Below are 144,179 nucleotides of genomic sequence, written 5' to 3'. Positions count from 1 at the left end.
AATGTGGAAAGGAAGCTAAGACTCACAGCCAGCTTTAGACAGCAAGATCCCCAAGGACCACTGTTTCTTTATATTTCTGTAGAGCTCCTTGGGACCTTTTACTTGAATGCATAAAAATAACCATTAATATGGCATAGCAGAGTTAGAGGTGTCCCAAGACACATGTGTAAGCTGATTTGTAAGGAGCAGAAGATAAAGATTTGTGTATTTTTAATCTATTTTCCCTCTAAAGAGAAATTACCTTTTTATCAATCCACATTTCAGATAGTAAATTATGTGTTATGGAAATTTTTGATAAATACATATTCCTTCATATTCCTTCCACTCAACACCACTCCAAGAATAGGGAAAGAAGAACTTTTCTTCATTTAAGTCATGAAGGATTGAGGAGTGTTAGAACCCATGAGAAAAAACAGAAAAACTGATACCTCTTCGCCTAATCTACCTTTCCCATAAGAATGAAAAGCCCATATCCTAACTTCCCTTCCAGACATTTTCTAAAGCTTGCTCTGCTTTACCTCCTCAAGTATTTGATCAAAACTATTTGCTCAAAAAAAGCAAAGGTTAATGACTTCCAAAACCTTCTCTTTACAAATGGATCAATAAAGCCTCCAATGGCAAAAAGCAGCTCATCTCTCATTGCCATCTCAGTATTTGCATTTTCATCCACTTACAGCAATCAGAGACACAGGGACCCTGCTGATCTTGTGGGCTTCCCAAGATATGTGCTAGAAGGAATAATGTGTGTGTGTGGATGGATACCTGCACACCAGAGATCACCAAAAATACAACATAAAAAAATCAGCTAATACATAGTCTAAGTAGGAGAAAATAATGCCTTTTATGTAAATTTTATTAAAAAGTCCTCAGGATTAATTTCTAAAAGAGGTTTCAAATGTTATCTGTGGATTTCTCTTTTCCTGCTTCTCAGTAGTCAGCATTGATTGGCTGGGTTTTGCATAGCATTGTGCATGCAAACGAGGTACAGAGTTGTTGTTAGCACTGGAAAATCACCTGCCACTAAGCTGCACACTGTGGATGCAAATTTAACATGCTCATAAATGGAAAGCTTGAGAGGGGTACAGAATGTCCCTACAGCTACAGCTTGGAATATTAATCAGTTTGAAATATATTTAGACTGGATGAGCTGGGATTAATAACATCTCAGAGATAATAGATCTTTCTTCTTTAGATAATCGATCCAGCTTTTACTTTATTACTGTTTTATAGCAGTGTGGTGGCCCATGTGAAACAAATGGGAGGTTCTGAAGTTTCCTACTGAACACCTTTGCCCACATTTCAAAATCTCTCTCTCATCTCAAGCAGTGTTTTTGGCCCCAGATGAAAGGTGAAAGCCTGAGGGGGTAAAAGTAGTCCAGGATGGGATTTTCAAAGGCTGGATCAGGGCATCATCTCAGACTCAGAAAGCCCCTTTCTTTCCTGTACCCACCCCCAGGGTTAGAAAGCTCATCACTGACTTACCCAGGGTTGCTCTTCCTCACCACCCCAGCACTGCCAAATTCTTCACTGAACATCCATATGGCTTCAGCAGGAAAGGCCAAGAGGAAGGGTAACTCCAGAATCCAGTGGTTACAGTGCTCTCCTGGGAAAAGGAGATGCAGACATGAAGCATTTCTTTGCATGCAAAAGGAGATCTGCTAAACCAGGTTTTCTGATATGTACAGCTCATGCATGAGGTCACAGGGCTCCTGCCTTCTCCTCATCTTCCTTGACTGGAAAGTGAGGTCACATACTAAGAGAAAGTCTCACATACTGGGTGGTACAAAACACTGCAGCACTACAGCTATGCTGGCTCCTATGAATCAATCTGAACTACAGCATTTCTGTTTCAGAAGGTTGAAATCCAGCTCATCCCATATTTTATCTGCATGTTTCTCGCACACCCTGGCTCTAACACTTTTCTTATCTCACAGAAAGCCAGTGCAACTCACTAAACATGAAAGCTATTCAGAAGAAGATACATTTTGAATTAGGAGGGTGGCTTAGGAGTCTCGTGAAATCCTTCCCCAAATCCTTTTTTTGGTCGGAGTCCAAGATTAAAAGACAACCCACTCCTCAGTGTCCATCTAGGGTCAGCCAGCTCTCTGAGCAGCTTGCTTTATGGTCCCCCCTTCATGTTTGACTCAGCATTCCTGAATGTCCTGCAGGCACCAGGATATGCATATCAGCAGTAGCTTTGCCATACCTGCGACTACAGGTTTTTACATGGATGCCTCCCACTGTTTTGAGTTAGTCAGGAGCTTAAATAACTCTGAAAATTTGATCCTGTAAGTCTTCCTTTCTAGCCTCAGCCCTTAAAGTTTCAGTCCCCTATGCCAGGAACTATCATTATTGGTTACAAAAGGCTTACATTCAGTCCTTACTGGTGACATAAATACAGGACTTCAATTTCTGAGAAGCAATTTTGAAATAAGAGATAAATATGCCACAGCTCCTATGTAGCATGGTTTCCAACTTATTTTACTGCTGACTGTCAGCATGAGATTTTATACAACCCAACCTAAAAAACGAAGTTTATCATGGAACTGCTGATAGACTCTTTGTAATGGTTATATTTTAATGCTTTTAAAAGTCCTCACATGCAATTTAATTTTAGGAAAAGGAATAGACAAGGATGAAACCTGACCACTAATACCGTTTTTTCACTGTGAAAAGATCTTAGGGTATTTCCACATATACACATTACCCCAGGGTAATTCACCTTTCAGTGTCTAGCAAGAAAATTGCTATCTTCATAAAAAAAAATTGCCTCAAGGAACTTGACAAAAGTTGAACTATTCCATTAATGAGATTTTAATGAGCTACCCAGTGAGATGAGGGAATTACAAGAGGATTTTATTTTTTTCTGTTCTACAACTACTGTTTTATCACAATGGAATAAATACATCTCCACGAATACATCTGTTGTTCTCCATGGTTTTGCAGTGGGGATAAATTAGACCTAATACTTCTTGTTGCAATTCTGTAGTGCTGGTTACAAAAACACCTTTATGCTTTCCCCTCAACAGCAAAGATCTTGTAACTGCAAACCCTGAAAGAACCAGTGGGAATCGTCTTCAGATGCCATGTTTTGCTAGTGTTGGAAAAACAACCCCAATGAGGAATTTCTTTCTTCATGGAAAATTTCAGCAAAAAGAAAAGCTTTGTCCAAACTTTGCATTTAGTTACAACACTTCAGCCTTTTGTCCCAGAAATATAAACGGATAAAAGTCTTATCTCAGAAATTTCAGGTAACACTCAGGATCTAGATATTCTGATGTTAACTTCAAGCCATTAGCAATATGTTGGATATTTACTTATGTATGGACTCCTTTGGATGTTTATTCTGCACCATCCCCTTACCATAGTATCCCACTCTCCAGTAGTATGTTAAGTGCTGTCACAGGTATTCCACTTCTCCAGTTTATTGTCTCCTCAAGAAGAAGATGGGAGCACGTGGGAATGGGCTTCTGTGGGTATTTCACAACACAATAACAAATAATTCTTACTTGACAGCTATCATATCCCCCTTAAAAAAACAATGGGAATCTCAGCACTCGCCTCAGTTGCAGTAGGAAAAGAAATAATATTTATTATATTTAAAAATCAAGGGAGAAGAAGGAAACTTTTCTTGAAACTAAGCTAATTTTGACAGTTACAGATTTTACATACTTTTAATCCCAGATCCTCTCATCTCTTGCCTTAACAAATCTTTTAAATAAATAAATAAATGTTACCACCATAAAAGACCACCATGTACTAATTACACACATAATTTGTGAGGAAATGGAATTGATGCGATCAGTGAAAGGCAAAACCAATATACATTATGGTATTTGTTCAGAACAAATGTAAAAGCCAAAACCAAGCAAGAGTAACATTTCTCTTTGAACTCATAAATTGTTTTAATTAGAAACAAACAGGCTGACGCAGCAGAAGCTGACCACCTCAGTGAGATCAGAAAGGACTTCTTCAGGACTCCTCAGAGAATATTTACAACTGCAAATCAGATTGTGGAACAAGCACAAAGCAGTAAGAGTATCCTCCTCCAGTCTGAATTAAATCCAGCTCTGTGACAGTATTGAAGCTAATTTAGGTATCCTGATTTAATAACCTCTTTTACGATCAAAACAACAAAGAAGGTTTAGCTACTAATTTTTACTACGTATCTTAATATCTAACTTTCAGGTAAGTTTAGAAATAGGACAAGTGTTATTTCCTTCATTTTACTGAAGGCTACAGCACAAAAGCAACGTGTTACCCAAGGTCACATAGAGCTGGAACAGCTGGAGCAGCAGTGCCCAGCTGAGAGTTATATTACGTGGTCCCCTGATGCAGAAGGCAATCATAAAACACAGGCACCTCTGCCCCTTGAGAACTAGTTTGCCTGAAGAGCTGTTTGTACCTCTGAAAATACTCAATCAGCTAATCTAGGGGCCAGGAAGTGAGGAATTCGAACTGGAGAGCACACTGAAAGTTCTTATCCTGAGCACCTAAGAAGGAAAACAATAAACCTCTTTCACTGCATCTCCATTTCCCCTGTTACATTCATCTACAGATTCACCCTCTTCACCACTCTCCACCTCAATCAGGGTGTATATGCATTACTCATACAAAACAATAAAACTCAAGCATGGAAATAATTTTTCATAAACTACATAAAAATAGCCCCTCTTTGAGATGACACTGTGTTTCAATGTTTGGTTTCTCCACTCCCATACACATTACAGATAGCCTACAATGGCACAGGGACTCTGTGGGGTATGATTTATTGCCTTGATTTATTGAACTGAGCAATGACAGAGCTCCCGCTTGACAAGTTTTCGTTTCTTCATGGCAAGTAATTAGCCTTCATATTGCCAAAGGGCCCTTCAGCTGCCCTGTCAATGCTGTTCCAACCTAATGAAAATACATCATCTTATCATAGTAAGACATTTACATTATTCACATACTGCTTTCCAGTAGCCTCTCATTAGCTCCAGCCTGCTTAACTTTGCTGGTTTATATGTTGCAACAAAACAAAAAATATGATGCTCAAGGAGGAAGGGAATCGCTCAGCTTCAATTCTGCCTTACTGTTGGTTAAAGCAAGGTCTTCTGACACCCCCATGCCAAAGATTTTGAAGAGAGGATGTGAGGATATGCACTCCAGCACACCTTTTTGGCTATATATTTACTCTTTAGCCTTCAGAGAGCTGCATCCTGTCATTAAGCTCCACCACAAATAACAAGCAGTGTTATAATCCGCACTTCATCACAGTCATAATCTCTCTCCTACCTCTTCCTCCTGACAGGTAGTTTACAGCTATCTGATCCTGATACCAAGCTCATCTCCTGCCAAGCTGCCAGTGCTCTAAGCCAGCACACAAAATCTATAATCACATCCCTACCTCTTCCCTAACTACCTGGGGAGAGGACAACTGTCAGGAGTTCAACATCCTTGCTAACTCTTTCAGACTGGGACCAAACCCTGCAGGCAAACAGTCCAGTTGGGGAGGAGGAGGAGCTGTGAGGGCCTGCTGTCCAAGCCACAGTGCTGCCAGGTTTATACAGAAGAAGATGGTCTCCTCTGTATTTCCATAAAATCCTGCAAAGAGAGCTCCCACTGGAGATTGTGAAATGTAAAGTGATTCAACACCTTAGCACATATCACACACAGACCTACCCAAAATAACTTTAATTCAGCCAGTGCAGCTGCCAAGAGCAATCCTGTCCAGCAGCAAGATCTTCAGCAAGGCTGTTCAACAGCACCTGGGACCCCTGGTTAGGATGACAGTCAGATTTGTGAGCAAGAAAAAGCATGTGGTGAGAGTGAACAGATGAGCTGCCACAAAATATACATTCAGCTAGGCTGTCTTATAAATATTCTAGAATGATGCTACGTGCTTTCAGAATTCTTTTAGCATTCCAATCCACAGATTAAGATGCTAAGGTCTTTTCTACACCTTGCAATTATTTTTGTTCCTGTTTCTGGGACAGGGAACTCTTCCACATTCATGTAGGACTGGTCTGTCCATTGACTAGAAGTCTGGACTGCAAGAGAGAGAAATTAGGCAGCAAAGCATCCTTATGAAGAAAACCTAATTCCTTCATCTGCAATGGATGATGAAGAAATATGAATTTTACCTTCTGGTAAAAGCTGTCAATGAATTGCTTAATCTACAGTGAAAAATTTCAATCTGCCACTAGCAAGTATTAAAAAGGTGTAGGAAACTAGCACCTGGCAAAGATACTTCTACAGAAAGCTGCTTTCTTTGCAGAAGCTATCTTGCTAACTGGCCAGTGGAGTATTTAGTGAGTTTATATTCAAGAAGAATCTAACTTCCATCTGGACTGCTGGAGACTTGCTGGGTTTATGCCAGATAACAGTCTAACCCTAGGTAGATGTAAAAGGGTAAAATAGGGAATAAGGACCCCCAGAGATGTGTTATTCTGTGGCTGTTCTCAGATCTTGCCTTCCCCAGGAGACATAAGGAGGGGAAAGCAAATCTCATTGCCCTCTCTTTAATCCTAACAAGGAAAGACAGTGAGGAGAAGGTGAAGCATGCTCTCAGTCTCAGCAATCCCACTGGATTGCATACCTGAGAAATACAGTATGTAATATTCATGAACTGGGCATATTGCTCCCAGCATGTTCTCCATCACAAATGAGAGATAAGAGATAAAAACATTGTTCTCTAAATCCCACACTCTTTCCCACAGATACTTTGGGGATGATAAAGACACATATATCTCCTCATTCTACTCATTTCTACTTCTGCTTTATCCATGGAAGGAATGTCTCATCACCAGCCTGATGCTTACTCTTTTGTTTTATTTCAGCTTTCAGGACAAACAATTCCCTGATGTAAAACTACTGTCCAAAAGAGCAAAGCCCAAAATGGATATGGTCTTCTGTTTGCCTGTGTTTATTTTTGCTGGTATTGCCTTTGATACTAACACTGTATCTTCCTTTCAATCTGCAAAGTACCTAGAACACTTTCTACTTTGCAATCAAAAAATATGAAATACTCATAAAACATTGCTTGGGAAGCATTGAGTAACAAAAACCCAGCTGTCCTACAGCCATGTATTTTGACAAAAAAAAAGTAAGGGTTGATTAAATTCGTGCTGTACAGTTTAAGTGTTGCTATTCCAACTGTGAGCAACTACATACTTCATCTTGAGCTTGCCTTTCAAGGCAATGCCTTAGGAGGGTCTTTAGTCATAGTTCCTTGCTCATTGCAGAAGTTTCCCTATGCCAGTGCTATTATGCGTACAGCAACCTTGGAAACTGTGATATTGGGCTTCTAATGTTAAGGCCAAAGGCTGCAGATAAATCAGGTTGTGGTGACCCAAGGGAATCACGTATTTCTTCTAATTGCTTTTTTCATTTTCAATCTGAATGTTTAGTGACAAAAGTCTACTGAAATTTCAGGGTAGAGGAAGGAAGAAGGGTGAGAACAGAAAAGTAATCATTTTTTCAAGTCTCCTTAAGCCCTAAAGGAGATTCAGCAGTGAAGTCTTGAAAGTCAAAAACTAGGTCCTGCTTTTCTACCTGAGTGATCAGAAAAAAAAAAACAACTAAATTTGCCTGATACTTAAATCCTAAATACAAAAATGAAAAAAGCAAAAGCTAAAGTACTTTTGTAGGGATTTTAATGACAAAAGAAAATCCTCCTTCTTTTTTTCCCCTTGACCCACTTATTACCAATTTCATTTAAATCTTGCTGTGGGTCATGTAAGATCCGATGCCACTCCTGTAAGCAGTAGGGAGTTTTCTTGTAGGCTGAAGGCTGTATGGCAGATAAAAAGCCTTCCCCAAGATGTGGGGGCTTTTAAATCTCATTAATCCCTTTTTGTCTCTCTATTCTGCTTTTCCTTATGAGGCTTTGTTAAGTTTCTGCCAACTCTGGAAGCCTCGTCCCTCTAACTTTTTTTTTACTGGCATTTTTCTTTCCTTTCTCTTTTCTTTTCTGAGAAGTCTCCCTTGTACTTCATTACTTCCCCATTTGGTCACATCTTTCTTTCTCAATTCCCTGTGGTGGGGGGATGCTGTCATTCCCTGTTATGTGTAACCCATCCCCTGACAATGCTGGCATTTCTCTTATCAAAGTACTGCAAAACTCAACACTAGAGCTGTATCAACATCCCCAAGTCTGGTTTCCTCACAGCACTTCCCAGTACTGCTTAACTGTGAAGAGATGTCCTCCGAGATGACAATTCATGTACAGACAGCTATCTCTGAAAAGCTACTTGTACTCACCCTGCCCAAGAATTTGTGCAAGAAAGGGGAAACAGGGATTTCTTCCCTGTTTTGATTATTGTTCAGTAACTCTGAAACTAAAGGCCCCATTTGCAAAGATGGGGTTCAGCCAAGACATAGATGTGCTGATACAGGTGCCAGCTGAGAGGCAATGGTGTTGCAGAAGATGATCTATTATTAGCTTTTGGCAAGCTGGCACCAAGTCCTACAAGCTGCTGAGTTAATGAGTCATGAGAACAGGATGGGAACGAAGATATCCCTGAGGATAAAAACTGAAGTCCTTCAGGGACTGAACCAGAGATTTGAAGAGCTGATTCCCAGAGGGTCTGAGTCCAGAGGAATTGCAGTTGATCAGCATCACTTCACGTCTTCCTGCAAACCACCCACAAATGTGGATCCTTTCTATGTGGCCATTGAGAGTTACAAACTGTGTACCTCAGAAATCTTTAAAAGTACACCTTTCTCAAGCCTTCTCAGGCAAAACAGATTCATCTATAGAGTCCTTAACTACAACTCTCATTTCAGCTCACCAGTGCATTACAGCCCTTTGTGTAACACCACGTCTGAGTAACAGATTCTTAGCAACAGAGAAAATACTAAATCTCCCTCTTAATTCATATAAGTCTTATTTTGAGCCAATGGTTTTATAGCATTGCCAAGCAACCATTCTGCTTTCCCTTAGTGGTCTTGGTCTTGCAGATTTCCTGCTCTTTATGCTACAGTGTTGAAACAGATTGAATTGTGCAGACAAATCAGAACCGAGGGGGTTAAAAATCCTTAATGTTTTGAACTGGTTTAGTAGTGTTTTTCAAAATTTTCCTTTTTGCTCTTTTTTCCTGTTTAAAACTCTGCCAAAAGCAAAGAAAAGGAAAAGAAAAAAAAGAGAAGGGGAGGAATCACAAGCAGGATCCAAAACCTAGTGGATTAGGTATTCTTGAGATGCACACTCCTCTAGCCCCTGCACTCCAGTGAAGGAGTTTCCCAAAATGTAGTAAGAAGGATTTCTGCATTCTCAGACACAGACACAGCCCAAGAACTCTGACAGACAGAAAAAAAACCAGAATGGTACATCGTAAGACCATCAAGATAGTACTTGGATTCACTTCTAATAGACTTTTCTCATCACTTTGTCACATCTAGATTAGGTGTCCAGCATGTAAGAGGTTTCAGAAGCTTATACAACAAAAAAAGAGATAGAACTAAAACTGCCAACTATCGTATATCCAGAACACCAACTAGAAAAGTTAAGGGAAAACTCACTTCAATAGGAATAACTCCCTTATCCTCTCAGTGGACCAGTCACAGAAAGTATATTAGAAGAGTAAAAATATGACAAATGGTAGTAACTCTTGCTGGACGACATTATTTGTAGCACAAACATGATTATGAAATTAAGAAATTGTGGGCATAACCTACCTTCTTTTTCTTTCAATATATTTGTTTAATCACAGAAATTCCAACAGAAAAGAAGAAAATAAGGGTGAATATGCTTCTCAGCAGTGATTGGGTCACAAAGTAGGAAAATTATGATAACATGACATGCCTTTTTTTTAAAAAAATGAGATATTAGAGATGTAATCTCAGAGGTTATATGAAGTGCATAAGACACAGTGCAGCTAATTAATGCATCTAATCTGTGTGAATAAGGCCCATTTAATGTGTATGTCAAGAGTCTCTATTTAAAACGGCTGATGTGAAATCCTTACAGGAGTTAAGACAGAAGTTTCTGTGCCTGGATTTCCAAGTACTTCCAAGCTGACTGAAAGTTAATCACAGTGGGTTAAAGCAAAGATGGGTGAAAGTGGAAATTACTGGTCCACACACCAGACAGACTGACAGTGAGGGGGCTTAAGTACCTCTCTGAATAGTTAAAAGTTCTACCACAGAAGAAGAAGCCATAATCCCAACATGCCACTAACCCCTGATGCCAGTATTCCTCCTAGAAACAAACGTGGCAGATCCGTGTTCTCTGATGCTCTCTGACCACATTATCTGTTATACATAAACACTGGCTGAGCTGGTTTTACAGCTGTTGAAGATCTTTATATTTAACGAAGAATTTTGGCATTACAGATTCCAGCCCAACACTTAAGAACAGAAACAAGATACTCTAACAATAGATCACTGGATAAGAGCATTTTAAAGGGTTTTTATAATTTTAGAAAGATCAGCCAAACTTGCTTGCAGCTTCTAATAAGAGAATAGTTCCTAATAAGAGAATAGTTCCTTACGTAGTCCAAGGACCTTCAGTACCAACTGAAGTAGAGGAAATATTATACATTTATTGTATAATTTATTAAAATAAATAAAATGATAAAATGATATCATCTGTTGATTCTTCTTATCTGTTAAAATGAGATGAAAAACAAGTAAAAAAAGGTCATTTTCATTTTGATTAGATGTGTCTTCACTATAATATTCTTATCAGAACTCTTTTCCTACAAATGCAAGTCAACCAAGAAGTTTTAGGAAGCAAGCCTGGGAAATAATTACCTCCTTAAATAAAATTAAAAAACCATCATCCTTTTCTTACTGCTGTAAGGTGAGAAAGCACATAAAAAATGCACAAAAGTCCAGCTGCTCCTATACAGCTCAAAGCCTCCTGCTTTTTGCAGGTCGTTGAAACAACACATTCATTTGTCAAATCTAAAATGTCAATGCTTTGAAGTGCCAACAGGGAAAGGAGAAGCAATACTGGGACTAAAAACAGGGTCCATGTGGACATGTCAATTTATTATTTACAAAGGAAATTTTGGCTTTTGTTCTCTGATAAGGACTTCAGCTGTGATCTTTGGTGAGTCATTTTAGGACAAATCTGAAGAAAGGCTTTGGTTCCACAGTCCTGCCTGATTTCTATTTGAGCAATGTAAATCCAAATTAAAGTCCTCAGAATCACCCCACAGCTGCCACTCCACAGACTCTTCACCTTTTTTACCAAAGATGAACTGCCTTTATAAAATATTTCCTGGAAGTGTTAAGAAACAATCTACTTCAGCTTGGCCCTCTTTAAACCACTGCCTATGGAGTTTTTGCACTTATAGATAGAAATAGTATACAAAGTCAAGGAAAAAGGTAGTAGTCAGTCGAGAGAGCTGGCTGATGCCATTGTGTCTCAATGATCTTTAAGAAGCTGTGGAGATTGGGGGGACATTCCAGCAGACTGAAAGAAAGCTGTGGACAGGCTGCAGAGGGTCCAGAGAAGGGCCACAAAGATGATCAAAGGACTGGGAAGCCTGTTGCATGAGGAAAGGTTGAGAGAACTGGGTTTATTCAGCCTTGAGAAACAAGGCTAAGGGGAGATCTTAAGACTCCGTGTTCCAGTATTTAAAGTCCAGTATTCTTGACTACCAAGAGGATGAAAACTCCCTTTTAATAAGGAATCACATGGAAAAGACAAGGGGTAGCGGGTACCAGTTGATCCTGGGGAGATTCCAGTTACACACAAGAAGAAATTTTTCACAATGAGAACAATAATCCATAGGAATAATCTCCCCAGGGTAGTGGTGGATTCTTAAAAATTGGTCATTTTTAAGATTTTTCTGGACACTCTGCTGGGGCATCTTGTCTAGCCTGTGCTTTTACCAAAAAATGTTTGACGAGACGACCCTTGAGGTCCCCTTCAAACCTAGTATTCTATGAATCTATGATAAACTGAGCATAACAGTGCATGCCCAGTTAGGTAAATATTACTCAGGACAAAACAGTTGAATAGAGATAAGTACATGTGACTCTAAAATTCATAAAAATACCTTGATTACCTTAATTGATGCAACAACACACTAGATTGTATAGCACAGCTAATACAAACACATCTGAAAATATCTTAAGGAATGTCATTAAAGAAAATCTTAAAATAGGTTTAAGAAGAAAAACATGAGAGCAATCATGTAGGGAGAAAATGAGGGGTCAGGAACTGCATTATGGGTCCCTGCACTACGAGATGCTGAATGGGTAAAGAAAGAAACTGTTGTTGCTTTATTGCCACACTCCATGCAGACGTTAATGCAAAGACAGCCACAGACTTATTGATTTTCATAGCCACAGGACAGCTTAAGGCAGTTGAGAGAACGCCTTTAGAAAGACAGAAGAAATGGGTTCAGCGGGAAAAATAGTTAAAATATGATCCTCTGGTTTTGCTCAGCTACAGTTGCCCTTTTTTTAGTTGGACGACAAGGTGTATGTAAAGTATTGACATACAGAAGGAGAAGAAGAAGACCTCAGCCTATAAGATGTTAATAGATAACTTCAAGGGGTGGAATACGAAGATTCCCACTAACAAAATCATAGCTGTGAATAAGGGCACAAAAAGTGAAATAATGTAGAAGAAGAAAAAATACAGAAGGATAGAATATAGGCATATTAATTCATGCCTGGCCTGTAACAAACAGAAGGAACCCCATCTAAAAAGTTTAACTTCAATGGGAAAAAAAACAAAGCCAACCAACTTTAAATAAAAGTTTAAAAAGGAAGAAGTGGAAAAGAAATGGCAATTTCACCTTCAGATAAAAGCTACTAAGGGAAAAAGAAAGTACAGAATGTAAAAGGGTATTTTCTTTAAAAAAATATTTTACATATTTCATTTCTGGTATTTCCCTTGGGCTTTGCATATTTCAGTCACATAGTTATCCAATTAAAATGAAAACTCTGCATTATCCTTTAGGCGAGGACAGCTGCCAGCTGCTAAGTTTTATAAAGTCTTTAATCTTGTCCATAAATATTTAACAAGAATTGGTTGGTACACAAGCCAAAGTAAAGTAAGAAATCAAAGGCGTGAGCTCTGCAATAACCTCTGTATTGTCTGAACGGAGATGAACTACTTGAACAAAATTATGACTTTTCTCTTTTTATGTTAAAATTATTATTAAAATGTATTCAGGCAACTTTTCTGATCATTTTCCCATTTTTTTCTCCTCATGTAATATAGAGTAGGGAAGCGAAGAACTAAACATTTCAAAACTGAGATAAATCTCTCTGTTCCAAACCAAGTTTGCAGCGCAGCAAAGTACCAATCTTTGTCACTTTATCTTATATGCTTTGTATGTTAATGAGTTGTTTCTCAAGAACAGCCTTCAATAAAGGGCCGCATCTTTTCAGGATACACTGGATATATAGAGGCTCTGTATTCAATATGTGCAGGCAGAAATATACTGAGAGATGTAAGGAATCTACAGGCACAGCCCCCATCGGGTCTTTGCAACAGCAGCAGCAGCACACCCTTGCATATGGAATGTTGTCCAAACCTCACAGCAGCAGAAGTGCAAACAGCCTCCTCATTTAGACTGAGAGCAGTCTGACAGCCTAAGTCAGACCCTGGAGCAAGGAGGAGTCCTGTGATCTGCTGTGTTCCCACAAATTATGTGCACAGGAACCTACCTAGGAGGAGAGACCCTTCAAAGGGTTTGAGGAAAACAACTATGCAACAGCCCCATGCCAAACCAGGGAAAATTGGCAGCTCTTGCTTAGATACAGGATATTCCAACCGAGGGACTTTTACACTTACATTTTTAACGCTGTATGCCTTACATAACCCAGTTTTTCCAAAAAACAGAGGAATAGTCTTGTTGGATACAAGGAAAGGGTACCCAATCCTTCCTGCCAAGCCCAGGCCTCCAGTGCCAGTGTTATGCCTGCCTCGTCCTGCAGCAGTACATTCATGACAAGCCCAGAGCAGAGTTACAGCGTGTAGAGCAGCAGCATTACAGCATCACCACCTCTTGGGCTCAAGAGAATAAACTGAATGACAAGCTCCACACATTGCTCTTGCATGATTGATCTTAGTTTTTCTGATACCTCTGCTGACCACCAAAACTCATCTCCACTGCCTGGACTATCAGCTCCCCAGTATCTTACACCAAAGGACTAGGGAGTCCAGACACCATAAGGAACAAGCAAGAAACAGCATCTCCCAAGTATTCCAAAATCAATCCATGCTCAAAACAGAGAATAACAGCTGCTCCACACTTTTAGATCTCTTTTTTTCCAAATGTTTGCAAAATGTTTGTTGCCTAAGAGGTTTTAGCCTGGTTTCACCTTCACCTCAAGGAATCATCATAGTTCCATTTTTGTTTGGATTAAATATACACTGCTAAGTATAGTCAGACTGAGATAAAGTCATTTAGCACAGCCTTAAAAAATAATTAGTGTGGCCAATTTCTTGCCCTTTTGATTGTCAGGTCTGTAGAAACTCAGAATTGAGGGTGAGCAGTTTCAGTCTAACAGAAAATATCCAGCAGCAAGTGCCATTCTTAATCCTGTTGGTTTGACAGTAGCTCTTTAAACGCCATACTATTTCAGTGGGCAGAATATTGAAAACTGTAAGCAAAGGCTCTCCAGGCACAAGCTACTGAAGAAGAGGATCAGCCAGATGACCTAATGACTCCGTCTCTGTGACAAAAGCAGGTAACTTTGTCAGTTCTACCCAGCTCAGTGAGTGAGAGAGATGGTTTTAAACTGATTGGTTTTTACTAAAGCAGATGCAGCAGAAATAAAAGAAAGAAAAATCATTTTAATTTCCAGAAAGACTGTATGACTTATAACAACATAAAATAACCATCTGTGTCAGAATGTCATGCTTGATGTAAATAGACAGTTAGATATTGGAACTACACTCAGTAAACTAAAGATGCCTATGCTATAAATTGGATATAAGGCACTCCATGGCACTGTGCTGTGGAACAAAGCATGCACTGGAGGTTAATCCTTCTGCTTTCTGAATCAATAGAAGTATTCTTCTCAACTTAACAGGATGGGATGAAAATACTAGAATCATCTTCACATGAGTGTCAGAGTGAATTGTGAGGGATGCTGGGCATAAAATCATATGAAAGGGGTCATCGCCATGATCTTTGTGAGTGACAAGTGCTTTTCAGAACTTTGCATTTTCAGTTTTAATCTGAAACCTGGAAATAAAAAAGCTTGACTTTTCAAAATAATTAAAACCTTGGCATATTCAAAATCAGTAGTCATTAATGAAAAAATGACTCGTTCTCCCATCTTTGCCACTGATGAGTCAAGAAAGCCTGGAAAATTATAGTAGGAAGAACAGGTGACTGCAAGTCTCTCTGAAGTTAATGAAAGCTGTAGGGACTAAGCACACTGGGAAAAGTCAAGTTATTAATATCCCTGCACCAAAATTTCACATAATTCTGAGGCAGTATTGACTTATCTTCATCAAGTAATCAAAATAAGGACTCCAAAATACATCCACGAAAAAATTGCTTCAATTAATCTGAAGACAGGTTCAAAATACAAAGCCTGTGGCACATCCCACCCAATCTGTGTTTAAAATGCTACTTGAACTTTTGAGTCCTTCACAGGACTGTGAATAATTGAACAAAGGAATTGCAAACTGCTATGGTCAAGGTGAGCAAGATTTGATAAACATTTTCCTGGAAGAACTTATCCTCATAAGAAAATTTCATAACACAGATTCATCTCTGACATGTATTAATTATAGATGAGGGAGCTCAATGCAAAGATAAACTAGGCCAGATAGGTACTATGAAAGACTCAGAAAACTTGCACTTAGCCTATCGAGCAACCCCCCTTTTGTCAAAGCAGGGCTCCTCAGGCTCACAAGCCCTTAGGGCAGAGCTAATTATAAAGTTCAGAAAGAGCAGCAAGAAGTGATGAGCTTGACAATTCCTCTGATAGAGAAAACAATCCAGGGGATACCAGTTGAAGGCTGAGCATAATCAACCTGAGAGGTGAGATGTGTCAAAACTAAGGAAGGCTGTAGGAAAAGTGGTGATATATGGGTGAGAACAGCTGGGGTAAGCAGGCTGCAGCCCCATTCTTTGCAATGAGGGGTGCAGGAAAGCAGCAAGTTACTTTTTTTTTTTCTACTCAATAGAAACTTAACTTGTCTTCAACAAAAGTACAGTTTGTGTATTGAAAGGCAGTAAAACTGAGCACGACCTTTGGGCTACGCCTCTACATCCAAATTTTTAGTCCTTGATCCTGAATTAGCTGTACTGAGCAATAAAATACTACTGGATGAGGCCATGGCTACTGCCAGAAATAATCTGGGTGGATGAAAACATGCAGTTCGGCTGTAGAGACTGCTAGGGGCACATAGTTGCTGCAAGCTGAAACATATGCTGCAACTACTGTGGGACAGGGAGGAGAGGGGGAGTAGTTCACCTCCAAAGGGTTGAACTGTTCAGTGAAGCAATATAGACTGGGAAAAGAGAGAGCAGAAACTGGATTGTGTGCATCCAGACAGCAATGTGCCATCAAGAAGCTTTGGTGAGAGGCACAGACAACAACTTTCCCATTTTGGATCTCCCCAGTAGATAGTACATATAAGATGTAGTACAAGACACAAACAACTTAAAGTGCAGGACATATTGCAATTCTATTTTCACCTGATGCTACATCAGAAAAGATTGTGATTAAGCTACTGAAAACTTCTAAAGTATTGCCAATTGCCTCTAACTGATACTATTACTTTAACTGATTCCCTCAGCAAATAGCCAGCAATAGCCTCCATTTTCTAAGTTACTTCCCCACAACAGTAATCGAATTCTTGTTAACAATTTTCAGTCATGGAGGAAATCTGAACAAACCAATCTCCGATAAAGCACCTCTGCTCACAGCTGTGCAAGCTGAAGTATTTCTGAGAGAGAGACATATTAAGCCTTGAAATTCTTCCATTTACTATCCTCATGCCAATGAGAAAATGGAACATTTTAATTGAGTTTTGAAAGAGTGTTTGCAAACTGCTGACCTAGAAGGAAAGCTCTGCAAATCATTTGCCATAGATTTCTTACACAACTAGTAGGAAGCCTGTCATGAAGCAAAACAGCCACAGTGCACTCACAACGAGTGAGTAGTGCATGAAGATCAAGGTAAACGCTGTTTTTCTCAAGCTTCAGCCAGAGCTACATGAAGCTTTGATTCAGGAGCAAGTGAAGCATTTTGCACCACAGCATCACACACACCATTTCAGCTTTCCTTTAAAAGGGAAAAATCAGGAAAATATAAACAGATACAGATGATCTCGTTTCAGTGCTTGCCTCTCATCAGAGCACACAGGTAGAAACTCAAGTTGCTTAAGAAACCACCTGTCTGTTCTCTAATTTGGGGGACCTCTATGCAAGTTATCATAAAATTTAGGCATATAGTGGATATGCTCATCTCATTCTGATAAGAATTGATTCAGCGTAATTCAGCTCACTTGAACAGACCAGCACAGCACACCACCAGTAGGTAGCAGAGGTATATCTACTCTAACATGGACTTTTTGTAATAAATTATTCAGGTTGGATTCTAAAACTAGGTTTCTGACAATGAAATGTGCTCCTAAGCCCAGAGATGCTTACAGCTGCAGAGGAACACACACCACAGTTACCAGCAAGGAAAAACACGGAATGATATAAGCTGTACTCTTGCACTTCCAGACCAGGAGATTACCTTTTGCGTTATCTTGGCAGGGTGGATTGCAATACTTGATATTTTGGGCAGAGCATAGTTGTGACAAACAGTGATGTTTCCCCTCTAGTCAGCCCTGATGAGATGCCTCTGGAGTCCTGTGTCCAGCTCTGGATTCTCCAGGACAAGACAGACATGCACATATGGTAGTCCAGCAAACCATCACAAAGATTACTAAGGGCTTTCAGTGCAGCAGAAGCAGCTGAAAGAGCTGGGGCTGTTCAGGCTTGGGAGGGGAAGGCTTGGGGTGGTCTCATCAATGCATCTCCTGATGGGAGAAGCCAAGAAAATAGACTCTTCTCAGCAGCTCCCAGTGCCAGAAAAGAGGTGATGGCCACAAACTGAAATAGGGCAAATTCCATGTAAATATAAGAGAAAGCTTTTTCACTGAGAGGGTTTTTATGCTCTGGAACCCAGAGAGGTTGTAGAGAGACCATCCTTGGGGCTATTCCAAACCTGACTGGATAGGATCCTGAGCAATCTGCTTTAGATGACTCTGCTCTCAGAAGGGCAGTTGGACTGGATTATTTCCTGAGTTGCCTTCCAACAGCAACCATTCTGGGATTATGTGAATTTACCATTTTGGTTAATTGTCTACATATCTTTCAGTGAGGTAATCCAACAAAATTGTGATATGTCTATGATTTCATTTAAGAAATGTATGTATGGCACCAGGCAGGATACATTTGGTGTTGTGTTTGACAGCTGCAGTCAGGGAAATGGTTTTAAAGTATGCTTTATATTGCAGTGCATTAGCGTGACTGCTCCTGCTGTCTAGGGACTATTATTAGACAGAAACACCTGAAAAAATGGATGCCATTGCTCTTTGCAAAGCAATGTGTCTATGAAAGAGTCTAGCCTCTTTGGTAATGCACAAAGAAATTGTTACTCATACTTATATATATTTTAAAGCTTCCATAATTCAAAGATGCCAGCACTTACATGTTATTGATTATACTTACAACTCCTAAGTCCTGGGACTTGTTTCTCAGAGACAAGGATCACCTCTTTTTCCCCTCTAATCCATCCATAATTGTTTATTGAAGAAGGGGTGTTTCACTCACAGGCACCCACTTGTAGTCAGTTGCTGCTTAATAGCAATCCCTTGCCTCTCTGTTCTTCTCTTAGCTCTAGTATAATCTCAACAGCAACTCTGTACTGACTAATCTTACTTACATTTAGTGTATATATGTCTCAAATAGCACAAACATTAAATTACAAAATGTCGCCCTCTGTTCTGGTACTTCTCTGCCTCGGTTTCCTTTCTAAATCTGTTTGTCTCATCTATAAATTTCTTTGGATCAAGAAGCATTTCAACTAAGGCACACAAGTGGACAGAAATAGGAGGAAATATGAACAATAAATCTCTCTCACTGCACGCTGAAAGAAGGTCTTGGCTTCTCTCCGCATGTGCATCTTCAGAAAACAGATTGAGATGATTGAACACAGGAAGATTTTGCCTCTTTGAGATAAACATGGTGAGGAGGGAATATAATCAGGCAATACTTGAATAAATATATTAAAAAACAAACTAAAATAAAACAAAGCCATGTTTTCACCAGAAATACCATGACCAGCCTTCCCTGTAGATATTCTCCCTGTCAGAAGTATTAAATGCTGCTATGGTGCCAGCTTAGGTGGCCAGTAATGAATGGCTGGGGTATGACTTAGTATGGTCTCATCAGCATTCAGAAGCACCACATCATACTGCAGTAGAGATGAGACAGAATGGGAGAGGGAGAGGAAATAAAAGGAAAAAAGGATTAAGATAAATATTATTTCATAAATTACATGGTAGGTTTTCATGTTAATGGATATCCCCTTGCAGACTTCACGCTAAGTAAAGAAATTGGCATAGTATGTAGTGAAGACAGTAGCATGATTATTTTGGTGGTTACACTCTAGCAGGAATTTTGGCAGCCTTATTCCACATAGATATGTAGACAAATCATTCACTCTGTAAACAAACCTCCATTACAGCCAGAACAACACCTACTATTATTCTCTTCTTCCCTCTCTCTGCTCCTGAGACAACACCAGCTTTGCTTGAACAAGGAATACATAGAGTGTCCACAGTCTTAACAGCACCCCAGGCCCAGATCTGATTTTGGTGCTACTGACCACAGAGTTGCTGTACACTCATCACCGATCTCTGCCAGAAAGCACCTATTGTCCTAGTGCAGCATTCATTAAAAGTATTTAGCGTGCCTGTTAATAAAATTGTCCCCAAGTTCTACAAGCCCATAGTTAAGTATGGCAATGAGGTTTTTTGGAATTTTATGGGGTTTTTAAATTATATTTATATTATATATTTGTTGGAGGATTACATGTATTTATTTTCACCCTTAAAGGCCTTCTTTTTCAAATGGGCTAAAAAATTGATAGTTTATGCCTTTGATGAAACTCCAACATTTTCAAGCAAAAATCTACCTTGCTTAGCACTGTGCCTGGACTGTCTCCATGCACAATCCCCCTATGAAACTGTCACACTCTTTTCTCATGCTCTTCAGGCATTCCCATTATCTAGAGCCTTCCCAGTCCCTCCCTGACCAGCTATGTTGGCTGCTGCGGGAGAATGGAGTCACAATCCTAGTTTCATCTCCTCAGACTCAACACAAAATTTGGTAGGTGGGAGGAATAGCATCATTCCTTCTTAAGGATTTATGGCAAGTTCATGTGCTACAGAAGAAAGCAGAGAGAGGGAACTGTAATGAAGATATAGGTATAGATAAAGTTCCAACTTGTAGTTTCACATGGTGTCACCGTGAAAAGAAAAATCACTTCCATTTAAGTCTCCTCTCTTATTAATATTGCTGGATATATCAACAGACTTCACTTTCAGACCTTGTCACGCGGCAATATACAAACAGAGCTACACCTGGTTCTGATTGATTACTTTTACCTATTTCAGAGACCCTATCTGAAATTTTATGAGATATAATTCCAGCAGTTTGCTGTAGATCTGTTCAAAGGGACCATAGATTTCTGACTCCCATTTGTATTGAAAATCAATAACTACTAGGCATTAAACAAGAGATCTGTTATTAAAATGGAAGGTCAGGAGCCCATATATTGTGGTTATATTTCTGGGTTTAGCCTTGGTGCTATGGCTCCCAGTATATCACTTCATATTTGCCTATCTAGCTGCATTTGTAAAATGAATTATTTAATTTGCAGAAGGCTTGCAAAGGTAAGGTATCATTTACAAAGGACCTGAAGTCTTCAGGTGGACAGACAGTCTGGTGTCACCAGACTAACAGTAGGTGTCTGGTAAATTCAATAGGAAACAAGTGAAATGGGAGCTATTAGGAACAAAGTCTGGCAGAATGCAATTAGCCAAGGCCAGTTCAGTTGCCCTGATTCCCTTCCCTTTCTGCACACTGAATAAGGTGAGTACTTTTGGAGAACTAAAGTAGGATGTTATAATTTAAGACACTGGACATAGAGTTAATGTTGCATGGACAACCATAAATCTGGCAATTTTCAGCCTCAAAATACTTGATTTTGCAACCTAAGCAACTGCCTTAATGAACTGCATTGCTCCAAATAAAAAGTAGACTGTTAATCTGGAACAAGAATCACTTTGAAGTGTGAAGAAATATAAATAACATCATTTCATATTTAATTTTTACGTGGTCTCAAGCTTACATTCCCACCATCAGTTTGTTAGTCATTCTATGGACACACCTCCTAATCCCACAGCCCCATGTTCTGGGGGTCTGGCTGCATTTGCCTGAATTCAGAGGGTATCACTGAACTCTAAAAGACTCCCAGCCCGTGGGTCAAACAAGCATTTACTAAGGAGATAAAATGGTTATAACAACTCTTTCTGCCCCCCACTTTTTGCCTGTGTGTCACCCCTGACTTTGCTTCTCCCCTAGAAACACCAGTCCTGGCATCTACATCCTATATCACACCCCAGTCATTAGGACCTGGAAAAAGTCCCAGAGACTTCATTTAATTCTTATTTGAACTAAACCATTCCTTTCTGTGAAAGAACAGTCTTGTTATCTAGAAAGGCAAAGAGCTCTAAACCTTACACAGGCTCTTTATTTCTTGTACGACACTCTCGTCTAGGAGGAAGGCTGCGTAGGTCAGATGAGGTGCCCAGTTTCACCTGTGTAACACCCTCGCTGTCAGTGTGTTTGCACAGCTGTGACTTAGCAAATGGGTCTAATGCTGAGGACAGACAAGGAAAGAAGTGTTTTTCTTTGTGGTATTGGCTGAACAAACCTCGTAGGCACTCTGCTAACAGAGTGAAAAATCATTGAAAGGTGTCTCTTGTCAGGCGACTCAGTGAGTGTCATACTCTGGGTGCAGCCTTGTTGAGAAGGAAGAGGCAATTCTTACATAGATACCGTTTGATCTACAGTGCATTTTAAGGCAGAGGTATGTATGTGAAAGTGAGAACACAGAGACCAGTCAGAATAGAAAGAAATGCAGCTTCTGCTAGAATGAAACCAGCAATGGCAAAAAGGACAAGACTATGATGAAATATTTTCTTTTACAGCAGGAATATCCAGCTTCAGCATATGCCCTTCACAAAGCCTTGAGGGCTGACCCAGACCCTGCTGAAATGAACAGCAGGCTTCCACACAGAATATTGCTAGTGGCACCCTGACATCACTGTAGGTATTTATACATTTCTTGCAATAGACACAGTATTTTGTACCTACTGAAAATCAGCCACCATCATTACCCAGCCAGTGGGAGGCTGACTGCTTCCCATTATGTATGTAAAATAACTAGAGAGAGAACTAACTAGGCTGCAATCTGACTGCTTTCACCCACCCGTTTATCCTTTGGCAGTGTTGTATGACTGACAGCAGACAAACAACAGTGTAGGTTCCTTCCTAAGAGTCATTTTTGCCAGGTCTCTTCATTAAAATGGTACAGACTACAAAAAAATGTATGAAGGAATGTCCCTACAGCTCTCCACAACGGGCTGTACCCAGCCTTGTCTTTCAGATTTACTCTCAGATGTTAAAATATGCATTTCAGCTTATCCTTGAGCGTCGCAGCAATCAGACAGCTATCCCTCCTGAAGCAGCAGGAATGAGTGGCAGAAAGCCTTTTTAACCTCTGTTAGCATTATATATATTCTCTCTTGAGTTAAATGTAGAAACTGAAGAAATGCCTGGAAAAGTGTAGCTGTAACCTGAGCAGACACACTGATCTTTATTTCACGCAGCTGCGTCCCCAGCCCAGTCTCATCTCCCCAGAAGTGTCACCCCAGTGTCAAGGACAAAAAGATCGCTGGAGTTCCCACCTGTAATGTGCAATTCCGTGGTGCACCAAAAGCAGATATACAGACAACACAGCCAATGTGTGGGAAAATGCCACTAGCTGTTAATTCAGTTAATGGCTGTATTACTAGTTACTAAAACCTGGCATATTTTAAAATTATCTCTAGAAGTAGAGAGCTAGAGCAGGATCACACTGACAAAAAAGGTAATTTCAGCCATTAAAAAAAAGTTTTGATTTTTAAAAGTAGATTCAACACTAAAATGAAATTAAATAAATTTTCCACAACTTTGAACATGATATTTGCAAAAATGTACTAGGGTATGGGTGTTTTTCCACATGAAGCAGTTGATATGTCCCAAGATTTTCATACCAATAGAGAGACCATTTCATATGTCATTTCAGTGCCTTCATTTTGGGGTTTTTAGCTTGTGGCACATTAATGCAACTTTTCAAGGCAAATACTGGTGTCAGATGAACGCATCAATCAAAGCACCAACTAGCTCCTTTCTTTGGAAAGCACAAGTCATGTTTTTTTATGTAAGAAGTGAGCTACACAAAAATGACTGTATTAGTTGCCCCACTCTAACAAAATGTTTAATTTCTTACAAAAAATATTTGAAATTATGACAACTCACTACCCATGATGAGGTACTGTGGCAGGATAGTCCCATCCTGACCAGACCGAAGATCCAATCAAGCTATTAATCAAGCTATCATGCAAGATCAACTGCTGGACCCAGGGTGTTGTCTTGGGTGTTAACTATGCTAAAACCATCCCGGTTCATCAAACTTTGAATACACACCCTGCTTTTTGAAGTCTGATTTGACATATAAGCTGATAGCTGGCCTGTAAAGGTGTGACTGGCAGTCAATTGCTTTATACTATAAAAAGTGTGGTCCCCTCTCATGGAGTCAGGTTCTTCTGACATAACCCTTCTTGGGGTTTGGCTGGGGATTGAGAAATTGTCTTTTTTCATATTTAAGAAACAATTTGATATATATATGAAGCTAGAGGAGGCTCCTTTTATTTACAATGTCCTGGTTAAGGCTGGTTTCTATGGCAGCACAAAAAGAAGGGTGTTGTTTCTTCCCATACACACCCCTCCAGAAGAACTATTAAACTATTGAATTTAGGAAGATTTTAGCTTATTAAAAGTATTTTTCTTCTTTAATGATATGCAAATAGTGATAAAAGATCAGCTACTTATATCATATCCACATATCCTTCTATGTACCTGCAACTGTATTTTCTTATTGGTGTTCTGTGTTTCAAAAGAGGTGTTTAGAAATATAGAAAGGACATTTGATTATTTAGCACCAGCTGAGGTCAGAAAATCACACTGATACTAAACTGAGGAGAGTCACAAAATTAATTATATTTTATGTCAGATCTTCAGAAGCAGATAGCTCTAGGTTCATAAGAATGACATTAGGGTTTGATAAACAGCTATATAGCTGAAGATAATTTCTCCTATTAAAAGTATATGTATTTACAATTTCTATTTTTGTATCTTATAGCAAAAGCTATAATAACCAAGTCATTGTGCAGATAAGGAAAATTCTGTTCTAACATGTCCAGGTTAGGTAAAAAGTTGCAGACAAAAGAAACAGGAGTCTAATTGAACACCTTACAGCCACACATTAATAGGCAAGTTCAAAGACTCAAATACTGTGATCTTTCTACATTGCCTGTGGAAGACTAATATACTCTCAAACAGCACAATGGTAAAACAAGACATACAGCCTGGCATTCAGCAGTGGTGAACAACTACAAGGGCAGATTTAGGGTATCTGCTCAGGATTATTTAGACTGTTAGGCACTTTGAGACTGATCTTATTTCCACTGAAGTCAGCAATTACGCTACCATTCACATCCATGGTAAAGATTTGACACTTTGACTAAATAGTTTCCCTGTTCATTGATAGTTTTTTACAATAAAATATGTCAAGCTGCACAGCTTCCCAGCACCAGAGGTATGTGTATATATAATCAACATCTGGTCAAACTTGTGCTCAGTCCAAACCACTACTGTGTCCACATTGTGTGGACACAATTTTGGTTTAAATCTGCATAATTCCTTTATGTATATTGAAAGAAAACAGCGGAAAAAGCTGGATGCCTCATGTCCCTTGGCACAAGTCCAACTGCATCAATATCCAGTGTTGATAGGACAGATATGCTACATTTAAGAGGTCTGTTGCCACATATCCCACTTGCTCTTGCAGCAGTGGCTGAGTCAAGAAGACTTATCATCTCCTGGGTCTTTCCTGGGATCCTTTTGCTTGCATATGAGCAAATTTTACAAGACTCCTGCACTTCAAGCAATGCTATAGGCAACAGTCCACATACACATCATGCGTACAGCTCTAGTTCTTACCTTCCTCTCAGGCGTTTGCATGGCTGATTCCCTTCAATTCATGAGAGAGGTACCTTTGATGAAGTGAAGATTACCTGTGCAGATCCATCCCACGCTTTGCAGGACCTCTTCCATCTTCTCTGCAGCACCACTACCTTCTGGAACACAGCAAGTAAATAAAGGACATATAATTTCTTTGTTGTTTTCAGAAGGATTCAGTCACAGAAAACCATTGGCATTAGCATGGTCCCGACTCAAATAACACTCTTTTATGGAATTTGTACCCTATATTCATATTCATTTCTAACCTGGCCTTATAATCTTCAATTCTGATGCCACAAATACTTACACAGATAAGCAGTTTCTGGGATAATCAAGTTTTGCTCAAAATGCAAAATCCCACCTATGGAACACAGTTCAGCTACCTATATAACTGTGTAAAAAATGCTGCTTAATTTGGAGCACTGCCTTTATCACACCGCTGTACTAAACGCTTAACATTACTTTCTATTCCAGGATGACATACTGTTGAAATGTGCTCTAAGAAATTCCAGTGTACAAACAGTTTTGCTGCACTGTCCTGTGAAGCCTTTCAGTTCTGCAACTGCTTCAGTGCATGACTCTGAAAGTACAAAGAAGAGTGGCACCTCACTCCCATTGACTGCACTGGAAATTACACTTCATTCCTTTACAAATCTTCCTCCTTTCTCTCCCAAATGGAAACTTTCCAGTTTCTACTGGAGGGAGAAGAAAAAAAAAAGGGATTAAAAAGGCAGCAAAGTGTATGGTGATTGCCTTTTTCCCTATCTACTGAACATTGTCCCAGTGATGTTCTCCTCAAGTCAGATAAAACTGAATAATATATTTTAATATCACTGAAGGCTAAGTTTGACCTTTAAATATTAATATTTAAATATTAATGAAATAGCAGGAGAAAGCAGACTGACAGGTGTAATACAAGTCAGACAAAATAGCACAGTAAAATTATATCATGCATTGAAATTCTCATTAGTGATAATGAGAAATGCACCTATAATCCATGATCTGAAAATGTACTCCAGGAAATCCTAGTAGAATAGATGATCAGAAAATTTTGCTTAGAGTAATTATTCTTATTTTATAACTTTGAGGGAAATTTTTTAAGAGAGGAAAAGTCAGACACCTCCACTTATGCATGGACTTCTTTCTTTAAATTGAACTCTAGTGGATCTGTTTCCTAAAATATTTTACCCATGGGCCTATTTCCATTCCAATAGTATAGGAAAATCCTAATCTTTATACAATTCTTCACATTACCTCACTAGTCTGCTCTTTATTTATCAAAGTACATCTCTCAAACACACCCAGAGTACTGTTTATACCACTAGAGCTGTCTGAGAATAGCAGAAAATTACATGCTGAAATTATAAACATTTTCTCATTAAGTTCAATATAACGAGAGATAGAACTTTGAAGTAGGATCAGTTCTTCATTCTGTACCTTCAGTGTAACAGAAAAAGGCAAAATCACAGAAATCAGGTAGAGACACTGGGAATTTTCAAATCATTCACACTTAAAATCATGTGTGCAAATCTACAAGATGGTTTTGAGAAAAAAACTCAAAGAATCTGTCTTAAAACCAATAAAAACACACATAATGAAGGAAAGCTTAAGAGATTCACAGCTGCTGCCTCACAGATCTGTGTGTCTGCTAAAGCTGTGCTGTTTAGTGGAAAGATAATATGATGTTGGAAATTATGTAATTAAAAAATTATTTACAATTAGTTTGTTTATCCTTTTTAAAGATAGTTAACTACCGAGAAGGCGTAAAGTTGTAAAAGGTGTAAATGTGTAGAAGTGCGTGGTGGAGGTGATGTTTACCTTCCCTGGAAGTAAATATTCTACAGTAAAATCAGGTTGGCTAGGGAATTTAATTTGTTATATCCCCCAGTGTCTCTCAGCATCACCTCCAGGGCCAGGCTTATTCAATGCTTTATCTTCTGTCAAAAAAAACCCTGAGTAACACTAATTCTGTGGCACAGCATAAATGACTTTACTTTTGCAGATAAATTCTTATCCCAAGCAATCAGACTCTGAAGAAAGTCTTACAGTAACCAAGAAATAGCAGTACAACATCAGCCAGAGTCAGAGTACTGCAAGATCATGAACGTAGAATAAAACTGAAAATGGTGTTTTCAAAGGGCATGCCTATTCTGAGGAGGCCAAAATTTGTGTGTGTTCTAAGTCTGAGCTGCCACCATAGAAAGTGTTATTTTAAATAGCACCACACCACCTACTTTGCACTCCCTGAGCTCCCAATGAAGCCCTTGCAATACTTACGCCCCACCACTCACCTGCCCTGTGCGCATTTCTTTGGCTCAACATACAGTCCTGCCAGCTCTTTACTGTCCCTAATGATTTCTCCTGATTTTATTGTGCCAGAATCCTGTAAATAGCTCATAACAGGATTTAAAAGGGCCCTGAGAAAACACAAGCACACCTTTGAGGATACACAACATGGGGATGGTGGTGACTGAAACACAGCATGTTCTTGGATGTGAGATATTGCATTTTGGAATCATCAAAGGACTGTCCCACTGCTTTGGTCAGGGCCAATGAGGGAATGCTCTTTCAGAAGAGCATAATCAGAGGACTCCAGGGTGTAGCAAAACCAAATCTTTTTGTTGAAGTTGGCTATCACTTTATTTTAATGAAGGTTTAGTTGTAGGGCACTTGGAATAGCATTTTACAACTGTAATTTTGCTCTACATTTGGCATCTGGACAGAAGACATTTTTTGAATGCTTATGCTTGCTCGGATGTTAAATCTTAGAGCCTAAGAAGCCACACAGAATTCTGTTTCATTCATCAAAACCCGCTGCACATTTGCTATATATACATATATATATATATATATATTATACTCCAGGTCTCCAGGTGGATCCTTGCCTTATTTTTCTTGAAATGTACAAATCCCAGGTCAGGATCTCAGGATTTTTTTCTTTTTTTTTCATTTGCCATCTAAATTGGTTACGCACCTCTTGGTTTTCTTGCTTTCTGTTGTGAAATTACATGACTACAGATTAATGCCATTCAAGGTTGAAGTAATTCAGGCTTCATTTGAAACCCTAAATTGTCCTTTTACACACTGTAGAGTGAGTACATTTGCTCTCAGTCCAGAGCTTACATATACTGATTTGCTGGCTCCTTTGCTCTTGATTATCTTCATTCCTCACAGACATGGATGGGAAGCTGTAAAGCACACTATTAATACAAAGGATGGAAATTATATAGAAACAATGTCATTCTGAGACTAAAACAAAACAAAAATCCTTTCCATTTCATCAATCTTACTTAAAAAAACTTTTTTTTCACTCCATTCCCTCCAGAAGAGCAATGACGGCATAGGCACAAAAGCTGCTGCAAAGCAAGCTGAAACCAGAATTCTCTCATGTTTTGTGCAGAGAGGACTGAGGGTGGACAGGCTCTCTGAGAGGCCAAGGGCTTAGCAGAAGGACATGGGAACTGCTCCAGGCCAGACTCTCTCTCTGACAGTAACCAGGAGCTTTGATTCCCTACATACCCCGGATCTAGGTCAAGGACTGATTGTTATCATGGATCAGAAGCATAATGGTTACTGAACTCTGTGTAAAAGGGTATGAAGAAACCTCTAGGGAAGTAGACCATTTCAACTCAAGCAGGTAATGCTTATAAACCTACAAACCCAGATAAACATCCAGCATGATTTCCAGAACTGCACTGAAGGACTGCTAAGATCCTGTTCACTCTGTACTCTCTATAGTCCATGAAGAGAGACCGACACCACTGTGACATTTGGACTGCTTCTTGAAGGGAGTGCTTTAATGCAGGACCTCTGTCACTGTCCAGGGTCAGATGGCAGGAGTGCAAGCATGAATGATTTACTTCAATCATGTAGGATGTCTTTGGCAGAGGTGGAAGCTCTGCATGTATTCTCTGAGTTCCAGTCCCACAACTGACACTGAAATAATTCAGTTATATTACTAATGTTGTTTCTTTACACCTACCAATTTACATGAGAATGTTTTAAGCTGTCAGAGAATGGGGGAGTGCAGAAACTAGACTGTATACCATGGCTGAATACTGTTTCAATCACCAAATGCTTTCTTCTTTCACTAATGCATATCCTTAATAAGGCTGTGTTAATTCAAATATCTGATGTGCTGTTGCGTGCTTGATAAATGACCTGTTTTACCATTATGTAAGTAAAGATGGAACATCTCTCTTTGAACGACTCAATGATTTAACAGTTATTAATGAGACATTATGCCTTCAAACATTTCTGCCAAATGATTAAGATAAATGTTGGACATAGCTTTTAGAGGCCTGTAGTGTGATGCTGCATAGCAACTGAAAGGTCATATACACAGCTAAGGTAAACTGTTCCTGATATTCTGTGAAGCTGACAAAATAACAAACTTTGGTAAATACGCTAAGGGTCATTCATATGTCAAGCAGTTTTGCCACACCAAGGAGTTTTTAACTCTCAGTGTATCCATATTCCAAGCCTATATCCAGATACTCCTTAGCATGTACACACCTCTCACCTGCAGAATCCTGGCACACCAGTCCATAAGACATTTGCCTTCTAGATGGGAACAGCTCTTCTTCCTGCATGCCAAGTTAAAAATAGAGCTCTTCTGTGAGAACCAGTCATTGCAGGATGACTCCAGGATGCATGAATGCTCAGGAAAACAGTGCCAAGACATTGAGTAACATGCATCAAACTGAACATGGTGAGCTGCAGAAGAAAGGACCTTTACACAAAAATATGTCATGGAGGTCTACTATTACTAACTTGAAAAACCAAAAAACTTTCCCTTAAAATACTGACAAATACAATGAGTGAGAATGTAGCTGGACCTTTGGAACAACTTATTATTTTCCCTCTTTTCTTGGTTCTGCAATAAGCTCAGGTAGCAATCAGAATACTTAATAAACATCGGCTAGCTTCTATATCTGCTCATCTTATTCAGCGCTGCCTAAAAGAATGTTTTCATTTTGCTATTGTTAATATTATTAGCCACTGAGGGGTTGTTTACAACAATCTGAAATGTTTGTAAGGTACAAAGCAAGTATTTGCCCCAGTAGTAGATGAAGTATTAGTCCAAACAATGTAAAAGCCTGATGTGGTTATGAATATAATACAATGTAATGTGTGCTCTTGGTCTCTGTACACTTGCCATTCCCCTGCACCTTATTGCAGTTTAAGGGAAGAAGTGGTAACACTGAGAAGCAGCTTTGGGAGTCTGAAGACCATGATGACTATGGAGATACAAGATAATTAGTTTGTTAGAATTAAATCTATCACTGGTTCTAATAAATAATTGAAGGCAGATCATGGTTTTCCTAAGCTCTATTTGAGTTGCACTGTGTCAGTAAGGACAAAGACTTCATTTAAGCCACTCTTGTGCCCTCCTGTGTCAGCTTCTCGTGCTTACTCTACAGAAGAACACATAGAAAGGATGGAAGGTTTTGTTCATGCTTGCAACCAACAGCTCAAAAGAAACTGGTGTCTAATACTGACATGCAGCAATTAGTTCTTTAGTAGGAACAGGCAATCACACATCAGTGCAGTGATATCCCAGTGGGTTATAAGCCGATGTGACGCTGCCTTTAGTCAGGTTAATAACAGACCAAAAGCACCACAGCCAGTCAAAACCATCTTGGTCATCTGCAGAGGAGCTGAGTAGTTCAAGAATGGTGACAAATAAATTAAGGGACACACTAACAGAGAGAGAGAGTAGATCACACAGTTTCTGGATTGCTATATTTTTACCGATTAAACATACATGAATGAACAGTGGGTTGTTTCTATGCCAGTTTTCTGTGAAATAGCCTGCCTTAAGATGAAGGACACAGTCTTAAGTGGGCTGGCTAGTCACTGACTTCTCCTACATGTTACCAGGAAACACAGAACTGTAGTTCAGGTATGTTGAAACAGGCAGGTAAGAAAACTGCACTAAGGCCAATGTGAAGACTGGGAAAATCACAACTCCCTGGGTTTATATGACTGTTCGAGATCTGATACCTGAAAGAAAAGCCTCTGGAAGATACCAGAGGGGTCAAGCAACGACTTTCTGTTCCAATGGGACAAGAAATGTGGCCCTTCCCTCACTTCATTTTAAATTTTTGCCTATTTTGAGGCAAAAGAACAGAAATTGATAGATTTTAACTGTGATCCATTAAGAAAGACTGCCACCTCCTGGTTTCTTCAACAACAGTCTTCCTCGGGATAAAAAAAGGTTTAGTTAAAGCTCACGGATCATAAAGTCATGCTTGCTCTGAATCTGTAAGGGAAAATGTCACAGTTAATAAAGGACAGGAAGGGAAACTTGGAAAGGCTAATGCATTACAGCTACACAATATAGGTTAAGCCAATGTGTGCAATAATTATAACTATCACATCTTGACACAGTTTATAAAGGCTTGAACTGCAAAAGCTCAGAGACCAATAATATAAGCTATTGAGCATTCTCTTCTGGAGTGCTGACTCTCCAAGCTTCCACTGATTTTCCATTAAAAACCCAACATTACATGATAATCAACTAAGATCTAATGGTTGACTAAGAATCAACCATTCCCATTCTCAGAAATATTAAATCTCCTTTAAATGGCAATCTGAAAGGGTCTTACTAGCAAAAATAATTTACACTGGTCTTAAGGACATGCAGAATTACATAAAGCAGAAGAGTAGTGTAAATCTATGGATGTAGGAGCATACTAATAATATTGGGCAAGGGAGGGGTGAGCCACTCAAAGGAAAATGTGAGAATGAACCCATTAGATATTTTCTTGAAGGTATTCAAGAATGGGCTAAAATATCAGTCAGCTGGAGATACCATAGATTATTTGACATACTCTGTGTTCACTATTTAGTTTAGTCCTCTGTCCAGGTTGATGAGAATTTGATCCCAAAAGATGTATACTTTGTAATAAAATTGTATTTTACTATTGCTTGTATGTTTAAATTTTGGTGGTTAACAGTAATACACTTTTGTTTAATATTAAAACAGTGCCCAGAGCTCCCTGACACACACAGGCCTTCTCTGTTACAGGTTCCATACAAACATATTTTTTAAAGTAGTTCTTGCTTTAAGGTCTTGCTGTCTAAACACAAACAGGCAGTGAGAGTAAAGGAGTATTGCTATCTTCATCTTACTGAAGAAGATATTCTCACTGTCTGGATGAGACAAATGAAATTATACCTAAGGTAATATGAGCATCTACGACACAGCAAGGCATTGAGTTCTGTCTCCCAAGTCCCATACAGATGTCTTCAATGAATTCATTTAAAGCATGAATGTCACTTTGAACATGGGCATGCTGTCTCTATCAGTAAAATCAGGGGCTTGAGCTAAAGGAGTTCAATATTTAAGATATCTACTCCCAATCCATAATCAGAAGAATGCCATTGTTTAATTAGTGCTTTGTTTAATTCAAGATTTTCAACTCCTTCTTCCTTGAAGGAAGAACTTGTACTGTTTAGAGTAAAGGAAAAGGGAATTTCAAACTGTTACATGAAGAAACTATTACTCTTCAGCACAAAAAGGTTTACATATTTTAGGAAGAAATGTAACAATTCAACTATGTGATGGTATCTGAAGTTTTTCACAATAGTTACCATTGCATCCTTCTACAAGCTTTTAGACTTCTAGGTAAATGTATGAAAATGAATGAGACTGAGGAAAACTCAGAAAAATAAGTCACTGTTCTCCATCATCTTTTTCACCTACTGTATAAGAAACATAGGGCTATCATTCAAGGAAGTAAAATCTGATTTCAAATTTTAGAAACTACTTTAAAACAACAATTTAAAAATTATAACTGGCATGAGATAATTTAATTAAAAATATTCAACAAGGTGGAGAAAGTTTTGCAGTGAACAGTGTTTCAGGATAGGTAAATGAAGGAACACATGTAATGAACAACTTAAAAAAAACCCAAAAGGTAAACCTCAATCCTTCATTCTTTTTCCTTTTCAACTAATGGCATTTGTGTGTTGGAGCTCTCTCACAGTGAGGGTGACATCTTGTGTTCATTCCATACACAAATTGCCGCTGATCAATCTCCATCCAGCTGACATGCTCCCAGAATATCCCTCCCCTTCAAACTTCATCTTCAAAAGAGTTGCAAAGAATTTTAGCTGCCCCTATGTATTCCATTTACTGCCTCGGATTTCATAATCTCTTTTAGTTTAACTGTGACTTTATATTATTTGAACAGAGCTATTTTAAATGAAGATCTGTAAATGATAAAGCAATATAAGAGACACACTCCTTCTGAATAGGCAGCAGTAATATTTTTACTAGGATTCTTTAAATTAATGAGGGCACCGTAAAAGGAATGTCTTTTATGTCTGAGAAAATTATTTTAAAGATTATGAACCTGTCCGTCTGTAAGTTATAAACTAGTTGCTACACCTGCAGTTTGATTAATATGCTAATAAATCACTTGATCCTATTTGTAGCCCTTGCAGCATTTTGAAAAACCTTCACTAAGTTTTCTAAAAATGGGCAAATATTAAAAAATAGATCTTTGTATGTAAAGAAAGAATATTCTGAATATTGTGAATATACATGCTGTCTTAATAAGAGTGGATGTATCTTACTGTCATCTGAGAACATGATATTTATCAACACTTCCTAGGGATGGTGGAACAGTGGAAACAAACAACTGTAAACAACCTCCTAAAACAGAACAGAATATGTTTGATTATTATTTCATCTGATTCAGAAAAGCAGCTTCTGAGTACCCCAACAGTATTTTGTAAGTTTAAATACAAATGTCAGAAACAACTTGTAAATAAAATAAAATAAAATATAAAATAGAATCAAATCTCAACTATTCAGCTGTGTGTCCTGCATACTTTTACACTACAGTTATCCTCATGGTACCCTTCTGCCTGATACATTACAAACCGCTCTTATATTATGTATTTTCTGTTCTCTTGTTGCCTCTGTGAGGATAAAAATGTGCATAGCATCCTATTTTCCAAGAAAATTTTTTTGTTTGGAGTGTGCAAGTGTTAAATATAAAGTTATTGTCTATCTATCCTGGAAATGGCAAAGTTTTCTTAAGGAAAAAGAGTTACACAATTATAACAGAAAGTCCCACGGCAACAACTGTGACAAACAAAAGGGGATTCTTCCTTCAGCACTGAGCTGAGTGAGACATCTCTGGACCTTTGTGTCCAGCTCTGGGCTCCCCAGCACGAGGACAGGGACATTCTGGAGTGACTTCAGCAAATAGCCAGGAAGGTGATAAAGGGATTGGAGCACCTGGCATACAAGGTGAGACTGAGAGAGCTGGGACTGTTCAGCCTGGAGAAGGCTCAATGTGTATCAACACCTGATAGGAGGGAGTAAAGAAGATGGAGTCTTCCGTGGAGTCTCCATCCTTGGAAACACTCAAAATTGGAGCTGGACGGGGTCCTGAGTAACTTGCTCTAGTTGACCTTGCTCAAGCAGGGGAGTTGGACCAGGAAATCTCCAGAGGTGCCTTGCAACTTTAACCATTCTGTGATTCTACAATTGCAACTTTCTTCTTCATTTCTGAGAGATTTAACAAATATTTTAGATAAAGTAGGCCCTAGTGTTGGTGTATTTTGGAGATGAGGATCAAAACACTGACCTTTGCATAAATTTCAGTGGCAAGAAAAAGTATAATCCCTCTTACTGCATGGAATAACTACAGTATTTTATAGTAGGTGGCATTTCCTAGACTTTTCCCCTCTATCTGTGTAAAAGAGAAGATCATGAATTAGAACAATTGCAATGGTTTCAGTTCCAGTTGCAAAATATGGGCTGAAGAAGAAATATCCTAAAAAAAAATCATAAATGTGATTTGAATCCAACTATATTGCCATGTTCACACAGTGCGGATGATGTCACTTCTAACTGAGACAATACTTCCATATGGCACAAGGGAGACATTATTTAAAAGCAGTATTAAACAAAACCCCTAAAAAAAAGGTGATTATGATAGCCTAGCTTGCTTTTTCTGAACATGGATACTTTACTCTCCTTGCAAGCCATACTTTAAATTCCCTCATAGATTCAGTGATATTCAGTGCTACCCTATGAAGATATGATTTGTACCAGCAATTTTTAACTCCCATTAACATTGACATGTTCTATAAATCAAGTCATCCATTCTCTATGTGATATATCTGAATATATCTGTATCTACACCATTTACATCAGTTCAGGTTTGGGTAACTTTTCTCTGTCAAAGTCCAGATTTCAGAATTGTATATCTCAATTAAATTGGAAAATTGATTATTTCTGCAGATACCTTTGTATCCATTATTTGCATACATATTCAGATTAGCTTTCTTGCATATAGTAGACACATTTGGAAAAAAAAAAATCTGATATCTGATTTTAAACCAAGTCCTTTTGTATTACTGTGTGACAGATAAATTTGCTCTAACAGGGAAAATTATAATCTGTTAATGATGATAAGACAACTCTCAGTTTTCCAGTTCAAAACTTTTAGCTGAATGGTGCAGATGTTAATTAATTACATCAGTGATGATTTTTTCATGTCCAATCTAAGACATCAAAAAAGCATTTTTTCAGACCCTGACTTCTGAAAATAAAACCTGTCTTCCTTAAATGAACTCTGTGCTCCAACTCTTGTATCAAAAAATGACTACACACTTTTGTTTCATGACCTTTTATAGATTGGATTTTGGTACCTTTTGTACAAATTATCACCATCTACCTGAAATGATACAAATGCAATCAATTACTACTTTTGTGTTACATTTTAACCAACCCAAGTTAGTTAATGGTAACCTGGAACAAATATTTTGAATTTGGCTTTAATGATAAATTGACTCTGGGAGGTAAAATACTGACTTTGGAAGCCCATTAAAAACATTCATCTTAGGAGACAAATTCAGAGTACCTTATATGGACTTATTTAGCTCTGTGAAGGTTTTACTAACACAAAACATGTTTCTCTACAAACCTTCCTGCAAGACCATGTGAATAAAATTTGAGACATTTTGACAACAACTCAATAACCATTTAAAAAAATCCTTTTGTTCGTAACGATTGCCTGATAACTCAAGCAATTAGAAATGAATTTATTGGACAGAAATGAGACATGTACTAGGTGGAATTCACACAGTATCTAAGAAATGACAAAATTCAGAGAAAAACTATTACCATGAGTTAGTGGTTCAAATTATTGTCTAGACCTGTCACAATAAAAATATCATTATTACCTTCTGAGTCTTCTTTCTGTGACAATTACAGCTTGAAGAAAAAAAAAGCAAATACAAAAAGAAAGAAGCTTGTAAGACATGTTTTGAAATTTCCAGAGAAGCACACTTCTTTGTTAACTCTAAGCAACATATTTTACAAGACTTTGAGAGAAAGCAATGTTGGAGCACATGATAATTTGCCACCTAATGAAATCTGCAATTTCTGAATTCCTATACACAATGCTATGACATCTGTTTACACAGATGCAAGATCATCTTTTATCTACGAAGTTCTCCTTGTGCACCATGTTGACAGTAGCCAGCAGACAAGGCCAATATATTCTGGTCAGTGGGATCTGACATAACTTCTCGGGACAGTTTATCAATCTGGGCCTTGTGCCACACTAATGTAATTTCACAAAGACTTGCCAAGTCAGCCAGGACCCAACATGGCCACTGAGGTGAGTTTTTATTTAGGCTTTTACCTGACCAAGGCTTTCAGGTCCTAATTCTTGGCAGAGCTGGGGATGTGATGACGTGGGAAAAAGCAAAAACAGTTATGATCCTGGCACTACTGGTTAAGATGGGAACATGCAGACCATGCCATGGCCAAAGGACGTAATCTTGTCGCCCCTCAGTGTAAGTATTAGTGCCAGCTCCCTCCTGTCCAGGTTTTCAATACACTTTATCTGCACAATGACCATATTACAGAAAGAAGCCCTGCCTGGGTTAAATCCAGGTCCAGATAGTAAACACGTAAATCAGTACCAACTAAGGAGAGCAAACCCATGTCTACTTAAAAATACATCCTGCAAACACAATATAAGATAGTCAGGAAGAAAATATGTCCAGAACATAAATTACACTGCTCAAAATTAAGCTGATAAAACTGAGTCCCCTGGATTTTGTACCAAAATCCTTTCTTGCTGAGGATGGATCCATTTGCTTTCCAATGCAGTTGATGGAGATGGCAGTTTTCCATTCAACTTAATAAGCCAGTGGCAAGACCTGTTATCTAGTCCGTGAAGGTCTGGACAAGTTCACATGGTTCACAGTCTGAAGTTGTGGCAAAACAAATTTAATTCTCATCCTGCTGATCCATATGACCTCTGCAAGACAACAATTACAGATGGTGAAAAATTACTTTTGTTTCATCTCTAACATCAGTAGCTTTAAAAAAAATTATATGCAATAAACACTTAGAAATTAATACAGAAGTATTTCTGCAGTTTACTCTGTGTTACAGCCAGGTATCGCAGGCTGAGCTGTACACAATTTGTAATTATTCAGGTTCCTAAGAACGCGGTGGTTAGCGATTTCAGGTAGCACAGCTGCAGTGCATTCCTGTGCTGTCTGTGCCCTCTGCTGGTCAGGAAGGAGATGAGGGATGCTGCGATTCAGCCTCAGGGAATCACTCTTTTTGCAGAGGCAAAAAGCAGGAGGACACCAGAAGGAAAGGTCATGCTGCTGGGAACTCCAGTTGGCCGGCTGGAAAGTGCTGCCTAATAGAGCTCCAAGAAACCGTGCCCCGGAAATAATGGGCTCCCAGATTCACAGATGACACTAGAACAAGTTGCACAGAAAAAGTTGTGGATGCCCCATCCATGGAAGTGTTTCAAGGCCAGGCTGGATGGAGCTCTGAGCAACCTGGTCTAGTGGAAGGTGTCCATGGCAGGGGGCTGGAACAAGGTGATGTTTAAGGTCTTTTCCAACTCAATCCACTCTGTGATTCTATTATTTGGGCATGCACTAGCACTGCCAGGCTGATGAAAATGCCAGGGGATTTCCATGTTCCTTGCACAGGAGGAATAGACAGTGGTGGCCATCAGGTGGCTACTGCAGACTCAGGACTTCACTGAAGGCACAGCTGCGTCCTTTATCCCCAGGGTCGGTGCCAGACATTCTGCAAGCCTGAAAGTTTCAGTTTACAGGCTAGGGGGAGAGTGGTTGGAAAAGTGGTTTAGCAGAGAAGGACCTGGGGTCGCAGGTCAGCAGCTGGCTGAACACGAGCCAGGAGTGTGCCCCAGTGGCCAAGAAGGCCAATGTCATCCTGGTCTGTATCAGAAATAGTGTGGCCAGCAGGACTAGGGAACAGATGAGGCTGCACCTTGAGTGCTGTGTTCAGTTCTGCGCCTCTCAATTCAAGAAGGGCATTGAGGTGCTGGAGTGAGTCCAGAAAAGGACAACAGACCTGGGGAAGGGTCTGGAGCACAAGTCCTGTGAGAAGCAGCTGAAGGAGCTGGGGTTGTTTAGTCTGGAGGAGGCTCGGGGGAGACCTTATCCCTCTCTACAACTCCCTGAAAGGAGGTTGTACCAAGTGGGGATCGAGCTTTTCTCCCAGGCAACAAGTGACAGCATGAGAGGACATAGTCTCAAGCTGTGCCATGGGAAGTTTAGGTTGGACATCAGGAAGAATTTCTTCACAGAAAGGGTGATTAAACATTGGAATGGGGAGCCCAGGTAGGTGGTGGAGTGACCGTCCCTGGGGGTGTTTAAGGAAAGACTGCACGTGGCACTCGGTGACATGGTGGTGTTCGGACATAGAATCACAGAATCGATTAAGTTGGAAAAGACCTCTGAGATTGTCGAATCCAACCTGTTTCTTTCTCCCGTTGGAGTTAAACACCCGTAATTGTGAGCGGAGGCAACACCATCGGGCAGACGGGTCCTGCGGGGGAGATGGCGAGTCCCTTCCCGCGGTAAAACCGGCCCGTTTTCCGCCTCGGCGGCGGAGGTGCGGGCCCGGCCGGGACACCGGGGCCGGGAGGGGATCTCCGCCGGTCTGACGGCCATGCCCGGACACGGGCCCGGGCGGCGCTGCCTCCGCCGGGCCCCCAGAGGGCGCTGCCGGGCTCCCGTCGGGCCCCGCGGGCGGCTCGGGCGGTCCCGGACGCGGCGCTCCCACGTGTGCCGGGACAGCGGGGCCGACACCGCCGCGATGTCGGTGCCGGCGGCCGCCAGCAACCTGCCCATGCGTCTGCTCCGCAGGAAGATCCACAAGCGCAACCTGAAGCTGCGGCAGCGCAACCTGAAGCTGCGGGCGGGCGAGGGGGCAGGTACGGGCGCGACGGAGCCTCACCCCGGCTGAGCGCTGGCCGAGCCGCCGCTGACTTTGTGTTCTCTCCTCTCCCTCTTTCCCTCTCTCCCTGCACCCCGCAGTGCCCTCCCCGGGCCAGGCGGCTTCCCAGGGACCCCCGGAGGAGGAGGAGGAGGAGGAAGCAGCGGCGGCCCCGGAGATGGAGGAGAGGGCGGAGCCTGCGGACGCTGCCGGACCCGGCGGTGGGGAGAAGGAGAAGAAGAAAAAGAAGAAGAAAAAGAGGAAAGCGGCGGCTGATGCGGGAGATGGTGCGTTGTCTTAGCAAATACAGCTTGTCTCCCAGGGCTGGGCTATTCTTGGGCACCCCTAAAGCGCCTCCTTAGGGTTTCCGTCCCGTGCCATGTGCTGGTCTGGTGAGTGTTTTAAAGCCCCAGAGGTCTTTAGTATTACCTGTTTTATTGCAGCTGTAATGTTTGAACTCTAATTCATTCTAAACCTGTAGCAGCCAATGTAATTGTTGCATAGAATTCTGCTTGGTAATATTTAGTTCGGATGTTTTGCTTATTTATTGTACAAATGTACACCCTGTGTTTCAGAGTAGAGCTCTGACAGATGGGTGATCTCCGTGTTGGCTGTGCAGCCAATACGACTTTTTAGCAACATGTCCAGCCTTTGACAACATCTGTACATTATGAAACTAAAGTATACTGGAAAACTACCCAAAAAATAGCACTCCAGAAATATTGCTAGATTTTCGTGTATTTTTTTACATATGCATATATATACAGACATATATATTTTTCAAGCTTCTATTCCTCATGTGTTTAATTTTTGTGACACTTATCATGGTTATGCCAGTGAAAAGATGCTTTAATCCTCTGAGGATTCAGGTACTTAAAATGCAACAGAGACATTATGTTTCACATATTCTGAGCACAGACTATGTTGGAAACTTGATGTCTGAATTATAGATGGGAAAGAATTTTGTAACTTGTTTAAGGACAATTTATCTTGTTTCCACAGAAAGTATCATGTAATATACATTAAGCTTCATTGTTTTACTATGCAAAGTGGGTTGTATGGAAGGGACTTCGGAATTTTTGCCCCGTGCCTTTGAAAATTCAGTAGAAACCTTGCCTCCCCTTCTCCAGGCCCTTCCACCCGATGGAAAAGCATGATCTTTGTACATGGTTTAGAGATTAAAGGAGATGCAGTCTGTGGAATGGTTTTTCATTATTAATGTGTCCTTTTTATTACTAACTGACTTATCTTCTGTAAAACAATACTCTAGATACAGAAACCAAAAAAGCAAAAACTGAAGAAGATGAATCTGCAGAGGTAGAAAATGGAGATAAGCAGAATTCTGGAAAGAAAGAAGTGGAAGAGGAGGATGGGGAGGAGGATGAAGTGCCCAGTTTACCACTAGGTTTAACAGGTATCTTGTGTTCTCTTTTTCATGTGTGTGCAAAAACCCAAGGTCTAACACTTTCTTCCAGAGCAAGTTGCAGTTTTCAAATGATCTTTGTAATGCAGGTGCTTGAATTATGGTGATGTGACACTAGCAGCTGTTCAGCTGTCCTCCAGTTACTCTTCTTGGGAAGCTGCATTATATACACACCTGTTAGTCTTAAAATTACTAGTGAAAGTCTGTTTTTTAAACCTGTATACACATGTGTTTAACTGTAGAGGAAAAAATCCATTAAGAGCAAGGTGGAAACGTGCAACTAATAAATTGGCCATGAGAAGCAGTGGATTCATGTTCATTCTTATTAGCTCTGTGTAGTTTTCTTAGTACCATATTAATAGAGAGTATTTTGTCAATGTCTTTGGATTTTATCGTAGAATGCAATAAGAAAAAACCCTTTGATTTTTTTTCATATAGGTCAGTTTTAACTGGGTAATTTCAGAGGACAGATGGAATTGAAGAAATAAGTTTAAACATTTTTCATTTTCCCCCTCACTTCAGGTGCTTTTGAAGACAATTCTTTTGCTTCCCTGGCTGGTGCTGTCAGTGAGAATACATTGAAAGGCATAAATGACATGGGGTTTACACATATGACTGAAATTCAGCATAAAAGTATTAAGCCTCTTCTGGAAGGCAGGTAAGAAATAAGTCTTTTTAATCACTCTCATATCAGAAATGTTGTGTGAATTTTGCTAGCAAGCTAAATACATGAATCATAGAAAAAAATCATAGAATCTTTAAGGTTTGAAAAGACCTACAGGGTCATCAAGTTCAACCTCTGACCCAGCACCACCTTTTCAACTAAACCATAGCACTGAGTGCTATGTCCAGTTGTTTCTTGAACACCTCCAGGGATGGTGACTCCACCACCTCTCTATGCAGCCCAATCCAATGCTTAACAACCTGTTCAGTGAAGAAATTCTTCCTGATGTCCAACCTGAACGTCCCCTGGCACAGCTTGAGGCCATTTCCTGAAATATGACTTTCTACAGCTAAACTGTTGGGGTTTTTAATGCATTCTCTTATGTTTTATGTATTTTGTTTATAGTCATTAATACAAAAAGTCTGTCATTATAGTGTCTGAACAAATACTTAGGGTAAGGTCCTGGAGCAGCTTTGCCTTTGGCTTTGGAAGCAGAGAATCCTGTTTTCATTAGTCTTGTCAGAGTGTCTCAAAGACACTGTCACCAGAGACAGAGTGACCGATTGCTGTGACCTGCGTCTGACACAGAGCTCTTAATACCAACTCCACTGGTCTCTTTTAGGCCATGTCAGGTTTCTACAGCATCAACATTGTTCAGAGTGGGACTGTTCTTTTGTCTGTATGGCCAACTAAATACTTATTTTTGTATCTAAATACTTTTTCTAACTCTGTTCCATACAGGGATATTTTAGCAGCTGCAAAAACAGGCAGTGGCAAAACACTTGCATTTCTCATTCCTGCAGTAGAGCTCATCTACAAGCTGAAATTCATGCCTAGAAATGGTAAGGCTCTTCATTTCACAGCTGAATTTTACTCAGCCATTTAGGGACGTGGTTAGGAGGGAACTGGATGAGTTGGAATTTACTCCTCTCATTGATGTATTTTTTAGGAACGGGTGTCATTATTCTTTCTCCTACTCGAGAGCTTGCCATGCAAACCTATGGAGTTCTTAAAGAACTCATGAATCATCATGTTCACACCTATGGTCTGATAATGGGGGGCAGTAACAGATCAGCAGAAGCACAGAAGCTTGGAAATGGAATCAACATCATTGTAGCAACACCAGGGAGGCTACTGGATCATATGCAGGTAGATACAATATTGATGTCTAATCTGTGTTATTAAAATGTGACTCCTGTCCCTGTCTGACTGTGAATTTGTTAATCTTCTAGAACACTCCAGGTTTCATGTATAAGAACTTGCAGTGTTTGGTAATTGACGAGGCAGATCGAATCTTGGAGGTTGGATTTGAAGAAGAAATGAAACAGATCATAAAACTTTTACCAAGTAAGAACAAAAAAATCAGTCTTTCCTGGAAATCACTTGACTAAAATTATGTCTTCTTTCTGACTCAAGTATTATAAGAGAAGTCATTAATTTTATAGTTCTGTAAATGAACTGCGTAGTGGTTGTCTTACTCTGTCTTTTTTTTTCTAATACCTAGTATATATTACTTGTTTAACATCATTTATCTGACGGACAGAGGTTTCATGTGCACTTTAGAGATATAATTCTGTTCATATAAGATCGTTTTTTCTCATTCTTCCTCCTCTGCCTGTTTATTTCTTGAAATTCATTATTTCCTAATAAGATTTAACTATAAGCAAAAAGTTCTTCTGTCTTGCAGTTCAAGGTTTTTTTCATACCTCCAAGACCAGTGTCTTAAGAAAGTTTAAGTATTTACCTAAAATTTTTCTTTTCCTAATTTTTCATTTCGTTATTCCTTGTAATTGCTATATTGAACACATTCTCAGCGTCAACAAGGCTCTCTCCTTTTAAAAATGCAGAAAAAAACCCAGTGGAAACAGTGCATGAAAAACCCCAATGATAAATATTTTGAGTTTCCACATCTTAAATATTAAAATTCAGATCTACATGCTTAAAATGCAGATATATATTAATAACATCATGTGAAGAATGTTAATGAACAGTGCTAAAAAGAGAAAGGGAAGGAAGAGCGTGAAAATTACATGTGGAGTGGGAATTGATAGAGAAAAGAAATATTTACTTTGCATGAGTTTAATTTGGTTTCATTGTGTTAGAAAGGAAATTGTATTTTAAAAGAGATTCTTCAAAATAGAAAAAAAAATCAAAGATGGTGGCACTGAATGTTCATCAAGAACCGTTGCTATTGTTCTTGAAGTTGTGACATGGAACAGGCTGAGTCTGCATTTCCCATGTACCTGTGCAACAAGAAAATGTTGTAGGATCAGGATGTGTGTTTGAGCTGAGAGATGACAGGCAGGAGATTTCTTACACAAAAACATTTTAATATTCATGGGAATTAAATCAATTAATAGGTAGAATTACAAGACTGGTCTCTATTTAAATAATTGCTTTGTGTCTAAATTGGATTGCAAATGATATTGACATTTTCCCAGAGAGGGATAATATTGCAAGTTTATAGCTGTTAGGATTGTGGAAGTGGGGCTAGCCTAAGTAAACAACCTGTACAATCCATAATACAATTACACTGCATGTTGTTTGTCAGTAGCAGTATGTTTTAATTAGAATTTAATTGAAAAAAAGTAAGAGACTAAGAGACTTGCTCAGGGCAGTTTTCAGTTGGGTATTTTATGGACTTGCTATTTGAATTCTCCTTTAAAAAGTAAGGCTGTCTTTCAAAATAAATATTTTTCCAGAGCGCAGACAGACGATGCTTTTCTCTGCTACACAAACAAGAAAGGTTGAAGATCTGGCAAAGATCTCTCTGAAGAAAGAGCCACTGTATGTTGGTGTTGATGATAACAAGGAGACAGCAACAGTAGATGGTCTTGAACAGGTAAAGCACAAACATTAGAAGGGGTATGATCTGTGAACACACCAATTCCTCTGTGTTATTTATGGGGTTGTACAAACGATGTCTTAAAAGGTGTTTACCATCCTAGTGGGCAGAAGCCATCCAGTTGCCTAAAGGGCTTTATTCAGGGTGCAAACTATGGTAAGTTACCTGCATCTGGTCAATGTTTGCAGGACAGATGATATAAAACCTCATGAAAAAATAATATGGGTACTTACACTTGTCTGTTCCTATTACATACACAAGCTCCAGTTGTCTTTATAACTGCATATTCCACGTTAGTGACTAGAGATTGATATGCTACAGATATATTTCATTGTTTAACTATTTGGTATATTTGTTTCACAACATAACCCTTCCCTGATTTAACTGTATTGCTGAAACAGAATTCTTCTCCTTGCTTCTCCATATATAATAATGTTTAAAAATTTTCCAGGGGTATGTAGTGTGTCCATCTGAAAAAAGGTTCCTTTTGCTCTTCACATTCCTCAAGAAGAACCGGAAGAAGAAACTAATGGTATTTTTTTCTTCATGTATGTCAGTGAAGTACCACTATGAATTACTCAACTATATTGATCTGCCTGTTTTGGCCATTCATGTAAGTGTTTTATTCATTAGTTTATTTTCAATTAATCTCATAGTACCTGGAAGTTGTTACTGACCTTACATTTGACTTGTTTGTTTCAGTCCAGTTTCTAAAAAAACAGACACCCTACTCACAAAACTGGTGATGGTCCTGATTAGTCTGTAGAGAAAGGAGATAAAGCAAAGACTGGATAATAACAACACTTCAGTTATTAAACTTCCTATTTTTTGAACTAGGATGAACTATGATATTAATTTATGCTCTGTGTGTAGAAAGAATTATGTTTTTTTCCAAGAGGTCACCTTTCACAAGCACTAAAACTCAATTTGTGGAGTAAAGCTCTTGTCAGAGAAATCCAAAGTTTCTGATCCCTGAAGTGTTTGGTGCTTTTTCTAAGGCCAGGGTGATGTTTGGTTTTGCTATGGCAATTCTTACCATTTGGATGAGCATTGTAACTTTTCTGTCAAAACCAAAAAATGCATAGTTTGGGACAAAGAATTGACTGGAAGTCTATGAAACCGTTGTAAGTAACCACAAATGTCCTTTTTTATTTTGTTCTTTGGGAGATTTTTTTGCTTTTGTTTGGTTTTGTTTGGTTGTTTGCTTTTTAACCTGTAATCACCCTTAACGTATTGCTAGACTTGCAAATGTCCTTTTTCTGAACTTCAGACATTTATGCAGCCCTCCTGAACAGAATGTTTATGCAATTTTTACTTTTTAATACTTTTGGTGATACATTGTAACCTCTGGAAATTGTCACTTCGTGTAGCCCTGTGCTGTTTAAGTTTTTCCTTGTTTCTTCACTGTGAAATGATCCTGCTTGGTCTGTACAAAACCAAGATTTGGAAAGATGCCCCAAATTATTTTATATGTATAAAATAATATATATGTGAAATGAGAAATTGTATTTAAGTTTATCAGCTGGCAAATTTAGCTTTTTTTGGCTGATATTTCAAGCTCCATGTGTTTGTTTCCTTTTAGGGCAAGCAGAAGCAAACCAAACGTACTACAACGTTTTTCCAGTTCTGTAATGCAGAATCTGGAATATTGCTGTGCACTGATGTTGCTGCCAGAGGATTGGATATTCCTGAAGTTGACTGGATTGTCCAGTATGATCCTCCAGATGATCCAAAGGTAAATTAAGGAAAGAGAGAAAGAAATCAAATCTTAACTACAAACATAGTTGCAGAAAAAAACTGAAACTGCTGCTTGAGAGAGGTCAGGATTCAGCCATGATCATATCCAGCCACTGATTTCTTTCACTTCCCTTCACCATCTCCTAGGAAATCCTGCTCCTGAGACCTTTATCATCTTTTTAAAAATTACTTTTTAAAACATTCTTTTTGCTGTGAAATTAATTTAAAATCTAATCAGCTAAACAACAAAGCGCTTTTTAAGAGGAGTGTTGAATTTATGTGTGCATCCCTGAGTCTTAACAGCTTTTCCAGTTGAAATTTGATTTTTGTTTAAAAAATAATATTCTGATTTGAATCAATGTCTACTATACACAAGGGAAATTAAAAAAACTCAGAAATTTTGACAAATATACACAGCAAATTCACCAAAGCCAAGGTTTAATTTTCAATTACAGCAGACTAAGATTTTTTTCCCTCAGTAAAAGGTAAATTACTTTAGCCAGGGGTTCCATCTCAGCCTACCTGTGCTTTGCATCTTCGGCAGTTGGTTTCCCTCATCCATGTGTCAGTGCCAAGAATAAGTCTTAAGAAAGAGTGAATGATGTATTATGTTATATTAATGTCAAATTTTGAGTATTTTTTGTGAAACACTTTGATTACTGCAAGTTTTTAAGACTGATTGAGTTTGCTGTTGCTTATTCTTCCCAAAAGGAATATATTCATCGTGTTGGTAGAACTGCCAGAGGCATAAATGGGAGAGGTCATGCTCTGCTCATTTTACGACCTGAAGAACTGGGCTTTCTACGATACCTAAAACAAGCCAGGGTAAACTTGTGTCTGCATTTTAATGGGGTTTTTTGTTTGTTTACTGTACATCAGGTTTTTAAATTTAAAAACCTTTTTACTATTCAAAGATCAATTTCAATTTATTAAATTCCAAAAGAAGCGTAGCCTTCTTGTAAATGCAACCATTTTAATATGATGGAGCTGCACAGAGGTTTTTTTTGTTGCTCTCCTTATGGTCTTGTTTTGCCACTTTTAAAGTGGTATAACTTCTGAAGCAAAAGTGGTAAAAGAAGGTGTCATACTGAGCATCTTTATTACTCCAGCTTAAAGGAAGTGATAATACTGTCCTATTGATGTAAAGGCACTTTACAGATACAGCTCTGGTGTTAAAAAAGAAATCTTCTGTTATCTAGCAGGTCTTTTTGTCTTGGGTCTTAAACACATTCACTATATACAGAGTGTAAATAATTTTGAAATTTCATTTCCTCTTTTGTTTTTAAGGTACCGCTGAGTGAATTTGAATTTTCTTGGTCAAAAATTTCAGACATCCAGTCTCAGGTATGCAATGACTTTATACTACAATTACTTTGAATATTATATTTTACATGGAGATTGTTACAGCCTATAATGACTGCAGTTCACAAATAGGTGTGCTTGTTTAGGAAAGTTCCTGTAAATGAGCACTGTGCAGAAAATCCTCCTACCCTCGGTGACAGCAAGAAAATATTTAGAAATTAAAGATGAATTTTAATATCTAGTACTAAATCGTGATCATTATACAGTACAAATTTGATTTTAAGAATTGTTTTTTCACATTACATCACAAAATAACAAAAGGACAATGATGCAAAATGACAGTGTTGTCAACCTGCTTTCAGCTTTTGAACAAAATGTTCTTGTCTGGCTTAGCAAATAGGGGGTTTGTTGGGTAGTTACTTATGTTTAGATTAATTGTGAGTAATGTATGTATTGGAAGATGATTTTCTCAGACTTCAGTGTGCAGAAATACATCCAGTACCAACACTTAGGAATGTTACTATATAGTCCATATGTATTTTTAACTAGCTGGTGTTAGTAAAGCCCAGCATCAGCTAAACCTGCTTTGTGCTCTGGTGCTACAAAAATAACCATGGAGCACAAAGTTGAGTGGAATAGCATAGATAATTCTGTAGATGTGAATTTCTGTTGTTGGTGAGTTCTGTGAATCATTGTTTTGATAAGAGATCTATGAAGTTTCTTTGCAGTAACTTAAATTTAAAATAGCAAGTACAAGAAGCTGGTCCTTACATAGAGAGGTTCCTAATTAAGAATAATCAGGAAATGATGGTGTCTAATGTAACTTATTTTTAGTTTGCTGAATTAACATATGTTAAACATCAAATGAGACACTGATTTAATGAGAATTGGGAACCTGGCCCACAACAAATCAAATATCTCAGTCTACACTAGTGTATCTGCATTTTTGTCTTAGAATTAACATTTCTTATTTTCCAATGCATTTGCACCATAATAGATAAGACTGTACAGAATTGCACGGAATCGTGGAGTTTAGACTTAAAAGTATATTGTTGTTGTCCACTAATTCTCAATACACATAGTTTCATGGTGTGGCTGCAGTTGTATTCTCCTTTTTGATTAACTTTTTTTAATTATTTCTATAAATTTAATAGTTTCTCAGGCTTTGTTTGTAGTGTAATTCAGCTTCAAGCTGTTTTGTCCCTCTACTTGTTTGTAAAAGCATTTGATACCTGTATGTGCACTCAGCTGTCACAGGGCAGTTTTGCTGAAGTGAATAGAGAATGTCATTGCCACTCACAGAGTAAATAATCTGCTGGAATAATATTTATGGACTTTACAGATATAATTGTTTGTGACTCTTGGTTGTTTTTTTTTCTCTGACCAGCTGGAAAAACTGATAGAGAAGAACTATTTCCTTCACAAGTCAGCCCAGGAGGCATACAAAGCTTACATTAGAGCTTATGACTCCCATTCTCTGAAACAGATCTATAATGTCAATAACTTGGATCTTCCCAAAGTCAGCCTTTCATTTGGTTTTAAAGTTCCTCCATTTGTTGACCTCAGTATCCTTTTACTGCAGTGTTTCAAAGTTGAATTTCTGCATTATAAGTGTTCTGTGCAACTTACTGAATTCCTGTGCTACCTCGGGTTCTGGTGGTTTGTAGTTGTGGGGTTTTTTTTGCTATTAACCATAGGAAACCATCGTGCTCCCACAGTAGTTTATCAAAGAAAATGTTACATTGCACATACTATAACTGCAAAAATTGCCTACAAACATCTGTGTTTTGGTGCATGTCGATGCTGTGTGTGCCTCAGTTGCTGTGGGGCAGCAGGTACTGGAATGCCCACATGTTCCAAAGTACTGTTCTCCTCTGTGCAAAATTATTTTCATGGAAATGCACACGCTTATGTTTCATAGTTGTAGAATATTGACATAGAGGGGCAAAAGCATGAAATAGAAGGCTGTATCTAGATTACTGTCAGACTTGGCAGTGGATGGAACTTGAAGCAATAGCACTTTGGACAACTGCAGGAGTATTTAGAACCACAGGCACGTAGTTCTGGTTTCCTCTATAGTTATGCAACTCAACTTTTTGTATAGTGCTGGTATTTTTACCTCATATTAATAACCCTTTCAAAACCCAAAAAACCAATATTTGAAAGTATTCCTTTTTAAGTTCTTTAACCAATAAAACTTCAGATGTGAACAGCAACCATGGCAGAAGACTTCAGAAAAGAGGTGGAGGTGGAGGATTTGGTTACCAGAAGTCCAAGAGTGTCCACAAAGCAAAAATCTTCAAACACATCAGCAAGAAATCAGACAATCGGCAGTTTTCTCGTTAATCATCCAGTCATTAAAATGGCTGCTGGCATTGAAAGAGCCCACCTTGATCAAAACCATCTGGCAGTTACTTTCAGTTTAAACTGCTCCATTCACGTGTTTAGGTGGTTTTTTTCCGGGAACATGTTGTATTTCTCAGGTCAGGAAGACTCTTTGGAAGGGAGACTAAAGGATAAAATGGCCAGCTAATTTTGCCATATTTAAGGAAGAAGCTCATTTAATTACTTAAAGTCAATACTACAGAGGTTTTTATTAAAGAAAGAAAAATTACTTTTAGGTTTTATAGAAGAACTTGCTTTACATTTACCCTTTTTTCTATGCACACCTCTGAAAATTGTTGGAGTGGTCAACATAAGGACATTACAACATGAGATAAAAAGGCTTTGCTCACATGAATCTTTGCAAGGGATTTTAGTGCTACAGAACTCTGCACTGGCCATCAAATATGCTGAAGAATATAGAAAGATTCCTTTAGAACAGAGTGTATGGATGAATAATTAAGGCTGTATGAGCTTGTGATTAATTTCAGACATGGTATCTTTATAACAAGTACAGTGTCCAAAATAATAAATCATCTCTTACACCACTTCTGGGACATGCATAATACTCTTTTAATGTTGTGATATAATGGTAACATTCTAGTGCAATGTTTGGTTTTCCTTTATGTTCACTTTAAATCTGAAATTATCTACTGTGCTCTCTTATGAAATGCAAAAAGAAATAAGAAAAGCAGGTAACATAAATTGTACTTGACCCAGATTATGTTTTTTAAGATACTTCATAACCTTGATGCAGAGAAGGTTTGTAGTTGTATCTTGTAAATTACAAAAGTGAATTCCTTTTAAGTCTTAGTATATCAGATCAGTGGTGGGCAAAGGCAAAGGTGCTGCCACAGGACTGAGAGTGGAGAGACTCAATAAGTGAAAAAATGAAATGGGGTATAGATATACTAGAACAGTATTTTGAAGGAGGAATATAAAAGACTGAAGTGGAAGAGGCTGGAATACACATTGCAAACAAAGAAATGTGAAGGGTGCAAAAAGAATACACAAGTTGGGCAAAAGTAGAGTAACTGTATTACATATTATTTTCATCTCTGCTATTGTAGCAATAGGTAACTGCTTATATGAGACTACAGTGGTGGTGGGCAAGTGTTTAAAAAGTGTTCATGTGTCAAGACAGGGAAAGACAAATGTCACAGAATCCAGAAATCTGGACCCCATGTGATTACAGTAAGCCAGCTTTTAATTAACATTTAAAATGTAACTCGGGACCAGTTACAAAAGCATAAGCAGTTATTCCAATATAAATAGGACTGTTGTTTCTTAGGTCTTCTGAAGTAGCATGTCAGATTTAAAACTATGATATGAGCATTGATGTATGGCCAAAAAAAATAAGTGAACTTTATTTTCATCCTTAGAAAAAATAGATAATTTGGGGGGGCAGAAATAATATCACCATTCTGTTGCCAGTGCTTCCACCATTCAGAACTGAGCATTGCCTGCTTTTCCATTTCTGTCTGTAGACTTGGACTTTTCAAAATTCTTAATTAACACTGGTCAGATCTTCAGAGTTTCTGATACGTCAGAATATTTCAGTAGATTAATTTTGTCACATGGATTTGAATGTCTTGTGCTTCTAGGGTTGCATTGAAATGGCAAAATCTGCTCTGAAGGGTAAGCAATGCTAAGAACATGATGCCTGTCTCATTGAGTTCTAATCTTTGATTCTGGGGTTTCTTATATATTTATAAATAATAGATGTTAAAATAGTTCTCATGCCTGGTTATTAGTGGCACATTTTAGGAGTTATCTCTGAGACCTACAGCCTCATACAGTTTAAGGCTTCTGTCTGTAGTTGCCAGCTGTGTAGTCACAGCATGGGAATTAACTTACGTTATAGCAAAAGAAACGCTGAGGGACTCATTAGATGAACTGCAAAATTAATTACTTGGAAAGAGATGTAAGCAAAGCTTTAGTAAACCTCTGTGAAGATCAGAGCATGGTGATGTGAGGAAAAGCAGCCTGGCTGTGGTAGTGTGGAATATTTGTTTGGAACAGGAAAAAGCTGAAATGTTGGGCCCAGTCAATGGCCACCTGTCTGACCATGTGCTGCAGAGCCAGGACTGGTTGGGCTTGAAAATGCATCAAAATTCCTGCCACTTCCCTGTGTAGGCAAAAGCCTGCACTGTGGAGAACTACTTTTATCTGTCAGTCATTTTGGGAACAGCAAGCTGGCTGCTTTCCCAACAGTTTGAAAACCTCTAGCTGCACCTAATTTTTTCTTTGGAAGAGCTGAGGTACTGTCTGATACATGGGAAACACTGACAAAACAGTGCTTTGGCATGAGCCTGCACAGTTCCTCCCTGGGATATTTGGGTTGCATTTTCTTATAGACCCTAATACAAAGAAACCTTTGAACCAACCTTACTTTGGAGATGAAAAGACTGGATACTATTGCTCTAGAGTAATACTAGCTTACCCTAAAAAAAAATTTAAACACTATTACGTAAATATTTTATATGTTTGATGGCTGCACAGCCTGTGGTAACTACATAATTTGCTCTGATTTCCTGATCAAGCAGAAGAGAAATTCACGAGCTGAGACTAAGTGGGAATTAAAAGAGAAAGGGCTTCAGCTTCCTGGCTTGTGCAGATGCAATTACCTTTGGCTTTGTTTATGAAATCAGAAATGACAAGTAGTTTCTGATGAAATATCATGTATGGGGCAGCATCTGTTCTACTGTGGGGTATTGCAAGAAGTGTAAAACATAGTCAAACTGATTGGAAATCCAGCATTTCCTTTGCAACTTCCCCTGTTATCAATCTTGTGAGCAGTTAATAGACCTCAGCCCTCAGACTCTCAAGGCTTGTCTCATAACAGTGACCGATAGGTTGGGGACTAATATTGTGTGCCTTGAGAAATTGCCTCCTTTCTCTGAGAACCTTGACAAAGAAATTGGACTCTTTAAACCACTTAAGGGGATCATCAAAACTGTCCTGCTTGAACTCAAAGATTTTTTTGACAGTTCTTGGAACAGGCCCATAAAGGAGAATTCCATTGCTGAGCTACTGTTCATAATCATGAAAGATCTTGCCATGATACAAGTTTCCTTTGCCATAACAAGTTATAGACAAGCACAAGACCAGCCAGAAAGTGTTGCCATCAAATTTTTCAGGGTGAATGTCACAGGTAGAGGACACTTTTATTGACGGTGTAGAGCAAGAATGCTTGAGAACTGGGTAAGATATTATCTACTGAGGTCTGCTGTAAATAAAAAGTATGTTTATGTTTTGGCAATAATTAGCCTTTTTGTTTGATGTATGAGTTGATGACTCAATTTAAGTAAGCTACCAAGCTTTAGATACTCAAATGATTTCCTTTCAAGCCAGTGATCTGAGGCTCAGGGGAAGCAAGCTATCACAGGAAGAGTGAAAAGGGTCATGTGATTTTAAAAAAATAACATTTTAGTAGAGGTCCCACTGTGAAGGAAGGCAGGGTGCTGACAAGACACAGCACAGTTCTGTGACTTTTGCTTGTAGTTCTACCACTGTCCTATTTTGGACACAGTTTTCCAGTTATTTCACCACCACCACCCCCCCCAAACTCAGAAGGGATTTTACAGAGACCTAAAAGCCTAACAATTAGAAAAGCCAGTTATTAGCCCTTGAAAGGTGAGTTGGTTGTTGGGGCTGGGTTTTATTTGAACTAAATTAATGCTGAAAGAAGCCTAGAAGCAAGGGGCTGGGCATAAAGAATAAAGTCTGTCACTGCTCTTGACTTTTGCTCTACCAGCTTGGTTTTCTCAGAATTTGAGCTGCTTGGCTTGACAGGGGAATTCATGCAACTCTTTTTGATGCTTTTGTTTGTCCAATGCTTTTAGATTTATAGATGATGTTGAGCCCTGACAATAGGAATCCAGCCTCCTGAACTGGAATGCTCTTAGCTTCTAAAAAATCTGCTTTCTTCCATCAAACTCATAAATACCACGATGTTGCTTCTGTCAAATCTCTTTATTGCACAGCCATGTGGGGAAGAGATGACTTTTTTTTTTTTCTCAGCCACCACGATAAACTTTTGATATGGAGTTGTGAGGAGAGGTAGAGGAAAGATGCCATTAAGAGAAGGGAAGACAAATGGAAAATTGAGGTGCTGTCTAGAAACACATTCACTTTGCTATATCTGTGTCATCCAGCTTAAGAACTGCATTCACTTTAAAAAAAAAAAAAAAAAGAAAAAGCCAAGCTTGAGCATACTCTTCAATAGCAGTCCATCTTCCTAAACACTTCTGTAAGCTGCAACACTGAAAAACATAACCATCTACTATTTTTAACCAGTTGGTCAAAATTTAAAAAAATAAATAAATTCATAGGCTCTGCAAAATCTTATATAACAGTACCAAAACTTCCAAACTCTATTTTGGCTGTCAGCTCAATATGTTGAACCACCCAGGCTTTCTAAGCTCCTCTTTGAGTGGTTGCAATCACCTATGAATGTTGAGAATTACAGGAATACCAGATATGTTATTCAGAACTAAGCCTAGAGGTTCACTCATAGGGGCTGACAGACCATGTGAATTTGCAGGAGTTATTGGGTCTCTGGATAAATGTTCCTGATACATTGTCACTTCTGATTTAAAGCACTTTCTGTATGGGAAAACAGAGGAGGAGGCAAGTTCTGGCACCTTTCTGTCATTGTTATTAAGAGACCAGAGAAGGAATTTATGAAAGTACATAGTAACACTAGTACCTACAAAATGTGATTTGAGGGCCTAAATGTAACCCTAAAATGACATTGCTAAAAAAACCAAACCAAACCAACCCCACCATAAAGCAACTTCATGGTTTTATAGAAATTGTATTCACTGATATCTTTGAATTCCTTTCTTTAAGTGTGGCAGAAGAAAAATTAGCAAAATGGTGTGTGGTACTAAAAGAGATAATTCTCTAATACTAGAAAAATAATCCTTTCCCAGTACTAAGCCCTATTGCAGATGATCTGTAGCAAAACTGTATGAAGTGCTAAATGATTATTTAAACATTATATTTTCCCCTTCATTGCAAAATCTTTTTCTGGTGCTTGGCAAGTATGTGCTACTATAACTCTATATAAATTCTCCATCATTTTTTTTGTCCCGCTTTCTACATAAATTCTGGAAGGGATTATTTGTAAATAAGGATAGAGAATAGAATGGAACAGAATAGAATAGAATAGAATAGAATAGAATAGAATATTTTCAATTGGAAGGAACTCACAATGATCATCCACTCAAGGTGAGGGTACACTAATGCTATTTCAGGTGCAAACAGGTGTAATTAATATTAAGCTCAAAGATTTTTTTTTTTATTTTAGTATGGGCATAAAACTTGCCTATTCAAAAGTATTGCACAGAGAAATAAACCACACACACACCTGCCCCAGACTTGGACTGATGGTAAATTCATACAAAGGCCTTGCTTTAGATTCACTCCACATTATGATGGCAGTGGAGTTAATTCGTAGTAATAGGTGGCCTGTTTGGGGAATGTTTGTGAACACTTTGTCCAAGGAAAGAAGGATATTTCTACCAAACTTAAGAGAAATTTGAAATGAGTTGCACAGGTTTGAAGTGAGCTAGAACAAGAATCAAAAGGCATCTGGACACTGCAACTTTCTTGGATGCCAATTAAACTAGAGTTCAATGGATGTGAATTCCTAAATAACTTTGAATCTGACACTTTAAATATTAAAATCCACCCATGGAAAGCCCATGTTTAATACACAGTCAAAATAATAATTAGATAAATTCTAGCTCCTCCTCAAGAATTCTATCAGTGGCAGAAGCTACAATAGTCAAGATCAGGCAAATTAGATTTAGTCTCTTATGGTTTATTAGTTGAGGGTTTTTTTAATGTGACCACTCTAACAGGAGAAAAGGATAGTGTCAGCAAAACTAAAAATTCCCTTTTTTATTCATGTGTTGGCCTTAGCAGTACCAGGGCTCATTATCTCATACGTACTCCTGGGCAAACCCAATTCATGCCAGGATACAGATCTTTACTGACTACCCCTTGTGTTTGAAATCTTGTTTTAGTCTCTCACATCCTCATAGGCTACATAAATCTGATATTTGAATGGAATTTCTTCTGTCAAGGATTTGCTGATTATTATTAATGAAATCAATACTAGGTATAATTTATGTGACATCTAGATTCTCTATCACATTTTCAGTCATAAAAGTATGGAACTGACTGTCAAAGGGATTTGGAATTTTGGTTTTCTCTTGAGCTGAAATTTTCTAGATATTTATCAAATTATTTGCAGCATTTATATAACTGAGTTTTCTGAAAAATGCTTTAAAAGGAGGCTGCTTTTCTATTAAAGAGCTAGCAGAGGACAGAGGAGAATGTGATAAAACTGCATCTACTAGAAGCTTTCATAGGACTTTTCAATCTAAAACAAAAATGGAAAATAAGTCAGTTCAGTGTAGTCCCTTTATAATGGTCTAAAAGTAATCTGCCTCTATCTCTAACACATAGAAAACAACTTCTGAGAAATGTAACATTAAATTTTATATATTTGCTATAAAAATACAGCATCACTTTACATAATGAGTCGAAATTCTGTTATCTGAATGAATCATCATCCCCCAAAGCTGTTCCTAAGCAGCATTCTGGTTTTGGAAGTGCTTGGAAACAGGGTGCTGTAACCAAGCTGGCCTGGGCAACTGCTGCCTGGTCAGGACAAACACTTCTTTAGCACAGCTGAGCAAAGGGGAGCTTGGACAGGAATTAGGAGGATGCAGGGAGGGTTAAGCCAAGTTAAGAACTTCCAGACTGACAGAAAAAAAAAGATGGTGACAAGACTGAGTCTGAGGACATTCATTTCAAGAGAGAGGGTTCTGCAGGTGATGTTTGGTAAAGTGATAAGGACAAGGAAATATGTTTTGCAATTCCTCACCTCTGTCACTAGTCCCCTTCTCAGCAATTCCCAGGTACACAGGGAAAAGTGAGAACAGATGCAAAGGAAGATATAAAGTATTTCTCCTCTAAGACTTACAAGCAGATTACTATTTTCCACCCTTTTTTGTTTTGCATCCCTCAGACTTCCCAGCCCACAAAGAACCAAACATCCAGATGGAAAGATGACATTACTTGGTATTCACTGTTAATTCTATCACCCAGCTCCAAGCCCTTAGTCACATATTTGTTTGCTTATTTTAAGAGCAATGAAATGGTTGGTTACATACTGTCATACTCCATTGAAAAAAAAAACCTATGAAGATTCAAACTGTAGTTTCTGAAGTCATTGAAAAGTATCAGTGAATGAAACAAGGGGTTTTCATTTTTTTCATTTCACTTTGACATGGCAGCAGCTTATCATACTGTAATTGTGCATAAAATTAAACTAGGTCCTCCTTTAGTTTCAGTGGAAGAAAAATGTTTTAGTTTTGTTTTTTTTACTTTCTCGGTGGGTTTTTTTTACCTATGTATTTTATTGTGTCATGCAATTTGTATTTGTTTTTCTGCTATTTAGAATAAGTCAATACATGCAAGTCTCCTCATTTTTTTATAATTCCCTCTTCTCTTTTTCAAAGCATACCCTCGTTTTTGAGACATTGAAAAGTGTTGCCATAGCAATCTTTGAGGAGTGCTAAGCCTTTGCAGTCACAGGACAAGACAGCAGTGGGGTAATTATCAAGAAAAAATAAACGCCTTGGAGACTTTATTCAAGCCTCTGTATTATAGGACTGGGTTATTTCAGCCAAGAGGGAGGAAAAAGTGGGAGATTTCAATGCATTCGATGTGTGAAGTGGAATGTAACTCTCAGGATGTGGCACATAATGTACACATAATAAATAGGAGAAGAGGGATGGGGCACACGGCTTCTAGGAAAAGAAGATTTTGAGATCATCTGGGCTGCTTTAATGATGGTCTGCAACAAAAGGGTTGAAAACAGTAATCTGCTTGTAAGTCTAAGAGTAGGAATAGTCTGCAACCCGCCAAGGAAGTACCCCCACACAAGAAAAAGACAACCTCATTTGCTGCAGGAGCAGGAACCAATAGCTCTTATCCTGGCCCATTTGGGCCCCTAAACATTAAACTTTTGCAGTTAGTCTAAGTTTTGCTTGTTTGTATGCAGTCTTTCTTTAATAACCAAGTTAATTCACATTGTGACAAGATCCTTTTAGTCCTTAAGTTCACAGAATTGGACTGACAATTGTTGAAACATTTAGAAGTTAAAAGGCTTTTTTATCTGCTTGTTTCCCTGCCTGCTTTCATGTTTGGCTGCCTTTAAAATGTATGAAGCGTTGTTCAGTAATTCTTTCACTGGCATTTTAGAAGTGGCATTAACTAACAAAGTGAGACACAAATTAGAAAGGAGCAATATAAGGCAAAGCATGCAAAGCTGGTTGTGAAGCAGTCACATGCTGCCTGCCAACCCTGACAAATTTTTAGCAGTGTCTAGCTGTCTCAGGTGCTGCTTTAGGCTTAACTTGCAGCAGTATTATGCAAAGCCTTTTTTTGATAAGCTCTGTCAGATTCTACCCGATGGAAGCTCAAAGCAAAGGAAGCCCATTCAGCACTCAGAAGTCCTTTTCTCCTCATAATAAAAACTGGTAAGTGATGCAGATAGTCTTCTCTTTGCTGCTGGCTTACACTAGAACACGTGTCAGAATTACTGTAGGAAAGAACAGCTGAAATCATGTTTGCATTAAGGGCCTGAAAAAGGATTTATTTGCTTTATTGTTCATCTGCTGAGTGAAGTGGCATCCAAAAGTTAAGCAACAAAACAGCCTGGTTATTCTGACTACAGTCATTGCCCTTCATTTCTGTAATATTTTATCACTGTTCCAGATTCTGAAGTTGGGGACCCCTGAGTAAGACAAGCCGGATTCTGCTTGCTGTGGGTAACACAGTGGTGCTGTGAGAGGTTTGTGTTTTGTCAAATGGTGCTATTTCTTCAGTGAACATGAATGCAAATGCAAATGAAGAACGTTGGTTTGAGGAGCATTCATGTAGACAGGACCATTCTGACCCAGAAAATACTCCTTCTCTACCTCAACAATGAGCAGCCAATCTCCTGCCCCCAAATTCTGCCCCACTACAGTTTGTGATGTAGGTGTGCTGCTATTTGCAAGGAAACAAACTTCACTGACCTTCTTTGGTCTTATTTACGGATGCTCAACTTCTTCAAATCCCTTTGGATATCTCTCAACAGCACCATATGACCTGGTAAGAGAAAAGAGCCTCTGTTTTTCCACCATCTCACATTGAAATAGTCCTGATCACAGACTATGGGGAAACAGAGAGGGTGAAAATACTGGTAGTGGGTTGTAAAGGACTCCAGGAATGAAAGCAGGCTGGTATAAAGGATAACTCCCAAATACCTTAGATATAATGCTTTAAACACACTTTAGATATAACACCCAGGTTGCTATATGATCCTGTCACAGTACTACAACTACACCAAGTTGACTTGATGATCTTAAAGATCTTTTCCAATCTTAATGATTCTGTGATTTACTGAGGATGGTGAGGCACTGGAACAGTTTGCCCAGAGAAGTTGCGGATGCCCAATTCCTAGAACTGTTCAAGGCCAGGTTGGATGGAGCTCAGAGCAACCTGGTCTAATGGAAGGTGCCCCTGCCCATGGCAGGGGTTTGAACGAGATGATCTTTAGGGTCCCTTCCAACCCAAACCATCTGTGATTGTATATTCCATGATTTATTACTCAGGAAGTGACAAATAGAATCATTGCATCTCCTTTATGCTACCACATTGTTAACTTCTATTACAGACTTTAAAAAAGTTTGTGTAATGGGTTTAAAATAATTTCTGAAACATCTTGAGTTTGGGGGTAGTTGGAGTAGGGGGTGTTCTGTCACCTTATAGGGGCTGTGAGGAGAAGGGGGTGTCTTGTCACCGCACAGGCTGTGGGGACACACAGACTTCTCCTGTCTGCTCAGCCCTAGTGAGGCCACACCTGCAGTGCTGTGAGCAGTTCTGGGCTCCTCAGGACAAGACAAGGAGCTACTGGAGAGAGTTCAGCAGAGGCCACAAAGATGATGAGAGGTCTGGAGCATCTCTCTTATGAGAAGAGACTTCAGGAGCTGGGCCTCTTGAGGCTAGAGGAGACTGAGAGGGGATCTCATTAATGCACATAAATATCCCAAAGGCGAGTGCCAAGAGGACAGTGGCAGACTCTGGTGGTGCTCAGCGACAGGACGAGGAGCAACGGCCTTAAACTAAAACACAAGAAGTTTCACCTCAACACGAGGAAGAACTTCTTTACGTTGAGGATGGCAGACCCCTGGAACAGCTGCCAAGGGAGTGCGTGGAGTCTCCCCCTCTGGAGACATTCCAAACCCACCTGGACGCGTTCCTGTGTCCCCTGCTCCAGGTGACCCTGCCTTGGCAGGGGGTTGGACTGCGTGATCTCCAGAGATCCCTTCCAACTCTGACAATTCTGTGATTCTGTGAGGAGAGGGTGTCCGGCCGCCTGGCGGGGATCGCGGGACAAGCCCGGGTGAGCCGCCAACTCTCAGGGAGCGGCCGCCGAGGAGCGGCTCCGCCACCGCCCCCGGGGCGGCCGCTGGGGCGGGGCGGGAGCGGCGGTGCCGCCCTCCCTCCATCCCTCCCCGTGCCGGCTCCTCGCCGCCGTCCCGCGGAGCCTTCCGCCCTCCTGCAGCCGCCCGGGATGGTTGTGAGGAGCGGCGGGCGGGAGCTGCGTGCTGCGCTGGGGCGGCGGCACATGGCGGGCGGGCGCTGAGGGAGGCGCGTCCCGGTGCGGGCTCCCGCCCGCCGGCAGCGGGGCTGAGGACTGTGCCGGCGGCCGGGGAAGGAGGGGTCGAGCCCCGGTCCCGGGCATGGCGGAGACCCTGAGCCCCTGCAGCCCACGGGGCCAGTGCCAGCCCGGCATGGGCGCCAACGCCTCGTCCGCCAACATGGACACCAACGCCTCCTCCTCGGCCGCCCCCGCGCTGATGGGCGGCAGCGCGTGGAGGGGCCGGGAGCCCTTCTCCATCTTCACCGTCCTCATCCTGACCCTGCTGGTGCTCCTGACCGTGGCCACCTTCCTCTGGAACCTGCTGGTGCTGGCGACCATCCTGCGGGTGAAGGCCTTTCACCGGGTGCCCCACAACCTCGTGGCATCCACGGCGGTGTCGGACGCGCTGGTGGCGGCGCTGGTGATGCCGCTGAGCCTGGTGAAGGAGCTTTCGGCCGGGCGGCGGTGGCGGCTGGGCCGGGAGCTGTGCCTCGTGTGGGTCAGCTTCGACGTGCTGTGCTGCACCGCCAGCATTTGGAACGTGACGGCCATCGCCCTGGACCGCTACTGGTCCATCACCCGCCACCTGCAGTACACGCTGCTCACCCGCCGCCGCATCTCCAACGTGATGATCGCGCTCACCTGGGTGCTCTCAGCCGCCATCTCCCTCGCCCCCCTCTTCGGCTGGGGCGAGACCTACAGCCCTGAGCAGGAGCGCTGCCAGGTCAGCCAGGACCCCTCCTACACCATCGTCTCCACCGGCGGGGCTTTCTACCTGCCCCTCTGCGTGGTGCTGTTCGTCTACTGGAAGATCTACAAGGCGTCCAAGTTCCATATGGGGGGCCGCAGGAGGAACGCCGTGGTGCCCCTGCCCGAGGCTGCCCAGGTAAGGGTGGGGATGGGGAGGAGAGCCCGTGCTCTCTCCCCCAGGCACCCGTGATCCTCCTTCTCATCTGCTCCCAGCCGTCACCCCTGCGCTGGTGGTTTCGGCACAGTGAGAAGGCTGCCAGGTGTCCTGGGGGTCCCATGGGAGTTTAACTCTTTTACAGACTGGACACTGTTACAGACTGGACGTGAGCAGTAATTAGCCAGTCAAAAAGCACCACTCTTGGAGAAGAGCTTTGTTCTCATTGTTTCCTTGTGTGCCCTGAGAGTGAGAAACAGGTGCATTTACTGCCAGTCAGGAGAGCCATTTAAGAATATTCTCTTTGTTCTGAATTTGCCATTCTTTGGGGGTTTTTTCCTTTTTATTTCTTTTTACAGTGTTAGTGGGGTAAACAAAGACATAAACAGATCCCTAAGTCCGGTAAGTAAGAGTAAATGCATGCATATTTTATCTACCAACACAGACTTTGTATCAGTATCTCAATACGTATCTCAATACATTTTAATAAGCAAATTATGCACTTCATTGGTGTGCTTGGGCTATTTTTCCTCAGATACTGCTCACTGCATAGTGTTAAAGCAATGAGCAATTAATTGTTTCTGGTTTAAAATAACCTCCTGTCTTAAAAACCATGTCCTTCTTCTTATCCCAGAGATTGTCCATAATCTCGCAGTGCCTTAGTCGTGTGGGAGGTCTCATTCATTTTGGGGACACACCTTGCTGACAGGAAAGCTGTGTCCCTTCAGAAGGGTTGGAGTTGGCTCCTTGTGTCCTGTAAGTCAGGCTCTCTGCACGATGATGCTGTCAACCATGCCATGGCACCAAAGTGCTTGGCAATGCTCTCTATAAATTCTCCTTGCTTTCTGTCACATATTCTTACTCTCACTCCTGCCTGTGGAAAAGATTCTTTATGTTTTTGTGATTTCCTGTTGTACTTGCTAAGTCCAGTCCCTTCCCAATAGCAAAAGATGACCTGTGTGGATGTCAGAGATACCTGAAGAGACATTGAATATTTCTGTTCAATTTGGGCTAACCCTGCAGGGGCTCACTCCTCTAACTTTGAGTCCTGGTAGGAAACACGTTTTTATGGTCTCAAATAGAAGTCTGTATCCCCAGATTCTTGCAAGAGATAACAGCACCGGTAATTATATGTGATTAGACTTGCAAATTTGGATCGTAATGTCTTGGAGATATTTTTAATATATATTGGTTAATTAAGGTGTCTTCTGTGCAAAAACATAAAATGTGTTAGAAAACTTGAGAATGTCCCCTCTAGTGGCATTCTTTTCTTTTTTTCCTACAATCTTCACCCCCTTGTTTGCACCAAATTTCTGTCCAAATTGTTGTAAGTATGAGGAATGTATTGCTTAGAGTTAATGTATAACCTTTCCAAGCACAAAAGCCAGCTGATAGTTTTATGCTGTGTCTTTTACATACACACATACTCACACAGGACTACTTGTTTTGCATCTAAAATTCTGGGAAGCTAAATGAACTGTGGCGTTGCTGCTTGAGCCGATCTAGAGACATGTTGGTATGTCAGTTTTGGCAGAAAAAAGTCTGGCTCCTGCTTGTCATAGTAGTGTCTGCAGAAGTCCCTGTGTGGGCCCAGCATGGGTAGCAGGTGAGTGCTTTTTGCTGATGCAGTGTCTGGGAGCTGGTTCAGGCTGTACTGACAAAAGAGCTCTGTCAGTGTGAGCTGACTCCCCATTTTGGAAGGGTTGCCAGCTGTTTACTCCTCACCTAAAGGAAGGGCTGATGCCCAGGTGTACATGTGCTCATTTAATGAACCCTTGGATCAGGGGAACTGGCATTCAGGAAGCATTTCTTCTCAGTTTTCTTTCTGAGAGACTGAGACTCATTCACTGAGTTTCATCCTGATTTTATTTAAGCTTATAAGCAGGATCCATCACATCCACAGGAAGAGTAGCAATTTCCCAGTGAATTCTGGAGGGGAATCTTCAAACACAAAATGAATGTTCCTTTGGCAAAACCCTTTTCTTTGTTTTAACCTGCAAACACAAGAATAACATTGCCAGGATATGTGGCAAACCTGGTGAGGTGATCCAGCATTGCTTTTCCACATGCAGAGATGATCAAGCTGTCAGCGTCAGGTCTGTCCTTCTCTCTGATGGGGCAAATTCTGTTCCATATCTCTTGGTTTACCCATCAGCTCACTCTAATTTACTGTTTCTTTCTCCCTTAATGCCTCTCCTCCCTCTGCTTTCTTTCATCCCTTCCATCTCTGAGAATGCTCACCTGTCATGCTCTCCCTGGCAACGTTTTCCTTCTGTCACCCTTACTCTGGATGTGGATTGCCCTCTGCATGTATGTCAGTTCTCACTTCAGGTGCCCTGCACTACCCGAGGAACATTAGAGGGGTTTTTGGCAGAAGATGCCAAAGGCTGGAAGTGCTTCCCAGTCTGGAGGTGAGCAGTAACAGCAGCAGTAACAGCAGCAGTAACAGCAGCAGTAACAGATCCCTGCTGGGAGAGACGTCAGTGTTGCACTCAGGAATTAGCTGTCAGGTAGCACTGGATTGGAACTGTGCCTCATGGCTGAGGTATAACCAACTGGTTAATTCTGGCAAGTTTAAGGAGGAAAAGGTTTGAGTTCATAGTGCTGATGGGCCAGTAGGGATGCCTTGAAAAAACAGTTGCACCAAGTAGAACAGTGATGGTGAGATAGATATGTATATATATATATATATATCTATGTGTGGGTGTGTATGTATATGTATATTTATAGTTACCAAGTAACTATTTTAAGTAACTTTTTGGTTAAAATCGTACTTGTGTTTTTGAAAAATGCTTTTTAAAACCTTCAAAAAATCCAGGTGAGGGATATGGACATGAAACATCTGGGGTGCTTCTAATTTTAATGAGAACTTGTTTCTTGCCTTCCCTTGAAACAAAAAAAAATTGCAGAACTGGGATCCTAAATTAAGCTGGGGCTCTTATAATTGTTTGTTTGCTAGTTATGAAACTCCTTAAAAAGTGAATTCTGCAGGCAATACTGATGTGGGTGATCCTCGTAAAAAACCTAGTGACATACCATCACTGACAGAGAGCTATGCTCTGTCACACCTTCTTGACAACAGGTAATAATTTTCTCTCTAAAGAGTCCAGTTGAAATAAATGAAACTGCTTGAAAAGCAGCAGGTACTGCTGGATAATGCCCTTTTAAATCAATGAAGTCCCTTGTAGCATAGGCTTTGCCCAGGAAAACCATGGATGACAGAGTCTGAATGTCTGGATTACTTACAAGTAGCAATTGCAGAGTCAGGGTTAAATTTCTATGTGAGGAGTTAAAAATAAAGTTCCATTGATGGTTGGGCGTTTTTAGTTGTTGTTTTGTTTTGTTTTTTTCCTTTTTCCCTCTTGAAGTACTTGTATAAAAAATGAGGCATGATCCAAACCTTACTGTTCTGTGAGAGTCCTTCCCACTTTACACAGTATGAGGCCCAGAGCTCCAGCAGTGCAATGTTATTCTTCACCTTGGCCCCCTCCAACTCACAATGTGGGAGAGAAAACAGATTTTCCTTCTCTGAAGGGGTCACAGGCCTTCCATTTCTTATTTCTGCTTCTGACTGTACAAGTAGAAAAGATGGGTCAGGAAATGAAGTTCAATTGTCTGGAAGAGTGGCAGCAAATGTCAGATAGAAGCAAGGTGAGGCAGGAAGCAAAGTGGAGTAGCTAGTGGTTTCCTGGCAGAAATACAGTTATTGCTCCTTGCAGCAAAAGAAAATCCTGTGAGAGAAAGCAAGTGTTTTTCTCCCTATCAAATGAACTGTTTGTCCTGTTGGTGGAGCATCCAAGAAAGTGTAGATGTTCCTATCTTTTGATCCTTTGCTGTGCATTTCAATTTCTTGTGTTTTGTTCGAAGAGCAAGAAGTGCCAAAGCTGCACTGAGGTAATAATGACCTTTGCTGAATTACACTGTAATAGGCAAAACTCTGAATTTGTGGTAGTAAGCCAGATTTGATTGAGGTTTTTCTTTACTGTTGTTTTGTTATTGCAGACCCTGGAGGTGCAGGACAAACACACAGATTACCTGCCACGAAGGACCAGTAATAGCAATCATTAAAGCTATAAGGAACATTTTAAATCAAGGGATTTTGTCAGAAGCTCCTTGGTAACATGTTTTCTATGACACTGCTAGGAACATAGGAATTGGGAACATACAGTTCTTGGAGCATGTAGCCATTTAGTAGTAGTGATTCACTGGGTACAGACAAACAAGTGAAGGGGCATTGAACTATAACTGCTGATCAATGTACAGAAGAATAAATTCTGAAACTAAAACCAAACTTCTTTGTGTCTGTAGAAGAATCTGTATTTGAGATCTCATTTCCTTCATTTAGTCCATTATTCTCCCTGGAAAGCAATCATCTCTGCATTTCTCAGAGCCTGTTGTCCTGGAAATAACAGATTTCATGAATGCAGAACCTAATTCTGGCCTCAGAGTAGCAGTCCCTTCATACCACCTATTTCCCCACTGCTCCTTACTCGTAGATCCTGGAGCAGTGCCTGGGCAGATGGAAGGAAGTCTGTGCCCAAGGCATAGTGTGCTGCTGAACACTGAGTGAGAACAGTGTTCAACACTGCAGAGATGTTCCCAGATGAGAGGTGTCCCTGCTATAACCCAAGCTTTAATTTACAGGCTCTCACCACCTTTTCCACTGTCACAACCTGCTCATCAGCAGGCCTAAAACGAGTTTGTCCCTCATTTCACGTGGTGCAGGGATAATGGTCAGGTATTGTGGCTTATGTTAGAAATTGGAGTCATGCAAAGCCTCCAGGATTGGCACTGAGAACTGCAGATGTGGTATAGCCAGAGCTGTGTTTAGTTCAAGTAAATCACAACTGGCAGGGCTGGGAAGCAACCACATAATCTTTTGACCTGTGTTCTTGTTCAGACAAAGCCAAATTGAAGTGGATTACCCTATGCCTGCATAAGGGAGGGAATCCTTCAGCACGGCTCCCCTGCCAGCACTGTGCACCCCAACAGGGCTTGCCTGCAGCAGGCTAATTTACCTTCCATGGACTTTGCGTGGGTTGCCTTATAGAAAATGTCTGTAACAACATGATCTTGGGGGCTGATAGCAGAAGCAAAGATAATCTTACACCAACCAGGCCAGTGAGATGAGTCAGGTCTGCAGCAAATCATATAGAGAGCAATAAAAATAAAATTAAAAAAAAAATAAAAAAATGAAGTGATAATGAAAGGTTGGACTTCCCCAGCTTTGCTCTCTGCACTGATACATATTTTCTGATGTGAATGGCACTTCTGATTAAGTCTGTGTTTAACCTTAAAAGCCTATTGGGCTCATTCCCTGAGGAATGAGCCCCCACAGGAGAGATGAGGTGCTGGAGTTCCTGTGGGAGGTGTGGATGGTGACCGGGCAGGGAGGGAGCACTGGTGCCTTTCCAGGGCTTTGAGCACAGGAGTGCTGAGCACGGGGCCTTGCTAGAAACCCTCTGTAAATTTGGGCCCCTTTGCGGTGGTAGAAGCCAGGAGCACCTTGGCCAGGTCTGCCAAGTGCAGCGTTCCTGCCAGAGGCTGGCCCTTGGAGCAGTGCCCTGTGCTGGGAATACCTGGGAGGCAGGTGGGGTGGAGGCTTCTACACAGCTCCCAGCTTGTCTGTTGAAGGCATAGACTGAAAGACCTCGCTGAGCAAGAATACTAGTTAACCTTTTCAAGAACATTTTGTGTATCCTTTTCAAAGGATTTCTTATGGAGAATTGAAGCAAAATATCTCCAATCTGCCACACTGTTACTTAATGGAAGGTTCCATGAGAGATGCCATTATTTTTCTTAAAGGACCTGACTACTATTTTCTCTGTTATTATTATTATTACTGTTAATACAACATTATTCAGAAGTCTCAGGCAAAACTAGTCAAAAAACAAATGAAAAAAGAGCTGTGACAACAGAGAAAGTAGAAATTACTTAGGAAGATAACTACTGTCCTGTAATTTATAAAACATATCATGATCTATTTTCACTTGCTGTTTAGTATTCAGAGGCTGGATCGAACAACCAGTGAAGTTTGTAAAAGCTCCTTTGACTTCAGTAGGAACTTGACCAGGCAGTAAATGCTGGCTTCATTAGGGAAAACACCTGAGGACTGTGATATTTTCTATCAAAATAAATAAATTTTTTCTTAAGATACGTAATTAAGTGATGAAAGGGCTGCTGCTACTAAATTCTGCAATTGAGTCATAAGCCTTTTAAAACCTGAAGTAGCAAAAAGGCTCTGATTTGATGATGGCACACTGCAAGCTCTATCTTTTGAGCAAGAATTGAAGGTTAAGCATAGTACCAAACTGTGCCCAATGCTAGTGATGAAGTCCTTTGTATGGCTCTTCCCAAGAGGCACACTTATGTAACTATTCCTCAGGGCTGAGACATAATCTTTCAGGGTTGCTTGTCACAAATTTGTCCTCGTGTCATACATTCATCCCCTTTTGCAGAGTGTGATTAAGGATGTGCAGAGCAAGTCCTGCAGACAAATGGTGTGATCCTTGCTACATGAGAGGTGTCCCATTTTAATTGTCAGAACAGATGTGATTTTCATTTTCCTCCATTATTTGCCTACGCCCATAATCTGCTGCTCTTACATTCTGCAGCCATGTCTCGTGTCTGGGGGTGCAGACAGGGATATCCATCTTGAAGAGTGATTGTTTAGCCATTGCCAGTGCTTCCCTCTCTGGGTTGCCATGCTCATATTAAGTAGAGGCCCTCCATCTGTTATAAAGCTTGCGCAAAGGTGGCACATGCACGTGGAATACGTAGCTAATTTAACAAGAAGCCACCTTTGGAGTGGTGTCGAAGTCTTGCAGTGCCTGTGGATTATCACTTAGGCAAATTTTAGAGCCTCAGGTCACATCCTTAAACTGTTTCTTTTATGGCACTGTCCTCATAACTGTAGTGCCTAGAAAAACTTTAATATTGCAGATACTTTAATCTTCAGATTAAAATCACAGGAGAGTGTCTTTTTCTGGTTAGACTCTAAGCACATTAATAACTCGTGCCCAGAACCTGTTTGCCACATCTCACTGCACAGATGACTCTCCCATAGACAGACAAGCAGACAAGAAGTGGTGTCGGCAACCTGGAGTAGCTGAAATGTACTCCTCTCTTGTGGAACTTCTGCTGAAGCCAGTTTGAAGTGCAGGCCAGCTGAAATGGTGTTTTTCTCGCAGTGGAGTATTTTTTGAGAGAATACAGAATCACAGAATGGTTGGGGTTGGAATGGACCTCTGGAGATCATGTAGCCCAACCCTTCTGCTACAGCAGTTCATCTAGAGCAGGTCTAAAGGACCCTGAAGGTCATGTACAGCATGAGTCTAGTGTAGGGATAGGCAGAAGGTGCATGCCTTTGTTAGCCTGCCTTAACAACCTGATTTCCCACTAGGTATCAAGGCATCCAATAAAATGAACTGAAAAAGAATCCCACAACACACATGGCATCAGTTACTTTTTATTTAGCTTCATTTGTCAGTCACACTTGGCAGCTTTTCCAACGTAATGAGAAGTCTGGTAACTTTGGCACTCAGGGGCATTTTCTTTCTTTTAACATGGAAGGAATGAAGTTGAGGCCTTTTGTGGTAGGTGCACAGATGTTGTGCTGTCACTTAGAAATAATACTTCACTCAAAAAACTGTCTTGGTAAGAAACCATGTTTGCTTTTGTTTTGAGGTGAAGGAAGCTTCGCATGAACCACAGATGGTGTTTACAGCTCGTCGTGCAGCTATCACTTTCCAGACAGATGGAGAAACATGGAGAGAACAGAAAGAGAAAAAGGCAGCTCTGATGGTTGGCATCTTAATTGGAGTTTTTGTACTGTGCTGGATCCCTTTCTTCATCACAGAATTAATAAGTCCCCTCTGTTCCTGCAACATCCCACCCGTCTGGAAAAGCATCTTCCTTTGGCTTGGCTACTCAAATTCTTTCTTTAATCCTCTAATTTATACAGCATTTAACAAAAATTACAACAATGCCTTCAAGAACCTTTTTGTAAAGCAGAGATAAAAGGGGACACGGAGGAGAAAATAATTTCTGTGTTGGGTAATATAGAGATTTCTTGAGGGAAACATGCCTGGGATATGTACAGGTTTCATGCACAAGAGCTACTCAAGGGGATTCAGGAACAATGAGAAAGAAGACGGAAGATGTTTGGATATAAACCGACAGTTTACAGTTCCCCCTTGGAAATACATATGTGCTGCTCCAGGGTTTGGCAGAGAAGATGGAAGCAGTGAATACCTCCCGTCTGCTCTTGGAATCAACATGTGCTGAGGTCTAAAGCGAAGCACTGTGTGTGTCTGATACCATGACTGTCAAACCCAACACATCTGATCTCATCCATCCTGGAGCTCTCTCATCATTAGCAAAAGCAACAGTGGGAGCTGCTAATTGAGCAATACCAAAATGTTTGTGACAGGGGCAGGATGCTGCTTCATTTCTGAGATTTATTTGGAAGGGAATAAACATGATGTATTCAATCAGTCGTTGAGTTGATGTGAAATTAAAATGGATGATTAAGCAGCTCAGAAACATGCCCTGATATGATTGAGGGGCTGTGTGTGCTCTAGTAAGCAGTGCTTGATGGGCAGGCTTGGTGAAACATGGCTTGGCTGTGTCCCCTGGAGTCCCCTCGGAGTGAAATTTTAGAGCCAAATGTAAAATTATTCAGAGCTCCCAAGGACGTGCTCTCCTTGCACAGGAGGCGGATCTAGCCTGGAGTTTTCACCTGTGTTGCACCCTTACTCTGCAGGGCTCAGGCTCTCCCTCTTTTATGAAACCCAGGTGAGCTCAAGATAGACCCCCAATACCTCCAAGTGAACGGGGACTGGATGCATTATTGTTTCATGCTACCATATAACTGAGTGTGTCTGTTACAAACACCAAACGTGCTGTTCAGTCACCAGGTTTGCTGGCAGCAGCTTGTGGCTGCTTGGCAGTGGTAGGTGTGTGTCTGCACCGTGTCTTGCACCACAAGTCTGCTCATCACCCTCCCTGAGTGAAGTCCACAATTTGTCAGCTTGCATCAACTACCTCCTGCTATAAGAAAGGTGTTGATGCCATCAGGTGTGACTCCCCAGACCCCGAAGTGACCCAAAACCAAGCCTTAAATTGTTATTCCAAGGTCCAACAAACACTCTTGTCCACCAATATATACATAAATAAATGAAGTATTTCCTTGCATACTGCAAAATCTATCTCACTCCATATTGTTCCTCTAGTGGGTTTCACTTCCTCCCCTGCCCCGAGGGGGAGAGCTGAGAGCATCTCTGAGTATTTCTTGCATGGCAGCTTTTTACTGACGCAGAGTGCCGGCACCCTCTTCCTTCTCCTCCTAAAGCTTCCTTAGGTACTGTAAGGGCAAGTCATCATAGCTCTTATGGAGCTAGGCAACATCACAGCTCCTTCAGAAGCTGAGGTTTAACCTTTCATACTGCCCTTCTCTGCCAGTCTTGTATTTTCTGCTGCTTAAGCAACCCTTTGGTTCAAAGCATACCCTCAGGCAAACACAAACTGCACAGGGTGACTAAAAGCCAGAATTTCAGCTTCAGCAACCTGCACCACTGGCATCTTCATCTCACTGCAGCACATCACACTCAGCCTCATCTCTGATAGGTACTGACCCAATGGGCATCGACACCGGTGCTGAGCATGAAGCTCCTACCAAAGCCTTGGTATCCTGGCAGTCTCTCCAGGCAATGGCAGCTGGTGTATTTCCATAGCCAGGGACTGACGTCCTGGGCAGCCACGTCAGTGAGGTATTATCGAGTAGCTCATGTGTTCTGAAAAATAAAACAATGATGCAGCCTTTACTTCCTTAAATTTAAAGCAGAGTCAAACTTTAAAGAGTTAACTTTAAAGGTAATCTAGTGCATCTTAAAGTGATTCATGTACCTGGTGATGTCAGATTGAATTTAGTGTCAGGCATACTGGCAACTTAGACCCAGGCATGTTCCTGCTCCTTTCCAAACAAGTGATTTAAATAAATGCCATCAAAGCTCATGTTCCTCCAGCTCCTGAAGTGAGCCTGGCTGTATCTCAGGAGCACAGTGTGTGGTGAGGTCAGGCACTGCTGTACTTCACAGCTGCAGTGCTGCGACAGTCCAGTGTGACCTGCTGTGCCTGTAGCCACAGCCACCTGTGTGTCTTGTGCTCCTGCAGATAGTGCTTCTCGTCTCAATTTCAGTGGAAATTCAGAAATTTTAATAACCTAGAATTTCAGAGTTGTTACATAGTGGCTCAGACTTAAATGCCAATTTAAATAAGTTTCCCTTGTGACTCTCAACTTGCCTGCATATGGAATAGCTACCATTTAAACTGCTGTTTGGAGGCTTAATTAAACCAGAAGGAAGACACATGTGTAAGAGACTGAAAGTTACTAAAACCCACAGGCCTCATTCAGAACCATTCACAAATTTTTCAAGTCAATTGAATTTTTCATATGAAAGAAAAACTTTAAAATCCAAACAGATGACATGGAAGGAAGAAATGAAGAGGTCATCTTGAGCTGGTGTTGAAAACCATACAAATCTCTTGAAGTTTCTCATAATTGCACTTTTGCCAAATTTTAGTGCCTGGTAAGACAAGCCATTACTATCACAGAAATCCAATGCCAACCCTGCTGCACTGAAGTTAAGGCCCATCGCAGTGTGTGGCTGCAGCAGCAGCAGTGATACTCACGTTCCAACTGTCCGTGCCAGCTGACCGGAGTACACCCAGCTCCAGTTATGGCACAGGAGCCCTTCCAAGAAACAACAGGTTGTGAAGGTACATTTTACCATGGCTTGGCAGCTGGAACTTGGGAGAACACCACAGAGCTGTGAGGTCACTGCAGGTCAGTGCAGCTGCACAGCTGCACAAGTATTTGCTGCAGACAGAGATGCAGCAGGGTGCCCTCAGCGAGCGGCAGAGCTGGGAGCAGGGCACTGACGCAGCACAACACAGCTCTCCGCCTCCTCAAGGATGAATTTAGCTTCCTTAGGAGGCGAGTCCGAGCCTCTGCAATTTTGCTGTGAGAAGTTCTGAAGATAACGAGCTGGTGCTCTGCCCACCCAGGCATCTGTGACAGCAGTGAGCGGTACAGTGACAGCAACCAGCCGGCTTTGAATGCACCCAGAGGCGCCGAGGAGCAAGCGGGGCTTTCACTTCATTACAGTGGCTTTAGAAAGCTCTGAACAAAATCGACTTCCCACACTGGTTCTAAATGCAGACTGCATTTAGGAGAGCAGCAACACATGTTCAGGGTTTAAAATCCTGGGGTTTTAATGGCATGGAATCTGAGCTTAGTGTAGGGCAAAGAAATACATTATCTGGAGGTACGGCCTAACCTGCTGGGTGCTGCTTCCCACCCAAAGTCAGAAAAGGTGTTCCCATCCCCTGGCCTCCTGCACAGCAGGCCCGGAGCTTTACCCTCCCATTTGTGTACCAAACCCAGTGACCTGGTACAACAGGAGACTAACTGTTGGATAGTCATCAACCCCGATTAAAAAAATTTGGAACTGTGGATAATGTTCTACATCCCTTGGTACTTTTATTTCTGCGATTAATTACTCTCATTATTAAATCTTGCAACTTTATTTTAATTGAAAAAAAGACTAAAATCAAGCATGCAAAGGATTCCTCTTTCTGGAACTTAAGCATTAGGGTTTAGATCTGACATTATTGCTGTGCAGTTATCCTTGGCTTCAGGATGGACCAAAGAAAATATTGAAAATACAACTCCCATATGAACTAAGATAAATGACACAGTATCTTGACTATCCAAATAGAAAAAAAAAGGCAGTTATTATAAAGGAGCATCATTTTGCAGAGCTTAGACATATGGTAATTTATTTCCCCAAATAGAAGCTGCCAATTTGGAGTACAGCAATCATCTCTGCTTGCACACAGTGGACTACTAGTTTTAAACTTTATTTCCTGACACTGAATGTGCTCCTAGAAAACCCCACTGGAGCCTATTGCTCAGCAGAAGGGCATTGCTGCCTCCTGCAGCAAGGCTCTGAGAACCCTGCAGCAGCTGTATTGAAATGAAGGCCTAAGTTTGTTGTGCTGTTGGAGTCCAGACTGTGCAGAAATGAAAAGGCTTTGGAACATGAACGTGAATAGAAAATGCTAATAACCCTCTATGCTCCTGTCTCCAGGAAACCTACATGCATGCTCCAGCCTCCACAATGGAAGCTCTTCAGTAATTCATTGCTGTACCCAGGAGTTGCTGATCTTCCAGCCATTCTCCAGCCTCTGCTCCAGAGTTCACACCAGCTGCAGCCAGGGCTGTGCAGGCACTGCACGAATAAACAGGCTGGAGTTCATACATTTTTAAGATAACAGACTATCCTCAGAGTATGTCACCCACCACCCAACGAGCAGGATTTGTGTATGGCCCTGTCATGTGTCCTACTTACAAGCCCAATTTAGCAAAGCTGCTCTAAGGGGGTGGGTGCCCCAGCCAAGCACAGCTCTCCAGCTGCCTGTTTTCCATGAGTGCCAGCAGCTACACGGAGGGGGACACAGAAGTCACACCCTTTCTCTCATGCAAGTAATTTTATGTTTCTAAAGAACTTTCAGCAAAGTCTATGGCCTGTGTGGCTGGGTGTGCCCATAGTGCCTCTGGAGAGTAAAGAGTGCAGTGTGCCAATTTGCCACAGAGCAGAATGGTGTCATACATTTCCTCGCCATCAAACACTGGTTGACTGAGGAACCTACACACTAAGGTCACGCTTCAATAAGCGGATTTTGTCATAAAATAAAGAGGAACAAGGGAAGAACCCTTATAGAAAATATTGGTTACATTTAAACTTGCCTTCAGAGATTTTCTTTATTGACATGAGAGGTGACTTGGTACAGTATTCCATTCCTTGTGATATACTGTAACAAAAAGATTGTCTGGATTTTGTCAAGTGTGTGTCACTGATTCCACTCTGAAAAGATGCTTTACAAGTGCACTTGAAGAACTGCATTTAAAGAGAGCTGTCACCATCTAAGGTAAGTGTATGCCTGAAGTTCAGAGACTGTCTCAGCTTCTGAAATAAAGGGCAGACTGACTTTCCAGCAGTTTATTCATCAGTATATCAAACTAATATTTATTGAAATGCAAATTAAAGCTCTGAACTGGCTCTAGCAAATAAAAAAAAAAAGGAAGTTTTGCTGCAAGTCCTGTAAATGTTACTTTACAAGCCTGGTAACACGAAATGAATTCAGGGCAAAACCTTCCTCTTTAAACAAAGAAATTCTGAGAAACTCTTACTCCTCCCTTGAAACCAGCTGAGATGGAGAATTAAGACAGATTCTCCTTGTTATTTGTTCCTCCCCTGGTATCAGAGGAAATGGCACTCAACACATACAGCCTGTACCAGAAGGCAAGGATCTATCCTCTTCATACCTCTCCAGCCTTTTTCTTCTCATTTTCACAGGGGTCTTAAGGCAAAGATAAGTGTCCAGGTCACTGTGTTTGTAGCAGGTAAGCATAAAATTTAACCTTATACTGAACATATAATCACATCATTTATTCTACATCCAAGTTCATTACTTATCCTACCTAGGAAATTTTGCTTGATGGCTAAAGCAATTTTGATGAAAATGGTAAACCCCAAATTGAAACGTCCACTCAAGTTCTTTTTTTGAGAATTCCACAGTACACAAATACAGCACAGCTTCAATTCTCAAACAGGTTTTCTTGTTGCCAAAGATGAATTATTTGATTTACAAACTAGAAAGAGCATTACAGTTTTTATAGAGGGCAAAGTTTGTAGATAAGAAATAACATCATCTAGTATCAAAGCTGACTACAAAGTCTGCAAGTTTCCTTCTTTGAAGGAAATGCTGAATATAAATTTTTCCTTCTTTGAAGGGACTTGGAATCTGATTTTGCCTTCCTTTCTCACTAGCCCTGGGCAGACTGACTTTTTGAACAGATACAAGAGCAGCGGCCTGTGTCTGTTCAGTCCCTGACTTGTGTGGGAGAGCAAGGTACCAGCTGGCTCAGTAGAAAGGTTTCCTTTATGTTTGTGCTGAAGGAACAAGATGTCACAAAACCAGCATCTCATTTCACTATTGACACAATTCATCTTTTAAGGCACTTGTAACTTGAGAGCCTGGTAAAGCTCCTAAGGCAAGTTCCACCTTAAAGACACGATAGCAGAATGTCACTGGATTCCAAACATCCTTTATTTTATATTTGCTGCCATAGAAAGTAATTGAACAGCACTGTCATCAGGGTCATTGGGAAAAAGGAACATGGATTTCTTCTCCTGAAGATGTGATGTACATTAAGAAGTCAGTCCAAAATCCTGGTGTTAAGTACAAAAAGCAACTGTTTGAATTATAAAATACTGTATATACAGATATAAAAATGTTTCAGAAAGTGTCCCACAAAGTGTCTAAACTTTCAAGATCAAATCTTCAGCAGGGTAAGTAGGTTGTTGTCTTCAAAGGTGAGCATCAGTTCATTTGAGCACAATGTCTCAATCTTTATCTTCCTATATTACAGGTGATAGACTGATTTTCATCCCAACCAGGGATAACATGGTAGTCCTAGTGATTAAGGTGTTTTTTCCTGGAGCTATTAATTTAACAAGCATACTCTCTATATATAAAAATGAAATTTCAAAGAAATTTATACAACAGCTAGATTTTATAAAAATATAGATCTATAATTTTACACCAGGAATTATCCAAGGTAGGTCTCCATTTTCTTATGTCTTAACCATTAGAAATTTTTATCCTTTGGAATCCTATCTATGGCTAGACTGTAAATTAAAGTAATGTGAAGTTATTAGGTGGTGAAGTGAGTTTCAAGAATCTCATTCTGTGGGGTTTTTTTGGGTCAAAATTAACAAACTACTGCATTCTGCAGTGCTCATCTTGTGGATCTGGACATATTACACAGTACATATCTACTTATTCCAGAATCTTGACCTAATTCAGTGTTAAAACCCAAATAAAAACCATCTCCACTGTTCTTACTGTGGAAAAAAAACCCAAACAAACCCAAACTCAAATAAATAAAATTGGACAGTATTTCTATTTTGCTGTACTGTGTTAACTCTTTACTGTGTAGTGGAGGCAATAATGAATAATACAGCCATGTGATGAGGGACTGTAAACTGAACACATACTGGAAAAAACAGACTTTTACAGCTGTGTGTATATATTTTTTTTTATATATATATCTATATATATACATCTACATTGCAGTTATAACTGTCACCTCACAAAAGAGATTCAATGGACTGAACAATCTTCCATAAATTTCCCTAGCTGGAGTTCTTCAGGAAGAACTGGCTTTCAGCTTGGACAGCAGCATTTCATTCTTACGGCATTCCTGTGAACAGAAAGCAAACATAGGAGGAGGTAGTTGCTCTTTACTAGTTGTATCTCCACATCAACAAAATCAAACGCTTTTTTTTGTTTTGAAGGATCTCCAAAATCCAAAATCCAAAATCTGGAGTGAGTGATGAGCTGTAGATAATTCCTATTCATCCATAATGTTATTCCAATGGTTATACCCATTAAACTTAAATGTGCAAGCCAAAAGGAACACTGCTTGACCATTCATCTAAAGTTGTAACAAGTAGCTAAAGCAAATCCAGCTTTTTACTTATAAATGGAATAAATTTGAAACGGAGTTTACTTGTAGGTGATCCGGAACTTCACAGGACAGTTTGCAAAAAAGTCAGTGTTCAGGGAACAATTCTAGGTCAAGAAATGTATTTATGTAAGTACATGCCACCTGTGTTCAGTTTAACTTCATTTATTTTTAAGGGCAGCAAGGTTGAGAAGAAGTTCCATCATGTGGCAATGGAAAAAAAATGGGTTAAAAATTAAATAAAGAAACCTCCACCTAAGTTCTGCAACAAGGATGTAAAATTCTGTATGTCAAACAAGCAGCTGAACAGTCCCTGTCATTCTCCCAGAGCACATTGTCTGAAACAGGAAGGAACTGTCTCAGAACAAAGCAGGACAAATTACAGAAAGATGTTTTTCCTCCAACATCTGAAGCCAAATGACAATTTTGCCTGGCAGCACTCCTTTGTCATTCATTCTCATGGAGACAAGAATTAACAGAAGTACAAGATGATTAAAAGCTTGGGAAAGGCTGAATCAATGAAGTGTTAAACGGTGCTTTCACAGTCCTTAGACAACAAGGCTGGTTCCCAAAGGTATTTATAACTACCAAGAGTCTGCACTTCCTCCTTATTCACACACATTCCCTCAACCGTCTTTGCTCCAGCAAGTAACTGCTCATAAGTCTTCAAGAAATTCCACTCAGAAACCTAAATATGCATCTTGCTTGATAACAAATTATCCTCCCTGTAACATGGAGGAATGCCAATCTAGCAGTGAAAGAGGAATTGCCAGAATCAAGGGTCCAAGATTCACATGGAGATAACCACCAGGATACATCAGGAACATGGTGTGATAAGCATCATGGCAGGAAATCTCATATATATATTAGTGCACAAATCAAGTCAAAACGGGTCACTGAACACTTGAGAGTTTTACATCAGCAAAAGTGCTCTTACCTCTTTAAATTCTTTCACTGTTTTGAAGTAAAGCCTCTGTTTCTCTAGAAGCTCTAAGTATTCATCGTTCAACTGGTCTCTTCGCATTTTGTTTTCTTGCTTCTTCTTTTCCATCTGTTGGTGTGTAGGAAGGATAAGAGATCATACACTGTGTATGGAATACACACACAGAAATCCTGCATAAGAACAACTATCTATAAAACACAGTGGGAGACAGATGCCCCATAAATGATACCTAGAAACCTAATGCTGAAGCCCCAGTAGCAGTGGCACTACAGGCGGCATTTGGAAAGCGGCAAAATAGCCCCCAATGTTAGCAGAACAGTTTTATCTTCTCTGAACCTGTCCTCACCCACAAACCCTTTCACTTGCTATGTGGACACAACACACTCAGCAGCAAAGCTCAGCCATTTCTCAAACAGGTTAAAAACCCCATCTGAGTGGATTCAACAGGTGAGGGCTGCAACTAAGACAAGGGATGGTTGGTGCAGCACTCTGAGGTGCTGCTGACCCTCTTCAGCAGCAGAGAGCAGCTCCCATGAGCTCCAGCTGCCTGAGGTGCAGCTCTGACTGCACCCATACAATCCAGGTGGAGGAGCTCTCCCTGAGTTCAGTGACATTCAGCTGTCTCAAGCATTTAAATCACTACACTGCCAGTAACCAAGTTATGGGGTATAAGCTTCCTGTCAGGTGTTATAACACCTCTGTTCTACTCTATTCATTGAGATTTAGTGGTGAGAAGCTTCTTATCAATGTGAAAAGAGATAATACTTGTTAGCTGCTTGCTTTATTTGCACCTTACATAATGGATCTCTCCATGCACAGTTATTATCCAAGAGGCTTTGATGAAATAACTCCCAGATTCTAGCAAAGAAAAGTGAGAGGAATCTCAGACCTTCATTCGATTCTGTTTGATGCCTTCTACAATCTGCTCCATCTGCCGTAGAAACTGCTCACGAGAACCAGAAGATGCCATTGCTCTGGAAAGAAAAAAATGTAACAACTGACAGGGATGTGAAGCACTGTGTCTCAGCTACAAGCTCAATGTACAAAGTGTCTTGTACATTTAGCCACATCCAAGAATTCTCATTGCTTAGTGTTCTGTGTAAAAATTCATCTTTGTAATCAGTGATTTCAGTAACAGTGCAGCTCTTCAGCTGCTATAAGCTACCAAAGAGAGGGGAACAGACACTGCCAGAGCTCATCACAAGTGTTGTCCCTCTCAGTTCCTTGTTCTCATGTGCTGTACAGAAATAAATTGCAAATAACTAAATAAAAGCATAAATTTTTAAGAAAAACCGCTGTTATGAATGTTAAGAAAGTTAGTAAAGGTCTAGGAGTTCAGAAAATATTCACTAAGCAATTTCAGGCCCTAACAGGGAAAGTCTAGACATCATTTTAGACTTTAACATATCTTAAACAGAGCAAGAAAAAATAAACCAAGGAAAATGCAATCACCCCTGCACAGATCCCCAAAAAGCCCCCAGTCCAAAGCCCAGCTGTCAATTACAATATTGGTTTCTATTGTCCGGACAAAAGAATCTCATCACTGAGCAAAACAGATCTACAATCCCTGCTTCAAAGGAAAACATCTGAAATAGTAAATTCCTGGGTTTTGTTGTAATTATTGTGTTGGATAACATAATAGAAAAACAAAAAAAAATAATTCTGATCAAATACAGAAGGTCACAAGTGTATAGAAGAAAGTAAAGAGATAATTACTCTAAAAAAAAAGCTTAGAATTTCATAACAGAATTATAAAAAGATATAATAGGAAGAATTGCTTAGAACTACTAAATGGCCATCTCCTCCCCCATGACTCTCCTGAACTGAACTGCTGTGACAAAAATTCCTAATGGGCTTTTGTTTCTGAAATCAAAAAGATCCAGAGAAAAATAAACATTGGCTGCATCACAGACTGATATTTGACCATGAACTTCCAAGGGAACCATGATTTTACATAAGGACTTCACATTATATCAAAACCTTTAAATATAGAGTTGTTTTAAAATAAACATGTCTGAAATATGTCCCAGTCTGATGGTTTGTACATAATGTAATAACCACAACTTCACAAAATGGAGGAAAAGATTTAAATTAATGCCAGGAAAATTATGACGGAATTTCCACATCTAAAGACTCAGATATTAAAAACATATGTTGGCTATAAAAGTTTGGGGAATCACAGACTTGGAATTACCTAACTGGCTTAATCAGAATTAATGAACTATTTTATAAACCAGTTTATGATTATGAAACTTCTAACAAATTTTAATCTCTGTAACTGATGCCCACTCCCATTCTTCCATCCAATTCTTTGCCACTATAAAGAGATAAAGGACCGTTACTTACTGATGGAAGTTGTCATGAATAGAATTTAGTAAGTTAACCTGTGAATTAGAAAATCAAAAAAAGATGAAAATATACATTTGTCTTTTCTGGTATGAGTTCTCACAGACAATAAGATGAAATTTAGCTCAAAAAATTGACTATAGAGATACTGCCCTGAAAAGCAGCCAGCTGTATGAAAATCACCATAAGCTTTCTTTCAGGACAAAACACACGATTCTTGTGTTTAGTAAAATCTATTTCAGTGGTGGAATCACAGAAAGCAGAAGTCGGTCTTGGATCACAACTGAGATTTTTAATTTCACTGACACTCAATGATACCACTGAGAATTTTCTAGCACGATGACTTCTCAAACTAAATCCATATGGTAAAATAGCCTGTACACATGTCCAAAATGTGTTGAAACTTGACATTAAAATACTTTACAGGTACTGGCCCACTGTTCAACAGTGACTGTGCACAAGCACATCACAAATAAACAAAAAAAACCTCCACTTTTGCCTCTGAGACTGGAACCAACAATGTATTGTGATGAAATATCTCCACACAATCCTGTGAAGACTCACCAAGCAGTGCAGGCACAGCAGGTGAATTCCTGCCCTGCTTTCATCATGCAGATGAGTTTTACAGGTTTCTGAACAGCATCATTACTTGCTTTGCTTATATGTACTTTACAGGATGCTAGAAGATGAACTTGCAAAAGGTACAGAATGGCATTTCACTAACATTGCACTGACTCAAGACAAAAATAGCAATTTATAACAGCATCACAGGACTATTTTGTTGCTTGGTATAAACTCCCCCAACTAATTAAACTATATTCAATATATCCCATGTAACCACCTTTGATTTTTGTCTTGTTTTTTATGTATTGCTGAGAGTATTAAAATTCAGCAACTAGCAATTAATGTGATCCTTTCTCTTGGCTTTGAATATATCTTGCAAGTCTCCTGTGGTTCAGCCTTCCAAGCAGTTTCTCCTTTTGATGAGTGTTTGAAGTGTTCTGCATTAAACAAACCCAAGCACAGTAAACAGAATCACCGGCCCCTCTGCTGTGGAAAGCTGAACTCATCTCTCCCAAATTTAAAACCTTCCACCTGGATGAGACAGCAATAAGCACATGCATGGCAGAATCTGCAGGTGTTCCTGGCCTTCCCTTGGAAAATTCAAACAAACAAATTCTGAACAGACTCCAGAGCAGCCAAGATGCTTAAGAATTCCTGTTATTTACAGGAAAGAAACTGTTGCATGACTCATCATATCAATGATCAAATCAATATTTGCCAAATCCACATCCCTGCCTCAAGACTCATCCAGTAAGTGTGTGTTTGAGAATGTAATTACAGTTTATACCACAAAGCATTCACGTCATGAAAAGTAACACTGCACAGCAGTACTGCACAACCACTGCAGAGGAAGATGTGATCTGTTACATTACAGTGAAATCAGCCTGCACCCCAAAATTGAAAGACATTATGAAAAAAAAAGTTCAAAAAGCATTTAAAAAATCTTTCACAAAATAATGATGAAAACATGAACCATGATCACAGAGACCATTCATGTCAGAACTAAAACCTCCATAGCCAAAATTCAACTTCAGAGTAATTCCTGCTATTGCTATTTTAAAGCAATGATGTTCAGTGTGTTTTATGAAAGGGTTGGTTTGGGAAGGAGAAAAGAAAAAAAAAACCAGGAATAAGACAAAGTGTAAGTATATTCCAGAAATCTTTGTGAGGCACAGATGCCAAAGGCATCTTTAGTACATTACTAGACAATATTTAATTGCTGAAACCTCGGTTCTCATATTAAAAGCGACTCAAGGAAATCTCAGTGATATTATACATTTAACTAAGTTAAGATGGCATCAGAAGAACATTCAGAATTCTCCCTGTGAAACCCCAAAAAGGCACTGATTTATTTTGACAAGAGTATTTCCAATTTATATATCAGTGAAATAAATCTGCTCTGTATTCTGTTGCCTGTTGTTTATGTGCCCATTTCAAAAACAATCTTGGCATGCTTTCAAAATTTGCAGGCTTGCCCTCAAAATAAAAAAAAAAAAAAATCTGTATTAAACTCTAACCTAGGGGAGAAGCAAAAGTAATATAAATTCTATAGCTGCTATTTACTGTAGTTTTTTAAGTCTGGTATATGACTTTTCTGAATGGAAAAAAATGAAAATTACCCAATAGGTAGATTAGAATCATCTACTTAAGGGAAGGAAATGGTTGCTTATGATCTTTGAAACCAGAGATACAGTGTCTTTACACAGTCAAAAATTTGACCACTGCTTGTATGTCAAACTAAACAAATATATCTAAGTAATGCAAAACTCACTAATCTTTCTTATTTCATCAGAATAAACAGAAAAGCCTGAAGTATCAAAACATTTTAAAAGTAAAGTCATAATTTTTATCAACTCTTGACAACTCCTATTTCTCCATCTTTACTGAAATCAGATGTTTTGTCATTGCCAAAAAAGAAAGCTGAAATCACTCACTAAAGTTATGCCTAACAAAGAGGTGAACTCTGTATAGCTGGGAGAGACTAAAACCAAGTTGCTTCCATGAAAACTACTGTTCTGATACAGTAAAATCACCAGTGGCTTCAGTGCAGGCAGGCTCAGACCCTGAGAACTAACTCTGATGTTGCTGACAGCAGCTGGAATTTGCTCTCCAAAGTTATTTCCTGGAGCATTGGTTCATAATAAAAGATATTGACAAAAAAGAGAAAAATAGGGCAATTTGGACCTGTGATAACATGACAGAGATATTTGCTAATCAAATGTTACTCACGTTTTGTGAACACAGCAAGTGGTTTAAACGTGGTGTACTAACATCAATTCTCTTACAACACGGACCATTTCCCCTCCAAGATTAGAAATATTCCTATGAATCAGTTGTTCCATTTTTATTTACAAAGACTGGTAACTCTGCTATGACAGGACTGAATATGGTGAAAGCCAAGTAAAAACTTTTTATCTCCTTCTCCACAGATGGAATATTTAGAAAACAGTAATAACTTCTTACCTCCTTTTCCAAATATACTTTCTTATCATCCAGTGTATTATAAAGAGTAAAAAACTGCTTCGTTTCTTTGTGAGTTGCTGAGACTGCAAACAAAAAAAAAGGAGTAGAATAATAAAAGAACATGAGGCAAAATGGAATCTGTAAAAATACTTCATAGGCTTTATATAACATGCTTTCCACTATCAATAATGGAACACAGTCTTTAATACACTTTGGAAGGATATTCCCTCTGAATGTAAATCTCAGTAGGGTTTCCAGCTATCATCTTTTATAAGGACAAAACAACTCAGTGTCTAAATTAAGCCCCAAATGCTGACAGTCCTTTATGGCAACATATGTTGGCACCATCAGCCTGTCCATCCTTTCTTCCCCAGCTTTACCCTTACACCACACAGGCTCCTGTGCTGCTCACAGTGGCCCTGGCACAGCTGTGGTGTTGGAGAGGCACAGGCTGGGCAGGGACAGACAGACAATCTGATAGTACTGTGTGGGAATAAAGTGCATAAGACTATATATTTCCAGCTGCACAGGTGCAAGATGACCAACAAAGCTTTTTCTGTTTCAAAGCCTTTTTTATCTTCTTAGAATCTATTCATGGTGATAGAATTAAATAATACTTTCTGGTTTAGGTGTTTATAGCAGATGTTGGTCAGAGCTTGGTGGGGAAGGTAAGGCTCAGCCATGCCTTCCCTTTGGGCCTACAAGATGATGCCTGATACTCAAATCTGCTGAGTGCTCTTCTTTTCTTCAATGCCTAAGGAAACCCAAGATATTTGTGATTTCCAAGGAAAGAGTTCAACACAGAAAGACAGTCAGCAGAAATCATTAATATATTAAGTACTGTCTAGAAACCAGAACCTGGAAAAAAATGCATGGGTTAAAAAAGATAAACCTTGGTGAAATCATGCTCATTACATCACACTCTAAAGGCTAACCAACTGCCATCTTTAAATAATACCTTTATGGAACTAATACACTTGGCTAAGCTTTTCAATAGAACCATTTACAGACAGCATGACCTCCTTCCCATAGTACAACCTCACTGAACTTCCAAAGTTTTTTAAAAAAGTTCCAGCCTTTGATTTGTACCATCCTCTTCTCCAGATGAAGCTCAAGAGCAACCCACAACCCAAAGTTGTATATCTTAGTGACACAAGTTCAGCAGTGGCTACTTCTGCAGTAGGAGATGCTTGGGACCAAAGAGCTTTGTCAGTGTCACAGTACAAATGTGACATGTTCTGCTCATGCCACAGCCTTGAGGAACACACTGAGTACCAGGAGCCTGGAAACACTGAGGAAATCAGGAAAGCCTGGCACAGGTTTGAAAGCAAATTAGTAAGGGCTGTTCAGTATGTTCCACAAAGATTTTCCAAAAAGTAAAATCATGCTGCAGCATGAAAATCTGCAGGAACACAGGCAACAGGCTTGTGTGGTCTCTTAGTTCGTCTGGGTTTTGCAGAACTGCTGCCAAATGGAAGAGGCTTTTCCCAAACTACTTCCTTCATGCAGCTCTTTCTGTTCTTGCAGCAGCTCAGGTAGTCCAGATTTTTTATGGATTCCATGTACCAGCTGAGAAAACCTTTCAAGATTTCCACTGGGCAGAAAGTTGTACCAAGTTATGGAGCCTTATGGGCACACACTAGAACCTGTGTAAGGTACGACAGACAAAGAAGAAGAGGAAGAAAGAGCCAATTGGCTCACGGATTCACTTGAAGCCTCAGCTTAATGTTTTCAATGGAAGAGGCTCTGTTAGGTAAAAAATAAAGCACTGAATATTGTAACTGAAAAGCATTCTAGTAGAAAAATCACAAAATCACTAAGGTTGGAAGTCATCACTGAAGGTTCTTGTCCAACACCCCTTGGATCAAGGTTCAAAAAATCAACTCTGAAGGTCATCTGAATCTGGCTAAATGAAAAGCCTCTACATACCTCTAAAACTACCACAATTCACAGAAAGACTGGCTAGAGATTGTCAGCTCACTTTTCCAGAAGCTTAGCCTGTACGACACAAGTTCCCAACTACGACTGAGCACTCTGTTATCCTGAGTTACTACACATTGTACTATAGAAAACAGTCCCATAAAATTCAAAGCATCTTAGATCTACACGCAAGCTGCACAAGTCTCTTTGATTCCAATCTTTCTGTACTTCCTATATAAATGAAGCTCAATCATCTGAGCAGGTGGATGCTCTGACTAGAGACTGTTTGAATTAATGCAAGACAACAAAGTTCTTTGTAGCTGGACCTGATTAAATGAACTGCATGGCACACAAAAGAGGGGGGAAGAAGTACTGGATTTTTACTCACATCTCTTCCATGTATTGAGTTAGACAACAACATGGAAGACAGCACATGACTGTGTCACTAGAGATGCCTCACCAGGGCAAAGAATCTGGATCACAGTTAGATAACCAGACTGGAACTGCTTAACCCTCAAGAGCTTGGTTCACACACATATTTAATAAACGCAGAATATCTTTAAAACATTAGCTAGTTCTTTTTGGTAGAGACTTAGTTTATGCTAATATACAAGCTCATTAAATATACACCAGTAAGCACATTGGTCTGTTATCAGTTTAATGAACAATTCTGAAATTTGATTCCATTTGCATGTTCCATACCATCCATGCACAGCAAACACACTCCTATCCAAAAATTCAACTGAGCACATTTCCCAATTTTATAACTTCAGATCATAGAAGCTAAAGACAATTTGTATTCTCTTTCTACCAAGATACTGCAGGATTTTACTAATCAAAAATGAAAAAAAACCAGTCCCTTCAAGAGACTGCCTTTTCTTTGTAGTTCTTGACACAGTTTGGTTCAGAACCAGATATTTCACTTCAATGAAAATAACGAATGGTAAAGCAAATTAATTAAACATGACTCAAACTTACAGCAATCTCATTTGTCAATGGTAAATTAAGGACTTTCTAAACACACTGGTCATTAACCTAAATGATAGAACCTGCTGCAGACAAAATTTACTCCAGCGATCTTGTGCACTGAGTTTCACCCTCAGGAAAATTCTTAAAGCCCAGCTTATAAAACCTTGAAAATATGGTGTAGAACATGAATACCAAAAGACCCCTAAAATACCATAAAATTAATAAGTGTTGTTGTTACATGCTATATGCTCAAAATGCAACTGCCCTCCTTTCAGGGCTTTAGCCTTCAGCAGGATGTTCCTGCTTGATATACATACCCTGACTGTAAAGTTCAATAAATCTCTTCTGATACTGTGTGAGCTCTGCTCGGCTGGGTACTTCATCAATCTTGCGCTGTAAAATGGCTATTTCTCTGTTTCTTCGTGCCTGAATAGAAAGTTAGGAGGGGAGAAAACAAAGCCTCTTCTTGTTCTCTTCTTAAAATGGATGAAGCCCACCCCCCCAGCAATACTTTGTTACTAAATAATTTATTTTAAAAAAGAAAAGCATTGGCTGAGGATCAATTTTTTTTTGTAATGGACTTGTGGCAGAAGAACTTGTTAAAATTAGAACAAAGAGAAGTATTAGAAGTTACAAGAGAAGAAAAATGTCAACAATTTCATACAAGTAAATTCACAAAGAGTTACTCACCAGTAACAGCCGGATCTTTTGAAGTTTCTCTTTCTCAGCTTGGTACTGCTGTTCTATGATCTTATTTGGCTCCTAGAATTTGAGAACCCAAAGCAATTGTGTATTACAGTAGCATATAAGAGCTGTAGTGCAAAAATAGGCAGACTGGGTTTGTTTTCTGTTTTTCTCTATCTTCCATTTAACAGTGCCCATAATGACATCACCATTTGTTGTTTTAGTTGTTTTTTTAACAATAATTCATAATCTGTATTAAAAACCTGACACATCTACTGTAAGCAAGTGCATTTAGCTAGCTTTTAACTTTTGATATTTTAGTTTAAGATTTGTCAATAGTATTTGCACTACTTTCCAAGAGTCACACTTTAAATATGAATCGGCAGATTGTTCATACCCTTTGTCTGAGTGTTTATACTTTGATTCAGTGGTGGGTTTAAAAATAAACAAGGCATCAGGAGAGAACATAAATCCTCTGACACATATTCAGTATTTCCTGGATTGTGGACTTCAAGGTAACTTTTTCTTGTTAAAAAATTTAAGGTTTAGGTTTACTTTTTAATTTTTTCATGCTGTGTTCAGAAGGACAGCAGCATCACAGAACTTCTGATCTACCTCATCTCAGAGGTATGAATGTATCAAATGTTTACCCACTGAAAATACAAGTCATTCAAGCTTTTCCTTTTCTGTTCATTCATTATTCATTGCCATCACTCTGGATGCACTTGCGTTAAAGCCTAACTTCTGACAGCTGCTCACGCCAGGCAATGTACCGAGCCACTGAAAACTCCTGCTTTCATCCTTCAAATAAACCCACTTCTAAGAAAAAAACAACCAAGCCAAACATGCTTTCTGAGGAAGAGCTGTTTCTGTCAGAGGTATGCACAGCTCTTATATATAATGGCCCATCTTCGCGAGCGAAGATTTGGGGAAAGGTCTTTTACCTTTCCAGCCTGCGCAATGGATTTTTTAGGTGAGACACAGCCTGCGCTGAACTGAGCCCACTCTTTAATCCTAAGGTTCATCTGCCGGGGCCAAGCAAGCTTGGACAAAGGCAGTGAGGTCCTCAGGACGTAGGTTTGTTTAGAGTGTCCTTCTCATAGATGGATGGCCACACAGGGCTAACGACCTCCATCAGGCCTGGAGACCGGGATTTGAACCCGTGGTCGCAGCAGTGAAAGTCCTGCACGCTAACCACTAGGCCACCAGGGGTCTCCAACACCCAGAGATTCTTCTCTGGTACCATACAGAAAGAAGTAATGCACAAAAGAACAAAGATGCACAAAAGCATCACTGAGTAGATCCCCATGGATTCTGCAAGAATAATCAAGAATGCTACAGCTGTTTCCAGAACAGGAATTATTTCTAGGATTATTAGCCTCATCTGTGCCTTTACCAGGGGGATATGGAATTTTTCAGATATTTCAGTAGATACCTGAATGCTTACAAGAATGTCCCAAAAGTCAGAAGGACTTAAACCAACATTTCAAAACAAAAATTGTAAGTAAAAAACTTAGACATTTGCTATTACCTGTTCCTCCCCATCTTCCGCTGCTTCAGCTTTCAAATTCTCAATACTTTGTTGAAGTCTCTCCATTTCTTCCTGTAATACAAACAAAAATTGATGGGGCTTTTAACTGAGACCTATTCTCTTAGCAGGGGAGAGCAGGGATCTTGATAACCCACACTAACAAAACTGCAGAGCTGACCACACATAGTTTAAACAGCATTCCCTGCTTAAGGGTAAGGCATCCATTAATACTTATTAAACTGTCTGCTTTTATCAAACACAGAAACAGATTTATTTTACTTGCAAATACACTAGATCCAGCTAAGACAGCTAATGAGTGACATGGGCAGTGAAGCTGAAGAAGCAAAGCAATATTACAATAGCAGCAGAGTGACATGGGACTATAACATATGGCATTTGTAGAAATGAATGAACCTAAAGTTACTTGCAAGGAAGTTTCCATTACGATCCTTTAGAGCTTTCCAAAGGAGTACGTATGGAGAACATGAGGTTCTTATGCTCCATGTAGGCCTTAGGGCACTATTTGCTTCTTTTCATTCTATTAAATTACATCCACTATTGTTTGAATAGAAGGAAATGAAAACACTTCTCTCTGATCATATTTCTGGGCAGTCCATAAACACAGCAGTAAATAGGAAAGTGAAACAGCAATTAAGCAGTAAAACTGGAACACATTCTGAAAACTGGAATAGCTCCATCTCAGTCTTGTCTCTTTTGGTGGGTTGCTCCACAGATAGGGGCCTTGATGAACACTCCTCTTTGGCACTGTGCCTCTCCTCAGGTCCCTGTTGGCTGCATTATCCAGGAAGAGATGATCCATTTCAGGCTGTGAATAGCACAGGTGGGTGTCTAGTACAGCCCAACTTCAAACTCACATTTTAGTATCCCTGTCAGCCCACCCCAGGTTGCTCTCAGCAGAATGGTGATGAGCAGGAGAAGAGCCAGAAGGGCCACAGCTTTGAGCAGCACAAGGCAGATCTGGTGTCTAGGAACTGCCCTGTATTAAGGACGGCCACATGAACTCAGCTGCCCTGGCAGCCCTCAGGGCAGGGGGCAGGTCCCTCTGGTTAATCCAGTGCCAGCCCTTTTGGTCACAGCCTTGCTGCAGATACAGGAAACTGCCCATAATTCTGCTGCAAATCAAGCTGGTGGCGATATTCAACATCAGCCTGGAACTACCAGAACACAGGGGGTGGGGAGTGCGGGACAGAGGACAGACAGGGACACACACAGCACAACAACAAATGAGGAAGAAGTACAATGCTTATTTACCAAGTTTTAAATTAATCCTTACATAAGACACTGGAACTTACCCTACAATGTGCTTTGAACTCTTGCTCCTGGCTTTTCAGGTTTTCATTCATGGCCACCAGCGCTCGCAGACTCTGTAATATGCTAAATTTGAAGATCCAGTAAACAATATTAGATTTTTAGTTTCTAATTTAAACAGATGGAGAATTAACATATATTAGAACAAGCTTAGTTCTAAGTAAATTTCTAATAAAACCTTGGTAAATTAAAACCCCATATACCACCCTTGATATACCAAGGTCAAAATAAAGATGCAGTATTACACTGAGTATTTTGATGGCTTTACTATGTTTTAACCTCATTACTGTGGAAGTTTTGAGAGACTCCTATTTAATTTATTTGAGATGAAGGCTTCAAATATGAACAAAATAATTCAAGAAGGCCTCAGCTACTTGTCAAATGTGTCTAGGGTTCTTCTGCTTTAAACACCTACAATTATTTTGAACTACAGACTGACACTTTTCATTCTGACTGAACACTATGGTAATGTTTTTCTATCTTTGGAAAGCAAGCTGGAGAATTATTTAATTTTAAAATTTTAGTTATTTGTGTAGGTTGATAAAGGAAGAAACACTGAATGATTCATTTTAAAGTCATTATTTTTCAGAATTTCAAAGGTCATAAAGGAAGAAACTTACCTAGAATCTGCCTGGGCTTCTATTGTTTCTAAGGCTGCCAATTCCTTGTCCAGCTTTTCACTGTAACTCTTAACCTAAGGGTTGCAATTAATAAAAAACTGAAATACACTTCCACACATGAGTCATGCTACTTAGCTTTACCACACCATGGGATTAGTGAGTTAAGCTGGCAAATACCTTCACCACTTAATACATTCCTTCACACACAGAACTTCTTAAAAATATTTCAGCTACAATAAGCACACAGGAAAACAAACAAAGATTACCTCAGCTAATGTCTTTTTTGCTTCGGTACATTTTGCCTGCAGATCAGTACATTTAGCTTGCAACTGTTATGAAAGAGAAAGAAAAGATTTTGATTCTATATTCACACTAATTACACCTGTAATGCAGAACAGCAATATCTGAGCTGTTCGTGACTGCCTCTTAAACAACAGGCCAACCATCACAGACACTGTCTTTTCTTGTCAGCCACTCCGAGAGCATTTGATTGCAAGAATTCTGACTGAATATTTAATTAATGACAGCAACATTTACCACGTGACCTTCTAGATAAAGTCCCAGAATAAACAACAGATTTTACAAAATATGTGGCAACAGAATGGTAACTTATTGCACAGAACTCTGCGAAATTACTCAAACTTATTTAGCCTGGTTATACCGGCCTAGTTTCACACCAGGCTAAGAAGAGAGTCCCATTTTGTACTTCTCCAAATAAGTCAGGGCATGCCACATGTCCATACCAAATAAGCAAGCTGGTTTATGGTTTTCCTTTGTGTAACTATGGAAAGTCTAACAAGAAGGCAGTTAGCAAAATGCCAGTGGATATTTCACTTGTAATAATTTACAGAGGCTAATTTTAGAAGAGCATCCTTCTTTAAAGTCCTTATGATTTAAGATAACATTGCCAATAGTAACAACAAAAATGGGACATGGGTTACAAAAGTGGAGCAGAAGTGAGCAAACAAAAACCACACATGTAACTCTGTTTCACTTCCCTTCATGTTAGTTTAGTTTGCTGTTCACAACACAGAGCTGTGATTTAATGCTCCACTCATTCCTTTCCAAAGCCTAATTTATATTAAAAAAAACCCTTTTTCATTGTTTTTCATAACTTTTCACCAATAATTCACCAATAGACTGGATTCTAATTAATTGAAAAAATGTTAAGCCTGCAGTCCACATCTCATGAAAACTGACATAAAGATTAAAGAGCTATCTGTTATGAGAAATCTTGCCAAAACTTACTACACTATTGAAGCCAGAACTTCATAAACATTTTTAAAAAGGTGGGGTCTTGACCGTCACTGGTTTCAAACACTGCCTTTGGCAAGTAGTAAGAGAAATTCAGCCAGGAAATTTTTACTTTACTAAAGTGATAAAAGGATTACATTTGGCCAACAGCTGTCAGTACATTTTTTCCCCACATAAAAACAGCACCGAGACTGTTATGTACTGAAAACAAGCCACATAGAATTAAAGGGTCCTCAACTGTTAAAATGGTACGAAAACAGACTTAGGAAATACTTAAGTTTTCCTGTGAATTGTGAAGTTTGTTTGGCAGTTCAAAGCAGATCCGTAATGAAGTAAGAACTCTACCCATTTTGTGTGGCTTACAACCAAGGTTCCTCCTCAACCTAAACTGCTTTCTGCTTCTTAGCAGCACAGGGAAAACAAGCAAATACATTCATTCATATACCAGGGAAACTGGCAAAGGAAATTGCGTGCATAAGGCATGAAAACATAATCCCCACAACATATCTAGTTAACAGACATATTCTGTATTACTGATCCAGGAGCCAGACTATGATCAAATTCTCTGGAATATCAGAGTCATCTGCTACAGAGAAAATGCTTTTGAACATTTCAGTCATTGAGGTTGCAGACAGACTTTGATGGATCCTTTCTGCTTTCCAGATCATAACTGCACAACACAGGAGAGCTGCAAAAGCCACCCATGACTGCTGGGCTCACTTACCAGCCTCTCTTACTGCTCAACTAGGCAAGAAAGATCAAGGGAACAGCATGGCTGGAGAGCTGTGCTAGTGCACATTTGCACTTTTTGAAACCTGAGCTAGCTGTCGCAGTTTCCTAATGCCACTCCTCCTCCACAACTGTACCCAGGCTGTCCTCCCCAATATTAAGCCTGAGCTAACTGCCCACAAGGGAATGCAAGGGCAATCCAGTGTTCTAGAAAATACACACCCTCAAACCGAGCATGCCTCCAGTATGACTACAGATGGAGAAAAACTACAGATGGTTGTGAGCTGTTGGACACAACCAAAACCTGCAGATTTGTAATTAGAACTCAATTAAACCTGAGCAAACCTGCCCTCTTTTATAACAGGATAGCGCTACATCATTGCCAATCATGACAACAAAGCTTCTTACCTTGAACAGGTTTGCTCAGAGCAGATGCTGCAAGTGCCTGCATCTGTCTCCATTCTACAATATAAACACACTACATCTCTATGTCCCTTCACATGTATGTGTCCTACAGCCTTTGTCGTTTCAAAGAAGAGTTAAAGTGTGACACAAACGTACCGCAGTGACTTGGGATACACTGAAATTCCAAACATCTCATTCTATAATCTGTGTTTCTACTTCAGAAATTAACTTCAATCCAACATGGGAATCCACCAGGATTTAACTGTCTGTAAGTCCATACTATGATTCTGAAAGCCTGACATTTCAGCCTGTAGTAGTGTCAATGGTAGTGTCAATACTTTTCATACTAACAGCCATCATCCTGATAGGACACCAAAGTTATGTTTGACATAAACAGACATGGAAAATTCATATTACCAAAATGTTAAAAGAATGTAAACTCAAGTTAAAAAAAAAAAAAAACAAAAACCAAAACACAAACATCCTATATGGACATAGTTTGCATTCAAGATATAGTGAAAATAATAATTGTAGTGTTACTGACAATTAAAAAAATCATATTTCTAACAGATGGGCATGCTAGAGGGCAACATGAACAGATATGCATCAGTTTAAGAAGAACAAAACTAGTTTGGCAAATTCCAGAGAAAATGCATTCTAATATTGACCAGTCAAAACACTGTCATACTCTACCCTTCAAAATTCTTTTTTTCTGCAAAATAAATCAAGAAGAACCTGCACTGGTTCTTAATAAAGCTTTTTATTAATTTGGAAAAAAAGCAGAGAGAAATAAAGAACAGGATAGGCAATTAGTCTTTCAAATGTTTTGTGCATAGGTTTTATTTCTCCAGTTTTATTTAAACTTAGCGTCACTTGAAAGTTAGTCAGAGACTTCAAAAAATGTTTCACAGCATATGCTTTACTGGAAGGAGATTTAAGCCTTCAATGGATAAATATCCTTTAAATAAAAGACACTATTGCACTGTTAAAGACTATTTTATTCTAATTTTATAAATAAATAAGTGAGTTAAGTCTGTAAGTGGCTGAGCAGGAAGGTTTATAATCCAGTGCTTCCATAGCTATCCCATAGAAGGCAAGGCTTTCTAAGCTACCCTTCTTTTACCTCTATTGTTTGTAGGACAGAACATAACACTGTCTCATACAATGTCTCATACAGACACCTATCTATCAGAGCCCCTGTAACCCCAACACTGAACAGATAAAACCAGTTAAGATGTAAGGTTAAGGCGTTACTGACAAGAGCAGAGCAAAACAAAACAAGAAGCAGATGAAGGCTGCTGAAGCAGTGCTGTACTTGACAGAGCATCACTCACAGAAGTCATCAGCAACTCTTTTTCCTCAAGTACTATTTATTTTTTTGGCAAGCTCTTCCAATTACTGACTCTGATGCAGTATGTTTTCACCAGATTTTGCAAGCTAAAGACGGTGCTGTTTACAGCAGTATGCATAATTAAAAGCAGCATTTCAGTAATGGCATAGCTTTTCCACTTACACTTTTCTGTGTTTAAATGGCAATAGCATAAGTAGGTTGAAATAGAGGAATAATGGAATTCTTGCCTCTATAGATATTAAAAAAAAAAAATCACTCACAAATTCAAGAGCCTTTTCCTCCTAAAAAAAATGCAAAAATGTAAACCAAGTAGTAATTTGCAAAAAAGTCCACAAACAAACCAGCAAAAACCCCACCTTGGTGAGACAAGCTGGCTCATAGGACAGGAAGTGCTAAAAGTAATTTATAATATATTTTAGAGTAACTTCCTAAATTGTTTCTTAAAACTGTGAAAACAGCACATTCAACACTGTAGCTAACAAATCAAACAGTGATACTCCCTCTGTTTTTCTCTGAAAGACACGCGAAAAAAGGAAAAGCATGTTTTGATTAGCTAGCCCCCTCCTCACAGACAGGGCTACACAATTTTTTAATATAAAACCAGCCACACTGTCTTAGTAATAAATGTGCAAGCAAGACATTCAGAGATGCTGAAATGAATGTTCAGCATGACAAATTGCTGGTACAGAAGATAGCTTGCAAATCTTTTTTGGATAGCAACAACTTTGTGATCAACCACATTTATCAGAGTTTTCTTCTTTATTACACACACAATACTTACCTCTTCCAGGAGCTTGGTTTTTTGCAAAATCTGCTTGTTCAGAGATGCTACCTTCCTTCTGTGTTGCTGGGCAGCTCCAAGCCTTTCTGGTCGCTCCTCAGCTGAAAGCTCAGATTGCTAAAATAAACCATAACAACAGCCTTTTGGACCGCACAACATTGTTTTCTGCTTTTTCAGAAGCTCATGAAATACCAAAGTGGGACACATCTATGATATTTCTTATCTAGAACTGCATCCCACTATCCAACAGAAAAAATGACTTACCAATTTATCTCACACTAAGATAAGGAAGTAGCTGAACAATTGAATTATATTCCAAAATTTACAGGTAAAGTAAACTAAAAATAAAGTCAAGTGTCCTGGTACAGGTGGAAAAAAACCCAGTATATTAGAAGACAGACATAATTTTTTTGCATCAACATTACAGTTAAACCTGATAGAGTCTTTAAACAGAAAAAATACAAACATGCTAAAAACCACCTTAAGCCATGATATTTACTGAGCTTGTTGACTTGGAGATGCTCTACACCCCAGTAAGTAGATCCAGGACTTTCAAAGGCCTTGAACAATAGTGTATTTAGATTCTGAAATAGAGGTTTGGATGCATCTTGATGCTGAATGACAACAACATACTCAGTGTGGTAGATAAAACCCACTGAGTGGTAAATGTTTTTTGTGTGTGCACGTGTACTATTGACACCAGTCTTTGAGAACTACTCAATCCAGCCTGCAATGCCAAGGAAGTGTCTCATAAATACATAATTAAGACAGCAATCTGGATCCAGTCTCCTATTCTCTCTGAATAGTGAAAGCAAAGCTGACAGAAACATCCTTTACCAGAAATAACATTTATAATAGAAATTGTATATTGGCAGTAGACAAAAGAATGATTAAAAACCAGTGAGAGCCTGATGTCTAAGGGATTATTTGCCTAGAAATTATTCATAACTTTTCAAAGTCCTCTGTTTCAGTAATTTGCTTCATGCACTCATACTTTTTTCAATTAATCCATTTTGCAATATTTCATTAGAAAACCAGTTAATTTTTAAGTACTTCAGGTGCTAATTTACAGTCTGTCAAAGACTTCAATACTAAGTGCTTTTTGAATAATCACCAAATATTGACAACCGCTACAATGTATAATCACCCAAAATGCTGCAAGAAGTATGACATACTCTTCACTCATATTTGGTCCTGGTTCCACTCTAGGCATACAGGTAAATGGCTTAATTTTAAATGAAAATAAGAGGCAAAATCTGTCTTCCTCTTCACCATTTTCTATATTTTTCAATTTGAAGAGCAGCTTAATGATTTGTTGTACTTTTACATCCACAACACAAAAAGACCAATTCTGACTTCTTAACCCAACAATTCACATACTTTCTCTCTCTGTGTTAGGAAAGGAAAAAATGCCTATAAGCAACACCTCTAACACTGAACTATTCAACAAATACACACCCAGACTTATTTTTCTCATTATTTAGTCATATCACATTCCCTCATCATGTCATGCATTCCAAGATCCCATCCTTCTCACCATACATTCAGCATATCTTATATGCATAACATGCCAATTGAGAAAACTGGAAATGCAAGAGAAAAAAACATGAGCTAAACCAGTCCGAGACTGATGTTTGCAAAAACAGTAAAACCCCATACAGTACAGCTTTGGCACAAAAAAAAAGGTCATGTCTTAGGAAGTGAACTGTTACAGCTTGCTTTTCGAAAATGGGAAATAACCATCACTGTAGTACAGAGGTTCCTGCAGAGAAATCCTTCTGGTCTGCAAATGAAAAAGCCACGGATAAGCCTCATGCAGTCACAGTGGGCTAAGGATCCACTCTGCAGCAACACTATAAAGTTATTGAGGAACTAGGTTCCAAGTTGTGGAGAAAAATCCATCTTTCAGCACAGAAGGAAGAAAGAGCAAATTATAGAAGCTACTTTGCTTTCAACCTTGTTGTTGCCTGGTCTCTCACTACACTGGAGCAGCAGCTGCCTTTTGAACACAGTTTAAGAAAGCTGTATCTGAGCATTAATGTTTCTGACTTTTTAAGATTATCAATTTGCTACTCTATCTCGATATATGAACTTCAATTACACGTGAAAAAAAGGCATACATGGATACATCCTTCAACTTTTCTGTGAACACACATTATCCCCACCACTAACACGTATAGATTCACTTCTGTATTCTTCCCTGTTTCCTGCAACTGCTCAATTGCCCTAAAAAGATTTAGCCAATTCAAATTAGTTAAACATGAAGTTTTATTAGCCTCATTTTCTATGACAGAATTTGATAAATTAAACCACATTATTAGTTATGCATGAGGATCACTAACCCAGGGCAGCTCAAAAACTGGTAGCCAAAATACATGGCTAATTCTATACTTTCAGAGCCTGCCTCCCATAGTTCATATGTAAAGCTTTTGGAATGAATGTTGTTCTTTATGATGAGATTCTCTCACATACATATGCTATAAACTAATAATTAAAGAATTCAAACACTACTCTACAGAACTTTACGAGGGTTTTTGAGTGTTTCCTCAAACCAAAAAAATATTAAAATATCCAATTTATCTTCTTTGAACAACAAACCATAACCAAACTAAAAGGTTAAAAATCTTATTGCATAATACTTCTACTGACTGTATAGGGAGCATAAAAGTTTTTGATATATGATTCTAGAAATCCTAAAATATGAGTCAACTTAAGATATAAGTAACTTGCAAACAGCACCTAAAACTCTTGAAGAGTATTCTCCTTCAGGCATTTTTGAAGGGGGTAGTTTTGACACAGCACTACTCTACTTCTAGTCATTCTCTCATTTTACCAGGGAAGAAGGTTTTGCTCCTATTCTACTCCTTGCAAAACCACTTGTTATTGATCACTGTAGTTGTAAATTCTCAGTAAAATCAAAACTACTTTGAATAACTGGCCTTAGAAAGCTGGTGATGAATAGACAGATAAAAGCCATGTTAACAATTTTCTGTCAGTATTTTTTGAAAGTGAGGAATGACACTAAAATCCTCCCTCCAGTTAATTCAACAAGTTAACACAGCAGCAGAATGGAGGGGCAAATGCAGAAAACTGTACGCATTGATCTTCTGCAAAAATGCCTCTTGTAAGAAAGCTCCTGGCATGTGGCAACACCAGATCTAGGATTTTGTTTGTCAGCTATCTTCACTGGGCCTGTGGATTCTATTAAGACCCTGGTAGACAAATGCTGCATTCCTCAGACTGTGTTTAGTTACAAGGGGTTAAAACTATTAACATTATATCCAAACATTGCTGAAGCTTCAATAAACTGTTTGATAACATCCTTAATTCTTTTTCTGATGCATGAATACGTGCACAGAAATTTATTTTGTTTTATCACATCCAATAGTTTTGAAAAGTGATCTATTTTTGGTTTGACTTGAATCAGTTCTTACTTTCCAGAGTATTAATCATTGTTCTACTATAATAGTCAAGGTTCTGCTGCCTTCTCTCAGAACAGAAGAAATGTAACATTGAAATATGACCCTTGGGCTTCTGTTCTTCCAATTCTTTATAATAAAGAAAGGCCAGGAATTTGCTATAGACTCTGTTGAGCTATAGGGTTTATCTCCCAAATGGGAAAGGTCCATACCTCATATGTGTCAACAAAAAGGAAGAAATATGAGAAAACTATTGGACAAATAAGAGCGACCTATAACTCATATCTGGCAGTGATGTATTGTATGGATTAATTGCTTGAAGAGCCAGATTTTCTTTTCACATTACAGTAAAAACAATCACAGTTGAACACAATAAATGGGGCGAATGTGCACATTTAATTGCCTTGACTCCTTAAAGCAACAAAGGCTTGGGTTTGATGAGACAAGATTCAAAACTAGAGACCCAGGGTATGACAGAATTGGAGCCCAGTGCAAGCAAGATCCCAGTATATGAAAATCTGAGTGGAAGAGGCCTTCATTTTTTTCTGAGCAGGCCCTCAGAACTGCATTTCTGTGCTAAACACTGAGCATTTTAAAATGTATTTAGAGTTTAGATCTGTAATTTGCATAGGTATCAACTCAGGCCGTTCTTCCTTCAAAAAACATTTAAGCAGCTGCTTAAACTCGAATTACTCACACATCTCTTTAAAATACTTCTCTGAATTCTGGCTTTGTTGCTATCCACAACATATATGAAGCAGTGTGTTTCAAGAGAATTATGGCAATTAAACTGGAAGCTTAAGGCCTAAATTAACAAGCTATTGAACACAATGGGGTAAAACACAATTAGGTGACACACTTACCTTTTCAGCATATTCAGACACTATTTGCTTGATCTCATCTGACTGGAGTCCAACAATCTGGCCAACTGTGCTTGCTGTCAGTTTTCCCTGCAATTGTGTCAAGAATATGTTTGGAGTTTTGGAGCTGCCTGTACTTTTTACATGACAATTTCCACAAGCTCTAATTTTAACAGAAATTTACAAAATTTTTACACTGGGTAAAAATCTCTAATCAGAAGAAAAGTCCAGGAAACATTCCACCCCTCAAAGTCAATTTTGCTGAAGGAAATTTCTCACTTAAAACCTTTTAGCAAATTTGAATTCAGATTTCAGAAACTTAATTTTGATTCTAATCTCTATATTGAATTTTACATTTGCAGTAATAAAACTCTAAGAATGCAGGCATGTGCAAGAATGCACCTTTCAAACTGCATGCTTGTATAAAAACATTTTATACAACAGTTTTCAAACAGAACTGAATTCTACAATGGATTTCAGTAGAAAGCATGTCAATCAACTTTGAGAGCAGACTAATTACTGCCCTTGCTTTTGTGACTTCAGCATAAACAGAAACAATTTTTAACAACTGAATTTCTTCCTATTCCTCTTACCCAGAAAGTAAAATATAAGGATTGACTACAAGTTCCATTATATCATTAAACACAATGAATTAAGAAAACAAGATACATATCCAGTATTAAATATCCAGTATTTTCAGTGACTTAGACCAACATTGTTGTTTCTAACTATTTATCGGTGCATTGAAAAGCACCTTGAAAGGCACAGAATTTTCCTCCGCTCTCCCCAGCAAAACAATTCCTCCTCTGCATAACTTCACAAGATGAATAAAGTAAGATCATACTGCATCTTGGGCAGCTGCACAGTGATGTCTTTCCTCTGAAATTCTCCTTATAGAAACCATTTGGAAGAGGCACTAATTTATACTGTTGTCACCATTTCAAGGCAACTGATGAACGCATCAGCCTCCTAAAAATTACTGTCTTTTTAATTCAACCATCTTTTATTGCACTCTCCTTATGAAAGTTCAAATGCAGTCATTCCAAGACTTCATACCTGAATCAGCAATCTGATTTTAGGAATAACTGCCACAATCAACCATAATTTAAACAAAGCTGTATCAGTTTTAAATGCTGCTTACCTCTTCTGTTGCCATTGCAGCCATTCCAGTCATCAGAGTTTTAATGCGAAGCTAGAGCAAAATAGGAAGATTTATACATAACAATTTAACTTCTATTATTTAGCTTTTTTCTGCCAGGGACACATCTATACAATTGGTATCATAGAACATGTGTATTTTAATGCATGTAATGGGGCACTAAATCTATGAAAGTTAAAGAAGAGCTGGCTAAAGTTACCAAATTTAAGAAAATTCCCTATAACAGTACACATTCCCTCAGATTATTCAGCTCCACTGTCAACCAAACCCTAAGCTTTTAAAAATGCTCCACTTCCAAAAAAAAAAAATTGAATTTTTGGGGTATTAAACACCTACAAACATTTCTGTGCATCAGGTTCCATATTCTCCTGTGGGAAGCAAATGCCACTTCAACTAACCATGGAAATTTTCCTTCTTCCAGAGAACAACTGGGCAGTGGTAACTGCTGCCCTCCCCCCAAGTTAGTAACATCCATGCCTACTATGTCTGTGGCACACCTCTTCAGCTGCCTGAAGGTCATCTTCATCACAAGGCTCAGCTTTTCCTGCTGCTGCAAGCCCTGCAGGCAGCACTGCTTTTTTATCTTCAGCCTTTTAAAGAAAAAAATAAGACACTATTGTATCTAGTTCCCGTTTTCTAAAGTGTTAAACAAGACATCAAGGAGAAAACTGGAATGTAGCTGTTCTGTTTTCATGAATACATTTCAGCTACACTCCAAATCATGTCAGCTGAAACGTAAGGCTCCCTGATTTCTCACAAGTATTCCAGCTGTGTTTCTGGCTTCCTAGGGACACATCTGGTGCAAAGATTCCTTATCCCATAGCCTTCTGAGAGCTACCGACCTCAGAAGAAAACCAGCTATCCCAAAACATGATGTCTGCTACATAGGAAAAGGCTGAATCTTTTTTTTTACATAAATAATTTTTATAACTCAATATTGGTATAATAAACATACAACATAAGAAGTGTAAAACTGCCCGGTTTAGTTAGAAGAACTCGCACCACAAAATTAGTGACAGCTGGTGACAGACAGACTCGATTTCTAGGTCAGCACTGCACCACTAACATGACTGCCTTACTGGAGACTCAATTCCCACAACAATCACGATGACCACCTAATATACAATATACCAAAGTCAACAATATTTTTGAAGAAAGAAAATTAACTCCATAAACATGACTGCAGCCTGGCAGCTACTCCAAGGGGAAAACAGGCACGCCTAGATTGGGAAACAGCTCTATTTATAAAATTTAAATGTGAAATTTGTATGTGGAATATTGAGACGATGAAGGGCGACCTTAATAAAGTCAATGTATTGCTGAGTCCATGACATGCTTAATGCATTATTTTCATTATTTCTGTCTCTGATAAAAGCTTGTAGCCAAATTAATAGTAAATAGTAACACTGCACATACTCTGACAAGGACATTTTAAGATTCCATAATCATCAAAAGCAAGGATGCTACTTTTCAAGAAGCCCAATGATTTATTTATGGCATGGTATCATGTTTCTCTACCACATTCAATAACCTGTTTTGTAATAAATGTCTACAATATTTCTTACCAAGCTGAATGAGTCTTTAAAAAGAAAAAGAAAAACCCATCAATGATCACATTATGGAACACTTAGTCAAAAGATGCTTACTAAGCAGACAGGATATGTCATTATCTCACAGTAAAAACGGAACTAAAACAAACACAACACCCAACCCCTCTTTCTTTTAAACATGGAATGCAGATTTTAAGTTCCAGTTAGTCGTTTTTTTAGAGAGGGTAATAATGGAAGTTACAGCTGTTTATGCTGCTGTTTTCTTCTAAGATCTAAGAGTAACCAACACTCCAACAATGCAATTCTTGCCACTATTTGAGTATTTTAAATTAGTATTTTTTTTACCTGTTCTGTTTTTCCTGCTTGTCTGCTAAATCCATATCTCCTGAAAGAACAATAGGAAACATGAAGGAAATAGATTGTTGTTTACAACTTTCACAAATACATTTCTATCAGTTTTCAACATAAGATATGCACCAACAGCCAGATTCAGGTTAGTTTTTGGAATGTTTCAAGGTAACTAAATAAGCAAGTACTAGAGCATATTTACAAAATGATTTCAACTCCATCTACTCTTTCCATCATGATTTGCAAATCTTGACTCTTCATAAAATGCTGTCATGTAAAGCTCATGAAAGGAAAAAGCAATGCTCTCTTTCCATTTGGAAGTTAATCCTGAGCTATTACACTATAGTCCATGTTACTGTTAAAAGGAAGGCACTCAAAATAGTGAGAACAAAAAATACAAAAATCTAAGGCTTTGGGGGAGAAGAAGCCACAGAAGATACAAAATGGAATTCAAATGTCATTTGCACTCGTATTAAGAGCTCAGAGAGCAGACAAGCTGTTCTTATCACTAAACTGTGAGAAGAAAAACTGGAAATAGAAACCTCAAATAGAAGCTCGGTAACTTCATTTTTAAATGTTTGGAGAGCTCTCAGTAAACGAGAGGGACTTTAAAAGATAGAAAAGTGAAAACCTTGGTAACTTGGACTTTATATGGGAGTTTGCAGAAAGTAAAAAGACCAAACAATGATTCAGCCTCTTGATGTAACAGCCACATTAGAACTATAAAAAGAAGCAACAGCAACTTCCGCTCCTTTTCCCCTCACTTTCTGAGGATTGTTTGCAAAAAGACAATATTGATTGACAGTACCCAGAAGAATCATGAATTTAAGCCACTTCTATAACACAAAGAACAACTACGTTAAAAAAACATACCCTAATAAAAGCAAAGTCTGAACTTGGGCTCCCATTGTACAAAAAACGGTTCACACATATAAGGACTGTCCAGTCCTCAGACAATTTACAGGATAAGCAAACAAAATATGAAACCAAACAGGAGTACATTTCACATAGTTCATTTCTGAAGTAGTATGAAAAAACCCATCACAATCCGAATTTTATATGTAATGCTTGTAATACACACAATACAAACCCCAAGGAGAATTAAATGAAGCCTTTCACCTGCCGTATTCCAGAAGTGTAGCATGAACCTTCGATTCCTCATCCAGCAGCTCCTCAGCTCCCTTCTGACGTTTGTATTTCCTCTGAGGTTTGTAAACCTCCTGTAAGACAGTGAATGGATTCAGAGCGTGTAAAAGGCTTTTCTAAAATAAATGATGAATTGTTATCTCAAGTGATATACACATCTGTGGTGGTTTGAGATTTTCAAATCACCACAACATTGTTTGCTTTCCCACTCAATATACTTACCCAAATAAACATCCCTCACTTTGCCTTTTTGGAATTACATTATAAAATCTTACTGAATTAATTTCTAAACAATTTGCTATACGAATAAAACCTTTCCAGGTTTAAAACAAAAATATAAGTGGATATTTAACAACAACACAATTTCTCAACCATCTCTTCTGTCATGTTTGAAAGAAGAGTCAAAAAAATAATACACTCAACATCTATTAAGAATATTTGGCTAATGCCAGTGTCTAGTAACGTTACCTCCTTTGTGAGTTAATTCTATTTGCAAACTGACTAGATAAATAAACGCAATTATTTTTTACTCAATGATCACAGGTTACAACAGAATTAAAGCAGATTTTATTGGAACAAAAATACCTGAAGGAGTTTGTTAGCAAAATGATTCAATCTAATGCTATCCCAGTGTGATCCAATAGCTGGACAACAGCCCATCAAATAAAACAAGGATTCACAAGTACTATTTTGTTCTCATAGAGTTGCTTCCAATTTAAAAACAAAAGGAAGAACATTTTCTGTTTGTTGTGACTTTCTGTACAAGACAAACTATTATTTTTAACAAGCAGTTGCTGCACCATAACACTGAAAAAGACTGAAAGCTATTTCAGGAAAGACAGGTAATCCCAAAGTGGAGATTTCAAACAAGTGAAAATTGACACTATTCCTTGGCAAGTTTCTACTGAATTTGTCTGTTACCCTTTGCAATTTTTACTTCATTTCTAATCTTAATTTCTGTCATCTTTGCTTCCATCTTGCTACATTTTTGACTGTCACATGAAAAAGCTTTTTAGGACCAAGTATCTCCCACAAAATGTACTTTCACACCTACAGAGAGGCAATGTAACAAAAACAATTATAGCTTTTATGATGGCACTGTATTTTATACCTTTGCTATACAAAGTGTAGGCATCATATCATAAACATTAGTCTTGGCATCAGGTAATTGAGTAGTTGAACAAAACCACTCAATTGACTAGACAATCACTTTTCAGCAGCAGCAGTTCTTATTCCAACAACCATTACTGGTATTTAATATTCCCTTTTCCAACCTTTAGGCCTGATCACGACCATAAATCTCAGCATGCTGACCCCTTGAGAAAAGAAGGGTAGGTCCTCAGACCAGAGTTGTAGTAATGAATTCAGACAACAAACTATTCTTTCACACTTGCTGATCCTCTTTTAGGAGAGTGAATTTCTCTTCCAGTTCCAATGCCTAATGATTTAAAGGTGACCTACAAAAGTACCTTCATCTAACAGCCACCTTCTCCTTCCAGTTCCTATGGATAGATAGAAAAGCTTCTGCACATTCTCCCTTGCAGATTCATTCTGTGTTCTTCTGGGCTGTACTTATGCTTTGATGCCTTAAGAGATCTCATGAAGTAATCTTTTGTTAAGAAGATCAGGTGCCAGCTGTAGAACACATAATCCTGACAGAGCTCACATATTTAAGGAAGAGGTGTTTGTCTAATGATACCCTGAACAAATGGCAAAAACTTTATGTACCATGAAGGTGCACCTAAAAACAAGATAACTGAGCCAGAGGAGAAGACAGAATACAAATAATAGAACATAGAAATTAAGCCTTGAAACCACTTCTGTTTCTCAGCAACCACAGGGAACCCTTCATCACCGTTAATCAAATATCTTCTGTATATTTTTGAATGACACTGAAAATTCTAGGTACTGGTGTCCCATAAGAGCATTGTGATTACTTTGTCTCTGTCTCTTCTGTGACAAGGTCGATATCAGCCACTTGGATACAGACTCTTTAGTGCTATATAGAGACAGTGCAGGTAAAAAATGGACACACTTGAAAAACCAGGACAATTATTCTGAAAATTGAAAATAAATAAAAGCCAAATGAGTTTCAAGTGCTACTTGATAGAACTCACATTTGGAATTTGCTTTATCCCACAGGTTTGCATTCCTTCTCAATTTAAAAGGTTATACAGGTGCATAAACAATGCAATGATACCTATGTACAAGGGGAGATAACTTGTAAAACTGAAAACATCTCAGTGGAAAGACAAAGTATTTCTGGGTGGAGTAAAAGACTCATTGTAAGTCTGCTAATAATCAAAAAAACCACAATCAAACCATGGGGAACAATACTTAAGAGACTGTAACTGAAGTTTTCAAAGCAAGGGCAATTATTCCAATAGATTAACAAGGGATTTGCATTGGTCATCACCTGGAGACTTTCACAGTGACATTATTCTACAAACACAGACTGTAACTCAACCACATCCATGAGGCTCAGCAGCACTCAGGTCACTATAGAAAAACAACTATCTCCAAAACCTGACAAAAAAGTCAGATGACTTGTTTGGTTCATCACACAACCTCTCACACAGCTCATTACACCAGCAGTGGACACCTCCATCTGTGCATGAAGAGTTCAGATGCCTGGTAGAGCTACCTGAAATATCACTGGTTTTCTCTGCAGAGTAGGGTTTCACCATCTATTGAAGAGCCCTGGAAATGTCCTAGTCAAATCAAACCCAGATTTTTCATCCTTTCTCAAATGTTGGACTGGAATTTATCAAGACGGTCCAAAACAAACAGTAGCAAACTGTGGGGAGTCAAGAATGGTGAACTGATAGTCCCAAGCAAACAGGCAAACTAGAAAGCAAGGACAGAAACTCCAGGGATAGAAACTCCAGTTGCTAGCTAGGCAGCTGAATTTAGGTATGAGAGTGAGAGAGCCTAGATATGTTACATGTCATTGTAGTATTCATGAACAAGCTTTCAAAAAATATAAACAAGCAGTTTATCCAAGAGTTAAAAGATCTGCACCTGAAGAGGGAGGGAAAACACAGGTGATACCACCTTTCCCAACCAACATCTGCCACTTGAAAACATTTCTGAAGTAGAATGTGTACTTCCACAGCTAATTACAAGTAAAAAAGACAAGCGTTGAAATGCAGACATTTAAATTGAAGAGGTCATCACTATATTAATTAATTTCAAGATAAATAGTCCAACTGTTGATAGCTTCAAACAAACAGTCTACTGAGAGTTTAGTAGCCTGTAAGCTACCTGGTGAGTTTAGTTTGATAGTGTGGAATTCCACACTCTCTGTGCAGGCAGTTGATATGATTTATCTACTCATACAGTGCACACCTAAAAGGTTTTCAATCTGATATATTGGCATTTGAGACCTGTTCTAAGAATGAAGCTCAACATGTAACTTAATTGGTACCTTCTCATGAGAAAACCCAGGACTGGCTGGGTAGAATTAACTACCACCATTTCATTACTAAAGCCACTTGTTTCTTGATCATGAAAAAGGAAAAATCTAACATACTTACAAAGATATCAGTAACCGTTTTGATCGCTTTCTCTTTCCTTTGCATAAATTCATCATCCTGAAAGACATTAATGGAGGTAATGAAAAAGACCAGGAATGGAGATTAAATCTCAACCATTCTAATGATTCTGTGAAACCAAGTTGTCAAATAGTTTCTGAGTTGTCCAGTTATTTGGTGAAACGTTAGTGATTTCCCATAACACAGAAAAGCAGTTGCTTCTGTCATCAGATGGTGGGTAGGTCTTTAAAACTGTATCCAGATCAGCAGTCCTGCTCTCTGCTTATACAGGACCTGACACAAATGCAATTCCGGCACACTTCTGGGATCTCCAATCTTTACTACACTATAAAGAAATGAAGCAGGGATAGGCTTTATGTGGAAAAGAGAAAAGTATTCTCTACTGTTATTTTAGTTTGTAAGCATTAAAAATAATTAGGAAAACAACCAAACAACTGACCAAAAAACAAACGCACAAACCCCCCAAAAAATCCAAACCATTCCAAGTTAGTAAAATCTGTCAAGCCCAATAGCAGGGCCATATACGTTTAATACTGTTACTAAGTTAAGAGACAAACTTGGGTTCTAAGTGTTAAATATGGAATGAACAGAACTGATAGTTCTGCACTACAGGCACATATCCAAGCTCATTCCACCCCTCCTCCTAACAAAACAAAATGACAGCAAAAGCAACTCTGCTGTATTGTGCTGATTTCAGAGCTGTGAAGCTCTGCACCTGAGCATTTGACACATCATAAGAGAAACAGGAACTGGCTTCATTGTACCTCTGGCAGCCTGTGAGTTTTTTGAAACTGTGATATAGAGTAAGAACGGACATAATCTCCCATTTCTTCCCTTGTTTCTATTGCACGTTTCACCAGCCACTGAAAAAAAAATAAATTATCAGTTGAAAGAAGAAGAGTAACGGCAGCAAACAACAAACTGCTGCTTAATTATTTTTAATACATGATAAAAGCTAAAAGCACATTTTAAGCACAGAAACAAGAACAAGTGATTTTTTTATTTGTAAACATGGTAACTCAGGGACCTAATCCTAACAAAATGATACAGCATTAGCTATTTTATAAACTTCAAATTTCTTCTCTGCGTATATGATTCTTTTATGAAATTTTCCTACTATAGATCTCTGTTATAAAAAACTACAGCTCCACTGTGAAAAGATGTATCTTCAAGCCTATGAAGTGCTCATGAAGAACCACATGCCTGTGTAAGACAAAAAGACTTCTGACATTTATAAGACCACACGAAAAGCCACAAAATACTGAAGTACATTTTAAACAATGTCGGAGAAGATAAATCCTGCTGGCTGTTGACAGCCTGTGCAGGAGGTCACATAAGAGATGAGATCAATCTTGGGATCCAAGTTTGAACCAGCAACTGTTTCCTGTGCTATAACCATGAACCCCTGGAAAGCAAGGGGAAGATGATGACAATGAGAGATGAAAATGCAATCTATTAATTACAAAGTACATCTCAACACAAGTTTGTGTACATACTTTTGTCTTTGAACATAAACACAATTTACTAGGAAGAACAGCGACATTTCTGCTCACTGGAATATTTGTTATGGAAGTTCTTTTAAATTATCTTTTTAAAGTTCTGCTACAGTCTGTGGCAGTGAGCCAACCCAACCTAATTTCTTCCTGTTGGGAAGGATTCATCTAAATTTTCCCTGTCAAGACCACCAGACTAGTTTACACAGTGCAAGAGGTATTGGGACACAATGCCAGGCAGAAGAGCAAGCTTTTTTATTAGCTGGGCACTGATTTGAGATTTACAGATAGCAAGTGGAATCCTGAACTTAACAAGGCATTGAATAAAGTGTCATTATCAAATACATAATTCCTACATGGTGTAGTCAGCATTTTAAAGCTCTTGCATGGTCTTTTTCAGAACAGAGTATGTTGGTGACATCAGCAAGTTTTCTAGAAAGCCTGTCTTGGCTGGGATGAAATGAGGAACCCACAGTGTGTGGAGCAGGCAGAGTTTCACAGGAACCTGACAGAAAGCCACAATTTCTAAAAAAAGATCCTCTACAGACAAAAAACTAAGTCAATCAAGAAAGACTTCTTCAAGTATGGGTCAGCTATACCACCTACTGGTCAGCTACTGAGAACCACTCCTCTCAGAGAAACCCAGAAGGAGATTTCCTCCCCGCTTAGAATTAATGTTTCTCCTTTCCTGAGGTAATATCTCAAACCTGGATTTTGGATAAAGCAGGTCAGAGAAAAGAATACCTTGTGCTATAGTTCTTACAGCAGGAGTAATATTTTTCCTGTGAAAGAAGCCTAGTATTTAATAAATGTAACCATTCCTTGTCATCAAGTGACCAGGGAAAGAAATTCACCTGTATTGGTTTTTTGGTTTTGTTTTTTTTTTTGTGTAGAAAACAAGAGTTCAGAAGTAAAAGTCTTATTAACAAGATACAAACTTTCCACCTTAGGCAGCATCAGAACAGCTTGAAAGCTGTGTAACAGCAGCACACACCATGGAATGTTTTGTGGGGAGTGCAGTTAAGTGTGGTTTCGCTCAGGAGACTCCTACTAGAAGATAAAACAAATCACCAGGAAGTTTTCCCCACTTCTTACAAACTGGAACTTAGATTTCGTTCTTGCTAAATTCCTTCACAGGCAGGAGGTAGTGAGATATTTAATGAAAAAAAAGCTCGCTTAACAGTCTTCATTTTCCCTATGTATCAAGGATATGTTTCTGTGTGCAGATGAAAGGAAAATCAAAAAATGATAACAACATGCCAAGGATTCTCAAAATACCACACGTAACTGTGTAACACCTAACATCAAGTGTTAGCTTAAACCTTAATAAACTTGAGAACTATGCATATGCACATGCTTAGCTAGTGGTGCTTGTCAGAGCAATGTATTTTTCCACCCATGCAGTTTTTAAGTGATAAGAATTAAGGATGTATTATGCTTAAAGAAACAATCCCAACTGCCTTTAGCCTTATTCACACTTGATTCAGTGACTATCTTCGTAACTTACAGTCTGTGCTTAAGCTTATGGAGTAAGCAGATATTCCACAAAAGGCAGAATCTGACTCCATTTCAAAGGATTTAGAGAATTTTATTTGCCGCCTTCTTAAATGTGAATCAAATGATACTTAAGGATTCTATTATCCATAATGTCACTCCATTCTTTAAAAACATTAAATTACTTCTCTGTGACTATTCATTTCAAAGTTAAATAAAGAGCCAAACAATAATACAAAGCTTTGTTAAATTTTTTATGCAAGTTTTATAGCCTTTTTCAGCAAACTATCGATACACCATAAAAATATTATTACCTGTATAACAGGAAATATATGAATGAAATCCAGTCCCTGGATCTGATGTGGCTCCAAACGATGAGGACACTTCATTTTTGGTAATACTGACACAATTTTTTCAGTTAAGGCACTATTATAAAACAACAAAAACACAGATGTGTTTTTCTTTTGTAAATTACAAATTATTTTTGCAAACACAGTTAAGTTCCCTCTAGTGGCTTCCACTGTACACAGTTTTTGTATTTATAGTATGACACACAAAACTTCTAGATCTGCCTGTCGGGTCAGATGAAATACCCAGGTAAGATACATCTACAAACACTTTTGCATATTCTAGTATACGGCCACACTGGCTTTAAGAACAGATATAATAAGAGATATGCACTCAAAAAGTACAGAATCAAATGTAAGGACTTAATATTTGTTTGGCAGAACTCCCCAAACATACCTTGATGCTAGTCCTGAAACTTGATGATTTTAAATACATATTGCACTTAAAAGCTAAGTACACAGTATACTTCACATAGTTTTCAAGTGAGTAGAACTGAATTTGCTGTCAACTGTCTCATTCTAGAGCTCAGGCAGGATCTGGTAAAGTGAAAGGATTACCCCACTACAAGGGATTGATTCATCTACAGAAACTTCATCCTATTTCCACCGAATCCCTTATTTTAGGGCAAGGAATTTTTTTGCTGTCAATGATGCCAAGTACATTTTTAAAGTCGGTGTCAGCACCGAGAATTAAAAATTTACATGGAAAACCAAAGCTATTTCTCCATGAAGGAGAAAAAGTAACTGGTCCAGTACTGACCTCAGTGATATTTAGTACTGCCCAAATGGACAACTGATATTCTGGAAGAACAAAACGGGAGCAAGAGCTATGAGACCAAAGCCTGGGAAGAGAGCCTGAAACGTTATACCTATTAAAGGGAAGTGGAGCACAATCAAAGCAAAAGCAATTAAAACAAAAGTTTTATCCAATAGATGCAAGGTCGTCTCCTAATGTATGTCCATGTTTATTTCAACCCAGCAATTAAATAACAGGACACCATCACAATGTCTTTGGAATAATACTGAGAAAACACAATTAACTTTTCCTTATCTTGAGAACACCACAGAAGCCCTGAGCCACCACCAATGTAAACATTGCATGGACATCAAAACAGCCTATGCTTGTGTGATTCTGAACACTTCAGATTTACAAATAAATCATTGTTGCTGTTTTGGGAAAGGAGCCTGGTTTTTGTTTTGCCAGTTTTGCATTCAGTCAGCTGGAAAAATAACAGACCATTTTCAGGACAACTTAACTATTTCCTATCCTGCTGTTCTTAAGGATAACAATGATGGCAATTACAAAAACCTGGCAATTATAAAAATTACCACCACCATCTTCATTCCTAGCCTCTACTTGATTCCTTCCACTCAGCAATGCTTTATGTAGTTAGTAATCTATGAAAATTTGAGTGTCTCCGAGGGCAATGGCAGTACCCACAAATCTTTACTTTTAAAAGTGTCACAGCCTTGCCAATGCTCAATGACTTTCAAGGAAACAGCACAGAAAGATGTTCTTTTCAACAACATTGAGCAAAGAAGTCTCTTCATGTCACTGTAACTTGTCAGGCTATTCTTATTTTCTGCAAATTTTAATTATGGCTCCTTTATCACAGATATGCATGTGTTTGGAATGTGTTCCCTTTCTCAGCATAAACAAAGTTTATAACCTCCCTAATACAGGAATTAGCTGGCTTATGAGCAAATTCCATGCAAAAGAAATTAATCAAAACAAAGTTGTTTCATTGGGTCACTCTGAGAAAGGAAATCTCCCACTCAGTATGGGGTAGGTAACTATTTTGGCAACAATGACATGCTTTAAATTCTGTTTGCTGATGCCTACAATTCCAACCCAGAACCATAAAGGAGAGTCAGAGGTTATTTACACAGCAGAACTGCAGACAGAGGGTACTCAGGAAAGGTCTAATGTTGCACTCCAGTTTCCACCAGCATGGTCTCCCTCTGCCCTTTGTTTTGGCCTCTGCATCATCCCCTTGTGCCAGCACAAGCATCTGTGCAGCTGTGCAGAGAACTGGATCCAGGAATTCATTCATGTTAAAACTATTTTCTTTTTCTTTTTTTATTTTTTTAATAGGGTTTAATCAGGATCAGTTCCCAATCCAGTTCGGTGTGGAGCCACACATACCCCTACTAAGCAGTGAAAGCATTTAAGAGCATGGCAGCCCAGCAGGAATAGCACTGCCTTTTTTGAAATAGGCTTCTTTCTGGTTTTAGAGTTTGTGGAACTACAGTCTGGGAAACCCAGAAACTTGTGCAATGTTTTGCAAACAGGCAGTCTTGAAAAGCAGGAAACTTGGACTACAAATCTTTCTTAGAAACAGGCAAATAGCAGGTAACTTCCCCTTCCCCACCTGCTTCCTCTTTTTTAAGAAGAATTAAAATATCCCACTTGCCGTTTAACCAACTTACATTTTTTGACCAATAGTAGAGTTTTCCTGAAATAATAAATCAACATCGATATCGAAGTTGCAAGTAGTGATACACCACGTCATGCCACCTACCACCTATCAAAGGAGCAACAGCAGAGTTAGTTCCATTATAAACTAAAGAGGTAAAACCAAATATGTCTTACAGGCTGTAGTGTTCTCTCCGTCCTCAGTATTCTCATAGAGAGACCGAAATAGATACCACAACCATATCAACTTCTACATACAATACACATATACAAGAAAAAAACCAGCAGTTATTGATATTCTAAATTCCTCTCTTAGCTTCATTTAGTTTTAGATTTGAAACAGCTTTCAGAATAAAAAAAAAAAGGATAAAACAAAGTATGTTTAACATACAACAGTATGTTACATGTCATGATCTCTAAACAGTGACCAAATCAAAATTTTATCAAGGATCATAATTTTTGCATTCATGTACTTACCTTTATACATACACATTTGCTACTACTATTCCTTGCTTGCTGAGACAAGTGCTAGACACAGTACCAGCAATGGAAATCCTCAGCTCTACAGAAATCTCTATTTCAGGCCCTAATCTGACATATACTTAGGCATATTTAAACTCCTGAGCCATTTCATCAACTTTATATAAATATTTAAAGACAACCTTGCATAAACATAGGCAAGATAACCTAAATATATGCAAAGAACAGAGAAAGGGATTAAAATGTGGAGTAACTCACCAACATCACCCAGCAAATTGGGAACCTTGTTCTAGACAAGGTTTCTGACACATCACCCGTCCCACATTCCCCTCTGAAACAGTTAACCTCCACAATCCCTTCTGCACTAGCACCTTGAGCATTTTCAATAGCAATGCTTGTTTTTGTGAGGTTGGGCATTGTCATGAAATGGTTTGCGATTGTTCTTAGGTAAGATGAACCTGATCTCTACACAGAAATGCAACAATGTTACATCCTAGGGCACTCTCCTTTAAACTACTCTGTGCCTGTGTGCACAGACTCCTGAGCAGCTATACTTAGTAATAGCAAGGAGTTTGGAGAAACTAAAATTGCATTGTAAAGCGAGGCTGTGCTATGATCAAAGAGCAGAAAACAGAAGCGTCCATTTCAAGGCTCTGTAGTTATGTGTTTTCAAACCTTGGTTCAGGAATTTCTCACAGAGTCAGCACTGAAACAATTCAGAAATCTCTCTTCAACCTGAACTTTGCTCACTGTCAGTATCACACACTTCCTGTCTGGGACAATGAAAGGTTAACATATGTGACATTCTAAAGATATGTAAAAACAGCCCCAAAATAATCTCACATGGATAACTGTTCCATTCTTACACAGATACTTCCTCATTTCTCATTAACGAATACTCGTTTTTAAAATTACCAGGCTTTCTACAAGTATCAAATCTTTCTCATCATTCTAACTGCAGTTGAGAGAAGGGGGGAAATTCCCTGGATATGACTCTCCCACAGGCTGTAACACCCACAAAAAAAGCAGACAGCAATTAGGCTGCATCCAATTGTCTCCCTTAAAACAGGCCTTGCTGCATGAAATCGTCTTTCAAGACTGAGGAGGTCCTGTCTGCCTGAAACTAGGTCATTTGCAGAATTATTTACACAAGAAAGCCTCACAGGTTGCAAGTATCCTTTATAAAGTCACCTAGCACTGCTAAACAAACTAGCAAAATACGTGAACCTCATATACGTAAAAAAGGGTTTAAAAATACTGCACTGGTCTCACCTTGTCAAAGGGTGACAACCCCTTGATTCTTGCTCGAAAATACCCAGCAGCCACCAACAATTCCAAAATTTCAGTCAACTTGATGTTTTGTTCCTCATCTTCTCTCGTTTCAACCTGACAAACAAACAACACAACACTAATTGAGCATTTCTCATTCATTTGAAGAATGAACATTTTCCAAACTTAACCTTAGCACAGATCACATATCAGGGAAAATCTTGACTACCATATGCAACTTGGCTGTTAATATGAAAGACATTAAAGAAACAGGTACATGTCTATATGGATTTAACATTACATTTTTTTCACCCAGTTAAATACTTTAATCTGGTTTTCCTATTGAAACTCCTGGTCTGCTGCTTGCCTCCAGCTAGACAGACCGCCCTATTGCCACAAGTTACTTAATTTATTCTCCATTTCTCACATTTCCTTCAATTTCAGGGTTCATAAACTCACACACCTCAATTTAACCTCTACCCCAGTCAAAACCAGGACACGTTTCTATAATCCTTTTACAAAAACAGGAGGAGAAATCCACATGGAATTCCACTTTTTTGGGGGGGTAATGCAATTTCAAAGCACAGCAGTGACAAAAGTAAAGTGTGACAGGCAAACCGGAGAGCTCCAGTGCTCCGAAGAGCGACCGGAGAGCACCAGCACAGCCACCACATCGCAGTGCTTTTGTCCCCACCTTGCAGGATGAAACCCCACAGCTCCAGGGATACACACGGTTCAGGAGAGACACAGAGCTCCCACACACCTCAACCCTAGGCCGGAGAGACGGGTCACAGGGCTGCAGGGACCCACCTGCGCACCCTCCCCACCTCCAGTGTTCCGGACACCCTCCCGCTCTCCCCTCGCTCCCACGGGAGCCAGGCGATCCCGTCCGGCAGCGGGGACCCGGCAGGGCGGTGGAGCACCGAAGGTGACCCGCACAGCCCCGCAGCCCCGGCAGCCCCGGCAGCCCCGCAGGCCTCCCCGCGCCCCCCGCGCCCCCGGGCCGAGCCCGCGGCGCGGCAGCGACCGCCGGGCTCCCGGAAAGGCTCCGGGAAGGAGAAGGCGGCGAGCCCGGGGACGCCGATGCCGCGGGGCCGAGGGGAGTAGCGGCCGCGCCTCGGGGGGACGGGGGGCTGGGAGCGAGCGCTGCGGTACCTCCTGCGGGGCCTGGCGCTCCTGCCCCCGCGGGACCCCCATCGCGCTCCGCCGGCCGCGCCGCTGTCACGTCCGCTCGCCGCCGCCGCCGCAGCGCCCCGGCGAAGGGGTGTTCCCGGCCGGCGGCTGCCGGGTTCCCCCGCCCCCGCGCAATGGTTCGCCCGCACCCTCCCTGCGTACAAGCGCATCCGGGCCGTGCCATTCGCGGCCGAAGGGGTGCGGGGGAAGGAGGGCGGTGGCTCATGTGACTGACGGGCTGCGCGGAGCGCAACGGCCGCGGCCCCGCCCGCCCGCGGGCTGCGCCCCTGGGGGCGCCCCCGGGTGCCCCCGTGCCCGCGGCTCTTTGGAGCGCGGCTCCGCCCTCAGGCGCCGGGTGGTTCCCTCCAGCTGTACTGCACTTCGCACTGCGCTTTTTCCTTCATTTTTTTTCATTTTCCAAGGGGTCCTGAGGCCTCCCGCCAGCATGGAGGACAAGTTGCGGAGTGCTCTGTGACCGCGAGGTGCCTCACGGCCGCTCATGCCCCTCAGGGCGCTGACACTCCTCATTGCCAGCCGGGTTCCCTTTGGTGACCTGACTGCTGAAGGGGGTTTTAACTCTTATTTTTTTCTGCCCTGCACACAGGTCAGATAATCAATTAGGTTGGAGAAGACCTCTGAGATCATCGAATTTGTCCTGTGACTGAACACCGCCTTGTCAACCAGACCATCTTACAAAGTGCCATGTACAGTCTTTCCTTAAACACTTCCAGTGATGGTGATTCCACCACCTCCCTGGGCAGCCCATTCCAATGCCTAATCGCTCCTTCGGTGAAGAAATTTTTCCTAATGTCCAACCTCAACTTCCCCTGGCACAGCTTAAGTCTGTGTCCTCTCATCCCACTGCTGGTTGCCTGGGAGAAGAGCCCGACTCCCACCTGGCTATAACCTCCTTTCAGGGAGTTGTAGAGGGATAAGGTCATCCCTGAGTCTCCTTTTCCCCAGGCTAAACACCCTCAGCTCTCTCAGCTGTTCCTTGTAGGACTTGTAGCCAGTCCCACGCTGAGTAACCCTGGCACTGCCACAATCTGGTACTGCCTCTGCCTCCCAGCAGTGGGCACATCATGGGGCCATGTCTGAGTGTAGCCTGGTGGGAAGGCAGGCACCTGGATGTGCTGGAACCTGGCCTCCCATCCCGGGTTTGGCAGCACTGGGCAGACCCTGAGGCACGATGGGTGTGTGCTGAGGGCTGGATGCTCTGCCCATGCCCTGTCTGGGTGCCAACACACTTTGGACTCATGAATAAAATCACACCAATGCAGGAGGATTTGATGGGTGGTAACAGCCTGGTAGCAAACCATGGCACAGCGTGGGGACGGGGCAGCATTCTTATTGGCGACGGCTTCAGAAATAGGTGACAGTGGTCTCTTTTCAAGTCCACCGCAGGTGTTCTGTTTCCAGGCTCTTTGCCATACACAGAGCATTATAAGAAGTAAACCATGCACTAGACTGTGGCTAGGAGCATCTCAGGGAGGTGAAGGAACAGGAGAAGCCATACAAGAAAGGTGTTCCCATCCCTTGGAGGGTAGCAGAGCATATGTGAGCCAGTCCATACTGACTGCTGTCCTGACAGAGTGATCAAAACAATAATAACAAAAAGCAAAAATATGCCAGACAAGATCAGACCATGAGCTGGTGTAACCACAGGCCATGTCTTAATTAGAGCTGCAGAAAACTGTTATGCAGCCGCAGAGGTTAACGTGGTCACCAGAGCAATATGGGCGTTCTGCTTTTTGTCTGCCTTCTCCTCACAGAGAACTGTATGACACTAATTTGATTGCCGTGGAGAGGAAGACTGAAACAAACAAGCAAAAAGCAGGGACAAGGAGAAGGGTTTAAACAAGGAGAGTGTTAGGAATGGATGAAGGTGACCTTCAGATGCAGCAGTCAGTGAAGTTTGCAAGGTAACTGCTGAAAAGAAACACCAACTTGAATAAAAGCTTTCTGAGCCATGACATGGTCATAAAATTCTCTTTAAAAGAAACACATTAAAGAAAAATGATAAATAAAAAGCCAAGGGTAGCATGGACTAGGGGCTTGAATAGTAACTGAGTATCAGACAATGGAGGGAAGAAACCTACCCTGGGAAATTGAACTGTTTCTCTGGCTTTTTAGAGCATAGTAAAGCAAAGGAGGGAGACAGGGTTAATTAACTCCTGTGAACTTTAAAACTCATGCAACTGGAACCCAAAATCACAAAGCTGACTTGAAATTATGTACTTACAGAAATGTAATAGGGTCTTTTAATTTGCTCTATGTTTATGAGACCATAAGGACTGGAAACATTTTTCTTCTTTACAGTGAAAGCTGGAATTTTCCTTCACCTGGTATATAGTTAGGAAAGGAAAAAGAAAGTCACAAAAATACAAAAATGTATCTCTTTTGTCATTACAACTCATCTTTGATCACTTAAACCTCAATAAAATACTCTGCAAAGGCATTGCTTCCTAATACTTAATTGTGATGCAAATTCACCCAGTTACCCAGGCAGAGCCGTTGTCCCCTATGACATTCGGATAATCAATCTTCTAAGCACCAATTAGGTTTAAAAAGAGTCCCAAGAGGGGTACCATCTAAAAAAAACCAAAAAAACACTTCCTTCAGATCTTTAGATTTTGTGCTTGCAAATCTGTAGCAGGTTCAGCTTTAGTTTTCGTTTTCCCTTCCCCTTTCCCATTCCTTATTTTGATCCATGATGGTAAGTGAGCTCTGACTCTTGATGCAACTGCTTTGAACAATCCTGTCTTGATTATTCAATTTCATTCATCTCAATCCCATGAACTGAGATAAAGAGCTTCCTCCCTTTTTTTTTTATAGCCATGTGATTCATTTTGCTGTTCAGCCTGGACTTGTGATATCATCAGACTGGGTCACCACTGAAAATGTAGCAATAGGTTCCACTGTATCTTTTAGCACATATTTGTTTCTTTTGATACTAAGAATAAAATCCGAGATGGAGTTGTAACAGCCACAGCAAGGGCTCCACACTTTGTAGGGCAGACGCAGTCAGATAAATAAAGTAACCTAAGTCACTTTCCAATATTCTCTATGCTGGGAAGGCCTAAAAGATATTTATTTTCATAAATTCTGGATGATAGATAAAATACAGCTAATGTAAGTATAAATTCCTGGTACAACACTCTTTTATGTGTTCCATAAAACACAGTGTCATGGACAGATCTCAGAGTAAATGGAAAGGATCCTAGTGACTGCATTGGACTATGGACCTCCATACTGCCATGACTGCATCTTCCCAGTTGTATTCCTAGTTACAGGAGAAGCTGAAGCCAACAGTAGGGAACTAAACCCACATCTTCCAAAGTCAGTATCAAATTTTGCGATGTGTTCTGTGGCTCATATCTTGGATGAGCTCTGTTTTCAATGCATTTAGCTGCCTGGCAGCTTCAGCACAGAGATCACTTCCATCCTGATTCCTAATGAAATGATTCCTTGTTTTCATCCAGATTTCTGGAATTAACAATACTGCGGGGCACAGCAGCAGTATCTTCCTCTGCATGCATTTACTTTTCTTTTTATTTGTTGTCTCGGTTGTGTCCTGTCTCCTTATAGTTCAGCTCCCCTTCATCTATTCCTGAGATGTAGTAGGCATAGGGAACTATTCAATAGGCAATTGAAAATTCCCAATTATCATCAGTGGAAGTGAGACTGTGCACTGTGAAATGAAAAAGTCACAGACCTGTTACAGTAGCCACTGTTAGGGGCTGCAGCAGACCATTGCATCCCATCAAATGGGCTGATATGCTTTGCAAGGTATTGTGCCCTTTCAGCAATCACACATAACAGTAAATAGTGATGTTTTAAACATGCCCACTATCCTATTCATGGATGACAGCTAGAATGTCCAGTCCAGCCAAGGTCCTATTCAGTCTCTCCTCTGAGCAATTCCTATTCTCAGCATTTAATAGTTTAAAACATACAGGCTGACAAGAAGACTTTTTTTTTCCTTGAAAATTATGTTTGTGTCATTTTTAATATTATTTTATTAAGATTGGCAATATGGACATGCACATTTTTAGCTCACTTACCAGTTAGTTCATCCCAACCAAATCCAAGACAAACACAGGCAAAACAGGTGGGAGTAATGAATGTGGAAACAGAAGAAGCTCCTGTTCATGGTCATCTTGGTGATGTAGTTAGCAAAGGGCCACACAGTAGTTCCTTTTTAAAGCAGGAGGAAGAGAAAAGACCATATGGCCTGTAGAATTTGTAGAGGAAAAGACTCTGAAAATATTGAGGCTCTGGTAAGAAAAAAAGCACAGCTCCCTCACCATCTACGTGACAGAAGCTGACAAAATTGGTGGCTGGTCCTCTCTCCGATTTGATCTGTGCAAGGTCTCTCATACGAGTCTGTGTGGAGAATAAGAGAATATTATAACAAAGTATTTGATGAATACTGAAGTTTTTACCAAACTTCTCTTTTTGGAGTGCTGTGATTTTGATCACATCACTCAAAGATTGTGATGAGAATATTCAAGTAACTAGTCATTCTGGCTACTTCAGTTTTCAAGAAACTTTTGAGGCTTGATTTTCAGAGAGTGCTGCCGGGAAAATCAGGCTACTGAGGAGTTTCTGGGTTTCTACATGGATATACATTCCAAAGTTCAGGCAAGGACAGGCACAGCACACCCTGACACAAAGTAGTTACCTATAGTGAAGGACAGGGCCTTTACACATCTTCTCTTATGAAAGTCTCAGGTCATCTGTAGCTGTTACATTCAAAAGAAATTAGTCTATGGGAGAGGTCTTTTATGGAACAACTAATTAAGTCTGAGTCATTGAGCCTCTACCCGAGAAGGTACAAAGAAAATGAGAACCTTTGCACTGTAAGTCCTTGATTTGGGCTAGGATATTAAATTTCGGATCACAGCTGTGTCAGATTACAGTGAAGTAATGTTTTGCTTTGTTTTTCTATTTATTTATGAGCAAAACTGATTTGGAATTGTTGGAAAACGAAAAGCCCAGTAATTTATAATACACTTTTTTTTTAAAAAAAAGGATTACTGGCTTGCAAATCCTTACAAAGGGGCAGAGAGATGTATATTTGCACTTTAGCATTTTTAGGCAAAATATATGGATTTAGATTTTACCTTCTACATGTCATAATAATATGGCACATCCTTAACTTCAAATAGTTGTAAGAATGAACAGTTAATTTCCCCACAGAGTGAGATAATCTGACACAGTAATAGACTTCTCACAGATACACGTCACTCCCAAGAGAATGATGATCTAAGGTGGAGGAGGTTTTTTTGGCTTTCTTCTTCCATATCTATTTCTGTGAAAGAGAATTGAAAAGGCAGAGAAGTGGTAAGAGGAGCAAGAGAAAATATCAGTGACGTAGGGGTAGAAGAGACAGAAAGGTAGACATACAAGGTGAGCACTGGCAGTGTAACCTTGGACAGAGCTAAGCAAAAAGGAAAATAGCCTGCAGAAAAAAAATAGCTGTGTGTTGTCTGGGTAGACAGAAAGTTTAACTTGAGTAATTTATACATGTGTGTGTTCTGAAATGAAAGAGCCCCACCAAGCAATGTTTAGGAATTTTACCCTGACTGCAACTTAATCCTAAACGAAAAGCAAATTTTGCCAGCATTCACTACTACTCCCTCCATCTTCAGACTAATTCTAAGCAGTGGATTCTGGCATAATCCAAAACTGCCATTAGAATCACACATGTTTTTAAGAATCAAATCCTGCTTACACTCAGGCAAACACTTTGACAAATGGTGGAAGAGCACCATCTGGTGACACCAGGCACTTCATTGAATTCTGCTGCCATTAGAAAATACATTCCTGGTGCGTTGTGCTTTGGAAAGCCTGCCTCAGTGTGTTTCAGTGTGTTTTAATTCGTTATTCAATTATGCATAAGGAGTACAATAGTGAACATCCTGAAAACAAATAGGGTCTGACAGTGACCTTATTTCTACTGTCCCTTAAATCACTGAGAAATTCTTGTAATTTGAATCAAACATTTTATGAATTGTTCCGAGACATTTTTTAGGAGGCTTTGGAGAAGGTTTTATGGGCACCATGAAATGCAGTCCCAAGTTTTATTGCACTGGACATTTCAAGGCTTTTCTGTGTGTGATCCAAGTATTTTCTTACAGCGTTCAAGAAACTTGGCTTAGCTGTCTTTTCAAAGATTTTCTTTTTCCACAGAAGCAATTATGAAGAAAAATGAATTGCTTTTGCCATTCTGGCTATTCAGAGGCAAGGAAAAAGGATAGATCTTAACCTGACTATTATTTGCAAATCATAGCTAATTTCAGCACAAATTGAACCCAAATATGCTAACAAATAAAATACATGGTTTTTCTGAACAGGTTCTTTTTCACAATGATGATGGCACCCATTTCATTAAAATTCAAGGTCAAGTTAATGTGAGTTTAGTTAGGAATTAATAAAAGCAGTTAGTAGTTACAATAACCTTAGAAAACACTTTCTGGAATTTTAGTCTGCAAAGAACTGGTTTTCTAAGGCTGTGTTTTGTGCAGACTAACTCTTACACTTCAAAAACTGCAAACCCCCTAGACATCAGGGAACCTTGTGAAAAACTGGATGAAGGTCAAGAATGTTGAAACCATGGAAGTTCTTAACTGTGACGTGGGACTCAAGTATATAATTAATGAAAGAATGTTCATATAATTACAATGTTATTTTCTAATTTATCATATGAACCTGGTTCACATCATAGTGATTTAATCTTTTATTTGATAAAATAGTACAGCACTATATCCCCAAAGTGTAAAGAAAATCATCAGAATGTCACCTAGAATAAAACTGAGCAGAATGTCTGTATAAGCCAACACAGGGCATACCATGATTATCATGAAAGAAAAGTGATGTCCTGCTTCCTCCCAGCATCTCACAGCAGCGGGGTGATAAATCTTTATTCAGCCAGTGATGCCATCTAAAAGTGTTAGGATTGTTTCAATGTTGAACATTTTGTAGCAGAAACATTCAACTGATAAGTCTGCTGTTTGTGCAGTGAGGAATATTGAGGAAGGTTTTAGTAGTTGATAAGTCAGAAAAATCACTCATACTGAATGGTAACTTAGAAAACAGGTCCATTATTGCCCAAAAGAGTGAGGGAGGAAAAAGTTACATCTCCAAAAGATTTAGCTTTCAATTTGTACAAAACTTCTAAGGCTTCTCAGACTCAGAAAAAGTCTCAGAAGTCAAAAATAGAAGGCAAGAGAGCCCCAAGCCCAGAAGACCCAAGTTCCAGCTCGGTTGTTAAGAAGTCACCTAGTAGAGCTACATGCAAAATAAAGAAGAAACCTCCACTGGGTTTAGCATCATTAGTGTTACTAAATAATGAACATTAAAAATTCAGTCTTCATAAATAATGTAATCAACTTAAATCAGATAATTTAATATATCTAAATCATACATCATTATGAAGGTTTTTCTATCTGTTTTTTTTTTGGGGGAGAGAGGGTTGCACACCTTCTTTCAGCAACATAAAATGAAGAAAACCTTTGTTTCTTAATTGAAACAGAGACTTTCACCTAATCTCTTGATTCTCAGAGCTGGGCTATAAACAAACATCAAATACTGCAAGGTTCATAATGAAAAAAAGGAGAATTGGCAATGTCTTATTACACAGCTTCATACCCTTTATGCAGGGCCACTTAGGACAAAGATTTGTCTCCAAGATTGTTAGCATTTTTCTTATCAGTCTACTCAAATGCAGCAGTTTGGCTGACTCCAGTGACTGTGCTGGATTTTTTTTGCAGTTCAAGGCTAATGAAGTCTTTTGTTGTGGAATTCTCCTACCAGTTTCTCCACTGTCTCCAGTAGTTCATAGTCTTGTGAGTTCGAAAGGCTGGAAGCAATATGTTTGGAGTTATACTGCTTATCCCCAAAGCATGCCCAGTTATCAGGGACTATGCCTTCTAGAAAGGGAAGCTGGAAAAGGATGCCTTGTTGCTTCTATGACTTTTGAAATTAGGAGGAAAGTTCCTACAGGTACACTAACACCTGGGATATGCCATATGATGTCCAGTCTAGTTTGTTCAGAATGGCCATTAAAATCACAGCTCATTCAAAAAGAAAGCTTTAAAAGCTCTAGGAAGCTCTGCTTCCATTGCTGGTGACTTCTTTCTTGGGATCCACGTTGCTTTTGCTTACTATAAGAAATAGTTGTACAGCTATGTCTTCTCCTAAATCTGTCTCTTTGTATGGAATGTAACCTCTTCCAGCTCCCCATCTCTTGGGCCTGCTCTGAGAACTTACTGTACCTCAGGCTGCAATGCCCTGTGGTTGCAGAGATGTGTTGTTTGTCTTATTCAGACTTTTTGCAAACTAAAAAGCCATCCTATAAAACTGTCCATTCCCTGCAGAATGGACTTAGCAGACATTACTTCCTTCCACTTCGGGGAGCCTGGGGCTGGTGGGAAGCTGAGCAGTGAGCACGGAGCAATGCTGTACACTGGCAGTTCAGCACAGTCCACATGGAGCACAAAAGACTGAATACAGGAACTGCTTCTAACAGAGGAGGTGCAGTTGCACCCATTAATTTAGGCACTATAACTTCCACTGAGACAATAATTAACCTTTTACCTTGACTATTCTACTGAGCTTAAAGCCGCTTCTCTGTCATCATCTCTTCTGGCGAGACTCTCTCACCCAGTTCCCTTTCTCTTTGCAGATTTAAAGAAAAATCTGGCAAGGCATTTTCCTTTTTGTCTGTCTTAGCTTCCCTAACTGGCTGTCTTGTAGTCGATCCATCTGCTATGCTTCTCCCTTTGTGTAGCCAAAAAAAAATCCTGCCACTTTTTGGTTTAGAAAGTAGGATGAAATGAACTGCATATGCTCTATCAGAACATCACATCAGGATTCGCCTGCCTTTATTTCTGGAAGTGTGTATGAAGTGAAGCAGCATGTTTCACAGTGGCTCAGAGAAAATAGGTCTGTGCTGGTCTGTGTGAGAGAGAAAATTCAAGTCTGCTTTCAATAAGATAAAGTGGACTGGGAGTTCCAAAGTCAGAAGGCGAGCAGTGGCTCTCATGCCATGCACTAAGTCAGAAGTACCAAGTGCCAGTGATTTCCCATGAACTTTTCAACAAATTTCAAATGTTGAGTCAGTTCTGAAGAGATTTAATTTATGAAAGTCTGCCTGCATATATGATGGGTGGTTGTGCAAAAGAGTGGGTGTTCACAGGAGAATACCCACGTTTCATAGGAGAAACCAAGGAAACGAAGAAATGCATGGTGAAAGGTTTGAGTCAGGACAAGTACTTTAAACACTTTATGAAAAAATAAAACATAAAGAAAAAAATCCAGCATCTCTGGCCTTTGACCGTGGTCAGCTCTAGTCCAACTTCTTTCCAAAGTTTTTCCCTTAACTCTTTCATTTTCAGAGTATTTTGCTCCATGTCTGATACCGAGGTTTTTCAGGAGGCCTGGACATGAGTATGCCTGTTAATACATTCTGCCCACCACAACACAATCCTGAGCTAACAATGCTGGATGAGACTTTTTCATGCAAATCTTGTTGCCCCGAGGGATGTTGTTCTACTTAAGAATTGGCATGTTGGTGTTCCATTCTCATGCTTCTTCAATTCCATATCAAATTTACTCCTTTTATAAGGCAAAATAAGATTTTTCTAACTTGTGCCACATCTGCACTTAACACAGTATCTAAAAATCGAGCTACATTTTCTCTGCCATATAGTTCATAACTTAGCTTTGATAGCGACAGATATTCTGAGATCAGGACTGAAATGCAATTTCATTGCTAGCGCGTAAGGGGAGATATACTGAATCTTGTTTTTTCTACAGATGTACTGATTATCAAGCCTTTTAGTAATTAGAAAAAAAAAATAAATCAAAAAAGCAAGGAGATTGAAAGTATTGCCATGGGGAAAGAGTTAATGCCAGAGTAGTAAACTGCTACTGACAAGAACCTATTCCTGGCATTGTAGATTAAAAACACACTATTTGTAGTAAATGTATATAACTGTAATATCATCATTTACCATTCAAGGCCATCAGATTAACTATCTAAACACAGTATTTAGGTTAATCTTCAAATATCACTTTATATTCCACAGTAGTTTTACTGACAGTCTCAGCCAAAGCCTACTGTATTCAAAGCAAAGTTTTCTGTTGCTTTGTATTGAACCAGGACAAAGGATTAAGTCATTGAGTCAAAGCTGGATACACATACATAGGAAGAAATAGAAAAATGTCATGCATTTACAGACTTCCTGTCTTTAACTGCACTCATCACTAGTAGAATATATTCCATTTTTAACATCTTTTCCATAACCAAACTATTTTTTAATTCATAACCTTTATATATATATACAGTTCAGGGGGGGTTTCTTGGGGGTGTTTGTTTGCTAGGGTTTTTTTCCTGGCTGCAACCCATTACCCATACTGAGTTATTTTATTTGTTAAATGCAGTGAAAATGCCAGCATCAGTGAATTAGACTGGAAGGAACTACCTGACATACTGAATGAGAAGAGCTGGTGATCCATCTGCTCCAGTCCTCTCTGCCTAGCGCTTCCACTGCACAAAATGAGAGATGTTATAATTACTCATTACTTTTCAAGCTGTTCTTCTACATTCTTTTAAGCTAGGTGGAAAAGATGGGATTTCCCAGGATCTGTTTTACAGAACATAGGGCAATAGTGCTGTGAAAAGGAACATGAGGAAGACTTTCTCTCTAGAGCAAGAGGAGGAAGATGCAGAAAGGAAACATGCCCGAAGAAGGAAGGCATTACTTATGTTGGTGTCGTTGGAGTCTTCACAAGGTGTATCAGTGATAAAACACTCCCTTGGGTGAGGTATAAGGATGCACAGGATGACAACCAGCAGCAGTCTGCGAGGGACCAGGCTTGCTTTTTGGATCTAGTCAGGGGCCATTTTAACACTTAATTCAGTAGGGCACAGCATCTTCTGGCCTGTTAGCAGAACTCCTGGCAATGGTAGCGGTAGCACAGTGTCCCATGGGACACAAATCTCACCGACAACCATTTCCTTCCTATCCTTTACAGCACATCAAAAATGTGTAAACGTTGGAAGTACTATGGCAAGTCATACTTGGGCACATCACAGCTATTTCTTGGGCCTGTGGACCAGGTTCCCTTCCTTAACAGCAGATGGCAGTGAAGTTAAACAAATGAGGGGAAATGAGTCAAGGAAATGTGTTTTGCCTGGTGAATGGTGCTGCTGCAGAGCTCACAGAGCTCTGTCCATATTCAGACAGTGTAAGGTTCATTTCCAATGCACAGGTCGCCTGTAGCACATTCAAGAGGTAGAAAATATTTATTCATCCATATCTGTTAGTAATCCAGGTCATGTTTACTTTGTTTGTGATGTCTTTGGTGATACAGATAAAATCTCTTATAATTTCTTTCTTACATCCATATGTAAAACCTATGCATAGCTGAACAGATGAGGATGAAGCTCAGTTTCAAGTGAGTAAACTTTTACTCTTTATTATGTATCCTATGCTACATCTGAGAGAATGAGGGTGTATCACTATGGGTTGCTTTAAAACTTTTGTATTGCCAATTTTTTTTTTACTGCTAAAAAGAGTGTGTGAAAGGGTTAATAAGATATCAGTTTAAAGCCACAAGAAGAAAGAGTTTGAGAGTAAACTTTTACAATTCTGCCTTACACTTTAAATTAATCTCACTTCTGGTGGTAGGATGGCAGAGGGGGGTGGTTTTTTTCCGATTTTCGGCAGGCAAATGATGGAGATGTCAGTATAGATATTTGATTGTAACTTTTAAGTTCCTTGCCTAAAGTGAAAAAGGGATGAAAAGATAGTAGGGATATCTATGTGATGTCATTAATATCTTAGTTCCATGGCAATGTCATGAAAAAAACTTACTTGTGGGGTCTGTGATTTCCAATCAGATGTCAGACCATCAAATACAGCATCTATTTCGCTTATTTACTGCTCAGGGCCTGATTCACCTGAGGAAAACCAGCTCGACTCTCCCTCCCCACATACAGAGGTAATTACTCAGTCCTGTAGGGCTATGCAAAGGAGGAGGAGTGCCTTGAATAGGGCATTCAAGGCCCAAATCTTTATTTCAAAACCTTTCAAGACAAAAGCAAACTCTGGGTGAAGTCCTCAGCTGTTTGCAGTGCTGATCTCAATGTCAGTACTGTCATAGCAGAAGGAAAGGTACCAGAGGAACCTTTCTTGCCCTGCTCTTTTGGACCATTAATGCTCTGCAACAAAGACTTGGACTCTGCACTCCTGTTCCTAAGAGAGGTACCAAGCCAGTGGGACTTCCCAGAGAAGAGAGGGCTTTAAGGCTGCTCCCAAGAGTTTGATTTCCCTTAATATTGCATGCATAAGTACATATTTTCTTTTCAAGCTCATATTTACACATCCTATAGTATCAATATGCTTTTAATCTTCCAGTTATATTCGAATTTTTGGTTAAAAAAATTCACATGGCACCCCAGCACACATATTTATCACAAGGAAGGGCACAAGTCTCAATCACTTGTGAAGAAGGAGCCCTTCTTAATCTGTCAATCAGCCCATGCACAAAATGCACAGAGCATCAGTTGCCTTTTAGGTTATTTACTGTGACTTATGTATCTGCCAATAAATCTAAAATACAGGTCAAAGAATATGTAGCTCAAGCAGATCTATAAATGTAGCAGAAAAGCTTCACTAACTACCTCAGATTGCCAAAGCTGAGGTCATTTCCTTGTTGTGAAAAATACTGAGTCCATAAATTATTTTTATCACCTCTAGGGCAATGCAAACAGTTTCCCACAGATGCTGAAAGTATGATATGTTTTTTATTTAATATCAGAATACCACTTTTACACAGCTCTTAAAATACAAGGTCCAAGATTCTGCTTGAGCTTTAAGGCCCCAATTCAGCAACATATTAAAACAGATGCTTCAGGTCCTGACATTAAACACGTGCTGAAGTGCTTTGTTGCATAGTCATAGATTGCTAAATTGGAGCCTGAAGACTAAATCTTTTCCCCATGAAACTCTGGATTTACCTTCCATTTTCCTTCAAGAAAAACAAGTCGTTTATGCAAATATAATATACGTAAACATTTAAAAGCATTCAAAAAGGCTTGTCTTTCAGAGATCACTGGGTGAGCCATAGCTCTGGAGGTAAACCTTGGACAAAAGTTGATGTATCATTTTTTACAACAGTTTAACTGATGTTTATTTAAGATTTAGTTATTGTTGTTTTCACAAAGAAAATAAAAATACTTTGAACATGTGAAGACATAAACATGGATGGTGAATGTCCTACAGAGAACTTTGGAGAAAGCACCACTGAATTAACTTACAGTACATTTGTTAAACATGAACAGCTCTAATAATGACATTTCATTTAACAATGCCCTTTGTCTTTTCAGTTCATCAGTTACCTATTTCAGTAATGAACTGCAGTCATACCATTCTGATTTTCTCCTAATGTAAAGGCTGAGATCACTTCACTTGCAGTGGAGCGTGATGCTATTATTCTGTTTGTGGCTTAGGAAAAAAGCTATAGAATATATCACAATTGTAATTGTCTAACAAATATTAAAGTCTGTGATCAGGAAGGATACCAATAACTTCGTTTAGCTTTTAATGGAAACAAGTAAAATTAAAAAAAAAAAGACAGAAAGGGTTGAAAATGCTCAGCATATCTATCTCGTGATCAGAGCAGTAAGTATTCAGCTGGGAAAAAAAATGAGCCACGCATTAAACGTTATTTTAATTTTTTATCAACAGTCCATGCATAGAACTTAACAGCAACATTTTCACTGAAGATGAATAATCTCAGTCGCAAAAATAAAATGGAGTTGCCTGCCCTATTTAAGAAGGATTTTCTAAAGAACTGGAGGAAGTCAGATTGAGTGGGTAATATCCCACTTTGCACTATGTAAACACAAGACAGATATAAATATCATAGGACTACTTGATATGATCTATAAGTCTTACAAGGGGTAATGGAGCTTACTTTCACTCATTTGCCTACCTCTTTTTTGGGTTTCTTAGATTTCAAAAGCTTTTTCATTGCCTTTCTAGCTGCAAGAGAGACATTGTAAATGTGTTGCTGTTTTCACTTTTCTATTCACTGTGATCTATGCAAAATATTTTCAGAGTTCACCAAAAACATTTAATTAGCAAAGAGTGGTGTCCAGCACTCCATAATCTTTTCCCAACTGAACCAAATCTCCACAATTTACAATAGATCTTTGGAAAACTGCTTTTTACTGTGTGCTGCATCTATAGATCTCTCTCAATTACCCACAGTAAATTTAGGCATTGTACAAGAGCAAATTTTACAGTCCATGAAGAGATGAAGTGAAATCTAGATGAAATTCATTGTGACAGATTCTCAGTTAGTGCCCTGATGTGTCTGTATTACAGAAGATAGACATTCTATTAGCATGGAAGCTCCCATAATGGACTGTGAATCATTTCAGGTAATAGAGATGCCAACTGGAATGACTGAAAAGCACTATTGAATTCCATTAGAGCTCTTTGTTTTTAAATCAGCCATTTCTTTGTGAATATCCAACTATATACTTCTTGACCCTAGCTGAGAGTAATAATTGTGAACTAATATTACAAAACATTAATCTGAGTTACTGTTCAATTAATGTTTCTGTTTGAGGGTTATTTTTATGCTGCAAATGTGAAGGAGACTGTGGCTTGTATTACAAATATGTATTTGGGCTTGAGCTAGTGCAGAATGCAATTTTCAGTTATATTTCTGTCTCCACTGTATTCAGTCTCATCTCATTAGCTGTAGAAAGACTCGGGTATTGGCTTTTCTTTTTCGAAGTCATCCTACCAGAATAAAATAACTATAATCAACAAATCTATAAAGATAAACATTTTTATAAGGGATGCCACAAATAGTCTTCTTTCATTTAGGTGCTTGGTTAATTATCAGCAAAATAACACCATATCCTGTTACCCAAACAGCCCCACCTTATCTATCAATCATGTATGATTTATCAGACTTGATAATTGCTTGGATAATTAACACAGAATTTAGGTTTATTCAGTGTGCTGAAACCTCAGAAATGCCTGCATAATTGCCATTTGTGTAGTAGATGAAGTTATGAATAATTCTTTTTCACATAAATAAGAAGGCTGGCTTGCAGGCAGCACGTATTTCCTCACCCATAGCCATTAATGCAGATATCACGTCATACAAGTGCTATGGCATTGTCACATGTTAACTATATGTATATAGTTAGAGTAATTAAAATATATATCCATAAAAATAAGGGGAAGACCTTCCCCTTTGTTTGTAAGCACTGCATGCCTCTTTCGTGAGGAAGTACAAAAGGAGAATGAAGGAAAGTTAGTCCATTCAGTACAGCAGCAACTGGATTTGAATCTGTGTAATGTTCGCACATAAATCCTTTGGGAAGTCTTTAAAGAGAGTAGGTTCTATATCTTCTGTCTACGATCATCTATTTTCACATCAGAATGAGCAACATTATCCTTATATACTGGAGTATCTGTGTCTACAGCTTGAAAATGAGCCTCTCCTTAATGTTGTAATGACAGGTGTAAGATTAACTTTGTTAGGTGTCTAGCCACTCATGCAAACTAAATTAAATTAATGGAACAAATTTCTCTCATAATTAAGATAAAAATTCATGTCAGCTGTAACCTTGCTGTACACTAATTATATACAAATGATTTATCATCTGCTTCGCCCAGAATATTAATCCTCAACTCATTGATAACTGCAGCCAGTGTTAAGAGATGAGAGTTGATTAACTATGACAGATTGGGCAACCACAGTACCAAGTGCCTGAACAACCAGTGAAACCAATAATATTCAAATAGCACTTCTTATTTAAAAATGCATTCCCATGGAAACAGATGCATGTTTAATGAGGGACACAGAGATTATTTCAATAACGACTGATATTGGAAGAGTGGGCAGAACTAATCAATAATAATTAAGCCCTTAGCCTGGTTAAGATATGGTTCTCTAAAGCAGGTTATGTACACATTAGTGAGGTACTAGTTCAGGCCACGTTACACATAATGTCTTCATGCATTGCTGTTGGCTATTTATTTTCCTACTGCAGCAGGTATCACATAGTTTACAGATGTTTAAAAGCCAACAATCTAGTCTTGGCTCCCACCAGCTCTAATAAAGACAAGAAAAAGCTGATGCCACCAACAGTCTTTTGAAAGTCAACTCCTGTGGTAATTATGCTTTCTGAAAATGTCATTCTAAAAAAAAATCAACCCAACCAATACAAAAACCGCCAAACAACTCTTGAAGCATCATCTGTTAAACAGAACATTCATTCATCTCTAGGAATATGATGATATATTTTTCCTTTAAATAAAAATTATTGAAATTAACTTGTAAAACCTTAAAAAAGATATTAATTTTTATTTTTTAATAGGTGACATGTATTTTTGGGGAAGATTGTTAGTTAATAATGTATCCTTCAATGAATTAAAACATACACAAAATTTCAGACATGTTGAAGAGTTTCAAGTTGGGGCTTGGAATTTTTAGTATTAATTCTGTCTCCCCAGGACAGCTTTTTTAAACTAATTGCTCATTGAGACTCCAAGAATCCCTGTCAGAATGAAGAAAAAACCCAGTCTTGTACCTAGGCATTAATAAGGTTCAACCAGCCTGCTGGATGAACTAAGTAATATTGCTGTAAATTAATTACTTTCCTCAAAAGCTGGTGTGTCTGAAGACAAGTTATGTGTGAAAGGAAACTTAAATACTAATATAAAACTGAAGACAATTGCAAAATCAGCACAGAGTGTGAACCTGTTCTTCCCACTATTAAGGTGGGACGAGCCCTATGAAACACTGCATGGTGTTGGCACAGGGATGTACAGCCTGGTCTGCAGGGAACGTGCCGATGGCACAGCTCAGGTTTTCCTGCTGGACAGATTGATTTGATTCTGACATAAAGGAACAAAATACAAGAAATTGGCTCCTCTCCTACAGCTGTTCAAGGCCTGGCTTTAAGAGAGCCAGCCTTTCTCAATCTGCTCACTTGGTATGTGGACACCTATTCCTTTGGAACTGGAATGGCTTATTTCACAGACTCCACCAGGATTATGTCTTAAATGTGAATTTGAGCCCTTTCTTCAGCTCCCATGTTCCATAACACCTACTCAGCACCTGACTGAACACAGATGTTCCTGCATAGGTAGCTTCAAATCTTGGCCTGGATAAAAATTTGGGCTCCTATTACAGATTGTAGAGCCAGCTGAATGCCAGCCCGAACACAACAGATGGTGGGCTGCAGGTTTGTCAGTGCTCTGTGGTGACACTGGAGGCTGGTACTGAGCACACAAACCAGGCTGGCCTCTAGAAACAGTCAGCATTGCTCCCAGGCTTCAGCTGCCAGGAGAACCAAAACACCAGAGCCCAGCCATCCCAGCACTGGCAGTCTCAATATGTGGATGACAGATCAGGAGCTGCTTTCTACATACCAGTATAGACTCAGCCTCTCAAAGAATATTTGAATCCCCAGCATAGGAAGCAAATACTCTATTTCATGATAATGGTCCTTTTCAGCCTCTCATCCCATGAGGGACTTTTTTTTTTTTTTTTTACATTTGTCTTATGTGCTTCAAAAGAAATTAAAGTTCCACTTAAATGAAAATGTGAACTTTATGGGAAGTAAAAATTCAAACATTTCTTTCTCTACATTTCTAGCTATTTCAGGGCTAATTGCCTTTGAATTTGTAAATGCAGATAATGAGAAGAATCCTATGTATATGGAACTGAAGAGAATATATGCAGAACAAGTAAAGTACTTGATATCCAATTTAACTTGGAGTTGGATATCAACTTTAAATAAGCAAAAAGGCCTTAAGTTTTTTTCATCATCTTATCCCTAGGGGATACATAGCTGCTATGAACCTAATCAACTACAGTACATCACAGATCCTCTGTGCCAATGCTAATGAATGAACATTCCTGTAGAGAACAGAGATGAACCATCAGCACTACAGGTCTGATGTGTCTTTTCTAGGAGAAGCTCAGTATGGACATTTGGCAGTGATGGTGTTTAAATGCAGCCTTCAAGGAATGGCTAAAACGGGTCTAGACTGATTAGTGCTACTTTGGCTAGTTGCTCAAGGTAGGAACTAGAAACCCACTGGTAGCCTTCATTGCTACCAGTTAGAGCTATAGCTGATAGACCTAAATTTTGCTCATACTGACACAAAAGAAAGTACACCACCCTCAATAGAGTCCCTCCAGCTTAAGAGGCACAAGGAGAAGCAGATGCAAAATATGGATATTGTTCTTGTACTAAATCTTTTTTGCACACTGAATTAGTGATACCTCCAGCATCTCCTGCCCCTTCCCCTCAGAGTAAGAAGTGTGTTTGTGCTGCCTTCCCCAGCAGTATCACTTCATTCCATTGATCAGGCTCTGCAAACTGCAATTATTTCAGAGGAGAGTTCAGCGAGCCCTAGTTTTGCTACTTCCACTTATTACTGAGGAGCATCAAACTACCCAGCCCTTTTCCTGCAGCCATCTTTAAAAAAGGCAATGATCTCAATGTGCTGCTGACCTAATGAGGGCTGTGTGTGACAGAGCCGTAGATACATTTTCTCACTAGCCTAATGAGCAAAGTGACAGACAGTGAAACAGTTCACACTTGAGTAATTTTCTAGTCATCAGCAACTGCAGTGTTCATGGGAGCAGAAGCCAGAGAAGGGACAGAGAGATATACAATAAATACACACTGGCTCCATTGGCCAGAATAAGTTATCACTAGGATAGAGGTCTTGGGGCAAACTCCCTGAGGAAATTCAAACAAAAAGAGTCAATTTAAGGCATCTCTAGCAGTGCGTTCAATTAAAATTAAATTTAAAACGTAGGATCAGCTGTTGGGCTGTTAGGCCACCTGCCCAAAGGAAGAAAAAAATTAGGGATGTAACGAACCTTTACTCCTGATGTCTGCAAGCTGCTCGTGAATCACTGAATAGTACCACCTTCTCACAACCACCCATTCAGCACAAAGTACAGTTCTTCGTCTCCCGCCCCAAGAAGAAGGAAACTAGCAGCAGATAGCTCGTTATCCATATTGACAGCAAGCCTTTGCATGAAAAATGCCATCCTTCTTACATTTTTAATGTTGGCAACTTCCAGTGAAACTGTTATTTCTCAAGGGAACGTTACTATGAGCCAAGCCTTGGAACATCCACTGGCACAGGCTCCAGGATACGATAGGATTTCCACAAGGAGATAGCAAAGGCATTCAGAGCCATGCAGCTCTCCAGGCACTATGTTTGTTTACCAAGCACCTCCCACTGCCCTGACAGCCAGGTATGGGAGTGGAGAAGAGACACAGCTGGGGTGCAAGGGAAGGAGCCCTTCCCAAAGATGAGAAAACCAACTGGTGCAAGGTGAAACATTTCACTTGCCCATGGTGTGATCCAGGTCTTGAAAAGATGCCATATCAGCTCTTCTTATGCCTTCTTGATCCCCCTCCTTGGATATTGCAGTTTTTACCAGTGATAAAATATTATGCCTGCCTCGCTTCCAACTTCTCTCAGATGAAGAGAGGAGACATTTGCTGCTGTTGGGACAAATAAAGCAGCAGCTGCACCGAGTCCACCTGCCCAACCCCAGAACTGTCCCCCTGTAAATGGGCCTGACTCGCTAAGCAGAAGGGACATTAGGAAATGAAGGGTCTTGTGGTTCCTCCCCTGGATCCTTCTGCTGTGACCCTTCCTGCCATGTGCGGGAACCAACACGTGGGCAGAGGGACAAGTCCTGTTAGCATTCTAACTGTGCTGGCATCACTTCATGGAGAGCTGTGGACATGCTTTAGAGGTGCAGCAATTAGATGTGGTAGAGGTCATACTGCCCTTCAGATCTGGTGCTGCTCTGCAGCTGCCCTGTGGGAGCTGGATGATGCCCAAAATACCTAAACTCACCTCCTGCTGCACTGGTCTCAGATTCAGTCTATGAGGCTGCCTGGGCAAGTACACAGTCTAAAGGGTGGATCAAAATACCTTCCAATGACCTCAGCAGCAAGAGATGAGCCCATGTGCAATTCAATCCTACCCTGCAAGAGCCTGGAGAGAGCACACATCTCAGGCTCTTCCACTGAGGGCAGAGCAGCTCTGTGGCAGAGCTTTGGCACAGTGTTAATTAGTTAATTCTCACAATCAGATGAAGTAATTTCTGCCCAGCTTTTCAGGCTGCTGTAGAAATAAAGGACTTGCCAGGAGTCACCAGAGGCACTGGTGCAGTTAGCCAGGAACCAAACTCAAAGTTCTGGGCTTTGGTCCTCAGCTCTGGCTGCTTGACCAACACCCATTTATCCAAACTCACTATGAGCTTGGCTGAACTGTTGTTTTCTCAGACATTTCTCCTTGCATGTGTGAAAGTATTCCCTTTGGCTTGAGACAGAAGTCGTGTGGTTCAGGAGGTGAATGGGCTCTGAGTCAAGTGCCTCTGTTCCTCTACAGCATCTGCTACTGCTTCCCTGGGTGACCCAAGACAGGGTATTTAAACTCATTGTACCACATGTGCCATGTTGGAAGAACCCAAAATTGCTTCTAAAATGTTGTTTTGTCATCAAATAAACACTGGGATCTTTTAAAATTAGGGAATTCAGAGCTTATCTTTCACTGTGACTTTCATCTGGGCTCAGCATTCAATTCCTTTAGGCTATTTTGAAGACCTTTGTCTAGAAAAAGAAACTGGCATTTATGGGCACAGCACAAATATTAAACTACTTTGACTAACTCTCCATGTGGAACTGCTCATATGCAATAAAAATGGCAGTGTTTTCCAGTATAAATAATCACTCATTTCTTGAAATCATAAATCATTCACCTTTTGAATTATCTGGGTGTCAGGGGATAAACTGTTAAATCTATATTTACTATCTACCACAAAGTCCTGCCTGGTTTTTGGAAATACTACACACTCTTCAGCTGGGAGAACTTTTACTTGGATCCCTTGGATAAAAGTATTTAAATTTGAACTTACATACTTACATTTAAAACCTCCACACAACACTTTAGGGAACTGAAAATTAGTTAAAAGTTGTTCCGAGCATTTTTAAAAATTACCCAGTGGAAGGCATTATGGCTTGAAATGCATTTGAAATAATTTTTCATAAATGTCTTCCTTCTTTAAAATTCTATCTTGCTCATCACAGATATCTTGGAATGTACCTGGCCATAACAACCATGCCCTGGATCACCCAGTGGAGACAGGGAGTGGAGAGCTGGTCTTGGGGGGGAAACCAGCCAGTTTTGTCAGGGATATGGGACATCAGGATGGGACAGAACCTGTGGTGCAGTGCTGCAAAGGAAATCTGTACTGCCCTCATGATGGTAGATGACAGCCCACTGTGCAACCCTCACTACCAACACACTGGATTTGACAGGTCCGTGGACCAGCAATCGAACTGCAGCCCAGGTGCTTTTAATACCCTGAACCATCTGAGTGTCTGCATAAAAGTCTGTCCTGCACTAGATATGGTGCAGCATTTTTAGAGGGCCCTTAGTGAAACTGTTCCACTCCCTGCATAGAGATGGACACACAGAATCTGCCAAAAAAATGTTCAGCCAACCAGGAAGTGTCAAGAGAATTTTATACAGGAAAAAAGATTTGAAGAAACTCAGTGGTTAAGGGAATGTTCATTTTACTTTGTAATTCACCTTAACTGATCCTGTATGTGAACCAAAACCCCTGAGACAAGAAATGTGTGCAAAAGATATAAACCTGTGAAATGGTGGGACAAACAGTTTCTCCTTCTTTAGTAAAATGAAACAGCAGCTACTTGGGAAAAGAATACACGTGCCAAATCTGTAAATATGCTTTCCCTCTTTTTGTACTGCTGCTATAATTAATGTAAGAACCTTTAAAATTCCTATCTGATACTTACACTTGTTATAGCAACATATTTAATTCCAGTGCTACATCCTTTAGCAGATTCTTTTACTTCATTCAAATTACTAATCGTTTAGATTCTCTCTGAAAGTCTTTCCTCCCTCGCTCCCCATGCATGCTTAACCTAATTAACTATAAATGAGAAAAAATGCTATTCACATAAAAAGAAAATGTTAACCTATAAATTATCCAGTGCTCCCTCCTGAGGCTGGCAACGCCTCTCGCAGAAAAGCTCAAATGTTGGTGCAGTATTCTTGGCTTCCTATCCAGTTTCTGCCACCCAAAATCATTTTATACAACACATTACTCTGCCATTTTGTGCATCTGGCAACATTTGCTGATACTAAGTCCTCTCCCGTGTTTTCAAGACTACACGAAGGAGGATTTTGAGGATGATTAATTGGAGACAGAAAACCATTCCTTTACATTTCAAGGAACATTTGCAGAAGACTAATGGTCATTTATGGAAATATGGCCTCTTTATACCCATTAATGTCTTCCAGTGCTCCCTGTGGGTCCCATAATCAACCACCGCTTTGTGTTTCTTTGCTGCTGTCATCCCAAGTGCTCTCAGTTGCCATCATCAGCTGAAAATCTGCTTTGCCATCGCCAGATCAAAAGCCCACTCAAGTCTGTGGGACTGAGACATCTAAGAGACAGGATCCTTGCTCTATATGTTTCTCCTCAAAATACAATTTCTTCCAGAGGTTCTCAATTGCATTTTGCCAAATTTGACTATGACAACCATTTCCAAATGTATTTGCAAATCCAAATAAAATGGAGAGAGAGAGAATCCTTTATTTTTTGATTCTATTCCCATGCTTTTGTGACTTTGTTCATCTTACTGTCCAGTGGTGACGGAAAGATCTTTGCTGTCACTAGCACAATATAACTCTGATCCACAGCTAGAGCTCCAGAGTACTCTCATAACTTACTGCTATTATCATTAGTGTTCCCATTATTTGGAATTATAACACTTACTTCCAGTGAATCCTGAATCCCTGAATCCATCACATCATGGGTACCACAAGGGACGCTAGGCCCAAGCAAAGACTGGCACTAGGCATATCTGAGGGAAATGCCCTTTCCATCACATTTTCCACGGTTCCCTGCTGTCCATCCCTATCTCCCTGTCACTGCAGGGATTTGTGTCAGCGTTCTGAGGGCACTAATGGGCCTTAATGGCCGAGGGATTAGTATTACACAGTATGCTGCCCAGTTTTTTCCCCTTTTGCCAAGGAAAGGAGACTGCCCTGGCAACAACAATCTCTTGCCAGGATATTTGTGTGCACTCTATTTTGGCACTGGTATCTCACCAGCTCATGGTTTAATTTACCACAAATTCCATCTCACTGCTCAGTGTTTGCCCCATGCACTGCCTGTGAGCTCCAAAACAGATGCACATTAAACTGGGAAGGGCAAGGTGCTTGCAAATGAGCTGGGAAGATGGATTATCCATTGTGAATGAAAATCTTTTATTTCCTTTCCCTAGCATTATCCCTTTTCATTTTGATTAACAAAAGTACATGTATGTTGAATAAAAGGCATAGTGTTGCCCAATTACCTATGTGTAAGCTACACTTGGTGATACCATCCACGTAACGAGCCTGGGGTCAGGAAATGAGTTCTCAGTTATTCCACATCTGTATGACAAGAAGATTTCTCTCTGGTGACCTGAAAAGGAAGAAGATGGTTCCAAGGACTGAAGCAGACACCGACACCGTCATCTCTGCCCCCTGCCAAAGGGCTGCAGCCACATCCCTCAGTAACTACCCAGAGTTCAGACACCACGAGGAAGCTGATGCTGTTTCAGGTAATGTCCAAGTCATTCAGAGGACACTGGTCCCAGACACATACGGTGGTGTCACCTTCCTATGGAGATGGCTGATGCCAAGAACAGCCTCTCCTTCCAGAGAGGCAGGAGAGTTACAGCTGTCAGCCAACACCAGGGATGGGTATCTGTTGACATCTCTGGTTTGGTACAGTTTCCTTTGCTATCCATGTAACTTGTTCCAGGTATTTTATAAACTGAAAAACATCAACACTAGGGATTTTTTTTGCCCTTGATATCAAAAAAGATGTACCCAAGCATAGAAGAAAATGAGAGAGAAGAAGGAGAAATGAGGACAATACTGACAAAAAAAGAGAGAAATGATAGATCAAAAACCCATAACTTAAAGAAGAGACAAACTGCTTATCTGTTCATTCCCAATTCCCTGGAATTTTCCCTGTTTTGATGGTTCTTGCTCACAAGCTGAGAAGAGATGGGCCTTCCAGCTGTGAGGAGACAGCCTCATACCAAAACAGGAAAAGAAGCATAACCTACTTGCCATTCCTGAATACAGTAAAAGAAACAGAGAGAGAAAATCTCAGGAACAAACTGCTGGCATTTTGTTGCATAGCAAAAGAAAGACATGGATGTGATGAGTGTGTGTGCATTATATGGAGCAGGAAACACTGACACCACTACACAAATTAGTTGAAATTTGTGTAAGTACACAAGTCTGACAAAATATCCTTATTAAAGGTATGTATAAAATTCAGGAGAAGATAATGCCATCCAATCTTTTCTTTAACATTGCTTCAGGATGATTTACAGCACTTTAGCAGAAAAATACAAAAGCTAAGCATGTAATTGACTCATATTTTTACCTACAGGAAGGCCTGTGCTCTTTTCTGTGGTCCCTCAAAAGACTGAATCAGCACCACAGCACCTTGCAGACAGACCCCCATCAAACCTGCCCACCTACTGTCTCCCCACAACCTTCCTCACAGTTACTGCCCACATTTCGTGTTCCCTGGGTTTCTCCAGTGCCACATCCGTTTCCTTTCTCCCGTTTCCCATCAGAGGCCGAGCCCATGGCCCCAACCCCTCGCCAAGGGAGCACCAGCCAGTCCTACCCTTTTCCATGGACCCCTCATTTCAATGCCAGCACAAACCCCAATCACTTTCCTGTTCTCTACCAAGAGCCCCTTTCATCAATGGGTTTGCAGGAATACAACTGCTAAGAATTTTAGTTAATTGGCGCTAATTATAGTTAAGGAGTAACTAGGGGCACATTCACAGGGGGGAGGGAGGGCTGAAGGAGGAAAAATATAATTCAGTACACTCTCAACTCTGTACACACACTTAGCTGAGCAGGGTTAATAAGAGCATCAGTCTGGTTCCCAAGCACATAAGAGGTAAATAGAAGCCATTTTTCATGTTTTATTCTTCAGGTACAGTTTTACCATGGCCCGTTTTACAAGTGAGGTAAATGAGTCATAGAAAAAGCAAGTAGCTTGACCAAGGCTTTGCAGTAAGACATCGGCAACACAGAGAGAGCACTGCAGGAACTACTTTCCAGTCCACTTGATCCTCAAGAGAACAAAATCTTGCATTATTTTTATTATCATTACTGTTGTGTAATAGCTATCCTTCATCTCCAGCACCAGAAATTTTAGGCTAAGCTGTGGCACAGCTGCACAACTGAATTTGAATCAATCAATCTTTAATCCCTGATTAGGTGAACACAGCAAGAAGAAAATATCTGAGGGAAAACAAACTTTTATCAGAAACAAAATTATTATTTGTGAGGCTAACGTCCTGCATCAGTTTACAATTGATAAGATTCAGTAAGCAGCAGTGGAAAAATATTATAAAGTCTATTAGGAGACACTTAGGTGAATATTGTGTTCCAACCTTTGAAATCCAAGCTGTGCCTTAAGATTGTAACTATCTTTTTGCTCCAGAACAAAAAAAAATAAAATTGAAAGGCATGACTATTAAAAAAGGATAAAGGTTGAGTCGTAAGCAAATGTCATGTTATAGATTTACCTACCAACAAGAAGCCAGCGGGGTTCAGGTCAGAGGTTAATGAAAGACATCCAAAGGTCATTCCGTGATTATGTGAGAGCATGAGTTTAATAGGGCACGGGGACGACAGACACTGACAGAAGATTTATACCAGAGGTGATGACACTGCTACGAATAGTGCTGATAAAAAGAGCCCCAATATCGGCCTGAGCAGGATGATGAATGGCGCACACGTCCGCTCACACTTCTCATTATAAGCTCCTTCACTCATGGTGGCACTTAGCGGCGTTTATTTACTGTGGTTTGATGGCACTGAGCAGAAGCACAGTATATCTAATACTTTAAATGTAGACTTGCCATATAAAAATGAAACAAGAGATAAGATTAGGCCATTGAATAATTGCCCAGCTTTCCTGCAGAGATTATATTCACTAGTGCTAACATTATTTTTTTCCTAATGTTCTAGTGTACGAGCAGCTCAAGTGAATTAATTTTCTAAGGCAGAAGGTCAAAAGAAAATAACTGATAAGCGTTGTGCCTGCTGTAGAATATCACTTTACAATATTCTCGCCTCCTCATTTATCAGATAGAGAATAAGAGATAATATAATAAAGGTATATAAACATATTTTTTGTCACACCGTATTTAGTTTTAGTTGTCCCAATTGCTATTTTTCCTTGTGGCTATTGGTAGGATCAGAGAAGTCAGCCAAAAATGTCAGAATGAAAAAAAAACCAACCCACAAAAAATCAACAATAAACCTTAGGACCAAACCCAAGGAAAACTGAGACCTGATAAATAACATGCACTGCACCAAGAAACTCCTTTTCAGACTGTTATATATTTATCAAACCACTGGAGTGTGAATTTATGAATAAGTCTTATCATCTTTCAGGCAGCAGGCACAATAAAAATTAGAACTACAGAAAATTGTGGGTATTACAAAGGTTATTTCTATCAATTCATGTGTATCTGTAGATGGGAATGTCAGAGAAGAAAGTTCTGTATGCCTTTCCACTCGTACCTTCACCCAGAGACAGAGCAGGACTACATGACGTCATATTTAACATTTAGTTGGACGTGGAGCAACATAAATAAACACTTGACCAAGAGGTGTTGTAATTTTAAGAGGTGGAGAGATGTAACATTCTCAGCACACAGTACCATCCCTCTCCAAGTGCTGCCAGTATTGCTGCTTCCCAATACAACAGATCTGTATTTTGTACCACATCCGTCTTGTGGTACCTGAATGTTTCCCATGTAACAGAAAAGGCAGGCAGCCATAGAAATACACTGCCATCATTATTTCTGTCATTATTGTTTATTGGGGTCCACGTTGCAAGCACCATTTACACAGAGGTCATTTGAGTAAGCAAAGGCTTAATGCAACAGAGATGTGCAGTCTGGTCCTAGAAACGCTGCATAATGTGACAATTTTGCTACATCTTGTGCTCACACATAGTGGAAAGATGCTGCCTGTCCCAAAGAGACATCATCTCCAGGAGATAGCAGGGGGTCTGCACGGCTTCACCCCGGGCAGGACATCACCGAGGGTGGGGGATGTGTTTGCTGCAGCACTCTGTGCTTCTCTAATAATGCTGTGATAGGTCTTCCACAACATTAAAAACAGCACACATGAAAACTCTCCTAGCCCATTCCTTGTGGCCAAGTTTTCAAAAGACAATTTCTTGAAAGAGGGCCAGTGTACCCAAGCTACAGCCTCTGGCCACTCTCTAATTAAGGCACAGAATATAAGCATTCTGAAGGGGGGGGTAGTATCTCCAATATACTTTGGAATATTCCTTCACCACAGAACAAATATGTGATAAGCAGGAAAAAAACCAAACCTACCTGAATTTCAGGAAGAAAGAAATATCTCCAGTGTTACCTTGAAAATCACATACTGGTATCTAATACCTGAAGGGCATGTGAAGGTTCAGTAGATCCCCCAGGATAAGGGACCTCTGATGGACTCCAGAAAACCAGATGTATGTCAGGCAGAAGTTGCTGAAGTGTCACATCTAATTAATGGAGAGAGGAATTACAGTCACTTACACTTCTGCTTGACTAGGAGGAGCAAAAAAAGAAAAACAAGAGTTAATGACACCTTATCCCTGTGCAGCACGTGAAACCTATGCACTGTGTGTGCCAAACAGGAACATAAGTGGTACTGGCTTTGTACCAGTTTCTGGAACATGGTAAACTCCAACCTGAGTGGAAGAAATGTCTTTTGTTACCAAAGCAGACATTCCACCAATTCATACCCCTGACACAAGTCACAGACTAGCCATTTTTAGTACTGATTCTCAGTCATCTCTTCCATCTATGCCCAGAGCAGATGAACTTATATATATATATACACATTTTCATTTAAAGGATCTCCCTCAGTTTTCCAATGTTTTCCAAGTACTGCAGAATAATTTACCAAAAACACACTTAACCAACATTTCTCACTAGAAGGGTGTTTACTAATCTTTGACGTCTGGGTACCTATTTTCTCCTTTGGAAAAATAACGTAATCAGTTTTATCTAACAAGACTTTACACTGGGCTAATCACTAAAAATTAATAGAAATACATCAACAAGGCCATTAAAACAGTGTGTGGGGTACATTCAGACATATGAAAACCAAGGAAAAGGCAGGAGGCAGAATGGTTTTTCTTTAAAGCTCTCTAGTCATCAGTGACACACTGTCATTCAGCATGTTTTGTTGTCCACTTGAATCCAATGAGTAGAACAGTCTA

At 39.7% G+C, this 144,179-nt stretch overlaps 3 protein-coding genes and 1 long non-coding RNA gene across 5 annotated transcripts; 2 read left to right on the top strand and 2 right to left on the bottom strand.

Moving 5' to 3' along the window:
- Positions 1-39,450: 39,450 nt before the first annotated feature.
- On the top strand, positions 39,451-53,188 carry DDX18 (DEAD-box helicase 18). Its single transcript, XM_027679081.1, has 14 exons — positions 39,451-39,568; positions 39,672-39,857; positions 40,841-40,984; positions 41,516-41,651; positions 42,399-42,499; positions 42,607-42,806; positions 42,890-43,004; positions 44,360-44,499; positions 44,954-45,115; positions 46,085-46,237; positions 46,951-47,064; positions 47,527-47,583; positions 48,929-49,106; positions 49,745-53,188. Exons 1-14 carry the CDS (start codon positions 39,451-39,453, stop codon positions 49,885-49,887), a joined length of 1,947 nt encoding a protein of 648 aa, XP_027534882.1. The 3' UTR covers positions 49,888-53,188.
- A 3,105-nt stretch (positions 53,189-56,293) lies between these two features.
- Positions 56,294-61,153, bottom strand: LOC113965531. Its single transcript, XR_003533556.1, has 3 exons — positions 60,932-61,153; positions 59,025-59,097; positions 56,294-56,317 (listed from the first exon to the last, which is right to left on the bottom strand). It is a non-coding gene; the product is annotated as an uncharacterized LOC113965531 (long non-coding RNA).
- On the top strand, positions 60,460-70,033 carry LOC113965530 (5-hydroxytryptamine receptor 5B-like). Of its 2 annotated transcripts, none has more exons than XM_027679083.1 (2): positions 60,460-61,520; positions 69,225-70,033. In XM_027679083.1, the coding sequence occupies exons 1-2, from the start codon at positions 60,735-60,737 to the stop codon at positions 69,555-69,557; spliced, it is 1,119 nt and encodes a 372-aa protein (XP_027534884.1). In that variant the 5' UTR covers positions 60,460-60,734; the 3' UTR covers positions 69,558-70,033. The 2 variants fall into 2 exon arrangements, with proteins under 2 accessions (XP_027534884.1, XP_027534885.1); XM_027679084.1 differs by lacking the exon at positions 69,225-70,033 and adding an exon at positions 65,541-69,214.
- A 5,656-nt stretch (positions 70,034-75,689) lies between these two features.
- Positions 75,690-115,848, bottom strand: CCDC93 (coiled-coil domain containing 93). The gene is made up of 23 exons (XM_027679082.1): positions 115,713-115,848; positions 114,561-114,674; positions 112,823-112,917; positions 110,360-110,471; positions 107,823-107,921; positions 107,041-107,097; positions 103,478-103,578; positions 102,356-102,395; positions 100,958-101,050; positions 100,443-100,493; positions 99,305-99,391; positions 95,023-95,139; positions 90,769-90,831; positions 90,503-90,576; positions 89,867-89,948; positions 88,554-88,625; positions 87,029-87,100; positions 86,656-86,764; positions 83,450-83,532; positions 80,423-80,460; positions 78,966-79,050; positions 78,071-78,184; positions 75,690-76,869 (listed from the first exon to the last, which is right to left on the bottom strand). Exons 1-23 carry the CDS (start codon positions 115,752-115,754, stop codon positions 76,816-76,818), a joined length of 1,854 nt encoding a protein of 617 aa, XP_027534883.1. The 5' UTR covers positions 115,755-115,848; the 3' UTR covers positions 75,690-76,815.
- Between the last annotated feature and the right edge of the window lie 28,331 nt (positions 115,849-144,179).

Source organism: Neopelma chrysocephalum, unplaced genomic scaffold (assembly GCF_003984885.1).
Source record: "Neopelma chrysocephalum unplaced genomic scaffold, ASM398488v2 Primary Assembly neopelma1_44, whole genome shotgun sequence".
Classification (NCBI taxonomy): domain Eukaryota; kingdom Metazoa; phylum Chordata; class Aves; order Passeriformes; family Pipridae; genus Neopelma; species Neopelma chrysocephalum.
This window is presented reverse-complemented; position numbering and strand designations above follow the sequence as displayed.

Excerpts from the sequence above, each read along its gene's own strand:
- DDX18 (XM_027679081.1), top strand. The coding sequence starts at position 39,451 with ATGTCGGTGCCGGCGGCCGCCAGCAACCTGCCCATGCGTCTGCTCCGC. Across the intron at positions 46,238-46,950 it reads ATCCTCCAGATGATCCAAAG|GAATATATTCATCGTGTTGG; the intron begins GTAAATTAAGGA and ends TCTTCCCAAAAG. Across the intron at positions 47,065-47,526 it reads GATACCTAAAACAAGCCAGG|GTACCGCTGAGTGAATTTGA; the intron begins GTAAACTTGTGT and ends TTTGTTTTTAAG.
- LOC113965530 (XM_027679083.1), top strand. The coding sequence starts at position 60,735 with ATGGCGGAGACCCTGAGCCCCTGCAGCCCACGGGGCCAGTGCCAGCCC. Across the intron at positions 61,521-69,224 it reads CCCTGCCCGAGGCTGCCCAG|GTGAAGGAAGCTTCGCATGA; the intron begins GTAAGGGTGGGG and ends TTTTGTTTTGAG.
- CCDC93 (XM_027679082.1), bottom strand. The coding sequence starts at position 115,754 with ATGGGGGTCCCGCGGGGGCAGGAGCGCCAGGCCCCGCAGGAG. Across the intron at positions 114,675-115,712 it reads AGCGCCAGGCCCCGCAGGAG|GTTGAAACGAGAGAAGATGA; the intron begins GTACCGCAGCGC and ends TTTGTTTGTCAG. Across the intron at positions 89,949-90,502 it reads GAAGCCCAGGCAGATTCTAG|CATATTACAGAGTCTGCGAG; the intron begins GTAAGTTTCTTC and ends CTTCAAATTTAG.